General features: G+C 42.8%; 1 protein-coding gene across 3 annotated transcripts; it reads right to left on the reverse strand.

Annotated features, from left to right (window-relative positions):
- Window positions 1-873: 873 nt before the first annotated feature.
- On the reverse strand, window positions 874-94584 carry FUBP3 (far upstream element binding protein 3). Of its 3 annotated transcripts, none has more exons than XM_030207827.1 (18): window positions 94409-94584; window positions 78286-78394; window positions 52546-52576; window positions 51909-51958; window positions 25769-25840; window positions 21556-21613; window positions 19968-20133; window positions 18728-18826; window positions 18420-18524; window positions 17792-17894; window positions 16880-16980; window positions 16440-16581; window positions 8782-8942; window positions 7887-7960; window positions 5717-5793; window positions 3109-3180; window positions 2713-2840; window positions 874-1989 (listed from the first exon to the last, which is right to left on the reverse strand). In XM_030207827.1, the coding sequence occupies exons 1-18, from the start codon at window positions 94493-94495 to the stop codon at window positions 1981-1983; spliced, it is 1644 nt and encodes a 547-aa protein (XP_030063687.1). In that variant the 5' UTR covers window positions 94496-94584; the 3' UTR covers window positions 874-1980. The 3 variants fall into 3 exon arrangements, with proteins under 3 accessions (XP_030063687.1, XP_030063685.1, XP_030063688.1); XM_030207825.1 differs by having other exon boundaries at window positions 52546-52579; window positions 94409-94583; XM_030207828.1 differs by lacking the exon at window positions 3109-3180 and having other exon boundaries at window positions 52546-52579.
- Between the last annotated feature and the right edge of the window lie 49595 nt (window positions 94585-144179).

Below are 144179 nucleotides of genomic sequence, written 5' to 3' on the forward strand. Positions count from 1 at the left end.
GGAAAAAAAGGCAAATAGGGTCACCCACATCCAACCTGCTGATTTTTTTCACATTTGGCTAGGGCAGAATCCTGTTTCTAAACTAAAGCATTTAACCATTTTACTTCTTGTCCCCAATTTTGTTACCTTGTACCTCTGGGACTATGTCCGGAATGAAGAATTACAATTCTCATGTTTGTTTCCAATCATTACATGTATATTGCATGGTTAGAAATATTGGGGAGGGGGTGAGGGAGAGGCAAACACAAAAACTTAAAATAAAATTCAATTCTGGATTCACATAAAAGAAAGTTATGCTGTTGGTGATGCATTTATGGACACGACACCTTATCCAGGATTACACACAACCTCTGTACACTAGAGAGAGAGGCTCCTTCATTAGATGTGGTCTCAGAAATTCATCTACATATATGGGTAATTCTTTTGTTGGTAACAGAGCCTGGGACAGCGAGTTCAATCAGTGAACACGCACTTAGAGAAAGCAGCAGATGCAAACATGAGGCAGGGCAGGGGAAAGACGATCAAAACGCAGAGTGAAGACCAACGTTCCTTCTCCCACAAATAACCTTGTGGGTTATTTTATTAGAGAGAGTGTAAACTGCAGCGGTCAGTCAAACAAAATACAGTTTCTTTCATATCAGGCTTAACATTATCCAACTGCATCTTTCTGCCACAGACAAACATTTTGGGCATTATAAGAAAAATAACAGAATGACAGAGAAAACCAAGAGCCAGTACCCTCGGTGACACCTGAAAATGGAATGTTCCCACTGACCAAGTAAAAATGCAAGAAAAATAATCACTTCAGTTTCATTTTTTTCCTTTAAAAATACATTTGTCTGTACAAGAAGCACTACAGTCAACATCCAAAAATCATATCATCCCTTTTATTAAATCAAAAAATTATTTCGCACATCCTGTAGTTAATACTAGATTAATTCATTTATTTCTTTTCTTCTAAAGTAAATTTGACAAATATTAGATAAGAAAATATTTAAGAGAAAAAAAAAACAAAAAAAAAAACCAAAAACAAATACACACCCTGGAATTAAAAAATAGTATTTTTTTTTCCATACTGTTAAATGTTCCACAGTGTTCATGTTAAAGATGCTATATAAGCAGATTCACTTTTTATATTAAAAATAACAGTATTTATATTTCTGATAGCAGAAAGGAATTTGTCTATTCAAACAAGCTTGGAGGTCTTAGACACACATATGCAACTTCTTGATACATTAGAAACAACTTCACTGCTAGAAAAAAATAATAAACATTCTTTTATATTAACCCTTCAGAATACTAGAAATGATACAAACCCTCCCCCCCAACCTGCATCTGCAGGCGGTATGCCAACGCTATTACAGAGAATCCAAAAAACCACAATTCATACCAGAACAGGTGCCATTTTAAAAATAGTCAATAAAATCAAAAACAATCAAGATACATGAAATTAGAAGTAAAACATTTAATGAATTTACATATTTAAGAATATTTAAATACTGTTTTAAAAACTTTTCAGATTATTTTTGGTTACACATCACCTAAGACTTCCAAGCTGCTCTCTTTGTTGCAACAGAAAAAAGTTACAAAAACAATTTTTTTATTAATAATAATAACAATAATAAAAACAACAAATTAGAGGCTGAAATGTCACTTGCTCAGGGGTGCGATTTGGTGCCTGCTGTGCTCCAAAAAGAATCCCAGAGATACAAATTTTGGAGATAAAAGAAAACAGGAAGGAGAGACTTCCCAGCGTGTCCGTTAGTTATAACACGTTAATGACGGCTCCTGATTCTTAGAAAAGTCATTCTAGATTATCCTACAACTAGTGTTTCACAAATAAACAGAAAAGTCTTCATCAAAAGGCTGCAAAATCTAGAAACCTCTGTTACAAAAACGGTTCCTTCCACAATGATTCCAAGAAAAAAACAAACAAAAAAAAAGGCAAAAGTGAAAGAAAAGGTTGCCAGGTCAAGTGTTCTAGTGCTCCTACAAAAAGGATGAAAAAAAAAAAAAGGTGTTACTTATATAAGAAGTAAAGCAAACACACTGTAAAACACTCCCCAAGCCCACCCTCAAAGATCCCTCCATAACCACCCACTGCCCATTAATAAAATGTTTATCTAGAGTCAGATACCTAATGTACCTGAATGTAACTCACTTTGAGCTACTACTGAAAAGGTGTGAGCTAAATCCCAATAAATAAAAACCCCTCCTCTGATACAGGGATAGAGTCGACCCACTCTCCTTTGCCCCTCAAGTCCAGCTTTTCAGGACTGCCGAATGCCCTGGTTTTCAGGGAAGCCAAACTCTAAAAAATTAAGCTGTTGTTTTTTTTGATCAAGCATTCTTTTATTAAATTGACCAAGTTCACATAAGAGAATATAAGTATGAAATAAAGGCAAACAAGAAACAGTGTCATTCTTTGCCTGAATGATGTGAAAAGATGAAAGTAAAGGTACAAATTTCACCCTAGTACTTAGATTAAACATATTCAAACACAGCTGGAGATATCTTGAAAGCCAACCCTGTTTATGGCACTTGCCATCCCTACTCTAACAGAACTTCTTCCCATTAGATCACTGAAGTGGCACCTGTCCATTACTATCTGCATGGCAAAGACAAAATAGACACAGCTACTGCTCAGGAGGATGAAGAGCTGCAGAAGTATAAGAGCTTCTTTTTGCCCTGTGAACACTATCCAGTCCTCACCTGACTGTGTGCTTGAGCCTGTCCCAGGGTCTGTCCATAGTAAGCAGCTTGCTGTCTGTAGTACTCTGCCCAAGCCATGGTGTAGTCCGGTTGGGAGTTCGGCTGGGATGCAGCACTGGCAGCTTGAGCTGTCCAGAAAAAGCAAGCAGGTGAGGGGCCAAGGGAATATTTACTGTGTGAGAATCCTAACCCAGTCCAAGCCTGGATGTAACACAGCTCCTTGTTCAGCCCCCAAACCACTCCCCCCCCCCATCAGAAGCAGTGTGTGACACACCCCCAAGCTTACTGCATTGTGAGAATATAGTTTGGGATCCAAGGGGCACAAAAGTCAAAATTTGAAACAAAATGCAAGAGCCATACAGAATTGTGCAAGGGAGCTGCCCCAGGTCTACATACTCTGCTTTTTGTAATACTCTTCCCATGCTTTGCTGTATTCAGACTGACTGTTCTGCTGCTGGCTCTGCTGACCTGCACAAACAGAAGAAACGCATTCTGTTTAGGATGGAGCAGTGGTGTGCTGGTAAATTTTTAACAACAGGCTCACTCCCGGTCCATCTCGGCACCCCTCCCCCCCCCCCCCCAAATTGCAGAGGTGGCTATACTCGGGGAGAGAGCCTGGGGGTGGGGGGCAATGCATTACTCTCTCCGGGGGAAAATTTTTTTTAAATGCTCCCAGGTTCCGATCTAATTCATGCTTAATGTGGGATAAAATGCCATAAATAAGTAAATAAATAGATAGAAACTCTGAACATTGAGCACCTGATTCCCATAACATGACGTCTGTTTTAGAAGCCCTTTACCAGAAGAAAAAAAAATCTCTGCACCAATAACAGGGTTAGGTGTCCCTATAACCAGCCCATCCAAATGACACACTGATTACGATTTATAACAAACTACTACTCTACCTATGAAAACTTATTCCCTTACTATACTTCCTCTGTGTAAATCCCTATGCACAAGCCGGCAACATTTTTAAAAATGTAACCTTTTTTTTTTTTTTTTAACAGTACCCTCCCCACCTCCCTACCTATTATAGACCTCCTTCCTGCTCCCACGAGCTGAAGGGTCCCACTCCCAGCACATACCTGAAGGTAGTGTCCCTGGTGGTCTAGTGGATTCTTCGGGGTAGGAAAGATCCCCAGTCTTTCCTGCCCACTGCTGACCCTCCTGCAGGCACATCTTCTTTAAAATGGCCACAGAGACTTACAAGGGCGGCCTCGCAAGACTTCAGCGAAAGTCTCGGCAGCCATTTTTAAAGAGCGATGCGGTGCAGGAGGGTCAGCGCCGGCAGTGGGCTGGAAAGACCGAGGATCTGCCCCGTAAGACTCCACTAGACCAACAGGGACGCTGTGTTCAGGTATGCGCTGGGAGTCTGTGACCCTGCAGCTCAGGGGTAGGGTGGGGGTGGGGAGGAAGCCAGCTCACACTCCCAGAACAACTGGCTTAAGATGCCAAAAAATTTAACAAATGGCTCTTGCGAGCCAGCTCCAGCACACCAATGGGATGGAGTAACAACGGACTGCAGAGAACTGGCAAAACTCCTGACCTATACAACTAGAACAGTGCTTCCATTAGCATCTGACATTTACAGTTTCTTTCCTCATTACATCATTGCAAAGACAGAGGATACAAGACCCTTTCACCTGGCACAAGCCCCCTTGCTTCGCTCCAGCAGTCTCTATATAGTGCCAGAGATTTTCAGCAACACTACCCATATAGTGCTACTGAAAATCTAGAGCTAAGGGACTTGTACATTTATCAGCACCTGCTAAATGTATAAGTCGCTTTGAATATTGACCTGCATGTGTTTCTGGATACGTACATATGGGTCAGGATGTATTGTGTGTATGTGGAAGCACACAGAATAGACAGGGAAAAGCATTCTTCAGGACCCTGTATTACAGATCCGCCCAGTCAGATGAAAGAGTTGGAAGACTTGACCAAAGTTACAAGTCAAGCCCTTTTTTTCAGCAAAGGTCAGCGTCAGCATTAGTGTCCACCTGCCAGTGCTTACAAAGGAACAGTCTGAATGGCCTTTCTTCCTGCAACACCACTCCAGAGAATTGACAGTATTTCAGTTTATATGCATCGTTTTTATGAGAGGAAGAGCATAACAGCAGTGAAGACACACTGTGTGCAGATGAGAGGAGTGAGGCAGACGGGAAAGAAGGAATCCCTATGTGTGTTCTGAGATACATATTTGGTGGATCTGTCACTTCACAGAGCAGAACATGGGAAATCAAAGGCCACAAAGTGCAGGCTGAAACCCTTACACAGAGCAGAAGCCAGGGAGTCAATCTTGCCAAATTCAAAGGAAAATTATCCACAATTGTTTTTGTTTCCCATTTGTAAAGAAAAAAGCAGATATACTAATGAAGGGATACAAGCCTTTAGCAAAAGAAATCTTTTCCTAGCTAGTTCAGTAATAAAAGAGCAAATGAGGCGTATAGATCCCTCACAAACTACAGTACCAAAAAAAAACAGAAAAAAAAGAAAGAGGCAAAGATTTGCAGAAGACAAAGTACCAAATACAACAGAAGATCAAATGTCCAAGTCATATTCACTGATTTCTTGTACTAACTTCACTAAAATCTTGACACTTATGTTTCACCCCATCAACAACAGGAGTACCCCCCCCCCCCCCAAAAAAAAATAAAAAATAAAAAACACACTTTTGCGCAAAGGAGTCACAATACTCAAAGTTAAAAGGCTCAGAGAATGGGCAACCCACTCTGTCATCCCCTGATGGGACGAAACATGGATGTGTCGAGTTTTAAATGTATTTATATGTTCTGTAGTTATCAAAATAAATCAGTGAATGTTACTTGGACATTTGATCGCTGTTGTATTTGGTCCCTCACAAACTGCTGCGGGGAGTGATAGAAACTCCCCTTTCTCCCACACAGGCATCACTTCCCTACAGATACAAGCAAAGACTCTGCCCCACAGATGTTCATTTACATGGACCCTTTGCAAAATATGCCAAAGTACAAGATGTCCTTACTTGGGACTTGCTGTCCTGGTTGTTGCCAGGTCTGATAAGCGCTTCCCCAGCTTTGTGTCATAAATGCTGGAGGACCACTGTGAAGATGCAAAAAAAATAAGTGAACATCAGAGGGCTGTCAGAGATTATGTTATGAAGATCAGGGGCAGAGACACAGAATTAAAAAAAATTTTATTAAATGTTTACACAAATAAACCTTCCATCATAATAACAACAAGAATATGGTATACTGTAGTTCTTCAGCACACTGCTTAACATAACACCAAGATATCCCTCTATACTATCTATAACCCCCCACCCCAAGAAGGTGAAAAAAGCAGTATACACAAGATACTACCCCCAAAAGAACTGAATATTATTAATTGTCAAGTTCCAGTCTAGTCTTCCTCCATTTTTGGAAAGACTTCTAAACTTTGGGAAAAGCCCCCATTCTATTTTGGTGAAAAGCCATCAATTGTTACATCAGATATACATAATGCTACTTATCTTTCACCCTTGCCATGTCTGGAGTGGATGGTTGCTTCTGGGTTCCAGCTGAATGGCCGTAACCACATGGCTATCACTTTGCGCTGTTTTGACCCGTAGGTCCCACATTAGGAAACAGTATTCCATCTGCTTATCAATCCTAACCCCCATGATCTCCTCTGTTGAAGACAGTACCTGATCTCAATGACACTGCATTTTAGGACAGTGCCACCACATGTGTTGGAAAGTTCCTTGCTCACCGCAGTAACACCAGCATAGCCCAGTGCCCGCTCTGAATATCTAGGTTATGCGTACTGGAGTATAAATATCATTTATACAGGATCTTATAACCATTTTCTATCAGGTTACTTGCTATCGATACTTTTAAGAGAGATGCTGAAAAATCTTGCTCCATGTTTTCTGTTCATATCTCTATATCTTGCTCCCGTTCTGATACATATTTTAATGGTAGAGCCCCCTGCAAGAGTAGTGCTTTGTATAATTTGGAAATACCTCCTCGCATGCTGCCCCCTCTCCCCCTGAGCTACTTCAATCATCATTTCTTCATGTTGTAATTCATGATGCAGGATGTCTAATTTAGGGAAGGAATGGAGGCTGCACTAAATTCAAGAAATATTACAGCAGTGTTATCAGGCATGGAAGGGGGTGACGGTTTCTAGTTTCAGACCCTTCATGACTTTGACATAGAAACACTCACTGTACAAATCACTGAGAACACATTTTAGGAGTACCATGGGGATGGAGTGGAGGACTTCCCTAGGCATTCACTTAAGGGCAGTTTATACAGTATGATAAGTGAAGCTCAATTCAAGCAAGACTACCTTGCTGAGATTTCTCCTCTCTGGTTCACTACCACCTTGGGTAGAAAAGTACAGGAATTCACAAACCTAAACCAACAGCAATGCCTCCCATCTGACCATCTAATCTCCCCCACCTTCCATACACAGTATGTCCAAACCCTGCCACTGCACTGGCCTACACTGGTGGGACACCCCAAGGTCTTCTTGTTCTCCACTCTGATTCCACCAAGACCAGCAACGAGTCCCTTCCTCCTAGCCAAGTCCTGAAACAATACACATAGCCACCAAGACATATGAGAGACTGCCGCGGCCTCCACAGACTTACTGATGCTTAACTGCTCCTCAAAGGTTTCTTCAGCCTTCTTGGGAGGCACTGATGCAACTGTATTACTGCTGTTAAATAGTTGTAACCACTGCAATTGTACTAGTTAGGTTTTAACCATGACTGTGCAGTTTTTTTTGTAAGCCAGATACTGCTGTATCACCATTCTCTGCCCATCAGTTTCCAATTTTCCCATCAGCTATCTTAAATCTTTATATGACTAAACAAATATGCAAGCACTTGCTTTTGGTTCTTTTACCTGTTCCTCCTTCCTCCACTGTGCTCTATGCTTGTTATGATGGTCACTTATTCTACTGGGTAGACACATTTATCGTCTTCTCAGTAAAACAATATTTTCTGTTTCTTTGAATCTTCTTTTCTTCAGCTTCCTCATATAACCCCCATCCTCAAATTTTTATCTAACTATAACCCCAAAACATAAAAATACAGGAACAGGCTTCACCTTACAAGCGTGCTTAGTGAAATGTGGGAACATTTCTATCTAGCCCCTTATTCCTATCCTTATGGACATAAAAGTAAAACAAAAAACTCAATTACTTACTTTTGATGAGGGGCAGCAGGTGCTTGGCTGAATGGACTTTGCCCAAAGCCTCCAGGTCCCCCAAGCCCACTACCCTGGACACAGAAGAAAAACACAGTTTATCATTACAGATGCACCTCAGAAAGACTCCTACTGAAAAACACAAGGGGGTTGGATATTCAAAGCAATTTAACCGACAGAAATGGCTCCTAGCCTGTTTGGGGTTAACTGGTACTGAACTGGTTAGTGCCACTGAAAATGACCAGTTAGCATTTAAAAGCATAACCAGCTATTTTGGGAGCGTTCCAGGGTTGGAGTCAGCACTTGGCCAGTTAAGTGATGATGTACAGCACTTAACTGGCCATGGTCAGTCCTATTTTTACGCGGTACCCCATTAGCTGGTTAAGTGCTGAACATTGCACTTCTGGCTATGGTGTAGCCAGCTCCAGAAAATCCAGAAATTCAGTAGCAGTGCCCAGATGCGGCCCAGCACCAAGGGCTTCTTTTACTAAGCCGCACTAGCGATTCCCACACGGCAAATGAGAAGAAGCCCATAGGAACTGAATGGGCTGGGAATCGCTACCGCTGCTTAGTAAAAGAGATCCTCAATTTCCAGCCATGACGCTGGTGGCAATCAGCAAAACAATGAGCTCCACCGGCTGAATATCAGACCCAAGGATACTAAGCAGAGTTTATTATTTTATTCATTCTGCTTTTATTTATAGAATCCGTATGCAATATTGTTCTTTTTTCTTAATTCTTTTATTGTCTGTTAAGTGGTTCATTAAGTATGACGATAAATAAATATGAAACAACTAGAGAGCTTGTATGCTTTCTGCCTGGCATACAGAGCTGTTATTCCACTCATTCAGTATGCACAGCCCTCTTCCTCCTCTGTAGAGTAAGCCATACGCACCCCTACTTTCTCATCAATGAGATGTCTTGCAAGTTCAATCTGCTGCAGTAGCCCTCGGATGGTGAACACCCGTAAACTAGGGTCTGTGCTGGGAGGAGGATTCCTCTGTAGCTCCACGTGGGCTCCAGACTGCTGGTTAATGCTTTTGATATTTTCTCCACCTGTGAGAGGATTTTGGGATGAGCAAAGAGCAGAAATGAGATACATGTATCAGAACTGGAGAGAGGAATTTTGTAGTTTTGTTTTATATTTTATTATATGTGTTTATTGTGCTCCACTAGATTTGTAGATAGCGCATGCTATACATTTTTAAATGAAATAAAATTTTGAAAAAAAAATGTTAGAATGGGCTAAATAATGAAATGAAATGGCTGCTTGCTGGATCCTTCAACAAGATGATGGACTGTAGCAAGGGGAACCTGGACAGCCAGAGAAAAGTCTCTGAAAGCAGGGCATTCTTTAAAATCTTTTCCTGTACTGGAAATATATTCCTTTTCTTATAGAAACCAAAGTGAGAAAGGATGTTAACAGTTAAGGACAAGGAGAGCTAAGCAGGCAAACAACCGTGTGATAAGTAGTCCTTAGGATGGGAGGGTATGCAGGACTAAGATGGACTTCAAGGCAAGAGGAAGCATTTCTGCATTTTACTTATATGATGTAAACCACTTTAGGTCCTCTTGGTATATATGTCTATGAAGAAAAAGGGAAATCAGGAAATCCACAGTAACATAGCTCCAACCTTCTTAGCCCCATCTCCCCCATTCCACAAAGAACCTGTAGAGTGCACAGAGAACTGCACTATTGCTAATCCTGCCTCCTTTCCCAGACTAATGACACTAACAAGCTATGTGTTCATATGGCTGTATGGGCACACAAGAGCATCCTGAATAGGGTGCAGTGAAGGACTAAAGAAAATTAAGTTGATACTTTTTGGGAGGCGGGTCTGATTCGCTTCATGAAATTAGCTTCACAAAAGCTCTGGCCAGAGTTACAAAGACAGCTTCTGTAAGGAGAACTCCACAACAGTGACAAGCCGGTGTCACTCAACCATAGAAAAATCAGCAAAAAGACAGGGAGATAAGGAGGAGGAGGAGGAGGAGTAGCTATTCAGTTATGGTGGTAAAAGGGGATCTTTATGGCACAGTCCCACTGCTAACCTACAATAAAACCCCAGCTGAACATCTGGATCAGGAACACTACCAACAAGAAGTATTAAATCAGCTATGCCAGTGGATTCCAAACCTTGTCCTGGAGGCACCCCAGCCAGTCAGGTTTTCAGGATATCCACAATGAATATTCATGAGAGAAATTTGTACGCATTGTCTCCACTGTATGCAAATCTATCTCATGAATATTCATTGCAGATTTCCTGAAAACCTGACTGGCTGGAGTGCCTCCAGGACCAGGTTTGGGAACCACTGAGCTATAGTGTACTACAGAATAGTCTCCCCCATCAAGGAAAAGATATACTCCACTGCTGCATGAACTCATTTGGACTGGAGGCACCAAGAATGTTCATGTGTTACTAGTGACATCTGTAAAAAATGCAGGATTCCTCCAGTACTCCATGTTCAGGCAGTAAGATGAGCCAGATCTTCTTGGGATGGTGGGGAAGCAAGACAGTAATGGAATTCAACAAAGCCCAGAAGACCTTAGCAGTGAATACAGAATAAGTATGGTCTGTGGTAATGCACCAGGAAGCAACACCAAGAGGCAAATTAGAGATGGCCAGAAGGTGGATACAAGAGAATGGTCAAAAATTCCTCATTGTTGGTTAAGGAGAAACTAGGCATTACTTGCTATTTTTCTTTTTAGTCCCATTAGCCCAGTCCAGAATCTGTGGATTATGCTCATCCACCAACAGACGAAGAAAAAACAGAATTATGAGCTCTGCCCTATAAGGATACTGTACTGCCTGAGCTCTTCAGTATTTCAACAAAAGCAGCAATGGTACTACTTCATGTTAGTCTTCCAACCTGATTTCCAGCTCTCCTCCATAACAATGTTTTCCTCTGTTGTATCCCAAGGAATGCATGGAACAAAGGATAACCAGTTCTCTAAAATGAAACTCATACCACTTAAAAACAGAAAAGCAGGAATAGAGCAGTAAGCAGCAGATTATTGTGCAGACAGCATAGGCTGTGGATCATGGAGGGACCTGGACTGGTTTGGTGAGACTATAGGAAAGAAACTTAGCAGGTAAGACCTATGTTTTCCTTTCTTAGCGTCCTCACTAGAGCAATCCAGAACTTGTGGGAGGTAGCAAAGCCATTCTTAATGTGGGGGGATTCTGTGACCCCTGCTCAAAGAACCTGCATTGCAATGCAACCTTCTGATCTCACAACTCCATGCAGATTATAGTAATTTGCGAACGAACGTAGGAAAGACCATGTTGCTGCCCTTAAAATGGGAACAGGAGCTATCGCACAGACCACCACCCATGTGGATGCCTCCAGGACATAGACCGATGAAATGGCTGCCTTGAAACAATGTGCAATAACCAGTAGACACTATGACCAACCTCCTGTGTCCTTCAAAAAAAGACAATAAGATATTCAAGTTTCTAAAATTATTACTTATTTTCAAATAGCACTTAAGAAGCTGAAACATCAGCCTCCAAAAGACATAAGAAAGGGCCTGTAACTCTGACATTCTCCAAACTGAAGAAATGGTTCAAAGACATATTGCTTGCAGCATGAAATTCTCAAGTGTTGTTCTCTTAAACGGCTCAAAAAGTGCCAAGACCAACACTCCATCCAAAGTTTAAGCTCCAAGTGGGCAAGGTAGGCATACTGGGGATCAGAGATGTAACATCTGTTTCAAGAAATGAACCAGTTTAGGAAGAATGGCCAAAGGGGTCCTCTCTCACCACCTCTGAATGAAGCTAGAGGTACAACTTAAATCTTCAAGGCACCAACAGCCAATCTCTTTTGATGACCTTCCTGAAGGAAATCCAGAAAATGCGCAATGAATGTTTCAAAAGGAGCCTCCGCCTTATTAGCACACTCAATCTACCTGGCTCACTTTCTTGCCAAAAGCAGTATATGAATCGCTTATTTCCAGTAGCCACACCAACTTCAGTACAAGCAGAATATGCAGATAAGTCTCCCTGAGGTCTAAAGTCCATTACATATTCCCATGGTTGTACTGCTGCAGTCAACAACCATAAACTTTCATTCTGAACTGCATAACTTAGCATTTGATTCACACCTCGAGGACTAGAATAGAAGCAGCCCTCTTCTTTGTTTTTCTTGTTTGGCGAATCTGTAGGCAAACGCAACACAAGAGGAGGTTCACTGGGCCTTTTCTCTACCCGCCTCCTGATGGTGCCCCGATTCAATTTTTCTGTTTTGGGGCCGTGTGTTGGAGACCACTGCCTTAGAGGTTTCCTAATACTTCCCATGATGGTATCCCCTACTGAGAAAACTTCTTGAGCTGGAGTGTCCCAAATCCTCCGAGCTTCTAAAGTTCACATAAAATTGGAGAAGCACAAGAGAGCTTGGCTTCCTCAAACACGTGTCTATGGGAAGTACCCTCAATTAAAAACAGACTCTCCATAGCTCAAATATAGCCCTGGGATCACTGACTGGGACTCCCTGCTGTCTCCATGTCATAAGTGTGGTTGCTTTCATATGCCAGCTGGTTCCATAGATCTGGGAGACAAAAAACTAAGGACCTCCTGCATCTCTGAGACTTCTGTAGGTTCACCAGCACCAGAACTTTACCTAGGGCTGAAATTGCCTAATCATTGTTGAGATGCCTTCCATGGGGCTCCCACCATGACTGTCAGTTTACTGCAGCCTAATCCAACATTGCACTGATGGGAATTAACTTCTCAGCCTTGCTGTGATGCCTCCCGATATGATTGGCACCCTGATGCAGCCTCACTTGAATGAATGAAAATATCCTCTCAGTATTGGCAAATGCCTCCCGCAGGGCTCCCCCTGTGATCAGCATGTAGCAGTGACCCATGGTCAACAAACACCACACTGACTGGAACAATCCTCTTGGCACTGCTGAATGCCTCCTGTGGGGTGCTCCTCCGACCACCTTCATCAGAACAGTGGTGCAGGCCGACTGTACATCCAGTGGAGTTCTTCAAACTGCTGTTGTGGGAAGGAACAGAACCTGCTGTAAAATTTGAACTCCATGCTGCTCCTGACGCCAATAACCATAGTGACATGCCTGGCTGGGCTGCTCAAGCTTTCAAGCCTTAATTTACCTTATTCCCTCCAGCAGTCAAGTAACAGCTTACTTGCAGCCAGGGCTTACTGTACAGGATCCAACAGTAAGCAAATTTCCTCAAAAATAACTGGCTAACAGCCAAAGCACAAACAGGAAAGTATTGGGGGGGGGGGGGGGGGGGACTCAGACTCCTACGAGTGTCCCCAACTGGAACCCTGGATTTCTCAGCCTGAAGCATTCTCATCCAACCAGTCAAGTTGCTGCATGGACCATCACCATCTGCCAGAGACAGAGAAATACAGAAGACCTCAGGCTGCACAATGTCCCTACAGGGCAGAGTTCATAACTCTCTTTTCTCTGTTTCATCTGCTGGTGGATGGGCATAACCCATCATCTCTGGACTGGTCTGATGAGGATAATAAGGAAAACTTTATCCATCTTCAATAGAATCAAAAACAGACATTCTTGGGTTACAGGAACGCTTGACAATTCTCATGTATCCACCTCCTGGCAGTCTCTGCTTTTGTCTCTTGGTGTTACTGATCTGCAGAGGGCGTTTCGTCTGGTTTGTACCATAAAGTAAACCAGCTAAATAAGATTAGCTTTAAAATATTTATCTGTTGTTCTGATCTCTGTTTCTGTGTACATTAAAAAACTGGCTCACCTGGAAGCAACCCCATCAACAACCATGAGTGGCCCAATGCAAAGGAAGCTTGATCTCTAAATTCCCAACCTTGCAGTAAGATAAGAGCCAGGGCTGGCTCTGCCACTAGGTGGATTAGGCATCTGCCTAGGGCTGTGGTTCACAAACCTGGTCCTGGAGGCACCCCAGTCAGTCAGGTTTTCAGGATATCCACAATGAGTACTCATGAGAGAGATTTGCATGCACTCCCCCACTGGCCTAGGGTGTTAGCAATTGAGAGCGGCAGTAAAGCAACATCTCTTCTCCTCTCCCCTTCCCCACCTCATGTCCAGTATGTTCCTCCCCTTCCATGCTCTCACTGCCACTGATCTACCTGTTCCTGGGTCAAAGTCAAAAACAGATGCCACCAGTGTGGAGGACCTTAAACACAGGCTCGTGCTCATGTGCTCATTCCCCGACAAGGACTCCTGTGTTAGAGAGAGGGTGGGATCTGGTAGTGCTATAGAAATGCTAAATAGTAGTAGTAATAGTAGTGCTTGAACATAAGCCTGTATTTAAAGGTACCATGTAGCATGTCAGTGCTGCATCTGCTTGCAACTTCAGCCCCGGAAAGGTCATCTATGATGTTAGATACCATTGTATAGACCTAAGAGCACAGTTAGACCCCTCCCCCCTAGCTTGAAACAGTAAAATAAAAGAACACAGTTAGAACCACCCCCCAGCCTAAAACAGACACTGCAAAGATTCTTGTTACAACTGGAAGCAAGTAAATATAGCTGTCTGCTGCTCCTCTAAATGGAGCAAGATCAACAGCACTATACAGGAGAAGGTCTCTGCTTCGGGGAGCTTACCATCAGGCACAGCAACAGTAAAAAGTAGAACTGTTTAGCAACAGAACTGCCATTAAACTCAGAGAATGCTGAAAGGACACACTTATGTGTCACTGGAACATTTTATCCTATCCAAAAGTATCATTTTACTAATGAAACGAGGAGCCAATCAAAGTTATACAACATTTTTAGTCCAAACTGAAAAGTCTGAATGACAACATCAGGCTGCTCACAGAAGGCAGATTAATCTCCAATCACCAATAACCTGGACAGCTCAAAAGACCAACTCTGCCATTATTAAAGCATTTAGCATGTATCCCACCTTCCCTCAATATGCAAATCAAGGGATCCTCATGAAATGACACAATTGACATCCCTGCACAGAGCCTGAAGGAGTTCATGTAAGTTCATCTAGCACCCAATGAGGTCACTTGTTTGGCACATGGTGGTTGTCTATAGACTTTTTCAATAGTATCTGCACCCCCACTCCATTCTTTAGCCTGATGGGGGGCTGAAGCAATGCAACACTGGGCCCCCCAGCTGGATGTGACATCGTAAAGTAATTAATCACAGCCACTAAAAGGTTGAGCTGACAAGCGCTGGGCTGGCCACACTATCTGTCAATATTGCTGTATTTATTATGGAAATCTAGCCGGGGGCCCAGGAAAGCAAAGCAGAGTTCCACAGACACAATATGCCTCTTGACATTTTGATGCCCCCACCACCCAGACTTCAAGAGGGAGAGATAAAAAGCCCTTCCCTGCCCCCTCTCCAATATTTGCCGTGCCAAAATAAATAAGACTTCATTTAAATCTAGTTGCACAAGGAAAAGTCTTCTTATGTTTCCCTTTTGTTTCTGAGGCTGAGCCACGAAGTGACTAAGCAGCTACTGTTCAAGGCTTGGCTCCCTCTCCTGACACTGCAGAACTTGCACACACACTGCCACAAGCAGGACTGTAAAAACGTACAGACTCCAGCTTAAAAATAAAAACTATTATAATATATGGTAAATTTATCATGTTATACTTTTATGTGTGTATATATCTATATATATGTATATCTATATCTTTGTCCTGGGTCTAAAGTTATATTCACCAATACTTTAAATCCAGAACAGAAAATGTAAAGCCTAACATCAGTAGCAGTTGTAGTTGGACAGTAGAAAAATAAAGGAGTCCAAAGTTTGGTGAACCGACTCAACTGTCCTGGCCGCAAGGAATGCTTTCCAGGCTGGGCAGTCTTAGGTAGTAAAACTGTTGTTCAAATGCATCTCTTCATTTGTTAAAAGGAAGAGAACTGTAAGAAGAGGTAACAAATTCCATGATATTTCTTGCCCACTACTGCAGGTACCAGCACCACTGGAGTGCCTGTAACAAGTTGCAAGTCTGCCCAGTGAAGACCTTTTCCAGCTACCTGACAATGCTTCATTTAATTTCATTTCTTTATGTATGGGCTGGAATTTCATAGTAACATAGTAAGTGATGGCAGATAAAGAACTGAATAGTCCATCCAGTCTGCCCAACAGTCACATTCATTATCAATTCCAGATTAAATCAACAATGAACGTGATATTATATACTATATATTATATGGCTAAGCAAGGTTTATTAAAAAAAACACACAAAATAAGTAAAACAAAACCAAAAAACCCTACATGGCAGAATTTCGGTAATACTCCTACATCAGGAGTCCAGATTTGATATACATTACCCTAATGGGAACAATTGCACAGCTGCAACTCACACGGTAACTTCACTAGTGTTACGATTTAATAGAGGTACTGATATTTTGATAAAATGGGCCTTGCTCCTTCTATCTGGACCCAATAATTTGTTCAGGCTCCAGGAAAAGGGAAACCTTTTGGTTGTTTATTAGTGAGAAATGTGTAAAAATGTGTTTAATAATAGAAGAAAAAAAGAAAAGGAAGGCCCAGGAGCTGGAGGGTTAGGAGGGAGACGTATGGCCAAGCTAGACATGTCCCCAGAAACTGTAGCTCTTACCTTTGCCTATAACAAGCCCGCACTTGTCTGCTGGTACTGTGTAGGTGATTTCCTGCATCCCACCTGTTGTTCCAATGTTCCAGTCTCCACGACTGCGACCTCGGCCACGAGTCATAGGAAGACTTCCAAATCCATCACGTTCCTGCAGGGAGGAGAGATGAGAGTTACTAGATACCAATTCCCCCATTCCAAGGAGCTTCAGTTTTCAAGGTGAAGTGGCCTAAAGCACACAAAGTCAGCTGGTTAAAACAAAGCCTGGAAAAGATAAAGATATAGTGTAAATATAAAGAAGGGAGGGCCTCTAAAAAGCTTTTCAATGAACTGATGGCACTTTGCTGTTTTGTGATCACTCAGCTGAGGGTGGTGGACAGACTCATTTTTATATGCTTTGTGCACATCTTTGGGGTCTGGGTCTTGCTAGGATTCCAAGTTGTCCTTACCTGTGCTGTCAGAATGAGCTCATTAATCACATGGGCTGCGTGTTGACACCGTTCTGGGAGTCCCATGACTTGTGCTACACGCTCAGGACTAATGCCATCATCTGTGGAAGGAAAAACAGAAAAATCATTATCCAGAGAAATTGAACAAATGCATTTATCCCCATCTCAATGTGCACACCAATATGAGGCCTACCCACAGCAGTGGGAGGAGAGAAACCAAGATGTTCTGCAGCCTGGGGAACAACAAGTGGTTATGGGAGTGGAGAATATTTTATTTGTAATTTGCATAAAAGTCAACAATTGGATTTTACTATTACAATTTATGGAGGTAGTTTTGTAAAGGTTTTCCCACACGTAAAGCTGGTTTTACAAGCGGAAAAAGTCTTTTAAAGAAAAGGCCATTAAAAATAAAATTCAAAAAATAAATCGCACAGCTGCACATGCACATATACAAATGCATGCCTATTACAAATATTACGTGTGCATCATGCACAGATATTCCTGGAGAGTCTGGGTGAAATGAACATATTTTATAAAATACATGGGTATATGTGTAGAATAAATACACACATTTACACCAACTTTGGAACTGATGTAACTGCATTTACACACTACTGCAGCTGGCTCTGGGACTCTATTTTATAAAGATACATAGGACTTCGCACATAGGCATCTTATAATCAAATTAGGCCATATGTGCTGTACATGGGATGTGATTAAATAAGAGTTGTGCTCCTCTACATCAGCACTCACCAATCTTTAGGGTGGCTGCTGAAAATATATAACTCTCCAAGCAGCCGCAGGACAATGGTGACCTATGTAGGGGTTGCAACCCCCAGTTTCAGAAGTTCTGCTCTACATGATTTGAAATAAATTTTATACATAAAAACAAAGGACAGAGAAGAGCCAAACCTGGTTTGAACTGAATCCTCACACAAGCGTCAGTCTGAATCTTTTTAATCATTTCTCCGTTTCTTCCTATTACAATGCCAACAGCAAACCTGGGCACAGAGACCTTGAGGGGAGAAGCGGAATAATGTCAGTGGAATATGCAAATACAAAAAAAAAACAAAACAAAAGAACAAAAAAAAACAAAACCAGAGCTCAGGGATTCCAGCAGATAAAAAGGGCAAGGTGGGAGGTCAAGGTAAAGTGTCATGACTCTTAATTATGGACCAAGCAACAAGTCAGTCCTCACATTAGCAGTAGCCATGTATTTCTATACTGCCACTGCCCACCCTGGAGTCGAAGTCACTGCGCACATGTTCTATCTTTGTTTATACCCTACACTGTCAATTAAAATGTTGTATTATGTATTGTGTTTACAATGTAAGTAGTATACTGTACCATACTTTGCATTGTTATTTGAATATTTTTACTGCTGTAATTGTCTATTGCTCATGTTTGATTTATTCTTATTGTACACCACCTTGAATGAATTCCTTCAAAAAGGTGGTAAATAAATCCTAATAAATAAATAAACACTTAATTATGGACTTCAAGCAACAAGTCAGTCCCCACATTAGCAGTAGCCATGTACCTCTATACTGCCTCCGCCCATCCTGGAGCCGAAGTCGCTGCGCACACCCCGGAAATCAGCCTGGTCCTTCTCTCTGATAATCTCCAGCACCAGCTCTCTTGCTTGCTGAAAGAAAACAATAATGTAAAATGCTATTAACTCTTTTGCGCCCATAAATGCTTAACTTATATGAGTTGCCATATGCCAATAAGGCACATGAAAGGGTTATAAGCATGAAAAAGTGTCACAATGTCAGCAATGCACGGCCCTTCCTTCTCCTTGTGAAAAACTGATACAAACAGCCAATGGACTCGTATGACACTGCATACCTGTACTTTAAAAGGATCTCCTGTGATACGCAGAGGTTTGTCTGCTCCTGTTGGTAATGGGCCATCTTGAATCATCATCATTTTCACGCCTGTCCTTTCCTGCCAAGAGCAGATAGCATTACAAAACAGGAAAAAAGTTGCAAGAGAAGCCTAAAGGTCAAAGCTCAAATGCAGCCAATGTTTGTGTTGCATTACTATTAATAGGGTTCAACAAATACTGGGTGTCAGCACTTCATGATGCCTAAATATTGAGCCTTGGCACCCAAGATTGTGTGTTCTTGAGTTGATTGCTGCCGCTGAAGAAAGAAGCACTGTAGGACACATGGCACTGGAACTCTGGGGCTAATTTGCAGAGTTGAAACTTTAAGACTAGCATGACTTCTAACACCATACGGCTCAAAACTAATGACAGCCCCGCCTGGAGAAGTCCAGCAGTGCTCCTTTCTTCAGATACCAAGAAGCAATGGAAGGGTAGGTTAAGCTGGTAGTCTAGTTCAGTGTGTGCCTTGGAGCAGAGGGCTGGCTGGGGCGGGGGGGGGGGGGGGGGGGAGGGTTGTGACTGACTTTGTTAGGAGGTAGGAGGACTGCTGGTAAGAGAAAGAATGGTGCGGGGGGGGGGGGGGGCAATCCACGGTAATTTAAGGTGCAGCAATCACGGGTCACTGATATGATGCAGACAACATGCTTATTAGCAGAGGGGTGAGGGTGCTACATTCCTCTGACAATGCATAATGGCACATTAAAGCCAGATTTATCAAGTTTTATTTAGAATGGGAAAACAGTAAATCAGGCCCTAAAGGAGCTGTGGTACATCTTTCTTTTGGTTTGGGGGTGGGGGGGTGGAGAGGGGCCCGGATTAGAGGGCACTGTGATAGATTTCAGTAGTCGGTTCTTAGATTTTTATAAAATTTGCCAAGGCCTGACTGTTAAACACTGCTCCAAGATCAAACCCCAGAGTGCTGAAATGCACCTGCCAGTACAACCCCTCCCTCCAGACGTGAGAACAAAGTTACCACCCTTCTCCCCTAAACATCCATCTCCTTATACAGGCAAATCATAGTTCTAGCTGCTCTCACGGCTTCACCCAACATACATAATAGGCTTGCCTATAACTGCTGAAGAGTGAAAGCAATGCTGCTTGGAGGCTTTAGTGAATCTTTTATTATAAACCTGCAGTATGACATGGACCTGGAGAGAAGCAGGAAGGGCTTGGTCCTTGCAGAGTGAACAGGAGCAGTACCTGAAGCTGTTTGATTGTCTCTCCTCCTTTGCCTATCACCAGGCCCACTTTGGATGCTGGAATTAATATTTCCTGGATTGTGCAGTTGCTGTCCATGTCACTGTGCAGAAATCCAGGCCCATTCCGACAGCGATCTACAATCTGTCCCAAGAGACGCTTTGCCTGCCTTTAGGATGGAAAGTAAATATTGGTAAACAGAAGCAGTATGATCTGAATACAGAGGGTGTAAACCTAACAAAAAAAAATAAAGTTATACACGCATCCGGTATGAGATTAATGCCATGAAATGTGTAGGACTGTGGCAGTGGTCAAACAGCATAAACTTTGGTGAGAAAACCACTGTATGAGACAGAAGGAAGAGTCCAACAGAGTTGATCTAACTGGGAAGCTGTGTATTTAGGATGCAACTGCTGACCATACTAATCATTTTGCATTTATTGCTACCTACTTCTTAATTATACCTCTATATTAAGGACTGAATAGCTGGGCCTATTATTCTAGATATCCAAGCCTAATACATTAAACACCTAGCATTTCACTAGTCCACAGTACATCAGCAAATATGAATCAATGGAAGGAAATGTGTGCTATACTAGCGTAGGAAGTACTGGTTATGAATTAGGATTTCTGTTAATTAGGCATTTTAATTACCATGAAAAAATCATGGGGAAGACAGAAAAACATTTGAGTCATGGAATTCTGATCCCATGGACCTAAGATGTACATAACATGTTCCGGGATCAGAATTTAGGGGTCATTCAGAATAGACAAGCTGCAGTGTGACACCTCAGATATGTCATGAGATGAGACTTCAGTCACCTGGGCATTCAAATTTTCACATTCTTCCACTGTATCTACATTCTGATGGCTCTTCTTTTAAAAGCCTAATGTCCAAGTAGTACAAAGGATTAGAATGATACATGTGTGAGAACACAGCAAAGGAAGTACAGCACTAGGACCAACCAAGTCAACAACCGCTCCATTTCAAAATATGACTTTAAAAGAAAAACACTTTCAGCAATGCTTTCTTCTGTGGTTTTGCTCATGATTTACTCCTGTTCTGAAAGCTCTTGTCAAAAAAAATCAAAGCTTTGGAATAACCTGGATAGAGTGCTGTCTTAAATCTGCTTATTATGACTTCTGTGCTCACATCAGCCTGGAAGAATTGAGGGGTTTTGAAAAATCTCCTGAGATAATGAAGCAGAGTGAATCCATCTATCTGCAGTGAGGCTGAGCTCTGGCTCCAGGAAGTGGCTCTAACAGCAGACTGGAGACAGCTGAAGAGCAAAGAGGGAGTACATAAAAAGTTTTTTCCCCTGGGGATTGGGATGCCTGTGCCTCAGGGAGCCTAGTGGTAAGAGCACAGAATTGTGAAAGCAGAGACCAAGGAATGAATTCCATCTCTGCCTCTTATCATCATGAACGAGCTACAGAGTTTCCTTCCACTTTTTGCTCTCCTGCTTATTTTTCCTACTTTGCTGCACACACTGTAAAGATCAGGTAACAAAAGACATGCAAATTAATTCCAGTAATTCCCATGGGGGATGCAGGAGCAGAGAGAGATCAAGGTGAAGTATAAGAAACTTACTCTATGCTCTCGGTGGTTCCAGTCAGCATACAGGGTCTCTCTGGCAGCCCACCACTGTCTGTAACCAAAAAAAGAGCAGGTTGAGTGTACGCTGGAGCACGACTCACCATATAGCCTCCTGTGGTCTCAAGGAAGAAGTATGGCTGCAGACTGAGGACCATGGAAGCCAGGGTTCAAATCCTACTTCTTGTGAGCAGTTTAGGTCATCCTCAATTGCCTCAGGTACAAACCTAGATTGCAAACCCTCTGGGGAAGGGACCTATCCAACCGTACCCGAATTTGTAGATTAGATTTAGAAAGACAGGCAATTAAATCTAAAATCCAAATAAAGGATTTAAAGTTTTGTTAGCCAGCAAAGAGCAGCAGGAAATCGCAGTGTATCACAAAAGAGGGGAAATACATGGCTGCCCTCAACCTGATGAAGAGACACTACAAACCTATCACCTGTTGGGTTTACTGGGGTCTTCTTTAACCAATTCTAATGGTTAGAACTAAACCTTGAAAACCTTTGAGATAAAACAAGAAACTCATTTTATTAGTTTCAGAGAGAAGATGAAAACAGTATTGTTTCACAGGGCTTTTACAGCATAGAAGACATGATTAGCATGAAGGGCAGGGCCAGCGTTAAGGGGGTGCATGCAAGGCAGATACCCTGGGCCTGTGTGATACAGCCCTACATCCCAAAGTCTACCTGAAACTGAAGATGATACAACCTGCTGGTAGGCTTTGGGATCGTCTCCTAAATTTCTTTCTGGGCCTCCACATGTTTAACACTGACCTTGATCAGGAGTAATGGACTGATTGTTTTATGGTAAATTTTATCTATGTTCTCTTGTAACTTGCCGAAGGAATATAACTACAAGCGGAAGATTATTATTATTTTTTCCTTTCCAACTTGAAGAGCGAGATTTTTAATCTCACTTTGTATGGAAGTTGTTCCATATCTCTAATCACCTTTGATGACTCTTTCTAGATCTTGTTTACAGGTGCTATGTTCTTTTTGAGATGAGGTGACCAGAGCTGCATACAGTATGCTACCTGTGGGCATGCCATGAATTCGTTATCAAGGTATAAGCTGAGAGAGGTGAAAAAGTTAAAGACTTTCTTAGACCAACAGACATTTAGAGTGGCAGTGCAGGCATACATCCTGTATTCATTGGATTAGTTTATATCAGGGCTGACTCCCGGGTTATCTGATGCTCCAGGCGAACAATCAGCATAACACAACAGAGTGGCTGTGGACCAAAGGCAACCTTGAAGCCAAATGTGGTTCTTAATAAAGACTGCTTTTCAATCCCAACTATGTAGTGACCCAACACGGTGCCATGTTTTGGCAGGAATACTGCATGCTTCGGGGGTCATAATACACTGTACAGCAATACAGATGTTAACTCCTGATGTGGTGCGGTAAGGAATTGGAGATACAGACAAAAAACCTGTGAAGAGTATGATTATCAAAGTAATCACAAACAGCAGTCTTCTTGAAATTCACAGCATTGCTTTGGCGTCAAGTACGCTATGAATTTCAAGAAGACCGCTGTTTGTGATTACTTTGATAATCATACCCTTCGTGGGTTTTTTTGTCTGTATCTCCAATTCCTTAATGCATCACCTTAGGAGTTAACATCTGTCATCTGTATTGCTGTACAGTGTATTGTGACCCTCAAAGCAGGAAGTATTCCCGCTGAAACACGGCCCTGTCAGGTCAGTACATAGTTGTGATGCTTAATAAAGACTGCTTTTTTTTTGGGGGGGGGGTCACATGATGGCATGTCAGCGAGTGGGTATCGGTGAGACGAGCTCCTGGGCCCCCATCCCTAAACTCCCTCCAATCTACTCTTTACCGGCACTAGAAGCCTGCGCATTCTACCTCTGTTTTGTCGCTTAATACTTGGACAGCAGGCTAGTTTATTTCTTTTTCACTGTACATGGCTGCCAGATCCCAAAGGCGAGTAAAAGATCTGTTGCATGCAACTTCTTCCAAGATGGCAACTGAAGAGTGTGATGGACCTTCCACAGTGAGCTCTGCTTAGGTGGCTGAAACTGTGATGGAAGGCAGGCTATCGATGCCTCCCTAGATAAGGGTCAGCAAACTATGACGGATAAACTAGATATTATGGACGGCCGGTTGGAAGCTTTACGAGGGGACTTTACATCCCAGTGTCAGCGGGTATCAGACATGGAAGACCATGTGCAGTAGCTGACTACCACCAATGCTGCTCTACAATTTAAGCTACAAGTGCTGGAAGAAAAAGTAGATGACATGGAAAATCACTCCCGCCTGACCAATTTGTGTCTGGTCGGCTTACTGGAGACAGTTTCTGATGCAGAGCTCTGCATTTGTTTGGAGACATGGCTGGCTGAGACGTTGCACTTGCAATCAACAGCAGGGCCACTTCATATTGAGCGAGCCCACCACTTGGGCGCCTGCAAATCTTTGGTGGACCATCTTAGAGTAGTAATTTAAACTTAATTATGCTCATAAGGTGGACATTCTTCAAGTCATTCATTCCCGTGGCCCACAGTACTTTGTTTTTAAGGTTCTTCTGCTCATATCTCTAACCTACGTCAGGCATATGCGCCAGTTTGTGCTCTTATAAGCACCATATGCAATTTGCCTTTACCTTGCTAGACTGAACGTTTTTACTGAGGGCAAACCACAGTTTGTTTCTTGTTTTTGATGAAGACTGCTTTTCAATCCCATTTGGCTGCACGGTTTTCTTTGGTCCACCCCTACTGTTGTGTTTTGCTGGTGTTGCTCGTAGGAGGTGTTTTCCTTTGGTGTTTTCTGCCAGGCAAACATTCAGCCATGCACCACTGACTCCTGCAGAGTGGCTCAAGGCCTTACCCCCAAACGCCAGCATTTCTTCTTCTCCTCCTCCACCCCAAGTTAGCCAGCATCTCCTCTCCGTAACCCTGCCCCCACATCCAGCATCTTATCTCCTCTTGCTTACCCCAGTCTTGTATTCAAGTATGCTCCCCCCTATTACTGCTGGCCCTGTAAGTCCTGTGGTACCTCTTCCTAGGCTGCTTTGAAGCTACTCCAAGCTGGTGAGAGGCTGTTCAGAGGTCCACACTCAAGTGCTGCCGCCTTCCGCCCTTCCCCCAGTTAGGGGGAGGGTAGGAACCAGCAGCACTTCAGAGGTGGCCTCTACTGAATGGCTATGCACCAGCTCAGAGTACCTTTGAAGCAGCCTGAGAGGGGGAGCAACAGCAGCAGGGGGAGAATTATGGACATGGAACCAGGGTAAGGAAGGGGGTATTAGATGAGGGTCTTCTTCCACATTGCTGCCCCCCCCCTTAAATGCTGCTGCCCTAGGCAGAAGCCTAGTCTTCAGCAAGGCCGGAACTGGGGCTACTATGTCAAACTGTTCAACGCTTGTAAGTGGTACAAAACCTGGCAGTGATGGCAACTGCTGAATGTACTCTTTTCAGGTATGTGCCTGGTGGGGGGGGGGAGGGGAAAAGTTGGTGGGGAGGTAGGGGCTAGAGGCACTAGACACTGGGGATTGTTTTCACTAGAGAGTCTAGGCTGGGGGGAGGGAAGCGGAGCACTAGACACCAGGGAATTTTTTTTATGGGGGGAGGGTGCCACAGGGGTTTTTGGTTATATTAGGAGGGGGACGACAGGAAGGTTTTGGATTGATTTGAGGATGGAAGGAGGAGGACTACACTACCAGGAAAATGGATTTCGGTCGGGTGCTCCCCCTAACCCTTTTTATGCTGCATGAAACTTGGCAGTAGATTTCTTGTGCTGTAGAGATCAACACACAAGTTATAAGCTAATCCGCATCAATGCAGAGAAGCTAATGGTCTATTTACCATGTATTTTAATATGCTGTGTGCTGATCTTTAACGCGCAATCCCAATTTAATCGCTGAACCCTTTCTGTATTGTGTGGCCCCTAATGACAAGTAGACCACTCGTTAACCACATGCCACAGCCCGTTGTAGCTTTCTGCATCACCCATTTGTGTGTACTGGAGATTGGTTTTTAATTGGGGGCCCGTGGGATTATGAAGTTTGTGTTTTGAATAGCAAATTAGTAGTCTTGTTTACAAATACTGTGGTAGAGAAGTAAATGAAATGATACAATGTTTCCATTGTGTACTTAAGTCCTTTAATGACTCCTAATGTTATTAAGTCACATTAATATAATGGACAGAGAGCCAGGGCAATTAGTCAGAGTCCAGCTCAGACTCAGTAGATCTTACCTGGTGCCATCTGGATCTTGCAGCCCGACTCAGCCTGGATCCGTGAGATTTGCTCCCCGCCCCTGCCAATTACTGAAACAAAGCAAACCACTTAAAGTTCATCCCTGATATCATATTCTTACAAATGGTTACCCTTGCCTGATACTTAAGACTCTGGCATTCTTTGAGCCCTAAGGAGCCAAGTACCTAAACAACCCTGCATCTGTTGCCCTAAAATAGACAAAACTCATGACATTGCTAAAAGCAGCCACTGCCCTAGAATCAGTGATCAAAATATCATGGAAACTCGACTCTTTTCTTGTTCCTAAAAGTAACCAGATAGAACAGATAAATATTATTTTAAGATTTGAAAATAAATAACTTTAGCTCAAAGATGTCAGGAATCATAACCATAACTTCTAGTTATATTCTATGAACGCGCTTATTAGCAGCGGTACCTGCAGATGAGAGATAGCAAACCTGCAAGCAGTGTACAGGAACACACACAATCAAGCCCTTACCTTTCTCTCAAAGTGCAAAGACAAAGAAGATCAATGAATAGAGGATTTGTAGAGGCTGGAGAAGATCTGGGAAAGGAGGAGAAGTCTGGATGCAAATGTAAGGGACAGGGAAGAGGAATGAAACAAATGCTGGCAGCAGATCATATTCCTACAGCCCTGAGAAATGGGTTTATGATTCTGAATGTAAGCTCCATTGATTTTTTGAGATCTACTGAGGAAATTTCAGAAAGGGAAACCTATCATGACAACAGGCCATAAGAGACATTACATTTTGAAATATTTGTGGGTATGACAAGCATGCATGCAAAATGTAAACAGTGCAACAAAGAAATGCAAGACCTGGTTGCCTAAATGAAACAGCATCATAAGAATTATTTTTATTTTTTTAGATTGTGAGGAGCATGTCTGAACACGCAAGTGTCAGTGAATTTTTGTTTTATTGTCTTCTCCTACTCTTTAGTGTTAGGCAATTTTGTACCTTCCCTTTGATGTTATTTTATGTATTTGTGAACTGCTTTGTTGTATTTTGATGAAACATGACATATCAAATGCAGGCAACCAACCAACAAGATCTTCCAGTTAGTAAGGAGAAATCAGGTCTTACCTGCTAATTTTCTTTTAGTCCCACCAGACCAGTAAAGAACCTGAGGATTGCTCCTGTCAACCAGCAGGTGGATAAAGAGAATACAGAGTTGTCTGTGCTACCCTAATAAGGGTACTGTGCAACTCTAGCCTGTCAGTAATTAGTCACAAAGCAATGTATACTCATCTATTCTTATGAGATACTGAATCTCATTCGTTCTCCACCTATCCACTATATAAATTCATATCTTTTTTTTTTTTTAATTTATATGAAGTCTTTATTAGTAAATGGAACATTCTTTCAACAGTACAGCTCATGGTTACATTACAACTTAAAACAACCACAACAGTTTAGCATATGATACATGTTGCCTCCGCTTCAGAGTATGAATGAGGTAATACTGATATCCTTCAGAACTTCAAGTTTTTTATAGTGTTTTTATATTATAAAACAAACAAACTTCACTTATTCCCCCCCTCCCCTTACCTCCCACCCTCTCCCAACCCGGACTGGTTATATGAATCTGTGGTACATTATGTATGAAGGAGAAAGGAGTCCCAAGTCAGGCGCCATCTATTGGTGTGACTGCTCCGCTCTGCAATAAGGCGCTCCATCTCACACACATATCTCAGCTTTCGAATCCACCGACTCAAAGGTGGAGTCGTAGTCTGTTTCCAACATGCTGCTATAACAATTCGAGCTGCACATGTAGCATAGCGCAGCAGTGTTTGTTGGTTAGCTAGGAGGCCTGCTGCTTTAGCGGAGAATAAGTAGATAGTGGGCAACCAAGGGATTTGTACCCCCAACCACAGTTGCAGCCTGCTATGAACCGCTTTCCAAAAAGCCTTTATTTTCTTGCAATGCCACCAAATGTGACCCATGGTTCCCTTCACTCCACATCCTCTCCAACACAACCCAGATAGGGTAGGGTAGATACGCTGCAAGCGCTCTGGTGTCATGTACCACCTAAATAGAACTTTAATGGCATTCTCTTTAAATGGAACATGAGAGGATACCCTCGCCACAGCTTGTTCCATCCTCTCCCATGTCCCCTCCTCTAGTTCAATACCCAAGTCCCTCTGCCAGTTTTTCCTATGGAGTGTGTAACGGGGTGATTGCTGAGTGATAATGTGGTGTATGCGAGATATCAGCCCTGTAGTCGTGCCCGACCCCTCACAAATTTGCTCGTGAGTTGTTTGCTTCCTGCGCAGTACATCCTGCACCGCTTTTGTCTTAAGAAAGTGAGTCAGTTGGAGATATGCATATTTGTCAGACACCAGTGTCGGGAACTGTTGCTGGGCTTCTGCAAAAGTCAGAATAGTTTCCCCATCCATCAGCTGCCCCCATGTTCGCAATCCTCCCTCATACCAACCTGTAAATATACCCCTCTCTGTCCCCGGGATAAATAATGGGTTATATGCTATAGGGGAGAGGCGCGTCAGTAAGCAGCTGCGTTGTGGAAACAGACTGTCCCAATTGTCCATAGTTACGTATATGGAAGGGCATAGCCCATCTTCTAGACACCTAAGGGACCGCGGTAGCCACATTAATGCCCCCAGCGGTCTGTCCCCCAAGGTAAACTGTTCCAAGTCCACCCATTGCCGGTCAGGATAGGACTGAAACCATTCCACAGCAGCTCGCGCCTGAGATGCTCTATAGTACCAGGCTATGTTAGGGACCCCGAGTCCTCCTCTTTTTCTATCCTGATACAGGAAGGCCCTTGCTAGTCTTGGACGTTTGCCAGCCCAGATGAATCGTACAATACGATCTTGTAGAGCAGCAAGAAATTTACGGGGCAACGAGATCGGAAGAGCCTGGAATAAATACAGTAAGCGTGGTAATATATTCAGTTTAACTGCGGCTATTCGGCCCAGCCAGGAAAGCGTAATATCCCCCCATCTCTCCATGTCAGCGGATAGAACTCGGCCCAGTCCCTTGTAATTTGCTGTAAAGAGGTCAGGTAGCCCAACCGTTATGTTCACCCCCAAGTATCGTATGCTCCCACTAGCCCACCTAAAAGCATACGTATCTTTTAAGATTTCGACCTGATCTTCAGGTAGAGTTACATTTAAAGCCTCAGATTTCGACATGTTTACTTTAAAGCCAGAGAGTATCGAATACTGCTCAATGGTTTTCAAGAGCTCAGGGAAAGATGTTAAAGGTCGAGTAATAAACAATAGCACGTCATCTGCAAAAAGGGCGAGTTTGTGTGCCCTCCCCGCTATTGTAATACCAGTGATTCCCGGATTAGATCTGATCCTAGAAGCAAAAGGTTCCATAACCATGGCAAACAACAACGGGGAGAGCGGACATCCCTGTCTAGTGCCTCTATGCAAGTTAAAGAAATCGGAGTATCCTCCGTTTAATCTGATACATGCTTTAGGTGAGGCATAGAAAGCTTGAATCCATCTACAAAATTGGGGGCCTATCCCAAAGGTCTCCATAACCCTATACATGAATGGCCAGTGCACCCTATCAAAGGCCTTTTCAGCGTCTAAACTAAGAAGGCACATTGGCTTATGCAATCTTTTTGCTAAATACATTAAGTCTACCACTCTTCTCGTATTGTCCATTGCTTTTCTGTAGGAGACAAAGCCCACCTGGTCAGGATGGATAATCGCTGGCAACAAGGGGGCTAGTATAAATTCATATCTTAAGAATAAAGAATCCTAGAAACATCTGAACAAGAGAAGAACCTGAACTCATAAATGTAAAAGATAAAAAGCAGAAAGAAATTACAGCTACTAAATTATCCATGTTTACTTTGATTTAGGGAGGGAATGTAGACTAGTCTGGTGGGGCTAAGGAAAAGAAAATTAGCAGGCAAGACCTAATTTCTCTTTCCTTAGTGTCTTCACCAGACCTGCTCAGAACCTATGGGATGTAGCAAGGCAGCACTTAAGATAGGAGGGATCCGGAAACCCCAGCCCTGAGCATTGACACTCCAAAATTAGCTTCAGCTCTTGCTCCCACATCCTATCTTTAGTGTTTTGCAAAAGTATAAAGCAAGGACCAAGTCGCAGTACAACAAACATCACCCAGGGAAACTGCCCACAATTCAATGCAAAAGTCAGTCTTTCCCCTCATTGAGTGAATCCTCAATTCTCTAGAGGATTGTTTCCCTTTAAGAACGCATACAGAAGAAATAATTTCTTTTAGCTAGCAAGCAATAGTAGCTTTTGAGGTTGATTCACTTTTCCTAGAGCCTCCAAAAAGAAATAACTTTTCTTATCTAAAAATCATTTGTAACCACCAAATGTCTCATTAGCTCTTGGGTAAATAAATATCCAAGAAACACAAGGTCTTACATCCATCTCCACAGTCTTCCTTCTGAAAGGAAGGAAGAGGTAATACATGATTCATATGGAATGAAGAAGCCACTTTCAGAAGAAAGGAAAGAACAGCTCTGATCAAGAATCCAGCTTCAGCAATTATGGACATGGTTTCTACATGATAGGGCCTACAACTCATAGAAATTCCACAGGCCGAAAAAATGGCTAATAAGAAAACTGTCTTAAAGGTGAGATATTTGTTTTCTTCAAGGATTCTAAGCTCTATGGCTCTAAGAACTAAGTTGAGGTTCCAGACTGGATAAGCAGCCTGAACCGGAGAGCAGAGATGGTTAACATCTTTCAAAAAATGTACTACATCTGGATGAGCAACTGAGGAGAATATTTACAAAAAGGCCTCAAAAACAGGCAACAGCTGCTACTTATACCTTAAGGGAACTAAATGATAAACCCTTCTTGAGACCTTCCTGAACAAAGGCAAGGATATTAGCCACTGACGTATGGAAGGGAGAAAGTGCTCTCTCTAAACACTAGCCCTCAAAAGCAAGCCTACCAGAGCCTGACAGACGACTTCTTTGCTGCATGTTGAAGGGACTAATCTGCAGGCAAATGAGGTCTGCATATCAAGCCCTCTTGAGCTATTCTGGCGTGGCCAGAACAACTGGTCCACATTGAAAAGCAAGTCTCCAAATTATTCAGCCTATCACTGAGAGTGGTGGAAAAACATAAAAGAGTCCCTTCTGTGACACTACTGAATCAAGGTCTCAAGACCCTCCAATCCACATTCCCTGAGAAGACTGCAGAAATGAGGCACTCTGGAATTCAAGCTGGTGGTCATCAGATCCATGACCAAAGGCCCCACTGATACGTAGGAATGTAGCACTGGTCAACAACACAACCTCTGGCCAGAAGGTCAAATGCTGTCACTGATAGCTCCCACTTCCTTGGCTCCAGATGTGCCTGCTGAGGAAATCTGCTCTGCTCTCTGGAGATGTGGGTACTATTAGGGCTATTAGGTGCTTCTTTACTCACCAGAGAAGTAAACTCACTTCTCAACTACTATTACTACAGTTCTTTTGCCTCCGTTGATGTATGCCACTAAAGTTGCATTACTGGAGAACACTCTCACTGTTTTCCCCTGAAGCCAGTTAAGAAAAGTGGGAAGTGCTTTCCAGGCAGCCCCAAATTCCAGCTGATTCATCAACCCAGCCACCTCAGTCAATGTCCATTTGCCTTGAGCCATTTGATTCTGGCATCTGTTATGATTGGTCAGAGGAACCAATTCCATACATTTTAGGAGGTTGTGGGATTGAAGCCACTATCTTCATGCTGATCTTTGCTTGACTTGTCCTGTGATATTTGTAACTCTGAGAATGTGAAGAACATTGACTGAGTAGGGAGCTCTGCAGGGGTCTCATAAGCCCACACCCAAGGAACTAGATCTATTGCTGCTGCCATCAACCCCACTTAAGCCTGCTGCTTCAAAGGGAACTTGATCTGGGATTTAAACTTTAACATCCTTTGTCATGAAAGGAACATCTTCCCTTTTTGAGTATTGAATAGAGAGCACAAGTATTCCAGAGAACGAGAAAGAATCAACTTGTTCTTGCTGAGGTTAGCACCCAACCTAGAGACTGCAGGAACGTAACACTTTGGATGTTGCTTGAACACTTTCTTGTTGCACGCTGGCCCTGATCAACTAGTCATCTAGATAGGGATGAACTCTGACTCTCTCCTGATGAAGGAAAGCTGCCAGAACTATCATCATTTTTGAAAAGTTCAGGGTGGTGTGTCTAGACCAAAGGGAGATTTGAAACTGGAAATGTCATCCTAGAATCACGAACTACAGGAATTTATTGGATGAGGGAATCAAATTGGAATATGGAAGCAGTCTTCTTTGAAGTCCAGAATCTGGAGGAATTCTCCTGGAAAACTGGACCTGCAAGGTCTCCAATCTGAAATGGAGTACCACAAAAGCATGCTTTACTTCTTTGGAATCTAGTATAGGTCATAAGAACCACTCCTTCTTAGGGACTACAAGGTAAATGGAATATCTACTTAGGGACTACAAGGTAGATGGAATACCTACCTATGCTGCACTTTCTTTCTCGGGAACAGGCACCATGGCCCCTAGATAAAAGTGGTTCTAGGTGGTGGTTTGTACAGCTTCCCTTTTTATGGGAATTTGACATGAAGATTCCAAGAAAATTTGCAAGGGGCAGGAAAACTCTAACTTGCAAGTGAACTTGATCATGTCCAAAACCCACTTGTTGGATGTGACCTCAGTCCATTCCTTGAAGAATCTGGATAGATGCATGCTTATTTGTAACACTGGGAAATTGGCTATGGCCCATTATTGAGATTGACAAGTGGCCCCTGGAGCATGGCTTGTTCGGTTCCTGTCGTTTCTGTCTCCACAAAAGAAAGACTGCCTTGTCTGGACATGTGAATGTTGGAAGGAGCCGTAAAGTCCTGCCATATAACTCAACACAAGAGGTCTAGAAGACAATTTAGGCTTATCTTCTAACAATCTCTCAGGTTTAGCCTCACCCAAACCTTTTATTAGCTTCTCTAAAGCCTCTCCAAACAGCAATTTCCCTCTGAAAGTAAGTTTGCTAAGATAAGCCTTAGCAGCGGTATCTGCAGACCAGTTTCAGAGCCATAGGAAGCATTTGGAGATACCGATACTGTCATCAGTCTAGTCCAAAGTGTGCAGTGGGTCATAAACAGCATCAGCAATATAAGCCAATCCTGCTTCAAGGCGAACTATATTCTCAGGAACTTGAATTCCCAGTTCCTAATCCATAGCTTGACTCTGCTGAACCTAGCAGAAGCAAGCCCTTGCCACATAAGCGCTACATTGAGCCACCTGAAGACCCAAGACAACCACTTCAAAAGATTGCTTCAAGGAAGTTTCCACTCTGTGGTCCTGGAGAAGAGTGGAACCACCTTTCACAGGGACGGTAGTTTTCTTAGAAACCACCATTACTAAGGTATCCATCTCGGGCTGTTTAAGCTTTTCTTCTTGCTCCAGGACTAAACAATAGAACTTGGACATAATTCTGTCCACAAGGAGCCCTACTTCAGAATAGTCCTCTTCAGCTGCAACCAAAGCTAGTGATTTTGAGACCCAATCCTCCAGGGGGTCCAGTCTAAGGTGCTTTTCAGACCTTGCTCCCTCTGATGTTAGAAAAAATATAAAGAAAAAGAGATTTCAGAACCCTGTGCTCTTTAATAAGCCTGATGGACCAACAATATAAAATCTTCAGAGAAGGGACTCCCACCCCGAGGACTCAAACAGGAAGCAGAACTGCCACCTTAGTATGGATTCAAGTTAATCTGAAGAAACCTTGCAGTCTTAGCAACCAAGCTCAAAACACAGCAAAGGTGCAGGGAGATAAAATGGCCCCTATTCCCAGAGTTTTGGAGGCAGAACCGCGGGATTACCCTGCAAACCGACAGGTCTTCTTGCTGAGGCAAACTGAAAAGCGAATATTTCCCAGGTGATACCCAAGGGGCTCTTCCTGTGCTCAGATTGAGTTAAAAAAGAAGTTACATATTGGCTGCTGCATCAAGAGCAGTTATTCACTCTTTCAACAGGTTTTACTGTGACACTACTGGAAACCCAGCCTGATGAGGTACCACTGCAGTGCTGAAGCCACAGTCTCAGACAGAAAACATTCCTGCCCTTAAGGTCCACCAAAAGAATTAGGAGAACTATAGTGGCTTAACTGGGCTTATCATAGGAACCCCAACAGGACTGTTGCTGTATCTGCTGAGAAAAAGTGAAGTTCTCCTTGTGCCAGTGCCTCTATTTTTTCAACTCAGTTTATTGCATTTTTTTCTCTTTTTCTGGCTGACACAGCAGAAGGAGGGATGGGGGGGATCTCTCTGAGCAATTCCCCAGGAAAACTACATCTAATGTGGATAATCACCTCCTGCTCTACTAAATGCAGATCAGGCAACGAGCTGCACAGCACAACCATCACCATCTGCTGAAGACAGACAAATACTGTCATACTGGAGCTGAATAGTGTCCTTATAGGGAACACATGCAACCATCTATTCTTTGACTCTATCTGCTGATCAATGGGAACAACCTATAGGTTCTGGACTGGAGAGGCTAAGGAAATATTTATCTTTCTTAAGGACTGCCTGTCTTCCCTACTCAGCTTTTGGGTGGGCTTCTGAAATTACTACTTGAATTCTCATGTGTGAACTATAGCTACTTTACAGAGCTATCATGTTTAATTTATTATCTTATTTATATTCCACATTAACATAAGAAAAGTTATGCTGAGTCATACTAAGGTCCATTAAGCCCAATTTCCTGTCTCTAACAGTTGACAGACCGGGTCACAAGTACCCAGCAGATCCAAAAAATAGATCTATTTCCTATAGTTCACTTCCAAGGATGAGCAATGGCTCTTCCAAGTTTACCTGGCTAATAATTTTTTTAATGGACTTTTACTCCAAGGACTTGTTCAATATAGAACTGTTTAAACAAGACTGATCACCTTGACCATATCCTTTGGTAAGAGATTCTTCAGCTTAACTGTGTGCTGTGTTAAAAAAAAATTGTTTTTTTTTTATCTACTGGTCATTAGTTTCATAGAATGTCCTCTTGTTTTTATATTGTCTGACAATTTAAACAACCATTCAGCAGCAGCAGACTGGCTAACCTACTGAAGCAGGCTTTAAACTAGAATCGTTGGGGCAGGGTGATCAAAGCCCTCAGGTAAGTACAAGCCTTCAGGTAAGTGAAGCATTAAATATCTCAACACCAATGGGAAAAAGGGGCAACAGCTGGAAGTAGTATAGATTAATGCCTGAAGAATGGGGAAATAAGGTTTTAAATCTTGAGGCTGTGATAGAAGCAGCTCAATCACAAAGCCATAGCTCACAGAGAACCATGACTGGGATATAGTTATACTAGGATATAATCTAGTTATACCGGGATATAATTTGTTCAGGAAAGACAGGGTAGGAAGAAAGGGAGGGGGAGTGGTATTATATGTTAAAGATAATATTAAAAACACACAATTGCAGGACTTATAGCAGACTTGTCCATCCTTTTTCATTCGGGGGCCACATTTTATATTTTGTAATATTTGGAGAGCTAAAACACGAACCATCGTATTTTGCCACATGTTTCGTCAAATAGTGGCAAAGTACAACAGTGCACTGTTCCCTTTCCAGTCTTAACTCAGTCTCTCTCTCTCATGTACCCTCCAAGCTTTCACCCCAGTCTCTCTGTCTCATGTAACCCCGTCCCCCAGTCTTCACTCAGACTCTTTACCTCACCTGCATAAGAAACAGTGGGATTGCTGCTTCCCCACCGTGACACCGCTCTCTGCAAACTTGGGCCATGTGATGCTGGAAGTTCAGCTTGGTCTCGCAAGACTTGAAATTGCAAGAACATCCTAAACTTCCAGCACCACATGGCTCAAACTTACAGAGAGCTGAGTTATGGTGGGGAAATAGGAATCACTCTGTAAGCATCATAAGAACTGCCAAGCTTCCGAGGGCCAGAAAAAAAGTACCTGGTGGGACGAATTCTGGACTACGGGCCATAGGTTGGACAAGCCTGAACTACAGGGTCAAGAAGAGGCACTGTGGGTCAATCTGGAAACAGGGAAAGGCAAATCTTAGGCAGGGAGATCCTGGATTCTCTACAGTGAGGGACAATTCCAGCGGTTGGTAACAGAACCCATGCACTAGAGGACTTACTGCTTAATGGGGAGAGTGTTTCTGATGTTATAGTAGGTGATCATCTGGCATCCAGTGTCCACCAAATGGTGTCATTTAATATTAAGATAGCTATGGAGAGGGTTCATTCAAAAGTGAACGATTCAGACTTCAAAGAAAATAACTTTAATCAGATGGGGGCTACCTCAAGGAATTGCTGTCTGGATGGGAACATCTGGAAGAAATTGGAAAGCACTGGGCAAAAATGAAAGCTATTTGAAGGGCAACAAACCTTTTGTAAGGAAAGTAAATAGAAGCAAGAGGAAAAGGAAGCCACTTTGGTTCTCAAAAGTAATAGCTGAAAGGGTAAGGAAAAAGAGGTTAGCCTTTATAAACTACAAGAGATCGCAGAAAGAGGAAGACAAGCAACAATATCTGGAAAAGCTAAAAGAAACTGGTATAGTAGTCAGGAAAGCAAAGATGAAAATGGAAGACAAAATAGCCAATACCGTAAAATGGGGGACAAGATATTTTTTAGATATGTTAGTGATTGGAGGAAGTGCAAAAGTGGCATTGTGAGACTGAAGAGGAGGAATATGTAGAAGCTAATAAAGATAAGGTAGAGTTCCCTAACAAATATTTCTGTTCTGAGTTCACAGCTGAAAGACTGGGAGCAGGACCGCAGAAGACAAACTCAAATAGGAACGGAGGGGTGGTAGTCACTGAAGAATTTTCAGAGGACTATGTTTGTAAGGAGCTGAATGGCATACAGTATATACTTGAATATAAACAGAGATTTTTGGGCCCCAAAAAATGGGGGTCTCGGTTTATATTTGAGTCTTCACCCGATGACTGATGCTTTTGTCCTCCCCTTCCCACCTGATAACCAGCACTACTGTCCCCATATCATTCACCGTTCCCTCCTCTCCCTGAGGAATCCTGCCATAGCCGGCTCTGCCCCCAACTGGAAACACCCACATCTCACTCACTCCCTCTGTGGTAAAAGCAGCCCCCCCTTCCAGAACCATCATAGGCCCCTCCCACAGGCCTACCTTACAGCCCTGGTGGTCCAGTGGTGAGCTGGGATAGGAGTGATCCCACCTACGCTCCTGCCCAAGCACTCTCGCTACCAAAAATGGCTGCCACAAGTTCCCATGGCAATCTTGCAAGACTGCCATTGAAACTTGCGGCAGCCATTTTCAGTAAGGATACTGCACAAGCATAAGCGTAGTAGGATCGCTCATGCCCTAGCTCACCACTTGTCCACCAAGGATGTACGGTAGGCCCAGGGAGGGGCGTGCTCTTTACAACGGAGGGAGTGAGAAGTGGGATTTGCCATGAAGGACAGAGGAAGAGAAATGTTACCAGTGGTGTGCCGCAAGGTTCGGTTCTTGGGCCAATTCTTTTTAACATTTTTGTAAGCGATATTGCTGAAAGGCTGTCTGGTAAGGTTTGCCTCTTTGCAGATGATACCAAAATCTGCAATAGGGTAGACACCCCTGATTGTGTAGATAACATGAAGAAGGATTTAGCGAAGCTAGAGGAATGATCTAGAATTTGGCAGCTTAGATTTAATGCTAAAAAATGCATGGTCATGAATTAGGGCTGCAAACACCTGAGGGAATGGTACAGTTTAGGGGGGTGAAGAACTTTTATATATGAAAGAGGAGCAGGACTTGGGTGTGATCATATGTGATGATCTTGAGGTGGCCAAACAGGTAGAAAAGGCGACGACAAAAGCTAGAAGGATGCTTAGGTGCATAGGTAGAGGAATGGCTAGTAAGAAAAAAAAAAAAAAGAGGTGATGATGCTCCTGTATAAGTCTCTGGTGAGACCTCATTTAGAATATTGTGTACAATTTTGGAGACTGCACCAACAGGATGGAGTTGGTCCAGAGGGTGGTTACTAAAATAGTCAGTGGTCTTCATCATAAAGCTTATGGGGACAGACTTAAAAGATCTCAATATGTATACTTTGTAAGGAAGAAGTGATAGGGGAGATGTGATAGAGACATTTAAATACTTGTGTGTTATAAATGCATAGGAGGCAAATCTCTTTCAAGTGTAAGAGCTCTGGAATGAGGAGGATAGGATGAAAGTGAAAGGGGATAGACTCAGAAGTAACCTGAGGAAATATTTCTTCATGGAAAGGGTGGTAAATTCACAGAACGATCTCCCGGTGGAAGTGATGGAGACAAAAACAGTATCTGAATTCAAGAGAGCTTGGGACAAGTACATAGTATCTCTATGGGAGAATAGATGGCATGGACAGGCAGAATGGATAGGCCATATGCCTATATTTTTCTCTGTTTCATTCCCTATTGAATCACTCCTCCCCAATCACAATTTTCACATCTATCATATTTCTTCTGTTATTTTTTTCATACAGAGCCATAACCTGTTTAGCTTTTCTTCAAAAAAGAAGTGCTCCACCCCCTTTATCATTTTTGTCATGCTTCTATGAACTCTATGTAGTTGCACTATAGACCTATACACAGGTATAACGATATTCTCAGTTTTGTTTTCCATCCCTTTTTGGATAATTTTGTGTTTTGTTTTTTTTTTACAGCAAGGCAGACTGGGCTGAAACTTTCATGTACTTTGTACTTGTAGTTGGGATTATTTTTTGTATGGGCATCACTTTGCACTGGTCCATGTTAGATTTCATCTGCCATTTAGATGCTCAGTCTCTTAGTCTTACAAGATTCTCCTGCAAATGCTCACAATTCTCTGCCATTTCAAACTTTGAATAATTATGTCATTCACAAATTTTATGTTTAAATCTTTTTTGTTGAAAATTGCCTCAAAAAATCCAGACAGATTTACAAGAAGATCTTGAAATTGACAACGTATGTGTGACAAACTAATTGAATCCCACCAACCTCCCCACCTTCCCTGTGAGAATTATAATCAGACAATAATCGCCAGAGACTAGGTCATCTAATTCATTCACTAATTTTATCACCACAGTCAACATTCCCATTTCCAGATCATTTATGAGTATATTAAACAGCACAGATCCTTTACCATGTGAATAACTGACCACTTTAGCCAGTTTGTAGTCCACAAAACAGTACTGTCTACTATCCTATGCCTCTATTTTCTTAAGGAGTCTTTCAAGAGATACTTTGTCAAACCACTTATGAAAATTCAAATACACGGTGTCAAACAATTTACAATTACCCACATTTTTTTACACCCTCAAAAAAAAATCTAATAAATTGGTGAGGCAAGACTTGTCTTAGCTCGTTGGTTCACTCCCATTAAGCCATGTCATAAGAACAGCCATACTGGGTCAGACCAGTAGTTCATCTAGCCCAGTATCCTGCTTCCAACAGTGGCCAATCCAGGTCACAAGTACCTGGCAGAAACCCAAATAGTAGCAACATTTCATGCTACTGATCCCAGGGCAAGCAGTGGCTCCCCCCATGTCTATCTCAATAGCAGTCTATGGACTTTTCCTTTAGGAACTTGTCCAAACTTTTTTTTAAACCCAGATACGCAAAGACCTTCTTCACAATGGGAGAAAAATTCTTTGTTTTCAAGATTATTCCTCTGGTGTCTAGGCTCAACGTAAAGCCCTTGCCTCCATCTGTTCAGTCCTACACGCCAAACAAACAAAACTTGCACTGTTGTAACTAGCGGAATTGCGGGTCTCCCACAATGGACAACAAACTCTTTACTGATGTAGCAGCAGCCCAGGATTTTTTGAATGGTTTGGAGGGCGGAGCAGTGGCACCATGACTATCGGGCACATGGAGGGGCTTACTGGAAAGTCTGGCTGCCTTGGTACTGCCCTTCTGTTTGGTATCTCTACATTTGTGCTTTATGACTTGGGCACCCTATAAAAGGTATTTCTCCCTCTTTAATTCCGACAGCTGCAGCCATAGTCTCATCCGGGTGTTTGGACGGTAAATGGCCGGACCCAACTTCATATAGGATGTCTGTGACTGTATCTACGTAACACCTCAATGGAGCAACTGAATGCGCTTTTTTTTATTTTGCTGGCGATCATCACATGTGGGGGATCTTCTTTACATGTATTGTGTGGACTAATGTTGGGACTTTCCCTTTGTCCTTTGCACTGAGGGATTTGGCTCCCATGTGCCTGAATTTTCATATCACAAGCTCTCCTGCACATAGGTGGTCTGCCTGCTTGTTTCCCTTTGCAGGCCTCTGAATTAGTGCTTTTCTTTTTTCTTCTCTTTCTTTACATATTGTATTTAAGGGGTATATTCTTTCTTTAGCGGCGGCTAGCTACGATACAGCGTCACTCGTGACTTGGCCTCTATGATGGGCTGCTGGATGTGGAAGGTGGATGGGGTAAAGTGAGGGGTTGGGGGGTTCTGGTGTCACCTACAGGAGCTGCAGAGGTTGGGATATTGGAGGCTGGGACAATATCCCACCATTAAGACTTGTGGAATTCTGTTACTGATGCTATACCCTAAGGGGATCACTTAATGGTGTTCAAAGTTGTTTCCTGAACGTAGTGGGGGGGGGGGGGGGGGCATCAATTCTCCTATTAAGCAGAAAAAAATCTGCATAGTCTGCACAGGAAACATGCCACCATTACCATACTTCAGAAAACCCACTTGTCGGCAGGGTAGCATAAAAAACTAAGGACTTGGTGGGTCAGTTCCTATGTGGAGGCTCCAGCTCAGGGGGGAAAAAAAAGGTGTTATTTTATTTCATAAATCCATACAGGTTCAAGTGCAGTCTTTTGTGGTGGACCTGAATGGCTGTTATATACAGGTCATCGTGAATAGAACGCCTTTGCTTCTATGCAATGTATACGCCCCCAGTGTCTACAATAAACATTACATTTTTTTTCAATGTTTAATTTCCTTAATTCATTCTACATTTCACACAGTGCTGTTGGTGGGAGGAGATTTCAATATTGTGGCAGATCCCGATCTGGATAAAACCTTTAAGTCTCAGAGGGAATGCCAGAATCCCACTAGGGGGAACCCTTTATTATGTGCAACTTTGGATATCATTGATGTATGGTGCACCCTCCATCCTAGGGTCCATGACATTACCCATTTGTATCGGGCTCATATGAACCATTCAAGGATTGACTGGTAGACCATGTCTTATTTTCCTCTGTAACAGGGGCTGCTACTGATTCCATTGCAATCATGTAGTAATTTGGGTGGAGCCGGGTGGCGAGACAAATCTTGGTGTTTCCCTTTGATCTATATACTGATACCATATTTTTGGATTATTTACGTACTAAATGGGTGGACTATAAACATTTTAATAGCCCACATGCATCCGAGCCTATTCTATACTGGGAGGCTGCTAAAGCAGTGTTATGGGGTTATATTTTGGCTTATAGCAGTTTTAAGAAAAAAATGAAGGGATCAGGCCATTTTATTCTTAGAACGTCAGCTAATGAGGTTAAGACAACATTGTAGCATTCGTCCTACTCATTCCTTACGAACACAACGTTTGGCCACCCAAACTGCATTGAACGAACATACCATCAGAGGGTCAAGAAATTGGCAGTTTATTATCAATCCTATCCACAAGGGGCTCACTCAGGACAAATTACCTTTTATATTCTGCTATGGCTGCTTACCTTCGGGACAAACTTCCAAGCGGGGTGACCCTTGCACCGCCTCCAAACGGGATTACCTCTCCACGCAAGTATGCAATTTAAATATCCTGCTAGCTCCTCCCATCATAACAGGACCACTCCTACACCCATTCTACTTCAAGATTAAGGCCCCCCGGGGCCACCGTACCCCATGCAAAAATGAAGCGTTGTTCCATATTAAACAGTTGCATGCTAATGTCACCTCCTCTACAAGAAAGGGCAACCTGGCTTAACACTACACACTGTAAAGTCATTCAAAGTAAGTCCCTGCTATCAATGTCAGCTTTATAAACATGGTCATACCACAGGCAAACTCTTGGCTAGATTAGCTAACCCTAAGGCTTCCTCTTCTAGGCTCCTGACCATTAAAGCTGCTGCGGGTAACTTGGTTCAGACCAACAAAGGGATTAATTCTATCTTTAAAACTTACTATCACCAACTTTATGCTGCTGATGATTCGGAGGGACTGGATGCTGCTACATATTTGGAGAGTTTAACTCTGCCTAAACTGTCTCTGACCCAGGCCATTAAATTGAATCGCCCCAATGAGGAAGATTAGGTGAAATGGGTTATACAAAACAGTTCTCTTTATAAAGCACTGGGGCCTGACGGTTATAGGGCAGAGTTTTACAAACTACTTCAATCAGACATAGCCCAACCCATTACAGCCAAACGTCTTCCCCGTTCATTGGAAGCAGCGCTGTTAATAGTTTTTCTTAACCCAGGGAAGAACCCTACTTTTCTGGGGTCTTACTGGCACTTATCATTGATATGTTAATGAGCAAAACTTCTCGCTACAGTCTTATCCAGTTGACTAGCTCGGATTCTCCCTGCTCTTATAGTGGCACCTCAGGTGGGTTTTATTTGGGACTGCCATGTGGTCACAAACATCCGGAACATCACTGCTGTCTCAGAGGCAGTCTGGGCATCCTCAGCCCCTTCCTTGCTTATACGCTTCAATGCTGAAAAAGCATTTGACAGGGTTAACTGGGGATTTTTGTTTCAAGTGCTTCAATGGCCTAGAATGGGTGGCAAAGCTGGTGGTTGGGAGGCGGGGCTAGTGCGGGGCATACTTATACGGTCTGTGCTAGGGCTGGTGGTTGGGAGGCGGGACTAGTGCTGGGCAGACTTATACGGTCTGTGCCGGGGCTGGTGGTTGGGCGGCGGAGATAGTGCTGGGCAGACTTATACGGTCTGTGCCAGAGCCGGTGGTGGGAGGCAGGGATAGTGCTGGGCAGACTTATACGGTCTGTGCCAGAGCTGGTGGTGGGAGGCGGGACTGGTAGTTGGGAGGCGGGGATAGTGCTGGGCAGACTTATAGGGTCTGTGCCAGAGCTGGTGGTTGGGAGGCGGGGATAGGGCTGGCCAGACTTATACGGTCTGTGCACTGAAGAGGACAGTACAAATAAAAAAGTAGCACATATGAATTTATCTTCTTGGGCAGACTGGATGGACCGTGCACGTCTTTTTCTGCCGTCATCCACTATGTTTACTATGTTCAACACTATGGCATGACAGGCTTCTTTGAAGATGATATTCAGGCGTTGTATAGCTCCCCTATTGCCATGATGTCTGCAATGGTCTTACATCAGCTCCTTTTTCAATTTTTAGAGAAACAAGGCAGGGATGCCCACTCTCTCCATTGCTCTTTGCATTGACCTTGGACCCACTCACCTGGAAGATTCAGGCCAACCCTGAAATTCGGGGAATTCTGACTGGGTGTTCCAAATTTAAGATATCTGCCTTTGTGGGACAACATTCTGGTTCACCTTTCTAAACCTCAGGAGTCTCTATCTGTGCTTTTAGAAAGCTTTACAGAATTTGGTGCATTCTCAGGTTTAAACTTAATAGGGATAAATCAGAGAACACAGCTGCTGCCCAATCTCTCCAAGATGGCTGGGTGGGGGCTTTTTGTTTAAAATCGGTGGCTGAGGGGTTTTGATATTTGAGCATTTTCTTACCATCAAATTCGCAAATCTTTATGCTTCTAATATTTCTGCTCTATTGCGTCACACAGCTCAACAACTGACTGGTCTAGTGTGCCCTTATCATTATATGGCCGCATTAGTTTATTTCATGATTGTTTTCACTAGGTGACTATGTCCTTCGTCATCTCCCCTTACAGGTGACGAACTGGGATTTTTGAGCTCTATATCAGGCCTTGGCAAAATTTTATTGGAAGGGAAAGAAGTCAAAGCTAACATTAGACCTTCTGTTAGGTAGCTAGGCAAATGGTGGGTTGGGGATCCCTGACATTAAGATACAATCATGCCTGCCTTTTACAACATCTTCCGGATTGGGTGCGGGGTTCGGAGAAGTCTATGCTATGTCTATTGAGAAAGATTTGTTTGTCTTATCACCCATCTTTTGCTTCTCCATGCCCCTCCCCCTCAATTGCCTGTGGAGTTTAAAGATCATACCCTTTTAGAACCTATGCAGGTTATCTGGTGAACTCTTTTAGCTTTAGTCAAACTACCACTTCTACTGATATGTTACCTATCTTAGGGAATGCAGATTTCCCCCCAGAATTGGATAATGGCACCTTTTGTAATTGGGTGTTCAGGGGCATTACATTCATAGCGGATCTTCTGACATCGGAGGGTGGGCTGCGGTCTTTCGCAACCCTTCAGCAAATCTATGGTCTTCCTGACTCAGACCTATTTCTGTACATGCAAATTTCACATTATATCACACAATTGTTGCAAGGAGTATTTGCGCAAGGCTTGGCTGACATTCTGCCCCTTCAGGTCAACCACAAATGTCAATGTCTGGTCTTTATTTATTTATTGCATTTGTATCCCACATTTTCCCACCTCTTTGCAGGCTCAATGTGGCTTACAATACATCATGAATCGTGGAGATATATAAGAAATAAACATTTAGTATTATAGAAGGATCTTGGGTAACATAATAATGATAAGCATGCTATTAATATAACAAGCAAATAGTAAAGACGATTCTGGGTATATGTGGAGGAGTTCATAGTTGTTGGTCTTTGTGGTATGTCTTGTTAAAGAGATGGGTCTTCAGTAGTTTGCGGAACTTAGTTAGTTCATAGATCGATTTTAAGTTGTGCGGCAGCGTGTTCCAGAATTGTGTGCTCAAGTAGGAAAAGGTTGACTCGTGCATTAGTTTGTATTTTAGCCCTTTACAGTTAGGGAAATGAAGGTTGAGGAATGTGCGGGATGATGTCTTAGCATTCCTAGGTGGTAAGTCTATTAGGTCTGACATATAGGCTAGGGCATCTCCATGAATGATTTTGTGGACCTGGGTACATATTTTGAACGTGATGCATTCTTTAAGATGGAGCCAATGCAGCTTTTCTCGTAGGGGTTTAGCACTCTCATATTTTGTTTTACCGAGTATGAGTCTGGCTGCTGTGTTCTGGGCTGTCTGAAATTTCTTGATTATTTGTTCTTTACAATCGGCATACAGTGTGTTACAGTAGTCTAGATGACTGAGCACCACTGATTGTACCAGGTTACGGAAAACAGTCCTTGGGAAGAAAGGTCTTATTCTTTTTAATTTCCACATTGAGTGGAACATCTTCTTGGTTGTGTTTCTCGCATGGCTCTCGAGTATTAGGTGCCGGTCGATGGTAACTCCGAGAATTTTTAGGGTGTCTGCGATTAGAAGGTTCAGGTTTGGTGTGTTAATGGCGGTGAATTTGTTCTTGTTATGTTGAGAGGTGAGTATTAGGCATTGAGTTTTTTCTGCATTGAGTTTCAGCCGAAATGCATCCGCCCATGAATGCAATATCTGGAGACTTTGGTTAATGTCATTGGAAATTTCCGTTAGATCTTGTTTGAATGGGATGTAGATCGTTACATCATCTGCGTATATGTATGGGTTGAGGTTTCGGTTTGATAATAGCTTAGCCAAGGGTATCATCATTAAGTTGAACAGAGTCGGCGAAAGGGGAGATCCCTGTGGGACTCCGCATTCTGGTATCCATAGGGCTGAGGAAGTCAAGTTAGATGTCACTTGGTATGATCGTGCGGTTAGGAATCCCTTAAACCAGTTTAGAACGTTACCTCCAATTCCAAAGTAGTCAAGGATGCTTGCTACAAATTCTCCCCCCCAAAACTATGATGATGTTATACAGAGATGGAATGAAAAGCTTCATATCCATCTGCAGCAGGCGAACCTGCTTACTGCTCTCACACTAATACCACGGCAAGTAAACAGTGCTATCCATACAAAGTGTCAGTTTCAGATACTTACTAGAGCCTTTTTTCCTCCAAAACAAGCTTAGTACACTAGATGAGGTAATCTCTCTCTGCTAAGTGTGGGGGACAGAACACGACTTTCATGCTTTCTGGCTATGTCCCTTGGTTCAGGCCTTTTGCTCTAAAGTGTTGCATTTTCTAGAGTTTTTATTGGGGAGGGGTCTCATTCTGTCTCCACTGGCTGTTCTGGTTGGGAAGGTAGCCCACTTTCGCATTATGAATGGTTGCTGTTCCATAAATCTTGCATACTTGGTAAAAAATGCTTACTACAATACTGGGTGTTAGATCATCCACCATCATTTTGGCACTGGAGGAATTTGGTCCATAATCTTATGATGATGGAGACGCGGGATGCCTGTTACACCATTAAATGCAAGAAGCCTTTTTGGGTGAAATGGGATGTATATATCCAATCTCTACCGCCTAGAGCACGCAGCTTAGTGCTAAATGAGTAAAATTTATAATGGTGACACCATTTTATTTTATGTTCCTGACATTACTCTTTTGGTAGGTTCTATGAAAGGGGTGGGGGGGGGGGGGGGCGATGTCCTTTTCCCTTTTGTTCATGCTCACAATGTATTTTTCTCTTGGGGGGTGCGGGGGTACTCATCAGGCTCTCCTCCATTGGTGGATCTCCTATGTTGATTCAGAGTCATACTATTTCTTATGGTGTTTGGTGTGTTTGAACAAGGGGGAGGAGGGTTGAGGGGATTTATCTGTTTTGATGGTTGTTCATCTTATATGCTATTTTGATCACTGCATAAATATACCTGAATGTTTATTGTATTCTTCAATAAAAATGATTTACCATAAACACAGATACGCTATCCGCTTTTACCACATCGTTTGGCAACGAGTTCCAAAGATAACTATTCTTTGAATGAAAAAGTATTTTCTATTTGTTTTAAAAGTATTTCCATGTAATTTCATTGAGTGTCCTCTGGTCTTTGCACTTTTTAAAAGAGTGAAAAATTGTTTCACTTTTACCTGTTCTACACCACTCAGGATTTTGTAGACATCAATCATACCCCCACCCCCCTGCCATCTCTTTTCCAAGCTGAAGAGCCCTACCTCTTTAGCCTTTCCTCATATGAGATGAATTCCATCCTCTATCATTTTGGTTGCTCGTTTGAACCTTTTCTAATTTCGCTATATCTTTTTATGTTTCAACATTTTTTATTGAAGGAACAACTTTGCATGTACAACCAGTTAACTCAATACAAGTATAGTAAAATATACAGCTTTCAGTAATACAAATGAGTTAATAATTGCCATCAACATTTTTAATTTTTTAAGAAAATGTTTCCCCCCCCCCCCCCCGTCTCACCCTTTACCTCCTCCCCCTAGCTTTCCAGATTTGCAAGTCTAACAAATTAGCAGTTAACGAGAATGATCATAAGGTTGCTTAATGATTCTAATAGTGTTCTAGACCCGTATCTTGGTCGCATCTCATTTGTTCTCACAACATTTTGTGACCCAAAAAGCCACTGCAGTTCTGAAAAGGAGCCCTTACTCTTGTGGCTCCCTCTCTAGGATTCAACAGAAATTTCTAACTATTACATTATTGACAACCGGGCCATATATATCCATGCTATAACACATTACTTATCCTTAACACAGATTGTCTTCCGCATTTATATAATAATACGCACTTTTGGTGTTATTTGGTCGTTCCCTTTTCTTCTTCTTCCCCCCCCCCCACATTCCCTGCCTCCCCTCCCCTAGCCCTCCCACTTCCCCCCCTACAATGTTCTGCATCCTCCCTACCCCCCTAGACTTACGCTCCAAAGTTTCATATAGACCCTCCCTCCCACCTCATGCCAACCTGTACTGGAGAAAGAGCATTTGTAGTTTGTTGTTTTCTGGGACAAGATGATAACAAATTTAGCAGTAGACTTCGTCCACGTGGGCTAAGCCCCTGTAAGTAGCGATTCTAGATTAACATAAATTGCTTTTTCCGCTTCGGATTTCCTTTTGCCTCCCTAGCTTCCCAGGTAGCTAGCTCGTGTACTTGGTTCCTCCATTGCCAATACGCAGGCGGATCTGAGGATATCCACTTTTGCAAGATGGCCTTACGGGCCACTAAACAGACCTTACGACATCAAAGTCTAGCTCCCTTCGCCTGTGTTTTAAATGCAGGCTGTGTGTCCAGCACATAATGGTCCCACGTCCCCCCTACTTGTGTTTGTGTCGTTTTAGACAGGAACCTCTGGATTTGCCTCCAAAAAGCACTCACTCCCGGACAATCCCAGAAGGCATGGTATAACGTGTGGGTCTCGTGTGCGCATTTAACACATTTCGCATCCTTTGTATTATTCATATGTCCCCATTGTTGTCCGGACATATAAGCACGCATTATCACTCTATATCCACATTCTCTTAGCCGTTCATCTACGGTAAGTGCCGGGATACGTCCTAGTGTTGCCTTAACATCCCACTTTTCCAAGCTTCCCCCCGAGTCCTGTTCCCACTTGTGTTTGATATATCCTAAATTTTTTGGAGGGGTGCTTTTCACCAATGCTCTGTATATGTTTGAAACTGACATTCCCACAGCCTCTAGGGTTTGAAAAAAAGTTTGTATATGACAGCCTAGTTTCGACTGCAGCGCAGACTGGTTGAGACTTAAGATGTAATGCTTAGCTTGTACATATGCAAAGCGGTCTCCCCATGTGTTCCCTATCTTGTTTTGTAGTTCCTCGAATTTTATGAGGCCCCCCTCTCCTCTTAGCAGATGTTCCACCTTTGTGATTCCTTGCGTTTCCTATCTAAGAAAGGCAGGGTTACTCTGCCCAGGTTCAAAGTTCGGGTTTCCTCGAAGTGTTAGCAGCTCTGATATTTCTGGTGTTCCCCCTAGGTGTTTGGCTAGCATCCTCCATGCCAGGCACAATGGCTGCAGCAGATGACAGCGTTTAAATGGGCCTGGGATCTGTCCTTGTCCTAGGTGCAACAGGGTGATAACATCATAGGGGGCAAAATATTCACGTTCTATCTCTAGTGGTGTAAATACATTTGATTGGCCCACCCAGTCTCCCATGTGTCTAAGTAGGCAAGCTTGGTTATATGAGGCTAAATCTGGCAATCCCAGCCCCCCTCTATTCCATCCCCCACCATCATTTTAGCTTGTATTTTGGGTTTCTTTTTCGCCCAGCAGAATCTACTATAGGCCCTAGTGACTTTCATTATGTCTCTGCATTTCAATCGAAGGGGAAGTGTCTGTAACAGATACAACCATTTTGGGAATATCGCCATTCGTATTAAATTTATCCTACCGTTCAGGGATATCGGAAGACCCTCGCATCTATCCAACTGGTTTCTTGTCTCTTCTATCATGGCATTTATGTTGAGATCATGCAACTTCTCTACTTCCATGGTCAGTTTGATCCCCAAGTACCTAAACGATCCTGCAGCCCAGCTGAAAGGAAAATTATGATCCCATAGGTTTCTCACTGCCTCAGAAGAGGCTAAGGCCTCTGACTTAGTCAAGTTCAGACTAAGACCTGCGTAGTCTCCGTATTCTTTAAATATCTCCATTAACGCTGAAAATGATGTTAGGGGATCTGTGATTAGCACTAGGAGATCGTCTGCAAAAGCTGCTATTTTGAACTCAGCCTGCCCCATTTGTATTCCTTGTACCGTCGGACTATTTATTATGTCCCGGATCAACGGGTCAAGTGATAGGACAAATAACAACAGGGATAACGGACATCCCTGTTTCGCTATATCTTTTTTGAGATACAGCAACCAGAACCGAATACAATACTCAAGGTGAAGTCGCACTATGGAGCGATACAGTGGCATTATAATATTCTTGGTCTTATTTATCATCCCTTTCCTAATAATTCCTAGCATCCTGTTTGCTTTTTTGACCACCGCCACACGCTAGGCAGATTTCAGCGTATTGTCTACAACGACATCTACCGTATTTTTCGGACTATAAGACACACTTTTTTCCCCCAAAAGTTGGGAGGAAAATGGGGGGTGCGTCTTATAGTCCGAAGGTAGAGATTTGGCTGGCTGGCTGGCAGGCCGCCCGCCCTCCCTCCCTCCGAGTTCGGGATCGCCCTCCCCCCGGCCCTGTCACCACTTCTCCCCTTACTCACGCTATCTTCCCTGGTGGTCTAGTGACGTCGGGGCGATGCTCTCCATCCTCCTGTATGCAGTCTGACGGTCTCGGCGAGATTCAAAATGGCCGCCGAGACTTCAATTCTCGGCGGCCATTTTGAATCTCGCCGAGACAGTCAGGTAGCAATGCATACAGGAGGATGGAGAGCAGCGCGCTGGGCAGGAAAGAGGGGGCTCTTTCCTGCCCCGACGTCACTAGACCACCAGGGAAGATCGCGTGAGTAAGGGGAGAGGTGGTGACAGGGCCGAGGAGGGGGGAGGAGGTAACCCTGAGGGCGATCCCGAACTTGGAGGGAGGGATTTGGACAAGACGCACCGGAGCACCTAGGTTTTAGAGAAGGGAAACAGCAAATTTTTTTTTTTCCTATTTCCCTCCTCTAAAACCTAGGTGCGTCTTATGGTCCGGTGCGTCTTATAGTCCGAAAAATACGGTATATCTTTTTCTTGGGTGCTGATTCCCAAGGTACACCCTAGCATCAATGGTTATATTGTCAATAATTTTGTTTTTAGTATAGTTTCAATCATTTTTCCCAGCTTCAATGTCAGTTTATAGTTTCCTGGTCCACCTCTGGAGCCTGTATTTTAAAATTGGTGTTACAATGGCTACCCTCCAATTCTCTAGTATTGTCAGCAAAATAATTCAGTTAAGCAGGTTATTACATATAAAATTAATCAGAACACTACATTCATCTAAAATCAGCCTACTTCATAATAAATGTCATAAGAATAATAAAAACTGTTGCATTGCTCTGTCACATCTTCAGCTATTACCTTATTCACCTTTCTATCCAATGCCATGTCTTTAAATGCTTACAAAACAACATATACACCTCTAGAACTTACTGTGTTAACACATATAAATTATCTTTGTCCTATTTGTGCTCATCATATTTTTTTAAGGCCATGACCTCAAGTCCCCTTAGTCTGATTCAAATGGAGACTCTCTGAAGGCATACACCAACCTATCTTATTGGCCACATATTCAAACACCTGTCCTTCATATCTCTGAATGTGAAACTGAATTTGGGAATAGCAAAGCAATGTGACACAGCTAAGATGAGGCTCTCGCCCACCATTGTTTCCCCATCAGAGAATACACCACTGAATGCTAGACTACCTGTAATTCTGTTAAGACTTTCTTTGGAAACCAACAAAATGCAGTTTAAAAAAATAATTTGATTACAGACCACCTTCTCTAGCACTAATCTGAGTACAGGGAAGATATTCCTTTATCAATTTCCCTTTTATCAGTGCAGATAAAACACACTTGTGATGCTACAGTGCAAATAAAGCTAATAGCAGGCTAAAAAGAACTTGGTACTACTGCTGCCTATACTGTACCTAATATATGCTGAGTCAAGGGCAAGGGACAGGGTATGTATATGTTTAGCTTGCTGCCCATACTGTACCCATTATATGCTGGGTCAGGGGACAGGGTATGTATATTGTTTAGCTTGCACTGCTGCTACACATGCTGTACCCAATATGTGCTGGAGCAGGGGCATGTATGTATACGTCCTGTGCTGTACCCATTATTTCCTTGGGAGGGTAGTTATGTATACGTCCAGCGTGTACCTGTACTGTACCCGTAATTTGCTGGGGAGGGTGGGTACGAATATATCCAGCTTGCACATGCGCTGTACCCATTATTTGCTGGGGAGGGTAGGTACATATACATCCAGATGTACCTGTGCTGTACCCGTTCTTTGCTGGGGAGGGTAGGTATGTATACGTCCAGCTTGTACCTGTTATTTGCTGGGGAGGGTGGGTATGTATATGTCCAGCTTGTACCTGTTATTTGCTGGGGAGGGCGAGTATGTATATGTCTAGCTTGCAATACTGTTGCTTGTGCTGTATCTGTTATGTGCTGGGGTAGGTATGAGGGTGTGTAGCTTGCACTGCTGCTGCCCGTACCTGTACCTGTTATGTGCTAGAGCAGGGCCTGTATCTGTCTGTGTGTGTGAAGCTATTATCACTGTGGAAGAAACAAAGGATTTTCATTGCTGGGATAGTTATCCCCCTGCCATTTCTGCTATCTGGAGCTCTTGTAAGATGAATTGAACTATTAGTGAACACAAGAAACCTCATGAAAACAAAAAGGTACAAGAAACACAAAACCCATGTACTTACTGAATCCAACCATTTTATCAGGCACTTTGAATTCTTCTGTATTTACTGTCCTGAAAGTATAAAAGATTGACAGGGTTAAAGGAGGAAACATGAACAATTCACATATCCTCCATCTGCCACACCCAGCTTTCTGCTCACACCTCATTTCGTGGGTTTCTTGGAGTCATCAAGAAACCAGTGCTGCACCCTCTTAATCTCTATGGATTATCTCCAAATACAAAAATAAGGTGAAACAACAAAAGGGAGAAAAATGGGGGTGGGGGCTCCGACTCAATAGAAAATAGCAGCACTGGAGCACATAATCTATCAGAGCTAAATGCTCCATGTACCCTCCTGCATCAATGCGGGTAAAAATGCTTCCATAGCTTCACTGATGATGCAGAAGCACGAATTACAACAAAATGCATTGCAAATGTCTGATATTAGTCCAGTACAAACAAAACAGCTTGATTGCTGCCCTTTGTTTTTACGTATTTAAACAGACCAGAGAACGTCATGAAAGAGTTACCAAAACTGTCAGGCTGCAGGAGCTGAGCGCTCAGACCACTTCTGCTCCCAAAACATGCTGCTACAGATGGTGGATCAATAAACAATTAGAACCTGATCAATAAAGAATAAACTGGAGTCCACTGCTTACCTTTGATGTACCAGGGCCCCTAACTGGTTACCTACTGTGGCAGAGAAGGAGAGGAAAAAAGAAAAATATCAAAGCATTATCACGGATAAAGTAACTTCATCCTCCTGGAAAATGCTCTATTACAGACGAGAAAAGGCAAGGCAGTAATTCAGGCTCAGAGCTTGAAATGAGTGTGTTATGTGATATGAAACAGGAGGAGATTTCTTCATTAACAGCCTAGAAACCCAGCATCCAACTGAAGCAGGATAAGACATTGATCTGTGTACCCTCATGCTGGGAAATCAAGAGGATAAAATCCAGCTACCTCACTAGTGCTTACAACACCTTCAAAACCTTCCAATTTAGAAAGCAGACAGAATGATGCCCATCAGCTGGCATGCTATAAATCAATACAGCACATATTACAAGCTCATACAGATCTGTTTACAATACAGTCAGTGCTACCAATTAAGTGCACCATCCAGCCACAATGTACCAGATTTCACACACAGGTGGGTTTCTTACATACACGGTCATCTAAGTGGCAGACTCTATGTGGTCAGGGGTCCTATGAACATATACTCTAAGCTCTGTAGATGTAATACCCTACAGAAAGAAAGCAGGAAATTCCTGTTCACAAAAATGTATTAAAGATTTTTTAATCCATTTTAAACGAGGTGTGGGTTTAGCCAGATTAGAGAATGCACCCTCCCACTCTAAGTTATTCCACCGGAACAAAAGGACCGATTTCAACCCCACACTACCCTAACAATCAGTGTTACAAAAAATCAATTACAGCAGTGAAATCAGAAAGTGAACACCAGCTATATAAAGCTGGCAGCACCTTAGTAGGACATACTTGCCAGAGAGATGACTGAGCTGAGAGTGTGTGCATGCTGTACCTATCTTACTAGGACTACCAATGGTTCTGAGCTTTTATCAGGAATGGTCTGGGGGTTAGGAACAGGCTATGCCTACATTTGTATTCTAGACAAATTTGTAAGTGGACCAACTTCATTGCAAAAATAAAAGTATATAATTATTTGTATTAGAGTGCCATAGCCACGGTTGGGCCCAAGCACTGGCAGGGATCCCTATGCTCCACCAGCTGGAAAAAGTCCTCCAATGGATAGAATAGGTCACTCCCCTATTTGTTGCAGCTAAGGGCACTGTCCATGCTTTGCTGCTGCACCGCCCCCCTGCTCATGCTTGATTTTCAAGCATGCGCGAAAACTAAGCATATGGAAGGGGGGAGAGGCCAGCTGCAGCAAGTAGGGGAATGGCCTGTTCTGGCTGCCAAAGGACCTCTTCAAGCTGGTGGAGCTTGGGGATCCTGGCTCAGGTATTTATTTTACTGGTTGAGGGTTTCTGGTGCAGGGGAAGTGGTGGGGCACAAAGCACCGGGGGGGGGGGGGGGGGGGGGGGGAGAGAGAATTGTGTGCCCATCTACTTCAGGCTCAGGCCCACCCATGTCTGGCTATACCTCTGTTATAAGAACATAATAGCCATACTGGGTCTGACCAATGGTCCATCTAGCCCAGTATCCTGCTTCCAATAATGGCCAATCCAGATCATAAGTACCTGGCAGAAACCCAATTAGCAGTAACATTCAATGCTACCAATCCCAGAGTAAGCAGTGGCTTCCCTCATGTCCATCTCAATAACACACTATTGACTTTTCCTCCAGGAACTTTTCCAAACCTTTTTTAAACCAAGATACGCTAACCATTGTTACCACATCCTCTGGGAGTGAGTTCCAGAGCATAACTATTATTTGAGTGAAAAAATATTTCCTCCTATTGTTTTAAAAGTATTTCCATGTAATTTCATTGAGTGTCCTCTGGTCTTTGTACTTTTTGAAAGAGTGAAACATTGATTCACTTCTACTCATTCTACATCACTCAGGATTTTATAGACCACAATCATACCCCCCCCCCCCCCCCACCCGGCCCTCAGCTGACTCTTTTCCAAGCTGAAAAGCCCTAACCTCTTTAGATTTTCCTCATATGGGAGGAGTTCCATCCACTTTACCATTTTGCTTGCTCTTTGAACCTTTTCTAATTCTGCTATCTCTTTTTTGAGATGCGGCGACCAGAACTGAATGCAATACTCAAGGTGAGATCGTACCATGGAGTGATACAGAGGCATTATAATATTCTTGGTCTTATTTTGCATCCCTTTCCTAATAATTCCTAGCATCCTGTTTACTTTTTTGGCCGCCCCCGCACACTGGGCAGAAGATTTCAGCATATAATGCCTCCTAGATCTTTTTCTTGGGTGCTGACTCCTAAGGTGGACCCTAGCATTAGGTAACTAGGATTCACACTATTCTTCCCAACGTGCATCACTTCACATTTGTCCACATTAAATGCCATCTGCCATTTGGATACCCGGTCTTACAGTTACCTAAGATCGTCCTTCAATTTTGTCTGTGGTAATTTTAGTCACCTTTTCCCAGAGATGGTCATAAATTTCTCACTACTCCATCCCAACCCCCAGTCAGGAAAAAACCTCAAAACAAAACCAACCCCCCCCCCCCCCCCCCAAGAAAAGCATGCATGTTGGACCAAGTGGTCATCCTCCTACAGGATATCCAATCCCTCCTTCTATCCAACACAGTGGAAGAACTTCAAGCCTTGGAGACCTCTCAAGGATTCTTCTCAAGATACTTCCTGATCCCTAAAAAGAGTGGAGGCTTTTATCTCATTCCAGACATCAAGAGCCCTGAACAAGCTTGTCAAAAAAGAAAGGTACAAGATGCACTCCTTGGACACTGTTTCCCTATTAAGCCTCCCACCACTCGTGGAACCTCAGCGGGGTTCTAAAACAGCTCATGAAAGTTCCTTTTGAACATCTCATATCCGCACACCTCAAGTTTGCAACATGGAAGATGTTTTCTCTAATTTGCCACATTGAGGCAATGGCAATCTTTAAGATCCAAGTCTTAGTCTGGGGTAAATTCATTGACACATCTCGTTTCAAGATTAGCAAAGTGTGTGAATGCTTTAAATTTTGATTTCACATTTCAAGTTTAACACGTAAATTTTAGAGATTAGTTATTTCAGTTTGGCAAACATTGCTACTAATTGATTTGCGCTTTTAGCTGGTTTACGTTTACACCTGGTTACTTTCAATCCTCATAACCAGTTACTATCAGTATTCCTTAAGCTGTTATTTTTATACAATTGCATGCAAAAAAAGTTTTATATATTCCTACAGACAACTGTCTAATCATTAAACTCAGTGCTTTATCTGACTTTTGTTTGTTATATGTTGTAGTACAGTGATCTCATAATTTGTAATTCAAAAAGGATAATTCCGCTATAGGCACCCATATTTTATTGTCTCACCAGCAGGTGGGTTTATTTTGGCAGCTCTCTTTTTTGTATTTGAGTGAGTCTTCTTTCTTCCTTCTTCTTCACGTGTTCCTGGTTCAACGTTTCACAATAATGTCACATCTAAGGTTGATATCACATACATAATGTATACTATTTTGTATTTTTACTTGTATTTTGTCTTATTTTATTATGATTATTACATTGTCTAGATTTTCAATCTGGTTTTACATTCTAATATGCAGTCCAATGTGTTCTTTTAAATATCTTCTTATATAATTTTATGTATGTTTTTTCAATAACGTGTTTACCTTTTCATTACCTTATGTTTATCACATATGTTTTTATACAATGTAACTTCTGACCTCTGAGGCAGACAGTTTGTCCCGCCAAAACAAGGCCCAGTGTAGTCTCTATTTGGTGCAATAAAGGTGTTTTGATCAACACGTCCTGCATTAGAGCTTGTGTTGCACATTGTACTCCCCTGTTTTTCTTGGACTTTCTGTAGAGGTGTTTTTCCTGTTTATTGTGGAATATAGTCTATTACCCACCATGCATTTGATTCTTCAAAGATAGGGTAGGTAATGAGGACTCATCCATGATGCCTCCCAAAGGTGATTTGGGAATTTCAAATAACCAATCAACTACATTTCCCACCCTTCACCTTCTGCCACATCCAGTACATGAGCTGTTACACACCTTAGACTGCAAACGTACACTCAATCTATATCCAACACATCCAATGATTGCATCTTTTTTTTCTCCTATGATCACAATCGGCCAGGGATACAAGTCATCAAGAGAACTATGTCCCAATGGCTTTCAGCCTGTACTGACTTTTACTATGAGACTGCAAACATTCCTCTCCAGGGCAAGGGTTCAGCCCACTATTTATAAGCAATGTTCATTACTACAACCCTTCTTCGTAATGCCTCACTACAGAAAACCTGCAGAGCTGCCATCTGGTCTTCACACATTCTTAGCTCATTACTATCTAGACCATTCTCTAGAGGTAGGTGACAGTTTTGGCAAAACTGTTTTCCAGAGTGTTCTCCATTAAATTGTTTAACTGCACTCATAGTTCACTGCTCTAGTTGTGCAGTTAGTTGCAATCAGTTGCTGTTATTGAAGAAAAACTTAAACATGACAACATAATGTTAATAAAAGTTCACTCCTCATTGCCCATAAATTGTGCCTCATTTTTTGTCTTGTAATGCTACAACCTACCACAGATTTTTCTGGGCTCTAGGGAGCAAGTCCAGGCTGGCACCATCATGTGATGATGTCATCTAAATGTGGCCGGCATATCCTCTAGTATTTGTACTTTTTGAAAAGAATAAACAATTGATTTGCATTTACCCATTTCCTTTTTAGAAAAAAAAATATCAGGCAACTTCTCATTTGAGGAATCATGGATTGTCAAAACCTCACTCTGAAGTTCTGATAACATTTGCACTGCTAGATGAAACAGCATAACCTCCTTTTCAACCCACACAAAAGAACTGTCCTTGAGACACAAACCTGTCACAAAAAGAACTATTAACTTTTCCCAACCTGTAACGCCTATCATTACAAACATGACCTTGAGACGATTGAAAATGAGTTTGCCTGGTGTGATCCTATGGCAAACAGGGAATTTTTGACTCAAACTCTTAAGAAAGTGCTCTAGGTCATCTCCAAACTGCAACTTACCTAAACTTTTTTTTAGGCCTATCTACTCTACTCCTTGATCCACCCACCCCAAGGATGGCACTTCCCATATAGTCTACTTAATCCACAAACTATCCCGAGAGGTGAACATTTGAATTTGAGGTAATTTTTCTTCTGTGTTTTTTATGTTAAAAAGGATCTTTGATTTTTGTAATTTTATATTGCTGGACTAATCGTTGGGTTATTTTCTGTAGCTTTAGTAGAAGAGAATTAATTTCATTTTTTTCTCCTTGTGATACCATGAGTGAGGGTTGGGGGTAAGCCTGCACAATAACACAGCCAGACAAAGTTGTAAAACTGAAAATAAGTCTTTATTAATGGAAAACTGAGGCTTGTTCACAGGCCAGGAACACAAGGTGAAAAGTCTCTTTTGGTTTAACTAATACAGTCTTAACCAGAGCCTGTGGCTTGACAGGGCCCAAACACAGTCTGAGGCTGTTGGCTGCCACGCCCCAAATACAGCCAGTAAGCTCTTCTCTATTTCTCTCCGAGTTCCAGGTCTGGCTCACACATCCCAAATAAAAAGTGGCTTACTTCAGCCAAGTAACAGTCGCTAGACACAAGAAGTAGAGGCATATGGTGGAACTTCAACGCTTCCTTCTCTGGGCCTCCCTTAACCCCAGTCTGGCCCTACCTTTTATACTTCCTCTTTCCTGTACCTTTGGCTCCACCTCTCCCATTTCACTTCCTCCCTGGGTGGGACTAAATGGTTAAAGGTGGCTCAGGCTATCTAAGGGACTATCCTTAAGCATGAGGGGCAGTATTCTGTATACCCCCTCACATTCCTTTAAGGGGCTTGTTTGCTGGCTCTCTCTAGGTTTTTCTTTTGTACTATCACTTCAAAAAGGGGGGGGGGAAGCTAATTATACTCTTTATATAGGCTCTGTATAGACCCACTCATCATTTGGTTCAATTAGGATGGATAAAAACCGTCACAAATAATAACCATATCTCAATTAATTACTACCTGAATTGGTTATTACTCAATTTACCATTAACTTTCTCTTTGCTTCATGTACAATTTCTCATTCATAATAGATTTTCTAAATGTTAAAACATCCATAGCTATCCCAGTATGTTTATGATATTGTATTGTAAAATTGGATTCTTACAACAAATTACTTTCTTATGCATTATTCTTGGTTATGTGGAGGAGTGGCCTAGTGGTTAGGGTGGTGGACTTTGGTCCTGGGGAACTGAGAGGAACTGAGTTCGATTCCCACCTCAGGCACAGGCAGCTCCTTGTGACTCTGGGCAAGTCACTTAACCCTCCATTGCCCCATGTAAGCCGCATTGAGCCTGCCATGAGTGGGAAAGCACGGGGTACAAATGTAACAAAAACAAAAAAAAATACTGTTTCTTGTAAGCCACAATGAATTCAAACTTGTTTGGGATAATGTGGGATATAAATGCCATAAATAAATACATAAATAGAGGTGTTTGCTATTGGTTGAAAGGAAATCAAGGAAGAAAATAGGTCACATTTTAGTTCTCTGTTAAAGAAGAACAGTCAATTATATTTTTGAGGACTTTAATTAGTAAAATATTACAAAAGGAAAACACTACATTTCACACATCCAATACACAAAACACATTTCTAATACCAAAATAAAATATTTGGGCGTATATATTACTAAGAATGTTGGTGATGTATATACTGAAAATGTTTTACAATTGTGGTCCTCAATATCTTTGACTTTACAGGGTCGGATTGCACTATATAAAATGGTCCTTTTTCCACGATGGCTGTATGCCCTGCAAACTTTCCCTATGTATTTGACAAATAGAGATGTGGGGACCTTTACAAAGCATTTGGCAAAGTTTGTCTGGAATAATAAGAAACCCAGTTTTTGTTGCAACAATTGTCCCTGTCTTTTGGTCATGGAGGAATAGCATTACCAGATTTACGGAAATATGATGTGACCTGTATTATGCATCATCTGGTGGACTGGATCAACTCATTTTACCCCGCTGGCATTGGAAAGGCAGCTGGTGGACACAACTCATTTATTTCCTTCATACGAGTGCACCCTCACGGATTGTGGCCACAAAATCCCATCCTCTATTGCGATCCATGTGATAAGACTGGCGGTGGATGTGTAAGCAATTGAAACTCTCTTTTTTTTTTCTAATATGTTGCTCCCCTTGTGGGGTAATAGAGATTTGGACCCTGATTTCTCAAAACTGTATCTGAAATAGTGGACTGCTAGGGGATTGCTTTATATTTGAGACTTGGTGACTGAGAAAGGCACAATTAAAACTTTTGAACAGCTCCAACATGGGGGCTTATTTGCATTCAACGGACTGGTTTCGATATAACCAAGTTAAGCATTATGTATCATTGGATGCGGCCTCATTGAGTAAGGATGCAGCAGACTAATTAGTGGAAACTTTAATGCTTACTCATACTAAGATGACTCATGTGTCCTTTTATCAAATCAGCTTACAGCGCCTTGCCCCTAAGTGAGATTATCAGCAGTTGGCCTCGGTGTGAAATGTGGAATTGCTGCTGGAAGAGTGTGTTACAGGCAATGGACTGAGACTGTTGATGAAACATCTTAAACAGTTCTGCTCGTCTGTACGTTTATAAGAACAGTAATACAAATTTGAGACTTTACTTTTCTCCACATCATATTTATCTGGCTAAAATAGCGACTCAACTGCTTGCCCAAAGTGTGGAAATATGCCTGAATCTTTGGTACATATGTTTTTGGACCTGTGAAGAAGTTTGTTCCTTTTGGAGGAACATTCTGAATTTTTTCAGCACATCCCTATGTGAGCTGATATGCTACTATTTTCTAACTTTCTCTTTAGGCCTGCATAAGGGGCCCAATTTACTGATACATAAGGCTTTTTTCGTGGCCCGGAAATGTCTTTTACTTCATTGGTGACAACAGGAGATATCATCAGTGATTTTCTGGAAGAATGAACTTTTCTACCTTTTGAAAATGGAACGCTTGGATGCCAAACTGAGCTCTCCTAGAGCCTGGTGACAATTTCAGCAGACATGGTCTTTGTTTTGGGACTCTTTACTGCATCATGTCCAGAGTTCATTATTTAATTTGTAATCCAGAGCATATTACTCTAGTGGAGAAATTGGGGTGGGGGTGGGGGGTTGTTGTTGTTGTGTGTGCCTTAGCTGTCTTGCGATCTGGGTCACCGTAAAGAAACAAAGCAGTTGACTCAGGTTGAGATGGTCCCATTTTCTGACAGGAAGGGTGATTGTTTTGGTGGGGGGGGGGGGGGGGGGGGGGGGGACTGGGGGACAATGTGTTAAACCAAAATTGGTCACTGTTGTTGTACTGTACAGTTTTCAGTGCTTATTTTGTTTGTTTTAAGTGGCTTTAATAAACTAAAATAAATGAAAAAAAAATCAAATCCACATTTCTAAGTTTGAAGCGATAAGATAAACTACTGCATAACACAACAACATAGTAAGCTATGGAACTTTGTAAGTCTAAGTGCTTTGAAACTGAGCCCCATAGTGTCATCAAGAGAATTTTGACTTTCTGAACTATGAGATGATTTTCCAAGGTCTACTAATCAGAGATGATGTCCACTTACAAAAAGAAGAGATGGCGTCTTCCACAGGAGACCAACTTACCTATTGAAGAGAGCTTTAAATTACAATCACTGGGGATGGGCCATCAAAGCCCTCAGGTGAGATAAAACATCAAGTACCTCTATAGAAATGGGAAAAGAACAATATCTGGAAAGCTGTATATACTAAATGTTTTGTTAAATTTGTACCCCGTACGTTCCCACTCATGGCAGGCTAAATGCGGCTTACATATACAGGTACTTATTTGTACCTGGGGCAATGGAGGGTTAAGTGACTTGCCCAGAGTCACAAGGAGCTGCCCGTGCCTGAAGTGGGAATCGAACTCAGTTCCCCAGTTCTCCAGGACCGGAGTCCACCACCCTAACCACTAGGCCACTCCTAAAGCCCACATTATGGGAAACAAGATTCTGGATCTAGAGGCTGTGATGAAAAAGGTTCACAGAGAATCATGACAGGGATAAAGTAATCCAATAGACAGAACAAAAGATCTTTTTTTATGCAGGGATGTGTCTATTACAAAAATAATAAGTCACAGGCAATTGTTTCTTAAAGTACAATCTATTAGCAAGCTGAAAATCTCTTCTCTTTCTCAATCCTCCAGTTTTACCACACTCTGAGCACAATATTAAATTCTTCATATAAAGGATCATCAGACTTCACAGCATCAACGTTGCTTATCAAGTTTTCAACAAGCAGCAATGTGCAAATCTTCATTGATCTATTTTTATCATTTTTCACTTTTCCTTTTCCCATTTAACCTTTTGTAATGTCTAAAACAGTATAACTTTAAGAATAGCCCAACCTTTAATTGATCGCACTAGCATCGCTAGCGCTACTTAACTGGCAGCTGATTTCTAAGACGAGAGAACCTCCACTGACATGGCCAGGTTTTGTATCTTCCTCGGGGAAGAGGTTCAATTTCCAGCAAAGTGCATAGCAACGTTGATGCTGTGAAGTCTGATGATCCTTTATATGAAGAATTTAATAATGAATTTCTGAGAGTGTCATAAAACTGGAGGATTGAGAGATAGGAGGGATAAAGTAATACCAGGCTATAATATATTCAGGAAGGACAGGGTAGGAAGAAAGGGAGGAGGAGTGGAATTATATGTTAAGGATGTTATTAAAGTGACAGAATTGCAAGACTTATGGGGTATGAAAGCGGCACTGTGGGTTAATCTGGAAAACGGGAATGGAAAATCTACTAATACTGATGCAATATATAAGCCTCCTTTACAGGCTGAAGTGAATATCCCCTTTCCCTGTAAATGTGTAATTAAGTATAGATCACACTTTTTTTTTTTAATTCTACTCAGCTCTCTGCTTTTGTTTCTTCTAGAGGAATAATGGAGAGAAGTGATAGGACCTCTTCTTCCATACATGGTGTAGAAGATCCCTCATAATTGGAATTTTCTTCTGTATTAGAGCTTGATGTTGTTAGTAGCTGTTTCCTCTATTTCTCTTTTGAGTTTATTTTTACTTTATAGGCTTGGTATGCCCTTTATATGGAGAACTGGAGTTAAGAGATGTGTATTTCTTATATATTGAATTTTATTCATTTTTCTTATTGAAAATGTATTCTTTTCCTGTATAAGTGGATGCTTGGTTTATAAAGTAAATTTTCAATAAAAAAAAAAAAAGAAGTGAATATCCCGGCTGTTGACTGGTGCATCCCTGTTGCAGCGTCATCAAGAAGTAGGGAGATCCTGTACATGGAGAACTTTTCCAGCAGTTGGTAATGGAACTCACATGGGATAGGGCCATACTGGACCTGCTGCTTACAAATGGGGAGAGTGCTTCTGATTTTATAATGGATGATCATCTGACATCAAGTGATCATCGGATGGTGTGGTTCAATATTAAGACACATATGGAAAGGGTTTATTCAAAAGTGAAGGTTCTTGTCATCAAAAGAACTAACTTTGTCAAGATGGGGGAATAACTCAATGAGTTGTTAGCTAGATGGGAACATCTGGGAGAAGTAGAAAATTAGTGAGCAAAACTGAAAGGAGCTATCTTATGGGCAAAAAACATTTTTTTGCTAGGAAAGAAAAACAAGAGGGAAAAAAAGCCACTTTGGTTCTCAAAAATATTAGCTGAAAAGGTAAGGAAAAAGAATTTAGCCTTCATAAACTACAAAAGATCACAGAAAGAGGAAGACAGGTAATATCTAGAAAAGCTAAGAAAAGATGGTAAGGTAGTAGGGAAAGCAAAGACGCAAATGGAAGGAACAAACCACCACCCTCAGAGAGAGGAATGGAACTGGGAAGAAGAGGGGAGGGACCCTGGCATCCACCAGGTGTAGCACCCCATAGTAACACAGTCAATAGGGTTTTGAGCAAAAAGAACCCTGTCAGCATGTCCTTTAAAAAAATTTTTTTTAATAAAAGTTGGGAAAAATAAATCACAATATCCTAAACAAAAGAAACTTCCCTTCGTCCTACCAGACTAGTTACCATAGTTGCCCACCTCCACAGGAAGCATCATAACACCTGCTGAAGGTTGAGAAATACTGGATAGTTAGGTCCCTGCATAGGTTTCTTAAGTGATACATAAACAGAGAAAATGACAGCAGATAAATATCATATGGCCTATCCAATCTGCCCACCCATACCACATACTATCCTTTCCTCTCCCTTTGAGATTTTGTGTGTTTGTTCTATGCTTTCTTGAATTCAGATATGGTCTTTGTCTCCATCACCTGCACAAAAAGACTGTTCCATATATCCACCACCCTTTCTGTGAGGATTATTTCTGAGTCTATCTCCTTTCACCTTCATCCTATGCCCCCCCCTCATTCCAGCGCTTCCATTCAATTCAAAGAGACTTGCCTCCTGTGCACTTACGTCAAAGGTATTTAAATGTCTCCATCATTTCTAATTAGTAATTCTCAGTCTCCATCTGCTGGACTTGTCTAGAGGAATGTTAATGAATAGAAGAAACAAAACAGCAAGGCAAACGGTCCACTAGGTCGAATGTGGAAAACAAAAGGAAAGCAGACCTTACAAAGAAAAACATTCTTTATTAATTGATAAATGTTCCCAGGATTCAGATGCAGTCACGAACAGGACACTGTCTTCTATCCCATGGTTTTGTTTTGTTTTTTTTAATTTCCTCAGGAGTCTCATGAAGGACTTTGTCCAAAGCTTTCTGAAAATCTAGATACACTATATTAACCAGTTCACCTTTATCTATGTTTATTCGTGTCTTCAAAAACATGTAGCATACTGGTAAAGCAAGAGTTCCCTTGGCTAAATGCATGTGTTGATATTGTCCCAATAAACCATGTTTGTCTATGTGTTCAGTAATTTTGTTCTTTATTTTTATTTGTTGCATTTGTATCCCACATTTTCCCACCTATTTGCAGGCTCAATGTGGCTTACATAGTACCATTGGGCGTTTGCCCAGTTGGTTGATAACAAATACATGGTTGTATAGTGGTCGAATGAGGTATGTGTGGAGGGTCGGAAGGGATGAAGGTTGTGTGTTGTCCAGTGCACTCATTAGGCATGCTATGCTTTGGGTGAAGGGTTTACGTAAGGTCGCTGGGGTAGGCCATTTTGAACAGGCTGGTTTTTAGTGATTTCCTGAAGTTCAGGTGGTCATGGATTGTTTTCACAGCTTTTGGGAGGCCACTCCATAGTTGTGCATTTATGTAGGAGAAGCCGGATGTGTAAGTTGTTTTATATTTCAATCCTTTGCAATTTGGGTAATGTAGGTTTAGGTATGATCTAGCAGAACCGAATCTGTTTCTTGTTGGTAGATCTATGAGGTCTATCATGTATCCTGGGACTACACCATATATGATTTTGTGGACTAGAGTGCAAATTTTGAAGATGATCCGTTCTTTGATTGGGAGCCAGTGCAATTTTTCTCGAAGAGGTTTGGCACTGTCGAAGCGTGTTTTGCAGAATATCAACCTGGCTGCTGTATTTTGGACGGTCTGGAGTTTTTTTTGTTAGTTGTTCTTTGCATCCCGCGTAGATTCCGTTACAGTAAACTGCATGACTTAGGGCCACTGATTGTATTAGGTATCGAAAGGTTTCCCTTGGGAAGAAGGGTTTTAGTCGTTTGAGCTTCCACATTAAATAGAGCATTTTCTTTATTACAGAGTTTACTTGGCTCTCAAGAGTTAGGTTGCAATCGAGCGTGACACCGAGTATTTTCAAACTGTTTGAATAGGGAGGGTGTGTCCTGGGGTAGTTAATATTGTGGGTTTGTATTTTTTATGTTGAGAAATGAGGATGAGGCAGTGTGTTTTTTCAGTGTTCAGTTGGAATGAGTTTGCCCAGGAGTCCATAATGTTCAGGCCATCGTTAATTTTAGTGGATAAACGTGTAACTGCTTACCTTCTCCTCTTGTTGCTTAAATCTCGGTGGGGAAAAGAGAAAGGACAGAAGAGATCTGCCATCAACGGAGACCTGCACAGAAATTTGTGCAGATGGGGAATTCTTCACAAAATCTGAATTACAAAGTTGTGCAGAATTCCCCCAGTAATCATTAAAAGGTTAGGTATTAGATTGCTGAGCAGGACTTAGTTTAGTATTCTTTCCCTCCTATCCAGGCATATCTCTTAATTTGTCAATTATCTCTATTAAAAAGGCAAGAAAGAAATTTGTCACCACAGGGTAGTTTCAACAGCATGTGATCATCCTAAACAACAATTATTTGAAGTTCAGTTAGAAGCAAACACAAATAAAAGCATAAAATACTAGATTCTTTAAATAAGCTAATAAATGTTTGCTTTTTATAAAATTTAAACAAGTTTTATCAAATTCTTTTCTGCCCCATCTTTATGTCACCAAATCACAGAGCAAAGTAATGTTCACTTACCTCCACAGACTTCCACTTCTCTCAGAACTCAGAAAAGAAGGGACTCTGACCAAATCCTAATAAAGTGTTCTAAGAAAATGCAAAATGCAGATTTCACCTACTCCCCCAAACCTGCTAACTGAAAAAAGACATGCCTCTCAAACACAATGGCACAATGGAACCACTGTCCTTGTATTTTTAATTGTATACGACTGTTACTACTTGTTTTTATTGTTGTTGTATTGTGTGTTGAAAAGGTATTTTGCCCCCCCTTCTGATTTCTCCTATTATTTCATATAAGTCACACTACATAGTTTTTCATCTATAAACAAAATAAAATATTAGACAAAGGGACCCTGAGTAAACACAACACAGTTTTTATATTATTACATCATTTAAGGAACAAAGTTATCCATCACCCATATGAAAAACTAACCATCCCTTATTTAATCAACCAATTGCTCAAATTTAATTGATAATTAGATTCAGCTGATTGAACACAGCCAGGCTTGATTGTAGCCAGCCCTGTTGAATCTAAATCTCATTATATACTGAACTTTAACATGACAGTGGTCACCACAAGCTTTCTACAAAAAGGCTATGCCACAATGAAAGACAATTCCAGAACAGACAACAAGAAACGTTGTTGAAATATATCAGTCTGGAAAGGGTTACAAAGCCATTAAGCAACAATGAAAGAAAATTCCAGAACAGACGACAAGAAAGGTTGTTGAAATATACCTGTCTAGAAAGGGTTACAAAGCCATTTCTAAAGCTATGGGATTCAACTGAACCAACGTGAGAACCATTATCTCCAATGGAGAAGACTTGGAACAGTGATGAATCTTCCCAGGAGCAGCCAGACAACCAAAATTATTCCAAAGCTATAGCAACAACTCAACCAGAAAGTTTAAAAAACATCCCAGACCATCACCCAAAGAACTGCAGGTCTCTCTAGCCTCAGCTAAGGTCAGTGTTCATGACTCTACAATAGGAAAGAGACTGGGCAAAAATGGGAATCATGGGAGAGTAGCAAGACAAAAAAAACACTGCTATCCAAAAGTAACATCAATACTCATCTCAAGTTTGCAAAAACATACATGGGTGATCTCCAAGCCTTTTGGGATAATGTTCTATGGACAGAAACTGTCAAAAGTGGAACTCTTTGGACAACACAGGTTCCATTATGTCAGGTGTAAAGCAAATACGCATTCCATAGTAAAAACATCATACCAACAATCAAACATGGTGGTGGTAGTATGATAGTGTGGGGATGCTTTGCTGCCTCAGGACCTTGAAAACTTGCCATTATTGAAGGAACCGTGAATTCTCCCTTGTACCAGAAAATTCTTAAGGAGAATGATATGAAAGTGATACCAAAATTATAGAAAGCATGTGGTTGCAATTATTGCTACTAAAGGTAGTGCAACCAGTTTAAGTTTAGGGAGCAGTTACTTTTTTACATGGATGATATAGGTGTTGTATAACTTTGTTCCTCAAATAAATGAAGTAACAATGTAAAAACTATGTTGTGTGTTAACTCAGGTTCCTTTTGTTTAATATTACATTTTGTTTATGGAGTTTTGACAAGCTGGAGGGGGATGGAGTTGAGCTATTGTATATTAAGGAGGGAAGGTAAGGGAAGATTATTTGTTGGGAAAAAGGGGAGGGAATGAAAATATTGTTTCTTCATTGTTCTGGATTACATGTATGTTTAATGGTTGAGGATAATAAAAGATTTAAACTAATATTACATTTTGTTTAAAGATCAGAAACCATTCAGTGTGACATCACTGTGCACACACAATAGTAAAAGTTACAAGCTCCACAGCAGCAGTTGAATATCAGCCTGCTTCTTTCTTCACTGACTTTTTTCCTGCAGCTCTTATCCTCAAAATCTCCTTTCTGCTCACACCTACCATATCCAACAGGCTCTTCACAGGTTCCTCATGTTTCAATATATTTCTATTTATAACAATTTAAATTTTTACAAGCGATAAAACAACTTGGCAGAAATACAGAGAAAGTAATATATAGGAATTATTTCAGTCAAGTAATTCTATTCTAGACACCCAAGCAGGAATGAGCAGGGCAAGGCTTTAAAAAGGGTAAAACTCTAGCACTGGAACACTATGAGGCTTATTTTCGAAAGAGAAGGGCGCCCATCTTTCGACACAAATCGGAAGATGGGTGTCTTTCTCCCAGGGTCGGCCAAATCGGCATAATCGAAAGCCGATTTTGGGCGTCCTCAACTGCTTTCCGTCGCGGGGATGACCAAAGTTCATGGGGGCGTGTCGGAAGCATAGCAAAGGCGGGACTGGGGCGTGCTTAACACATGGGCATCCTCAGCCGATAATAGAAAAAAAGAAGGGCATCCCTGACGAGCACTTGGCCGACTTGGTCCATTTTTTCTTGCGATCAAGCCACAAAAAGGTGACCAAACTGACCAGATAACCACCGAAGGGAATCGGGGATCACCTCCCCTTACTCCCCCAGTGGTCACTAACCCCCTCCCACCCTAAAAAAAACCTTTAAAAATATTTTTTTGCCAGCCACAGCTTCCTGACAGCAGTATGCAGGTTCCTGGAGCAGTTTTAGTGGGTGCAGTGCACTTCAGGCAGGCGGACCCAGGCCCCCCCCCCCCACCTGTTACACTTGTGGTGGTAAATGTTGAGCCCTTCAAAACCCACCACAAACCCACTGTACCCACATGTAGGTGCCCCCCTTCACCCCTTAGGGCTATGGTAGTGTTGTACAGTTGTGGGGAGTGGGTTTTGGGGGAGCTCAGCACCGAATGCACCTGGGAGCAATTTGTGAAGTCCACTGCAGTGCCCCCTAGGGTGCCCGGTTGGTGTCCTGGCATGTCAGGGGGACCAGTGCACTACGAATGCTGGCTCCTCCCACAACCAAATGGCTTGGATTTGGTCGTTTCTGAGATGGGCGTCCCTGGTTTCCATTATTACTGACAACCAGGGACGACCATCTCTAAGGTTGACCTAAATGTTGAGATTTGGGCATCCCCGACCGTATTATTGAAACGAAAGATGGACGCCCATCTTGTTTCGATAACATGGGTTTCCCCGCCCCTTCGCGAGGAAGCCCTCAGGAAAACTTGGACGCCCCGTTCGATTATGCCCCTCCACGTCACCTACACTAAAAAGGAGCTGAAGGTTTCTGAACCATTCTGGTGATGCTGATTACTATAAATATATGTTGAAATATGATATTGAAGGGATTTGAGCTACTTGTCATATTACAGCACTGCTGAAAGATATTTATCACAGATTATCTGATAATCTTCTGATGTCATGACTGAGCATCATCCTCCTCTAAGAACCCAAAACTTATTGGCTGCCACAGACACTCCATCCGCACTATCAGAGCAAGCGGGGAATACACCTCTTCTAAAGTAGTTTTATTTTGTCCAAGTCACAGTAAGACTTGAAAGAGTTTACAATCATCTCCATGCATGCAAAAATCACTGAGAACATGTAAAGCAAGGTTCTGTTTTGCCGTTTAACAGAAGACTCTTCCTGACACCAATCTTGAGGAGGGAATTTCAAAATATCAGGGGGTCAAACATCTACAATCCACTCCTGTAGCCTTAATTCCTGAGCCTACATCATCTGATTTAGTCAGAAGTTCTGAAATTCCTATAGGAGGAATGCATCTTATAGTGTTTCCAGATTTCAAATTTAAGAACATTTTTTTTATTGGTTCTCATAAATTTATACATGTAACAAAAAGAAAATAGCAGGGGAAATAAGATTACAATATCCACGAAAATTAAAGCTTTTATACTCCTCCTCAAAGAGATATAATATCGCCTAATAAATAAATAATAATAATAATAAAAGATTCATTTCCACAAAAGAAGCAGGCAAAAAAAAAAAAAAAAAAATAGGTTCATTAACCTCAACCAGGAAAAAAAACAAAAGTAACATTATTATTATTTTTTTAATTTATAAAGTTTTATTGGAATATTGCAAATGAACAAACTGCGCATAGAATAGTAATGGCTATATATACACAGAACTCCTACCCCCCTACCTTATCCCTCCCTCTCCCCACTAATACAGTGGCATGTATTTATCATGTCTCAAAGCCAGCGTAAGTAAGCTGGGGTGCTATCCCTCACGAGGAGGGGGTACAAGCTCTCATCTTCCACTGTTCATAGACTTGCCAAATGTCATAAAAGTTAGTCAGTCATCCATGTCGTAAAGCTGTAAGCTCTGATAGTTGGAAAATACCATCCAACATCCGCAGGATTCGAGACAGAGGAGGTAAAGCAGCTTGTTTCCACGCTTGTGCAATGACCAGTTTACTAGCCGTGAATAGCAATGTGGCGAGTTTGTACTTGAGGACAGTAATTGCAGTTGGTTTGTGATGCAGTAAACACTACTCTGCCCATAATGGGTAGGTCTTCCCCAATATGTCTTGCAGAGTATCAGTTATCAAAGCCCATTGGGTCTTTACAACTGGACAAGTCCACCACATATGGAGGAAGGTCCCCCACTCTCCACATCCCCTCCAACACATATCCAATGTTCCTGGGAACATTTTCTTGAGTTTCACTGGTGTATAATGCCATCAATAAAAGATCTTAAAACCATTTTCAATCAAACTGCTGGCAACAGATACTTTGAATAAATATTTAAATGACCTTTCCCATTATTCCCCCGTAAAAGATGTATCGAGCTCATATTCCCATTTACTAGTGTAACAGTGCAGCGGTGATCTAGATAGCAAGAGAGCTGAATATATGCAGGTAATACTTCCCCCTAGCTCCCCCTGCTCGGAGGGCTTGTTCTAGCAAGGTTTGTTGTAGGCTAAATTCTCCACGTGCCGAGTGTTGGATAAAGTCCCTAATTTGTCTATAGTGAAATCCATCCCTTGGTAATAGGCCATATTCATCCTTCAGGTCTATAAAGGGGACATATTCCCCCTCCTCCCACATCTGTCCCAGGGATCGCAAGCTGTTGCAGGCCCACCTCTTGTAAACCTGATCCTGTAACCCTGGAGCAAAGGAGGGGGCATATTGTATAGCTGTAGAGATGGTAGTTCCTATCTGGAAAGAATTTCCCACGCACCTTATGCCATGTTTGTAATAGATAACTGACTACTAAAGGTGATATCAGGGCCAGGTGAGTCACGGGATTGCCGACGCAGGAATAGCACCAAGCCAGTGAGGCTCCCAGGGTATCCATTTTTTCATAACGCTCTGCATCCAACCAGCTAAAATACGCAGATGGGCTGCTTTAAAATAGAGCTCAAAATGTGGCACTCCCATACCCCCCTGAAGTTTGGGCTGATACAGCATAGACCTCTGCACCCTGGGTGGATGATTCCTCCATATGTAGGCAAAACTTCTCCTATTTAGCTGGTGAAAAAAAACATTGAGGTATAGGAAGAGGAAGCACCATAAATAGGTAGAGCAGTTTGTGCAAAATCATCATCTTAACTGCTTGAATCCTGCCTATCCAAGAGAATGTTAGGCCCTCCCACCGATCCAGTTCAGCTAACAGTTAAGTGAGTTTGGTCGGAAAATTACCATGATATAACCCCCTCAACTGAGCTGTAAAGAAATTCCCAAGTATTTAATATGTTTTCTTGCCCACTGAAAGGGAAAGTGTTGCTGAAGTTGCAGGACTGCAGGGGCCTCCAAGGTAAGGTTCAAAATCTCTGATTTGGTCATATTTACTTTAAACCAGAGACCTCTCCATAACGGATCAGTAGCTGGGAAACACCTGCCAGCGACTCAGCAGGTTCAGTCAATGTCAACAAGACATCATCTACATAGAGCATAATTTAATGCTCTTGTCCCCCCCCCTTGAGTTTCCCCGAATATCAGATGTTGCTTGCATTAACTGTGCCAAAGGTTCTATGGAAGTCCCTGCACAACCCTGTCGCGTACCTCGGTGTAGTTCAAAAGGGTCAGTATAATAGCCATTGATTCGCAGGCTTGCCAATGGGGCTGTATAAAACAAAAGTAACATTATCACGAAGAACAGATTTATCCAAAAGAAAAAAGGTCTCTAAATGACTGGGGTCCATAAAAATATATCTATTATTTCTATACATGACCAGACACTTATAAGGAAATCTAAGAAAGTACCTCCTACTGCTAAAACTTCTACAAAATTGTGTAGGTCTGGCCACATCAGGAAATATATTAATCTGTTGCCCACAGAAAAGAATTCGCTTCTTAGAACTACAAAAGAGTATTCTTTTCAATTTCAGAATGAAAGGTAACTAATAAAGTTGCTTGCTTGGTAACCAAATCTTGAGATGATTCTGAAAATTGAGAGACATCAACTATCAACAGAAACAATCTGATCTAGTTCACCACTCTCATCTCTAGCCACTTCAGAGTCCCTAGGTATATGTCAGTTTGATAATACTGTAAAATTTCCTTTGAATACATTTTTAAAGTTCCAAAGGAGTTAATCAGTGAGTCATTGGAAAGTTCAAAATCCTAAGATTTCTTGACCGAAAACAATTTTCTATATTTTTCAAATAAGCACATACCAGTGAGCTATCCTTAACCACTGACACAGAGGCTGACTGTAAGGTAACAAGTGAGTTCATTTTCTTTAATTTTCCTTCAATATTTAATAATTTCTTATCAGTTTCAGAAAATGTAACTACTCCTTCCTGTGAACATTTACACAGTGAGGAAACAGTACCTTGCATTGAATTCAATCCTTACAACCTGTTAAACATTCTGTAAAGCTGCCTGTTGTCCTAAAGAAGATGATTCTTCTGGGGGGTAGGGGGGGAACTAATCTGGACTGCTTTGGGTCTAGGGGCTCTAAAAGAACCCTCCCCTTCTACAAATTTATCAGATGTTTCACTCATTACTAAAATAGGCAAAGTAGAAGAAACTCCAACACAAACTATCAGAGAAGTTTCTCCTAAAGAGAGCTTCCCAGCTTGTGGAGGTGGAGTCCTTTCCTCCAAGGATAAGAAAGCAGCAGTAGGGGGGAAATTACTCACATGTCCAGCTGTAGAGGCAGTTGACTTCGGTATCACATGTAAATCCGTAGGGCCTCTTGCAACAGTAACACCTAGAGTTTTATTGCTCTTTTTTCCCTTCATTTCAAACAGTCGATAAGCCCCTGCTCCGTTTCACTGAGATCCAAAGGGGGCGCATTGTGTGTCCCCTTGGCACGGGGGTCTCCTAAGAAGCACCTCGGGCCCTAATGATGTCACCAGTATGTCTGCGGCAGTGCCTGCTCTCCTGCAGAGATCGGTGCAACGGTATGCCTCAATTAAGAACATTTAAGTACACCATGCATACATGCAAAAAAAAAAAAAAAGGTAGGAGGCATTAAAAAAAGAATCTGGTGCTCCACAAAACATCTGAAGAATGTTTCTTACTTGCCAGCTACAGACCAGACTATGGTTCAGCATGCAGATGTGAGTCCCCGGAAGGAAGAGGTAAGGTGGGTGAGGGAAAAAATTCACAGAATAATTTTTTGCAAGCAGCTGGTCTGTTGCATGGAAAAGAAGAAAGATAAAGAAGGAAAAGAAAGAAGGGACATACACTACGTCTTCTGGGAGACAGAGTGACAGGGAGAGCCTAAAGAACTTTTAAAATTTATTCACCTTCCAAACCACCTTCACATGCTACAACACGCTGTCCTTTGAAGATTCAATATATACTATTTAAAACTATACCAAGCTGTCAGAAACCCAAAGCAAGTGCCTATTACATAACACACTTCTAGAAAATGTCCTATGCTGTTGCAAAATAAGCTGATGCAATAAAGGTAACAACTCAGATATGCCTGATCTGACAGAGGGAGAATCTGCTTCTGCCACCACTAAACACAGTGAAACTTACTAAAGCCACATATGCAGAAGATGTGGTTATACTATTTCTTATTTATTAATCACTTGGAATTTAAGACTACAGCACAAAATGATATGTGTATTGCATGAGTAGGCAAATTAAAATTACTGCCACAGGAAGTATCAGGCAGCTAGAACAGGAATTTGGTGCTCAGTTCTAGGATGCACTTTAAGATGACATTTTAGAGAAAGATTACACTTTGCTATATGGAGAATATAGCAAAATAATGAGTGCTTGTTCTAGTGATGTATGTGGGGGGGGGGGGGAGAGGAGGTGTCATTGCTGTGTTATTCCACTTGAATATGTGGAAACAGGGGTCAACTCTGGGGTGCAAGTGGTAATTTGAATACCTTGCTGAACCACTCTAGGATACAACTTCCTGTCACTGACCCAAAATCTTTCAATAATCTGAAAGTGTCAGTCATCTCATTTTCACAAGACTTCAAAGCACCCAACTGTTGACACGGGGTGGGCCCTAATTCTGCCTTTGAATCTGAAATTCAGTTACATCCTCAGTGTGTTACAATGAAGTGGATGTGTTTCTTAGTCAGTTATATGGAAAAGGAGGGTAATTTTATAACAGGACACCTATGTGAAAAGTCCAAAAATAAGCTTAGTTTAAGCATTTTTTATAAAGGTAGTATAGGTGCCTATGTGTCTTTCTAAAACTGGCTTCCAGAATCAGTCTCAATTCTGTGCGAACCTTTACACAAGAATTTACACCCATCTCAAAAAAGGGTATAAATTTGTGCATGTTCTCTATATATGTACAAGCATACTTTGTAGAACACTTCTGTAATTACAACCCTGTCCAAGAATTCCTACACACAGACACATAAGAGAGACTCACATTTTAAAGATTATATACCCCCCATACAATTTATAAGAGCCCTTTTCTACAAGGGTAGTATGCATTACCCATGGAAGCAGCTTTATAAAAAAATGACGCCACTGTGGGCAAATTTCAAAAGCCATTTCCACAAGTATAACAGCATTTTAGCTACAGAAATGGGTTTTTTGAAAACTGCTGATCCTCTATTATCCACACTTTAAAGGGTGTTCCCACAGGCAGGTTTAAGATGGGGGAGATAATGCTCATAGTTCTGGATTTTTCAACACTACACATGCTGTACTGGCTGGAAAACAGTGACAGAGGAAACAGCTGCAAATCTTCAAGGGTACTTGGGAGTAAAATACAATTATCTGCAGTGTGTGCACTAATATGAGTACTTTGATTACCACTTCTAACATGTAAAATGCAGATGAAAACTGTAGAAAGCACCTGAATATAATTTTGCATTTTAACACATCAACCACCACTTCTGAAGGATCTCAATCATGTGCTAACTGGGCTTGAAACAAAACACAGTAAAGGAGAATTTGTGTCTTACCTGATCATTTTCTTTTCTTTAGTCAGCAACGGTGTTATCTCTTCCTACCAGCAGGCAAAGATAGAGAAAACTGAATTCTGCCAGTGACATCACCAGCATAAGCAGAGGTGCTCCTTGGAACAATCCAGTAACAATCTGCCCAAGCAACAGAAGGTCCCTTTATAACACACCCATGCCCCATCAACCACTGCAATTGCAATGATAATCAAGCTAACCACCACAGAATGGCACTCGCTACCCTGCATATATCAGGATACAGCCATATCATGGGAACCCGTACAGCTGCCAATCAAAAAATGAAAATTGTTTTTTTGAAGCACTGAAAAGGAAGAACAGAGCACAATTAGAACCCCAGGCTAAGGTCTTCCAAGGGCAGGACTTCAGATAAGTGTTGCTGACCAAAGAAAAGAAAATTATCAGGTAAGAGACAATTTCTCCTTTCTTAACATCAGCTCCACTGTTCTGAACCAATGGGATGTACCGAAGCAGATCTATTGGGCAGGGGAAGACAAGACCCCCCCCCCCCCCCCCCCAAATGATAGCTGTGCCAAAGTCTGAGCAGGTTCTGGCCAGCATGTCCAATCTGCAGTACTTAGCAAACGGATGAAGCGATGACCAAGTTGCCATCTGGGATATCTCCTCAGGGGATACCACCCGGGTCTCTGTCCAGGAAGTGGCCTGAGCCCCTGGATGACTCTTGCTGATGTAAGCAGACTCAATAGCTGCCTTAATCCACCTTGCAATGGAGGCCTTCGAAGCTGCCTGATCCTTCCGAGAACCATGGAAAAGTACAAAGAGGTGGTCTGAGAGACCCGTGCTGGCCTGCCTGACTGTCCCAGCCTACCTTGGCCCAGGGCTCCAGCATCTCTGCTGTCCCTGGCACTCTGGATGTGCCTACAGGGAAATTCTCTACTTAGTACTTTATAATAGCATTAGCTAGCCAAGGGCATGAAGCTAGCCATGCCAACTGAACTAAACATTTTTCTTTGTGGTATATATGCTGCCGAAGTGACCACTTTTGGAAAACCTTGGAGCTGCAGGGAGACCCTGTGGGGGAAAACACCCAAACAGGGTGAACAAGCAAGAGGGGTGGGGGAATGGGGACCCGCACTCCTCGGCCAAGGCCCCACAGGACTGAGACAAAGCCTCACACAGTAGTACTAAGAAGTATGACTGAGGGTTGTGGAACCAAGCTCCAAACTCAACTATTACTATTACTACAACAGCTAATCATTTCTATAGCACTACTAGTTATACGCAGCACCTGGTCCTGTGACCTGAGAACAGTCGTTAGGCTTGACCATATTGTGTGGCTGCAGACAGCAGAGTGGAGAGCTAGGCCAGGGACAGGAGCACCATTAACACAACCTATCACCTGCTGAAGGTAGAGAAAAATAGGGGATTGTTCCAAGGAGCACCTCTGCTTATGCTGATGTCACTGGCAAAATTCAGTTTTCTTTACCTCCACCTGCTGGTAGGAAGGGATAACACCCACTGGTTCAGAACAATGGAGCAGATGCTAAGAAATGGGATTTATATCCCCAAAAGCTTCAATCAGCAGAAGATTCGAGTCTAAAATTTCCTGGAACAAACACTGGGTGACCTGGTTTCTTAAGACACAGCTTTGGCTCCTGTTGATTGTGAAATGGTTCCTTGGCTTCTTAGATTTATCCAGTGTAAACTTCCCTCTCCACCACCCATACAAGATCTCTCTTTGTAGTCTTATTCCATATAGACAGCAGTGAAAAAAAAAGTACTAAAACAGATTTTTACTAACTGGATAGATATGGATGGGCTGGAGTGTAAATTTAAGAGGCTTCAATGTTAGCTTCAGAACTTTTTAGTACAAGAACACACTTCTACGATCTGTGCCCTGAGAACTGCAAGGACAAATCAAACTCAAGTATACATATAAAGTACATGTAAAATGAGTTTATCTTGTTGGGCAGACTGGATGAACCATTCAGGTCTTTATCTGCCATCATTTACTATGTTATGTATGTATGAATGCTGAGGAGCAGTTAACATTTTCAAGCACTTTTTGTACCCAGGAGCTTCCTGATGCTTTGGCGTTCCAGCTCAATTTTAGTTTGTCCTTAATGGGGTTGTGGAACCACAAGCTTCATTCAAATACTCTCACAGTCCCTTGTCCTACCCTGTCAAGCCAACACAGTAACAAACCTCAACTGGGGCTCTCTCCATAACCCAGTATGCAACACTTGCACTGGAGCCTTTCAGCTCCCAAAATGCACTTGTGATAGGATGGCATATAAGCAAGTGCTAGTCAGTTAGCTGTTCTTACTGCAGCACAAAAATCATCATTTTCAGACATCCTGGGCCAGCTGTGCTGATCCACAAAACTTGAAAATGGCAGGGACATATTGAGGGCAGCAGCTGCTTCCTGAGTCAGTACCTGCTTCCTAAGGTGGTACCCAAAGGAAGCAGAATTTCACCTGGGGGACACTCTATCCCCTCTCACCCCAAAGATGAAGGAAAATATGAAGCAGCCTGATTTTAACAGGGACACACTATCTGCATCTCATGAGAACAGGCAGAGAGGCCAAAGACAGTGTCAACCTCTGATCTAGAGACTTTGTACAGGTGCCACTGCTGTGTGGTGGCAGAACTCTCACTGTATGTAGATGTTTACTTAAATATATTTGTATGCCATTGATCACTTGCAACAAATTTAAGATATAATGAAACCATCCCCATCCCTTCCTCCAGAGGCTTGTGAACGTTAACTCCTCAGCGCCCTACCCTGAACCAGGGACAAGTAGCTGGCCTTAGGACAGCACACTTCACTGCTATGAAGCCTAGGGCCCTTTCCCAGTAGTAACTTAGAACAGCGGTAACCTTTGTAATAGAGGATATGGAACAATTGAATAACAGTACCCTGAGAGGATGTGAAGCAGAAGATCCTGAGGGAGCAGTCATAAGGGCCAACCTTTAACTGAACACCAACACTAGGACATGCACTCTTCTGGCCCCTGCTGCAGGATGATTTTATTTATGGCTTCAGGAGAAAGAATTCAAATACAACTAGAAAAATGGAGAACAAGATGACAACACAAGAAGGTATAAGAAGCAACATACCTCCATCATCCAAGGGCCGTTTCTGTACTCCATAGCCATAGACTAAGGGATCCACCAGTGGGGTTGAGTTATTTAGATGAGGAATTCCATCACCAATTTTAGCAGCTATCTGTAAAGGATCAAAAAACAAAGTTAGAGAAAGTGAGAAGTGCAGCTTCATACAAAGTGCAACCTGCAAAATGAAGAATAGAGGGTCATAAGGAGGATCTTCAAGTTCTCACATTTATTAAGCCCTGACCCAGAGTGGCTTTCTTTGGGAGAAATATCATCATGGAGGTCTTTAGGGATCTGAAAGGTTAAGAAAGGGAACCCGACAATACAGGATTATTCTTTATTTATGGGATACATCAAGGGAGTGTAAAACATTCAAAGCACTCTTAGATTCTTTCTGTGTGAATTCAATTAGCACACAGTTCTTTAAAAAAAAAAAACAGGTAAAAACTTTAAATGGGAGTTTACACACATTGCAAACCCTATCAAGACATTCCTCTATGGAGACTTTAGATCAATGCCTGCAGTTTGGTGCCTCACAGCGGCAGCTCAAGACAAAGAGCTGCATCCCTCTCTATTCTTGCAAGGACTTCTGCTTTTATAGCCATTACAATATGTTCTGCAATTGCACATATAGTAACACATTGCCAATAGTTGGGCAGAGAGATAAGCGAGGCTAGCTAATCTCTTTGGGTGACCTTGAGAAACGATACACCCAGCTTATTCTAACCAGCTCATCACCACTTATTCTACTTGTACTCAAACAGAATCTCATGCTTCATCCCAGCTAAGATATTTGTGCATTTCCAAATTAAAATTTTCCAATAAACACAATTGAAATATTTAAGGTGCAATGGCCAGGATATTTTAATGTGGATTCACTGATTCTAAAAATCATTCTTCAAAAATCTGCATGCAATCGGCGCAATCCACCTTCAACTAAAGATGGCAAAGTGGACTTTAAATACTTATATTAAACTAAACATGCTGAACCTGTGAGTGATGTCAAGGTCTTATAGGGTTAGTACTGACACCCAGAACTGCTTTGGCATAGGTACAGTTCCATTTACTTACAGGCACATGGCAAAGGCAAGAGATTCCCAAAGTTAAGAGTGATAATAACCAATATTAAAGTGAAATGATCAGGCAGCCAAAAGTCATGAGTACCAATTTAGTCAAACTACCCCTTTAACAAAAAGCCACACCTACATTTAGTTCCACATGAGACACTCCTTACATCTATAGTCTGTTTATTCATTCCACTTTCACTGCAAACATCCTCAGGTCCCTTAAAAAATATAAAACTACAACACAACGGCTTTTCTGCAAATACTAGATATCCAGAGTAAATTGGGAAAGACCAACTGGTAAATATTCAAAATGATTTAACTGGCCAGAAATGGCTGCTGACCAGTTAAATTGCTTGCTCGGGGCTATCACCTAATTTCCAGCGACACAACCAGTTATCGCTGCTGAAAATTAGTGGTTAGCACTTAAATGAAAACCGGCTATTTGGGGGGCATTCCAGGAACAGAGTCAGCACTTGGCTAGTTAAGTGCCAATATTCAGTATTTAACCAGCTAGGGTAACCACATAAATGGGACTGCATAAAACACCGTCCTCTCTTTATATGGCAACCTGTGACTGGTTAAATTCTGAATATCGACTTAACCGACGTGTTAGCCAGTGCTGCATAAACCGTATATTCAATACCAAAGCTCTGACATGGCCTGGCACTGAATATCCAGGAATAACACTGGTGGCAGTCAGCAAACATTCAAGTCTGCAGGCTGAATATTTACCCCCAGATATTTTGTCTGTTAATTGTGGAAAAAAAACCCTTTAAAATAATCCATTTTAGAAAAATAAAATATGTTAGTCATGAAACGATTTCTCTCAGGCTCCTTCTTACAACAGCATTTACTGAATAATTGTTCTGTCATTGCTGAATCCCTTCTATCTGGAAATGAGCTCTCAGAAATGCAAGGTGGGGGGGGGGGGGGGGTCCAGTGGTCCATGCTATGAACCCAAGTCTGATTCCTGGGTGACATCTTCTGAGTGGATGGGGGAGCTGAACTAGGGATGCGGCACACAGCCTCTGAGGAAGTAAGGGTGACAGAGACCTGGGCATCATGCCACAGTGACACCTACTGATTGGATTTAAGTATCATGATGTCAGGGTTGTGGAAGCTCCTAGCCAAGGCCCTCTACGGGAAAATTAGGTTCTTACCTTGGTAATTTTCTTTCCTTTAGTCATAGCAGATGAAGCCATTACGTATGGGTTGTGTCCATCAACCAGCAGGGGGAGATAGAGAGCACTCAACTTTTCACAGTACCTCATAGCCAGCCAGCTCCACTGCCTCTTCAGTATTTGAAGCTTCCAAAGCAGTATGGCAAACCGCAATGGGAATAACATGAACTTTTCTCACAGCGAACAATGGCCCCTTAACAAGGGCATGAACTCAAAAGGAGGGAATGAACACATCCTCCTGGAGGGAATAAACTCGTCCTCCTTATTGTATAACTGGAGGGGATACACGCAACCTCCTGTAAGAAATAAACTCATCCTCCAAAACATAAACTGGAGGGAATGGACTCATCCTCCTATAAGTGAACATGAATCCTGAAGACTGTTTTCCAACTTTCTCCCAAGGAAGGAACTTCAGGAAACAAGAACAGAACCTGAAACAGATTCACAGCATACAGACAATCATACAGGGAGGGCTCATGGCTTCATCTGCTATGACTAAAGGAAAGAAAATTACCAAGTTAAGAACCTAATTTTCCCTTCCTTGTCATCAAGCAGATGAAGCCATTACGTATGGGATGTAACAAAGCAATCCCTATATAGGGTGGGAACAGGTCACACCACGTGCTAGCACTTGTGCTCCAAAACGCGCATCCCTACTAGCAGCCACATCCAGCCTGTAATGTCGGGCAAAAGGTAGCTTAGAAGCCCATGTTGCTGCACTGCATATCTCTTGACGAGAGAATGCTCCAGTTTCAGCCCAAGAGGAAGAAATCGCTCTGGTAGAATGCGCCTTAAAGGTTACAGGCGGAGACTGGCCGGCAAGCAGATAAGCTGAAAAGAGTTTCTTTGAGCCAGCGGGCAATAGTGGCTTTAGACGCTGGAGACCCTCTGCAAGGACCTGATAGCAAAACAAACAGATGATCATAGATCCTGAAAGAGATAGTAACTCGCAGATACTGCAGCAGAGTCCTGCGCACATCCAACAGGTGCAACTGCCCAAAAGATTCTGGAAACTCCTCCTTATCAAAGGAGGGCAAGAAAATAGGCTGGTTTAGGTGAAAAACTGAAACCACCTTAGGCATGAAGGAAGGCACAGTCCGAACCGTGACCCCGGACTCTGAGAATTGCAGAAATGGGTCTCTACAGGACAGCGCCTGGAGCTCTGACACCCGTCTCGCCGAAGTAATGGCCACAAGAAAAAACGGCCTTTAGTGTCAAATCTTTCTCCCATGCTCGCCGAAATGACTCAAAAGGAGAAGCCTGCAGGGCCTTCAAAACTAGCCCCAGGTTCCAAGCTGGACAGGGTGCTCACACGGAAGGCCAGAGCCGAAGCACCCCACTAAGAAACCGTGCCACATCTGGATGAGCAGCTAAAGACACGCCTTCAACCTTACCACGAAGGGAGGCCAACACTGCCACTTGCATCCGCAGGGAATTATAGGCCAAGCCTATTTGTACACCATCCTGCAAAAAGTCCAGAATTGGCAAGACAGGAGCCCGCATGGGTGTGATCGCTTTTGAAGCACACCAAGACTCAAACTGGCGCCAAATCCTGGCATAAGCCACGGAAGTGGAACGCTTGCAGGCCTGCAGGAGAGTGGAAATGACTGTGTTTGAATAGCCTTTGTCCCTCAATTGCGCCCTCTCAATCGCCATGCCATAAGACCAAAGCGGCAGGCATCCTCCATGGCTACCAGGCCCTGTGACAACAGGTTCGGTACCAGAGATAAAGGAAGGGGAGCCTCCACTAGCATCTGTCAGAGGTCCGCATACCAAGGCCTCCTGGGCCAATCCGGGGCGATGAGGACCACTTCTCCTGGGTGCAGCCGAATACGCAGGAGCACGCGCCCTATCAAGGGCCACGGAGGGAACACATATAGTAGGCCCGGAGGCCAGGGCTGAGTCAAGGCATCCAACCCTGCCGAGCGAGGATCTCTCCGTCTGCTGAAGAAGCATGGGCCTTTGGCATTTGAACTTGTCGCCATAAGATCCATCACGGGCTTGCCCCATTTGGCACATATCTGCAGGAATACTTCGTCTGCTAGTTCCCATTCTGCTGGATCGATCTGATGCCTGCTTAGATAATCGGCTTGCACGTTGCTCTGACCTGCAATATGAGCTGCCGAAAGAAACTGAAGATGCAGCTCGGCCCAGTGGCAAATCTGTTCGGCCTGCGCGGCCAGTGCTCTGCACTGAGTGCCGCCTTGTCGATTTACGTAGGCCACTGCTGTCGTGTTGTCCGACATCACTCTGACAGCCAATCCTTCCAGGGTCACTTGAAAGGCCAGAAGTGCCTGAAACACCACTTTCAACTCCAGGCGGTTGATGGACCACTCCGACTCCTCGGGTGTCCATAGACCCTGGGCATGCTTCCCCTTGCAATGTGCGCCCCAGCCCTTCAGGCTGGCATCTGTCACTACTAGACACCAATCGGGGAGCGCCAGCGGCATTCCTCGTCGCAGCATGCTGTCTGAGAGCCACCACTCCATGCTAAGTCAGGCTGCAGGGAGCCAAGAAAGTCTGCATTGATAATCCTGAGAAACTGGAGACCATCTTTGAAGTAGGGAATACTGTAGAGGTCGCAGGTGCGCTCTCGCCCAAGGCACCACTTCCAATGTGGCTGTCATCGATTCCAGCAGCTGGTCAATGTCCCAAGCTCGCGGGCGGGGCATCCTCAGGAGCAGACGGACCTGATTCTGAAGCTTGCACCGCCTTAGCTCGGGTAGGTATACATAGCCCGAGTCTGTGTCGAACCTGGCCCCCAAATATTCTAGAGATTGCGAGGGGGTCAGGTGACCCTTGGCCATATTGACGACCCAGCCTAGAGATTGAAGTACTGAGACCACTCTGGCTGTAGCTTGATAGCTCTCTGTTACAGAGTCTGCTCTGATGAGCCAGTCATCTAGGTACGGGTGAACCCTGATACCTTCTCGCCTGAGCAAAGCAGCTACTACCACCATTACCTTCAAAAAGGTTCGGGGAGCTGTGGCGAGGCCAAAAGGCAAGGCCCGGAACTGGAAATGTTTTCCCAACACCGCAAACCTCAGAAACTTCTGGCGCGGAGGCCAAATTGGTATGTGCAAGTAAGCTTCTTTCAGGTCTAGAGACGTGAGAAACTCTCCTGGCTGTACCTCAGCAATGACGGAGCGCAGGGTTTCCATGTGGAAATGCCGCACTCTCAGGGACTTGTTTAATTCTTTTAAGTCCAGAATAGGGCGAAAAGACCCACCTTTTCGCAGCACCACAAAGTAGATGGAGTATCGGCTGTAGCCGTGTTCGGCGGGAGGTACCGGGGACACAGCCCCTAACTGGATCAGACCTTGCAAAGTCTCCTCTACCTCCGCCCGTTTGCCGGCAGAACTGCATCGGGACTCCCCACCACGTCTCTTACTGGGGCGTTGAATTCTATTCTGTAGCCATCTCTGATCCGGTCCAGAACCCACTGATCTGAGGAAATATTGGCCCACTCCTCGGCAAAGAGGGAAAGACGTCCTCCGATGACAGGAAGCGAGGAGGGGGCCAGCGCACCATCATTAAGAGGGTCGCCCCTGAACTCCAGGCCTAGAGCCGGTGGCTGCGGAACGCTCGTCCGAGCGAAAGGAGTTCCTCTGCTGAAAAACAGGCATGAGAAGTGAACCCAGCAGAATGCCCCGGGCGGTACCTTCTAGCTTCACGGAAGCGAGGTCTATAAGAGGAGTGGACCACCTGGCCCTTGGATGAAGGCCTCGGCCTATCTTCGGGCAAGCGCTGGGGTTTAGGATCTCCCAGGCCTTTAACAATTTTTTTTTCCAACTCCTCATCAAATAGGAGGAGTTAGAAAACACTCTTACCTCACCGGACCGAGTATCACAGCTCCGGTCCCATAGAAGAATCAAAGGAAAACCTCTGTTCCATTTTTTTTTTTTTTAACGCTGTGAGGAAAGCAGAGGTAATAAGAACTCCGGAGGCTCAGATGAGTGGGAAAGGCAGGGAACGGCGAACCAATGTGCCTGCATCCACTGAGTGGGAAAGGACAGGGAAAAGCAAGCTAATATGTCCACATCCACGGGGGCATGGGTAAGGCAGGGAAAGGGCTAACCTATGTGCCTTCAAAGTGAAGCTGCTATAGCCTCTAACACCCCGGCTAACAACTGGCAAGCCAGGAGCCACCCCCAGGCAGATTTCTGATGGAGCTCGAAGAAGCTGCAGCCACCCTGCTTGGGGAGATAGAGAATACTGAAGAGGCAGTGGAGCTGGCTGGCCATGAGGCACTGTGAAAAGTTGAGTGCTCTCTATCTCCCCCTGCAGGTTGATGGACACAACCCATACGTAATGGCTTCATCTGCTTGATGACAAGGAATTTAATGATTTAGCTAAATGATGTGCCAGAGGAACAATCCAAGTAGTCATGAATAAAGGCTCATAGCGCTACCTTCCAGTTCTAGGTAGAGGAGAAAAGATAATGTAGGGTTTCCCCAGAAAAGGAAATGCAAGGTACATTTCTTGGTACACCACTAGCAAAAATCTTACAAACTGCTAGTCCAGCGTTTCCCAAACTCTGCGCCACGGCGAAATGACAGGGGTGCCGTGGGGCAGATGGGAGGTTCACAGGCAAGCGCCAGGACATCACTTAATGTCAACATATTTAAACAAAGTTATATGAAGTTCAAGGAAATCTACAGACACTATGTGGGAATTGCTGTTGCTGCCAGGAACCCGTTCAAACAGAGGAAGAATTGTGGGTGGGGTGGTGGAGGGATGCTGCAGGAGGAATGAGGAGCATAAGGGTTGGACATGAGCTGAAGGAGGAGAAGGGGAAGGGAGAGATGGTGCATGGGGGAGAGAGGGAGAAATACTGGACATGATGTGTAGCGGGGGGGGGGGGGGGGGGGGGGAGTAGAGACCTGTGTGGCCAGGCGGGTGAAGACCTGTGGGGGAGGGTGCCGCAAAACATTTCTCAGACACTAAGGGTGTCTTGAACTGAAAAAGTTTGGGAACCACTGTGCTAGTCCCAAAGTATTTCTATTAAACTGTGCTTTGTGACTGTTAAACCCATTGACTTCAGATCAATGCGGTCAATACTAGGGTTCACCATCTAAGATTTGATCACCAGCATGACCACTCAGTGCCCAGCTTAAGAATTCAACAAATGCTAGTGTTAATACTTCACTGGAGTCAGTACTGGCATGCACATTGCCTATTTTTGCAAAGACTTTACATCACATGGCTCAGAGGTTTATCCCATCCCAACATAATCCAAATGTCAGGCAATTGAAGTTAATACCACTTATACAGCTTACATTATTTTACAGTCTTATATCCCGCAATAGCCATCAAGTTCAAGGTGGGTAATAAAAAAATCTGAAGCATTCTCCAGAGATTTACAGTGCATCAAATAACCCCAAATCAAACCCACTTAAATAAACAAAAACAGATCACTGATTTAAGTTCATAAAATACTTGATAAGAAGAAACATCTTCAACAGCTTTCTGAACTGATAATAATTATCTATTTGTCTAACAAAAAGAGGCAGAAGATTCCAATATGATGCTGCTTGATATGGTAAAGAGGCCTTAAATGGTCACAAGGCTTTAATTTTCTGAATGGAAGCTTTCTGAACTGATAATAATTATCTATTTGTCTAACAAAAAGAGGCAGAAGATTCCAATATGATGCTGCTTGATATGGTAAAGAGGCCTTAAATGGTCACAAGGCTTTAATTTTCTGAATGGAAGGAAAACGTAACAAACAATGATTCCCAGTAGATCTAAAAATACCTCTATTCAAAAAAGAAACAGTCAATCAAATAAGTGGGAATCTCCTCATGAAGTCTTACAGACCAACACAGATACCTTCAACTGTTATTTGGTCTCTATAGACAGCCAGTGTAAGTGCAGCAAAAGAACAGCGATAGCTTGGTCAATGTACACAGCACTACACAAAGATCACAAGGGCTTTCACACTTCACAACTTAAATTCAAGTGCAGAATGTTACATGGCTCTTTCAATAAGGTGTTGAATTTCAATCTGCAATTGTGTTTCAGGGCACTAAACTAATAGCCAGGCTATAAAACGCCCAATTTGCATGACTGAAAAGTTAATTTACTGCTGCCCAATCATTAGCAGTGCTGAGTCTAGCTAAGGTAAATCAGTGGAAGTTTAACACCAAGGTATATGGTTCAACTGCAAGGACTTGATTAGGACACAGAGAAGCAGGGCCACTATTGTGTGAAACCTCTGCAAAACTTTAAACAGCATCAATTTGATTTTAAGCACATTCTTCATGGCCATTTTGCTCATCCAGGTGTTCCCATCATTCTCCACAGAACTGGTCTTGCCCTGTGCTGACAATGAAACATTAAATCTGCCAAGGTTTGCAATAAATGATGCACCGGTACAGTCAAAACGACACAACACTGGTGAAGGACTAGACAGAGTGCAGTTCTCCAATTGAAGGGACTGATTCACCCCCAACTGGGCCTCAGAAAATTTTCTGTCAAAAGTCTGTTAACAGAAAAATAAAAATCAACATGTCCTGAATTTGAAGAGACCCGGGTGACCTCTTCTGTAAGTTGTAGGCCTCTCCAGCTCTCTGGCACATAATTAATAGTGTGGTCAACATCTCTGGGAAAAATACTTCTTTACACCACTAAAAAACAAAAAGCTCATCTAATTGACAGTTTCAGTCTTCTTAATTTCATTGTTTCAAGCTCCACCTCAAGATTTCAGAGAGCCCTAATAATGACATAGGTTGGGCCCTAATTCAGTAGTGCACTGTGGTGCCTATGAATACAAAATTCAGTTCACATCACCAGTGTGTTACAACAGGTTAATACACTTCTGTGTCACTCAAAGGGCAAACTTCAGTCATTTCCACAAGTAAATGGTGCTTTACCTTAGAAATGAACTTTTGAAAACTGCCCATCCTCTATTACCAGTATGGTTGGGAGGTGTTACCGCGAAGGGGGTTAGGCCAGGGGACGCAAAGCTTATTAACCTCTGTCTGACATGCAAAGTTGCTCTGCCTTCATCAGTAACATCTGGAAATGGGCAGCATAAGCGCACAGCATGACATCAACGAAATCCAAGGGCATGAAGCCAAAATTGTTTGCTTCAATTTCAGTCAGCTCACTGTCTTGTTTTTGTATGCTCTAACACAGAGGTGGGCAATCTCAATCCTTGAGGATCGCAACCCAGTTGGGTTTTCAGGATTTCCCCAAATATGCACGAGAGCTATTTGCATACAATGGAGGCAATGCATGCAAATAAATTTGATGCATATTCATTGGGGAAATCCTGAAAGCCCAACTGGGTTGTGGCCTTCAACGACCAAGGCTACCCATCCCTGCCCTAACACAAGGGGGGGGGGGGGGGGGGGGGAATCAGCAAGACAAAACTTATTAGGAAGAATATAAAAGCCTGACAATGACTTAGGAAAGGACAGATATAACCAGTAAATGAGTGTCCAACCCCAAAACGAAAACTGTTTCTCATGTCTGCAAGCTAAATTCTTCATGGCTGCTGATCTGCTCTTCTGGCCATAAAGATGAAACACTGGCTCTTCAGGTAAGAGTGCACATCTTTTCCAGTGACCTCGCAGTTCCAAAAAAAAAAAAAAAATTAAAATAGGCTGATTTAAAGTCTGAAAAGCAGCAGAACTGCAGACAGACACACACCTGTCCAACAACATTTAAGAAAGTAGCCCAGCGCCTGGAAAAGAAGAGAAAGTCCTGTCATTAGAGGTGATGTACACCATCTAACATTCTGATCAGCTATGGCACTCAAACATATTCACACCTCCCTGTCACTTAGCTGTACTGGCCCACTAACTTAGTGCTCTAGGATGCAGCACTTATAACAGATCCATTTCCATTCTCAGCTAACTCAAATGCATCCACCTCTATCTCCAGAAGAACCATTGCTAACCCAAACATTGCTCAATTCAGTTAGATCAAAGGCAAGTAAGTCACCCAATATATGAACCAAAACTGCTCTCACTAACAGCAATGGGCATGGCTGTAATGCTTTTCTGGGACAAAGAAGTGAAAGAAGGGAGCTGGCAGTCAGAACAGCACATCACTGATGCTCTGCTCATTAATCTCAGCACTTACCCAACCACTCAAACTCGTATATGGGGTTCTGAAATCTGGGCTGTACATCACAGCAAGTCATCATCACACCCAAGGATGAAAAATATAAGATTTAGAAAACTTAGGTACCTGCCATAATTTTTTTTAGATGGCAGGGACAGTGAGTGTTTTGCTCTTTATAGTTTTATTCTTCCTCCCTTCTTTCTCCACCCCATCTCTCTGCCAGCATCCTCCTCCTCTGTGGTCCATCAACAGGGCCCTAGAAGCAACAGCCACTATGACCTCCTCTCTAACTGTGGCCCTGCTGGCAGCCACCACTGCAATTTCTCCCTGGCTCTGAGCCCACTGGCAGCAGCTGCAGTGACTTCCTCTCTCCAGCTCTAGCCCTGCCAGAGGCAGCTCCTACAACTTCCTCTCTCTGGCCTGAGTACTACCCATGTCTCTTCCATCAGAATTTTAGACACCCACATGACCTTTAAAGCTCTGGACACAATGTACCTGAATGTTTAAACTGCGACAACGCTTATAGTTCCCACAGATTGCTTCCTGAGCCCTTAGAGAAGCAAACCCACATGAGTGAAATTAATACCTCATTTCCTTAATGCAATAAACATTTTCCCATAGAAGCTCTTCTGCAGTTCACTGGATGCAGTCAAGCTTGCCTCTAGAAAAGAGTACACGGAGACAGGAGGTTGGTTGATCTAGCTGTCATCGTTGATGATATGTTGAAACCCTCTGCTCAATGTACAGAAGCGGCTAAGAAAGCAAATAGAATGGTAGGAATTATTAGGAATATTATAATGCCTTTCTATCACTCCATGGTGTGCCCGCACCTTGAATATTGTGTGCAATTCTGATCACCGCATCTCAAAAGAGATATAGCAGAAATAGAAAAGGTACAGAGAAGCGCGAAAAAAAATTATAAAAGGGATGGGATGACTTCCCTATGAGGAAAGGCTAAAGTGGCTAGGGCAATAGACGGCTGAGAAGCAATATGATAGAGGTCTATAAAATACCAAGTGGAGTGGAACGGAACAGGTAGAGGTGAATCACTGTTTCCAAAATACTAGGACTAGGGGGCATGCAATGAAGCTGCCAATTAGTAAATTTAAAACAAGCCAGAGAAAATATTTCTTCACGCCATGTGTAATTAAACTCTGGAATTCGTTGCCAGAGAATGTGGTAAAAGCAGTTAGCTTAGCAGGGTTAAAAAAAAGGTTTGGATAATTTCCTAATAGAAAACTCCATAAGCCATTATTAAGATGGACTTGGGAAAATCCATTACTTATTTCTAGGATAAGCAGCATAAAATTTGTTACTGTTCTGGGATCTTGCCAGGTACTTGTGACCTGGAAACAGGATACTGGACTTGATGGACTTTTGGTCTGTTCCAGAATGGCAATGCTTATGTTGTCCATGTTACGGAAAAGGGAAGTTAGCCAAACAGCACAAAGCCCTGTTATCAACATCAGCTCAGTGGACAAGCTGTGAAAGTAGTGTAAACAAAAAGCCTGACATCTTTGACCTTATTAAAAACCTGGGAGATGTCCATAACGGTCATCCTTAATCTACTTGGGTATTCTCTACCAACTGCTCTAAATTTGGCCTGAACTCAAAGATTCTATTGTAGGAGCATCAACATTGACAACAACATGCATACAAGAACAGATGTAGTCAGTTGTGGTTCAAATGCGTATCTGTCTTAGCCAAACCACATGGAAAGGAAAGCACAATTTATTTCCTGCCCTTTTTTTATGGGTTACAGGTACTTGAGAACAATTATCATAGGAGGTATTTCAGCTGTGTCATGTGAAAGCACATCAGTCCCAGCTTTGCTGTGCATCTCTAAGGATGGTATAGCATACTACCGAACTATGACACTCATGCTACTTCTTGGGGGTGACATGGCAGCTAGAGGTACCATCATCATTCTTCTGTGTGAAAACATGAGCGAAGGGTCTGAGTGCACAAGGATGTATATGAGAGGAGATATGCTTTGTTCTGTTTTATGCATATACTATTAGAATCTATCTAGAACATTTATTTACAGGACAGAATATAATAAATAAAATTAACTGAAATGTAATGCAATGTGGTAAGAAGATAGGAAGAAAGGAGCATATGGTGAGCGAGTGCTATGATCTGCTGCACAGAAAGACAAGTTAATGCTAAATCTCTCCTTAGTAATTAATAACCAATATTAAAGTGAAAAGAAATTATTGTGACTTTTGGCTGCCTGAGCACCAATTTAGCAGAACTATCCCCTTAACAAAAAGCCACACCTACATTTATTTTCCATGAGACCACTCCTATGTCAGTGTTTATTCATCCCACTTTCACTGCAAACATCCTCAGGATCCTTAAAAAATACAAAACTACCACACAACAGCTTTCCTGCGAATACTAGATATCTAGAGTAAATTGGGAATGACCACATACTTTGTTAAAATGAAATTGTGAGAAAAAAAACACCTTTAAAATAGCCCACTCAAAACAAACAAAACATATTACAGTGCTGAAAACCAAAGGAAAAGATACCATCTGGCCAACAAGAGAACTTGTATTATGGTACACTGAATGTGAACAGCTTTACTTGGGCTGTAAGGCCAAAGACAGCACATAGATTGGGGCACTCCAAGGCAAGTTTTTATTGTAATTTTAGAGTATTTCTAACAATTTTAAAATACAAGCAGCTGGTCAGCTAGACTGTTGGACTAGTCAATCATGTAAAATATTAGGATTTAAAACAGGTAGAAAAATCAGAAGTCTGTTTATACATGTTTTCTTATTCAAAGCACTTAATGGAGGCTCTGTAGGATTTTTTTTTTTAATTTATTTTAATTTATATACCATTCCACCAATTCAAACTCTGAATGAATCACAATACCTTGAATGAGGTATGATCAATACTACACACAAAACTTACAGGTCAGAATCAATTACGCATAACATTGCAAACTTTTGACATTTTCAAAGCACATAGACTTACAAAATTCCATAGCAACATATAGAACTTAAGTCCATGTGCTTTGAAAATGAGCACCTAAGTATACTTGCACAGTGACAATTTCAGAATACCATCTGTACTGAGCTTCTAGCCACAGTGAATCATGAGCATCATCCTACTATAGTCTCAAACATATCCAGAGCTACAAATGTCACAACAAATAACTAATTCCCAGTGCTGAAGTGGAGGCAAACAATTCAAACTGTAGTACTGTGTTACCATTAAGATTCTAATACCTCACTTTCCTCTCTGGTCTCAAATACATTTCACCCCATATTCCCTGCAGGAGTAGCACATCCCCATCTTACATGCCTGACAAGAAAAATTAGTAAGGGGCTCATTTTCAAAGCACTTAGCCTTCCAAAGTTCCATAGGTTTCTATGGAACTTTGGAAGGCTAAGTGCTTTGAAAATATGCCTCTAAGTGTTCCACTTTCAACTAACAGTGTGAAGATGAACACTGTACTAACCCTTATACTGGAAGCACTGAATTCTCACTCAACACACCATAAATGGCACAGAAAAAAACGTGAGCAAAAGCTCCCCTCTCCTTCAAAATGCTCACAGCTTAGAAAAAGACAAGACACTCTTGCTTATAATTTAAAACCAAGAGTAAAAGTGATAGCGGACAGTACTTGATTAACAGGAAGGAAGGCTGATCCAGTAGTTAGATAGGGTTGGGTAACCATGGTCCTCAAGGGACACAACCCAGGTGACTTTTCAAGATTTCCACAATGAGCATGCATGAGATTGATTTGCATGTACTGTTTCCATTGGATGAAAATAGATCTCATGTATATTCATTGCAGAAATCTTGAAAACCCGTCTGGGTTGTAGACCTTGAGGACCGTGGTTGCCCATCCCCGAATTAGGCCCAGTATTGGTCTTTCATTTAGAATTAGTCTTTACCTTGATTCTACACTGGCAGTCAGAGCTACAATTTGGTGAACAATATACTTTCTGCTTGATTGGTGCTTTCTTTATTCCATCCTGTAATAACATACTGATCAAGTGCATTTATTGGTATTGACTCCTGAGGCAGGCCCTTTGTGGCTGAAACACGGCCCATGTTGAGTCATCAATACCTGTCTTTGATATTAGAATAAATTGTTGCACCACACCATTTGTTTTGTTGGACTTTTCTGTCACCTTTGCTGTTTCTGCTTCTACATGAGGTTAAGGCTCATCTCTGAAACTGTGTAACCTTAATCAAGTTACAAATATCCGTGCTTAGGAGCCAAGTCAAAAGCAAGACATTGACACCCATTCTACACCTGGACTAGCTTGCTACACATACTGTAACTTAGATCAGTTCCTTATCTCTTGCTTAACTATACAAAGAACTTGCCTTAATTTTAGCTAATCATCAAATTATCACAACTGACTGTACCTCACATCTTGTTCTCATCATATATCTGCTCTTGGTCCCTCAGCTAAATGCAGTAGACGCCCATTGGAATATTAAGGGCATCTACATGGTTAGCACACAATAAAAACACTACTGCACCTTTGTAAACAGGACCCTAACTGAATTGCAGCTAGCAAATAATAATAATGAATTGTCAGGATCCCACATATTTGAATGCTATTGGCAACATCACTTGTGCCATTATCTCACAACTGAAGGGCAACTGAAGAATTGAACCCTTTTAAACTACAACATACAAGTTTAGACATTTGCTTTAATTCATTTGGAATCTAAACAGGAAGGATCCATGTTATGCCCTTGAAACACAGTTTTAGGCCTGTGAAGTCTTTCCAAAGTCCTTCCATAGACTTTAGAGCTCCCCTTGAATGACAGTTATTGCACCTATTAGGTTAAAACAAGGTATTCCACAATTTTACTTTCTGGTGTAACAAATAAGGAACAGTGTGGAATGTCTGGGAAGCATTACTCAAGGACGCTGGCCAGAGACTTCCATGGCTAACAGGTTAAAAATGCACACACAGAAATACTCTCCAGGATATAAGATGACATTTTAGAAGATCTTCTAGACTGTACTCAGTCACTGCTGCTGAGATGTTTTGTACAATCTTACTTGTAGTTGCATCCAGTATAAAGTTTTATAGAACATCTTCTTCAAACCATTTGCAGAGGGCTGTAATTCCATCATACTGTTTCAATGATTACTTTTATCAGCTCAGATCTTACTAAGGTTTTCTGGACAGAGAACAGATGCATACTCAGGAAAACATAGGCAGAACTTAACAACTATGTCTCTGTTGGTGTTTTCTTTGATTTCTTACTCTGAGCTGTACAGTAAGATGAAAGGATAGCATTTGAGCTGTGATAAACACACAAAGGTGGTGGCAAGTCACTCCTGACAGTGAAGTATAACTCCTCCACAGGAAATCTGAGTTCAGATACTGTTTTTAAATTCTTAAATGTATAGTATGGTCTTTGTTTTAGAAGTATTACTAAGAGTCAACCATGAAAATTTTAAAATATAAATCCCTTTACATATGGGTAAGTTATTGACACTTAAAAGGGGGTGGGGAATAGTGACCACTGATGGGACGATAGGTGTCAGAATTAATCAGGTCATTACGGGCAGGGTCAGGTGTTTCTGGTGACTCTCACATCTTTGGACATATTTATAGCTGACGCCAGGCTGGGTATTTTGGGACCGAGTTACTTATTGCTGGAGTCATCACTGTGGAACAGAGAAACATGCGGTATCAGCTGGACTCTGCAGGCTCCAGGGGCAGCGCTCCCCCTCCATCCCAGGCCGCATGGTCACCGAGGGAGGGGCGCCACCCGCCCCCGTGAGGCTCACCCGCGCCCCCAGGCCTGTACCGCATTACCTGCCGGACCCGGTGCAGCGCATCCGCAAATCCCTCGTTCTTAATCCCCACCGGAGCCGCGCTCTGTCCCTGCACCAGCTCCGCCATGACACAGGCCTCCGCCGCTCCGGCCCGTTGCTTCCTCCCGGGAACCCTTACCCGGAAACGGAAAACGAAGCACCGCTTCCGCCGGAAGTCAGACAAGAGGACAACTGGCGCGCGCGGCTCACACCACGCGGCTGCAACTCAGCTGACGTAGACGGCTTGCTAGAGACAGAACGGTACTGCGTGCGACAGCTGAGGGTGGGGGCGGGTCCCTCTCCTTCAGCACATGGCTGAGGGGTGAGAGCAGAATTGTAGCAGGTTGTGCAGTAGTTTTGAGAGTGTTGCACGTGAATTAGAGAAGAACCAAGCTCCAGCGCTACATTAATCAAAGGTGCAAGAAGGAGAAGGGACCGTTTGCTTTCCGAGTACTATGTTACGGGAAAGAAAAGAAGATCGGTGATTCAGAATGCACAGTAAACTGCAGCTGGAATCTGTTCAGCATGGTCAACTTTTTAGGCCAGTTCTGATTTTCAGTTAACAGTTTGTAGCAGTATCTAAAACTTTGATAAACAACTTTTCCTGTATTACATAGCAAAGGCTGACCTAAAATGTCATTACTGAAACTGGGTAGATTCTTACACGAATTTAAAATAATTTTTAGAGCAAGAGATAGCAAAGAATCCAGTAAAGAGCATTCAGATTGTGTTAAGAAATCTTGAAAACAAAGAGATTTCAATATAACATTTAAACTGTGAATCACACGTTATAGAAAGGATTATAATCAATAATCATTATAATCAATGGCGATGCTTGGTATGCACCACATATAAATTTGAAGCATTTATCTAGCAAAGAAATTCAATAAGATACATAAATTCACCTATAAATGGTCTCCTATATCTCCTTTTGTTCAAGATACTGCCTGACTATATTTTATATGTTATGTTATGTAATGTAATGTCAAGGATCTCAGTTTGTTGTTGTTTTGCTGTTTCTTGGTTTTCCTTTGTATTTTGCAAAATCTTTGAATAAAGAAACCAGACTAAAAACAAATAAAAAAAACAAGCTGGGTAAGTTGGCAGCTATAAAGTCAGGTATAATTTAATTTTTTTTAAAAATTATGCACATTCCTGACAGATTACTGATGGCTTGCAAAGGCTGAGGCCCAGCCCCGAGTTACTTATTTACCTGATTTGTTGAGAATTTGTTTCTGTGTACCCAACTTCCTTGTAAAGTCACTGATGAAAGGGTACAGTCTTTAGTTGTATACAGTTCTGTAGCATAATTCTTCACAGATATTTGTGCCTTTTATTAGAGACAACATAAGAATTGGCAGCCATTTTTATGGCAAGCTTGGTGATGTGTGATTATTTTAGAGGTTGACTGAATTTGATTTTGGCTTTAGCGCTGAAACTGGCCCAGAATCCAGGTTTGGCCGTGCTTAGGTTTCAACCAAAAGTACCAGTACATTTTTAGCTGAAAGCAAAACTCCCCACTACCCAAAGGCCCTCCACAGCCTAACTTTAGAAGCCCTGGTGGTCTAGTGACCTGAAGCAAACACCAAAGGACACAAAAATATTTCCCAAAAAAACACACAAGCTGGAGAAAAAAGTGGAAAAAGCCAACTGCAATGTCCAAGGTGACAAAGTTTATTCTTCAAAGGAGAAAAGCTGACAAACCAACCCAACACGGACCGTGTTTCGATGTATTCAGTCTTTGCCAGGGTTCTTTAAAGCCAGCAAAATATGTGGTCACACTCAAAATATCTTAAAAGATTACTCAATGCTCTTTTGATGCCTATTATGTTTATATAATGTTGTAGACTTATTCAATATTGGATTATCTATCAAATGTATATCTTTGTATATAATGAAAATTAATAAAGAAAAAATTAAAAAAAAAAGATTACTCAATGCTTATAGCAGCATGGACACAAACTGTTCTCAATACAAACAACAAAAATACCTGTTCAGAGCAGGAGATTCCCAGTGGTTCCTTCCCATGTTGGCTCCACAGTCAAAATGGCTGCTGTGACTTTCTGTGACAGCTATTTTGCAAATGAAGCTGGCATGGCAGGAGTGACTGGGGATTGCTTCTGCCCATGCCAGTTCCAATCTCAAAATAGCTGCTGTGGGAAGATTGAGATCCTATACAATATGGACCAAATTCTATAAATAGCATGGAAATAACACACTAAGCACTATTCTATAAACAGTGCTGTAAGGCACTGTTTATGGAATACGCTTAATGTCAGGATCAACACCTAATTTAGACGCGAGGATTACACCAAGTAAAACGTAGTGTAAATCCTCGCATCTAAATTAGGCATAAATTGTAGGATCGCTCCTGATCCACCCATGACCCTCCCATAGACGCACACCCTTTTTGGAGCGCGCAGAGGGAGGGAAAGGTTAGGACAGCTGTTGTACTGGGTGATTCGATCATTAGGCATATAGATAGCTGGGTGGCTGGTGGACGTGAGGATCGCCTGGTGACTTGCCTGCCTGGTGCGAAGGTGGCGGACCTCACGCGTCACCTAGATAGGATTTTATATAGTGCTGGGGAGGAGACGGCTGTCTTGGTACATGTGGGTACTAATGACATAGGAAAATGTGGGAGAGAGGTTCTGGAAGCAAAATTTAGGCTCTTAGGTAGAAAGCTGAAATCCAGATCCTCCAGGGTAGCATTTTCTGAAATGCTACCTGTGCCACGCGCAGGGCCCAAGAGACAGGCAGAGCTCCAGAGTCTCAATGCATGGATGAGACGATGGTGCAGGGAGGAGGGCTTTAGATTTGTTAGGAACTGGGCAACATTCTGGGGAAGGGGGAGCCTATTCCGAAAGGATGGGCTCCATCTTAACCAGAGTGGGACCAGGCTGCTGGCATCGGCGTTTAAGAAGGAGATAGAGCAGCTTTTAAACTAGAAATGGGGGGAAGGCCGACAGTCGCTCAAAAGAGCATGGTTCGGGATAAGGTATCTTTCAAAGATATCACCATAACAGGGAAGATAGAGTATCCTGATAGTGAGGTTGCAAAAGAGATTGTAGTAGATCGGGTATCTTTAAATAACAATAAAAATCAGACAAAAGATTGCCAATTAATACTGTCAAGTACTAAGCATGATGTACTTAGGAACAACAAACATAGTTTGAAATGTCTATATGCGAATGCCAGGAGCCTAAGAAATAAGATGGGGGAGTTGGAATATATTGCACTAAATGAAAAATTAGATATAATAGGCATCTCTGAGACCTGGTGGAAGGAGGATAACCAGTGGGACACTGTCATACCGGGGTACAAATTATATCGTAGTGATAGGGTGAATCGGATTGGTGGAGGGGTAGCATTGTATATTAACGAGAGCCTTGAATCAAATAGATTGAAAATTCTGCAGGAAACAAAACACTCCTTGGAATCACTGTGGATTGCAAAGGGGAAAAGGATAGTGATAGGAGTGTACTACCGTCCGCCTGGCCAGGACGAACAGACGGATGCGGAAATGTTAAAGGAAATCAGGGACGCAAACAAACTGGGCAACACAATAATAATGGGGGATTTCAATTACCCGCATATAGACTGGGTTAATGTAACATCTGTACACGCAAGGGACATAAGATTTCTTGATGAAATCAAGGACAGCTTCATGGAACAGCTAGTTCAGGAGCCGACAAGAGAAGGAAAAATACTAGACTTAGTCCTTAGTGGTGCTCATGATCTAGTGCAGGGGGTAACGATACGAGGGCCGCTTGATAACAGTGATCATAATATGATCGGTTTTGATATTGGCATTGAAGGAAGTGAAACTAGGAAATCAAGTACGCTAGCGTTTAACTATAGAAAAGGTGATTACGACAAAATGAGAAAAATGGTGAAAAAAAGACTGAAAGGAGCAGCTCGCAGAGTAAAAAACTTGCATCAGGCGTGGATGCTGTTTAAAAACACCATCCTGGAGGTTCAGGACAAATATATTCCACGTATTAGAAAAAAGGGAAAAAAGACTAAACGTCAGCCGGCGTGGCTAAACAGTAAGATAAAAGAAATCATTAGAGCCAAAAAACAATCCTTCAGAAAGTGGAGAAGAGAACCAACTGAAAGTAACAGGATAGATCATAAGGAATGCCAAGCCAAATGCAAAGCGGAGATAAGGAGGGCAAAAAAGGACTTTGAGAAGAAATTAGCGTTGGAAGCAAAAATACATAGTAAAAAATTTTTTAGATACATTAAAAGCAGGAAACCGGCCAAAGAGTCGGTTGGGCCGCTGGACGAAAATGGTGTTAAAGGGGCGATCAAGGAGGACAAAGCCGTAGCGGAGAAATTAAATGAATTCTTTGCTTCGGTCTTCACCGAGGAGGATTTGGGGGGGACACCGGTGCCGGAAAGAATATTTGAAGCGGGGGAGTCGGAGAAACTAAACAAATTCTCTGTAACCTTGGAGGATGTAATGGGTCAGTTCAGCAAGCTGAAGAGTAGTAAATCACCGGGACCTGATGGTATTCATCCCAGAGTATTAATAGAACTAAAAAATGAACTTGCGGAGCTACTGTTAGAAATATGCAATCTGTCCCTAAAATCGAGTGTAGTACCGGAAGACTGGAGGGTAGCCAATGTTACTCCGATTTTTAAGAAGGGTTCCAGAGGAGATCCGGGAAATTATAGACCGGTGAGTCTGACGTCGGTGCCGGGCAAGATGGTGGAGGCTATTATTAAGAATAAAATTGCAGAGCATATACAAAAACATGGACTGATGAGACAAAGTCAGCACGGATTTAGTGAAGGGAAGTCTTGCCTCACCAATCTAATGCATTTTTTTGAGGGGGTAAGCAAACATGTGGACAATGGGGAGCCGGTTGATATTGTATGTCTGGATTTTCAGAAGGCGTTTGACAAAGTGCCGCACGAAAGACTCCTGAAGAAATTGCAGAGTCATGGAATCGGAGGTAGGGTATTATTATGGATTAAGAACTAGTTGAAAGATAGGAAGCAGAGAGTAGGATTGCGTGGCCAGTATTCTCAGTGGAGGAGGGTAGTTAGTGGGGTCCCGCAGGGGTCTGTGCTGGGTCCGTTGCTTTTTAATGTATTTATAAATGACCTAGAGATGGGAATAACTAGTGAGGTAATTAAATTCGCCGATGACACAAAATTATTCAGGGTCGTCAAGTCGCAGGAGGAATGTGAACGATTACAGGAGGACCTTGCGAGACTGGGAGAATGGGCGTGCAAGTGGCAGATGAAGTTCAATGTTGACAAGTGCAAAGTGATGCATGTGGGTAAGAGGAACCCGAATTATAGCTACGTCTTGCAAGGTTCCACGTTAGGAGTTACGGATCAAGAAAGGGATCTGGGTGTCGTCGTCGATGATACGCTGAAACCTTCTGCTCAGTGTGCTGCTGCGACTAGGAAAGCGAATAGAATGTTGGGTGTTATTAGGAAGGGTATGGAGTCCAGGTGTGCGGATATTATAATGCCGTTGTATCGCTCCATGGTGCGACCGCACCTGGAGTATTGTGTTCAGTACTGGTCTCCGTATCTCAAAAAAGATATAGTAGAATTGGAAAAGGTACAGCGAAGGGCGACGAAAATGATAGTGGGGATGGGACGACTTTCCTATGAAGAGAGGCTGAGAAGGCTAGGGCTTTTCAGCTTGGAGAAGAGACGGCTGAGGGGAGATATGATAGAAGTGTATAAAATAATGAGTGGAATGGATCGGGTGGATGTGAAGCGACTGTTCACGCTATCCAAAAATACTAGGACTAGAGGACATGAGTTGAAGCTACAGTGTGGTAAATTTAAAACGAATCGGAGAAAATTTTTCTTCACCCAACGTGTAATTAGACTCTGGAATTCGTTGCCGGAGAACGTGGTACGGGCGGTTAGCTTGACGGAGTTTAAAAAGGGGTTAGATAGATTCCTAAAGGACAAGTCCATAGACCGCTATTAAATGGACTTGGAAAAATTCCGCATTTTTAGGTATAACTTGTCTGGAATGTTTTTACGTTTGGGGAGCGTGCCAGGTGCCCTTGACCTGGATTGGCCACTGTCGGTGACAGGATGCTGGGCTAGATGGACCTTTGGTCTTTCCCAGTATGGCACTACTTATGTACTTATGTACTTATGGAAAAGATATGAGAACACAACTAGCGTTTTTTTGACCTAAGGGTGTTGCCTCAAAAACCCCCGGCTTAGTATCAAACAAGCTCACGGGGGCTGGGCTGTTTCATCACTGGCAAACACCCCGAGTATTAAGTAATTTCTTTGTGTTTAGACCATCAAGAGCTATTAAGCTACTTAGCTTTTTACTTAGCTTTTTCAAAGTAGTCCGGAAGTATAGATTTTCTGTTTCTTGAGATGACGCCAAACACGACCATGACCTACGATGGCCAGCGTTTCGTTACCTGCCTCAGGGTCATTAGGTCTGCGTCTATCCAAACTGCAACAGAAAAATATATTAGTAAAAGTTAGGCTTTAACATTGTAAAGGTATACATTCCTTCTTTCAGAGTTACCTAGACTCGAAAACCAGCACTTCTACGGACAAGCTGAATGGAAAAATGGCCTCTCGATTTAAATACCTTCCTACGTCAGACGCCGGAAGTTGGCAAGGCCAATCAGTCAATGTTCGTTTAAACTTAACTGGAAATAAAGTTCTATAGTTCAAAAAAAAAATTTCTTCTTTTTTTCTCTTTTCTTTTTATATTGAATGAAGAAAGATTTTTGTAAATGTATATATATCTTTACCTTGAACTGCAGCACCCAACCAACCCATATTTCTAACTAGAAAAAATGTCCCCATTCAATTTTTCCATTTAGACCCATTGGAACTAATGAGTGCAAACGATGTATCCATCTTTGTTCGCATTGGAACAATGATCTCTTCTTATTGCCTCCAATTCTGTTGGTGGAAGCTTCCATTTGTTGCAGCACAAAACATCGTAACTCCATAAAGGAGTGCTGAGCTCTACCACAGTGAAGAGCCAAAGGTGTAGTTGTCTTTCTTGTGTGTATCACACTACGATGCTCAATCAGTCGAACCTGCAGCATGCGTGTAGTCTGTCCTATATATAACTTCTCACAAGGACAGATTAAACAATAAACCACATAATCAGATTTACAGTTAGTATTGACATTTAGAGTAAATCTTTGTGCAGACACAGGATGAACAAATTCTTTTATTTCTATCATCACTTCACACATGTTGCAGTTGCCGCATTTTTTATGTCCTTCAAAAATAGAACTTCTCTGTGTGAGCGAAGGTAGTAGAGATGGGCATAGAAGTTCTTTCAGATTCTTTGATCGACTGTAAGCAAAACGAATCTTCGTATCTGTGAATGTTGGTAATGTTTGTAGTATGCCCCAGTGATCCTTAAAAATCTTCATGATCTTATGTGTGTCGTTGTTAAACCGTAGGACACAAGTGATGAGTTCTTGTTCATCACACGATTTTCTTTTATCATCCTTGGAGTTAAGTAACAATTCCCGATGATTAAATTTGGCTCTGCGATATGCTTGTCGTACTGTCTGTTTTGGATAACCTCTTTGAAGAAGTCGTTTATTCAACGTCCTTGCCTGTTCTCGAAAATCAGTCTGTTCTGAACACAATCGACGATATCTTAACATCTGAGAGAACGGAAGGCTCTCCTTAAGACATTTCGGATGACAACTTGTATATTGCAACAAGCTATTAACATCAGTCTTTTTTCGGTATACAGTTGTGTCAAAGGATACCTCATCTCTCTTAACCTGTACATCCAAAAAATTAATTACTTGCTTATCATGATGTCCTGTAAATTTGATCGTTGGATGGCATTGGTTAAGGTATTGGATGAATAATTCTAAAGTGGGTTCATCTGCTTCCCATAAAAAGAAAATGTCATCAATAAATCTGCACCATAACTTAACATGAGACCAGAAAAAACAGCTGTATACAAATTTCTCCTCAAATAGAGACATGAACAAATTGGCTACTGAAGGTGCTAAAGTAGCTCCCATGGCTACCCCTGAAATTTGTTGAAATTTTTTTTTATCAAACTGAAAATAGTTTTTCTTTAAAGCCAGGGTAGCTAATTTAAGAATAAATGACGTTAATGCTGCTCCATGTTTATCACACAGAGAGATTTGGATTACCTCTAAAGCTTCATCTTGAGGAATCGAGGTATAAAGTGCAGTGACATCGAGAGTTACAAGTAAAGTCTCAGCAGGAGGTAGATCAACAGTATTCAAAAGTCGCATAAAATGCGTAGAATCTTTGATGTAAGATTTGCCTCTAGGTACCAAGGGGCGCAAAAAAGTGTCTATATATATTGAAAGAGGTTCTAGTAAAGAGCCCTTCCCAGATACTATCGGACGCCCGGGTGGCTTACACAAAGTTTTGTGCACTTTAGGTAATGTATAAAATACTGGGTCTAAATGGAAAAATTGAATGGGGACATTTTTTCTAGTTAGAAATATGGGTTGGTTGGGTGCTGCAGTTCAAGGTAAAGATATATATACATTTACAAAAATCTTTCTTCATTCAATATAAAAAGAAAAGAGAAAAAAAGAAGAAAAATTTTTTTTGAACTATAGAACTTTATTTCCAGTTAAGTTTAAACGAACATTGACTGATTGGCCTTGCCAACTTCCGGCGTCTGACGTAGGAAGGTATTTAAATCGAGAGGCCATTTTTTCATTCAGCTTGTCCGTAGAAGTGCTGGTTTTCGAGTCTAGGTAACTCTGAAAGAAGGAATGTATACCTTTACAATGTTAAAGCCTAACTTTTACTAATATATTTTTCTGTTGCAGTTTGGATAGACGCAGACCTAATGACCCTGAGGCAGGTAACGAAACGCTGGCCATCGTAGGTCATGGTCGTGTTTGGCGTCATCTCAAGAAACAGAAAATCTATACTTCCGGACTACTTTGAAAAAGCTAAGTAAAAAGCTAAGTAGCTTAATAGCTCTTGATGGTCTAAACACAAAGAAATTACTTAATACTCGGGGTGTTTGCCAGTGATGAAACAGCCCAGCCCCCGTGAGCTTGTTTGATACTAAGCCGGGGGTTTTTGAGGCAACACCCTTAGGTCAAAAAAACGCTAGTTGTGTTCTCATATCTTTTCCATGCTTTCATGTTTGTTATATAAACAGTTTCAACAGGAGGAGATCACCTTCTAAATATACTAAAATTGTCTTATGTACTTATGTACATTTCAGTCAATGCCAATGATTATCAGTTCTAATTGGTTCATTATTCAATTAAATTGCATGCACAATTTAAAGTGCCATTTATAGAATTTGGGGGGAAGGGGCTTCAAGCCCTGAAAGGGGACACAGCTATGTTATGATTTTGGCCAAAATAGAGGGATTGAAGGGCTCATTTTCGTAACGCCTAAAAACCAGCACAAAGCAGCAGATGGCAGTTTGTTTGTTTTTTTTTGCCAAAATGTCTAAATCACTGTTTTTGAAACCCATTTTTAAGACTTTTTCTATGCAGTTGTATGCAGTGCATCCAAATCACAAGGGGGCGTGATTTGGGCATTCCCAAAACTTGGACGTTTTTCTGCCATAATGGAACAAAGCAAAAACGCCCAGGGCTAAAAGTTAAACATTTTGGTCTATACATGTTTCAGTCATGACTAAGTCGCAAAACGTACCCTAAATAATTGAATGACTACTGGAGGGATTAAGGCATGACCCCCCCTTACTTCCCCTGTCATCACTGACCCCCTTCAATCCCCCCCCCCAAAAAAATATATTTTTGAAAGAAACAGTACATAGCCTCTATGACAGCTTCAGATGTTATGGGCATGCCTATTAGAGCAGCAAATAGGTCCCTGGAGTAGCCTAGTGGTCAGTGCAGTGCACTGTAGAGAAGAGGACCCAGGACCATATCCCACTCCAACTGTCACACTTGTGGTGGAAAGTGTGAGCACTCCAAAACCCACCAAAAACCTACTGTACCCACATATAGGTGACACCTACAGCCATAAGTGCTATTGTAATGGTATACAGTTGGGTACAGTAGGTTTTGGAGGGCTCGCCATACAATATAAGGGGTTAACGTGTACCTGGGACCTTTTATGTGATGTCCATTGCAGTGTCCCCTAAGGTGCCCCACTGTTCTGCTGGGATGTATGTGTGGCCAGTCTACTGCCGGCACCCCGTATGTCCCAATGGCTTGTTTTTGTGTGTTTTTCCCTTGGATGATTTTTTTCACTAATGGTCACAAAATAAAAACGCAATGAGCACAAAATGTCTAGGAAATGGCCATTTTTGGTTTGAAAATTGCTACGTTCGCCACTTGATTTTACATGAAGACTCACTTGGAGGGGCATAATCAGAAGGGACGTCCAAGTTTTGTTGATGTCCTCGCAAAATGTCCCAATGGAGAGGCGGGGAAACCCATAATATCAAAACAAGATGGACGTCCATCTTTCGTTTCAATAATATGGTCAGGGACGTCCAAATCTTGAAATTTAGGTCATCCCTAGAGATGGTCGTCCTTAGACTTGGTCAGTTCTGATTTTCGGCGATAATGGAAACCAAGGACGTCCATCTCAGAAATGACCAAATGCAAGCCCTTTAGTCGTGGGAGGAGCCAGCATTTGTAGTGCACTGGTCCCCCTGACATGCCAGGACACCAACCGGGCACCCTAGGGGCACTGCAGTGGACTTCATAAATTGCTCCCAGGTACATAGCTCCCTTACCTTGTGTGCTGAGTCCCCTAAAACCCACTACCCACATCTGTACACCACTACCATAGCCCTAGGGGGTGAAGGGAGGCACCTACATGGTGGGTACAGTGGGTTTGTGGTGGGTTTTGTAGGGCTCACTGTTTCCTCCACAAACGTAACAGGTAGGGGGGATGGGCTGGATCTGCCTGCCTGAAGTGCACTGCACCCACTAAAACTGCTCCAGGGACCTGCATACTGCTGTCACGGACCTGAGTATGACATCTGAGGCTGGCAAAAAAATATTTTCAAAGATATTTTTTGAGGGTGGGAGGGGGTTAGTGACCACTGGGAGAGTAAGGAGAGGTCATCCCCGATTCTCTCCGGTGGTCATCTGGTCATTTTGGGCACCTTTTTGTGCCTTGGTCATAAGAAAAACATGGCCAGGTAAAGTCATCCAAGTGCTCGTCAGGGACGCCTTTTTTTTCCACTATGGGTCGAGGACATCCATGTGTTAGGCATGCCCAAGTCCCGCCTCCAATACGCCCCCTTGAACTTTGGCTGTCCCTGCGACGGAAAGCAGTTGGGGACGTCCAAAATTGGCTTTCGATTATACCGATTTGGACGACCCTGTGAGAAGGATGCCCATCTTCCAATTTATGTCAAAAGATGGGCGTCCTTCTCTTTCGAAAATGAGCCCAATAGTGAACTGTACACGGTATATGAAAGGAGAATATTTATTTCAACAGGGAGGTGGGACTGGTGGTTGGGAGGCGGGGATAGTGCTGGGCAGACTTATACGGTCTGTGCCCTGAAGAGGACAGGTACAAATCAAAGTAGGATATACACAAAAAGTAGCACATATGAGTTTATCTTGTTGGGCAGACTGGATGGACCGTGCAGGTCTTTTTCTGCCATCATCTACTATGTTATGTTATGTTAAAATCACGTTATTGCTTGATGTTTAAGCTAATTGGATCTCCTTCAACTGCTAATGCTGTTGTATTGCCAGAGTGAAGCAAGAAGTGTTGGAAAAGGCATAATTTGGTTATACTACTGCATGGTTCTTAGGGCCCTTCTCTTCCATCATTTTCTCTGAGGAATAGTTGTTTAATGCACTTGGCAAATAATTTCTTAACATTCTAGTACCACATGTTTCATTCTCATGCTGAATACACCTATTAAACAATGCTCAGTTTTAAATCCTGTTTTCAAGCATTCACTTGGAACAATGCTTCCAGCTTCTAGTTCTTTCACCGAAGACAAAATTATTTTTGCACCTCATTAACATCATCATGATAGATATTCCTGTTTATTGGGTTTATATGAATGCTAAATCTCCCCAAGACAATCAGATTATATAGATATAGATTTTTTTTTTTTTTTTGCAGAAGAGAGCTTTTACTTTGTGCCATCTTTGGTTAACATGTTAGTCCACAATGTAAAAACATTGCAATATTACATCAGAAAGATACTAAAGCCAAATTCTTTCAAATTCCAAAAGTTCATCTGTAGCTGAATGATGGGAAGTATTAGAGATTTTCCCTAAATGGAAAAAACAAAGATATACATGAAATGATGTTACAAGGAGGGAAACATAAAAGCAACAGCAGGAAATATTATTTCATGGAGAAGGTGATGGATGCCTGGAATGCTGTTCCATGAAAGGGGGGTGGGGGTCAAAAACTGTGATGGAATTCAAAAGGGTGAGGGATAAATACAGAGATTCCTTCTATGGCATGAAGATGGAATCAAAGTATAGAGCATTTCCACTCACAGTAAAACTTAGCTAACTTTCATACTTGCATAGAGGGGGTAAGTCTTCACCAGGTGTCAGTTACAACCCTAAAGACAAGGGGTGGGAGTAGGGAGGTTAACCATGGCTGGTTTTCTGGGAAGATTGGACAGGTCATGCTGGGTTTTATCTGCCATCATTTACTATGTTACTGTGTTTAAAATAGTTGAACTGTCCTTGGTTGATGTGTCCCAAGTGGGGTTTGTGAAGGGGCGGACAGCAGTTAAAAATGTTCGCTCTATTTTGACATCTTTAGAGGTTGTGGTCCAGAAATGTTTATCATCTCTTTTTGTCAGCTTCGACGCGGAAAAAGCTTTTGACCGGGTGCAGTGGCCCTATATGTTTGCTGTTTTAAGACATTATGGCTTTGGGGGATTCTTTTTAGAGGCCCTTCAGGTCTTGTACTTGGAGCCGCAGGCTTATGTGTGGGTGAACGGAGAGTGTTCAGAGTTATTTAGGATATATAGGGGGACAAGGTAGAGATGTCTGCTGTCTCTTGTTTGTTTTGTCATTGGATCCCCTTATTCGTGAAATTATACAACACCCGGAGATCAAAGGGGTACCAAACGGGGGCTCAGAGTTTCTCCTTTCAGCTTTTGCAGATGACTTATTGGTGATCTTACTGAGCCATACAGTTCTCTGTCCGCTCTCCTGGATCTTTTTCGGGAGTTTGGGGACTTTGCGGGATTCCGACTCAATTATTCTAAATCTCTTGCGTTGCCTTCTCTGGAGAATGTGCGGCAGGAATGGGGATCGGAGTTCCCTGTTCGATGGGTGCAGGGGTCTTTTAGATATTTGGGTCTTCAGTTAACTATGCGGGTCTCAGAGTTATACCACCTGAATGTTTCTAGATTGTTGCAGGCTACAACGGAGAGGTTGGGTGCTTGGATGTCTCTGCCTTTGTCACTTAGTGGGCGGATCCAGTTGTTTTGCATGGTGGAATTCCCCAGATGGTTGTATCTGATGCAGTTGTTGCCAATATATCTCGCTCGGGGAGATCTCAAACAGCTTAAGGGAGCGCTTTGGCGCTTCTGTTGGGGGGGGAAAGAAGGCAAAACTCCCATTGAACATACTGATGGGGTCCTGGGGTGAGGAAGGCCTTGGTTTACCTGATGTGAGGCGATATAACTGGGCATGCCTTTTGCGGTATTTTGGAGACTGTTTTTTGGCGAGAGATGATTACACCTGTAGGCAATTGGAAAGCCAGTATTACGCGCCTTGTCAGTTTCAGTTTCTAGTGCAAGCCCCCAGTAAGCTTGTTCCACCCCTGCTACGCAATAGCATATTGTTGACCCCTTTGCGGAATCTTTGGAAAGATATGATGAGGGTGTTTGGGTTAAGCAGATGGGTGTCGGATTTTCTTCCCATCAGGGGGAACTTGTCATTTCAACCGGGCATGGAGAATGCGGTTTTCCGGAAATGGGCGCAGCAAGGTATAACTAGGTTAGAACATGTGTTAAATGTGCAGGGTTTAATGTTAAATCTCGGAGCCCTGGGTATGGGCTTTGACATGGGGGGGGGCATCTTTGCTTATAACCAGCTGACACATTATGTTGCCTCATTAGATAAATTGGCTTTGGGGTCTAGACATTGCCACCTCCTGCTGTAATGGTATCAGTTTTCCAATTGGTTCCAGGGGAGCGTCTTTCTATTTCTGGCTTACACAGGGCGTTGGGAACGTTTTTAGTATCTAAGGATCGGGAGTATATTCAACAGCGATGGGCGGGTGACTTGTTGAGACTGCATCTTTCCTTATATTTCAATGTGTTGATATCTAGAATTCCTGGTCTGACAGGGAATGCAGGACTGCGTGAATGTCAGTATAGGATTTTGCATAGGGCCTATCTTACAAAGGCCCAGATTTTCATGATGGGAGGGACAGCGACGCCTTTGTGTGGGAATGTGGGAGAGCTCCGGGGTCTTTTTTTCATTGTTTATGGGAGTGCTATAAGGTGAGGCAATTTTTGGGTTCTGTTGTTCAGTACTTAGAATCCCTTTTGGGATCGAAAGTGGTGTGTTCCCCTATGGGGATTTTGCTGGACAAGCATGAGCTTTTTATTTTGCAGGGGCGTTCGGCCCGTCAGTTGATTCAGAAAGCCTGTCTGGTAGGCAAGAGGCTTATAATGGGCCAGTGGGTAGTGGACTCCCCACCGGAATTTTGGCATTAGCGGAACAAACTGCATGAGTTTATGCTATTCGAACGAAGAGGTGTGGGCAGTTCCCCCAGGTGGCGGAGGGTGTTTCTTGAAACTTGGGGGCCATATGTTCAAAGCTTGTCTGCTAGAGGGAGGAGCTTGATGGTAAATTCACTTTAGGTGGGGCATCAGGCACAGGCCATTCATCTTGTATTTAGATTGGGGGAGGGGAGGGGAAGGGGTGGGTTTATTGATGAGGGAGCAGTTTTGCTTGTTGTTAGTGTGAGTTCGGTCAAGGGAGGGAGGGAAGTATGCATTTTGTACTGGTGTGTTTCATGGGGTGGTGGGATTTCACTATACTGAGGAAGAATTGTAGCAGCATGGTCTGCTTGAGGTGTGTGAAGATTGGTGGAACCAGAAACTGGACCCCTGAATTGGTCTAAGCACTACTGTGTTGAGCGTTTTCGCTGGTTGTTTGACAGATGTGGAGATGTACCATTTGCTTGTTTTGCAAGCAGACCATTAATTGGACTGGCTTAGTATGTATAACCTCAGTGTTGTTGTCACTACACATCTGGCTAGTGATCTGGACTTGGGGAGGGGGAGGGTTTGGGGGAATGGGAGGGGGAGGGAGTGGGAGTGGGGAGTAAACTGTTAAAACTCGAATGATGAGCTTATAAGTAGACTGTTATTCAGATGCTTTTGTTTTTAACACTTTGCGAACTGTGACTTTGGGTTGTTTCTTCTGTTGTCTCATCAATAAAAATTGTTGAAATAAAATAGTTGAACTGTGTAGTAGGAGTAATCCCCAAATAGTCTCTTAACCCTACCCCTGAGCAGGAGTTGAGGGTTTACTCTGCAGATACTCCAGGATCTTCAAAGGTACCTCATTCATCTGGGGTAAATCTCTACTGCCATCAACGCTACACAGCTCCATCCAAGTCTAAGAGTCTACAGTATTAGAGCAGGGAAGGAAGGTGGACAGAGACTAAATGAGTTTGGAGGTCTTTCTTTGTATCTCTTTTCCTCCACCTTCCTGCTCCACTAGCATTACCTTTTTTTACTCTTTGCTCTCCTCTTGCACTAGTACTCAGAAGGAGGGACTGGGGGTGTCTGGTCTCAGAAAACACTTTGGGGTCCTTTTACCAAGCTGTGCCAAAAAGTGGGTGGTGCTGTTATCACTGCTTGGGTTTTCCGTGAGCTGTGGCCACTTTTAGCTTGGCGGTAAAATGGCTGCCTGTCTATATTTTTTTGTGATGGCCACGTGTTAGTGCTTGGTCATTACTGCGAGAGCACTTACCGCCACCTATTTAGGAGGTGGTAAGAGCTCCTGTGCTAGTCAAATAGCATGCAGTAATGTGCCTGTGCTACCCGATTAGCGCAGACATGCCTACTCTCCGCGCATGGTCATGCCTCCCACACTGAAAAAATTTTTTTGTAGTGTGGGTTGGCACGTGCTAAACAGAACACTACCATGGGATGCCTCAGCATGTCCCACAATAGTGCTCTTTTAGCACACGGTAGGCCCGCGTTAGGCCTACCACACCTTAGTAAAAGGGCCCCTTAGTTCTGAGGTAGCATAGCTCTAATTAGTAGAGTTGGACCTCTTAAATCAGTTACCTAACAAACATCAGTGTTCTTAAAAGTCAGTTTTTAATAGAAAAGAAGACATTCTACGTTTTTATTACGCAACACTTGACTGATACCTGTCTAACTAAAAACAAAAAGTCTTTTTCAACCTATATGAACAATATCAAAACAGAAAAGAAAGGTTGAGAAAATATAGTCAACATACATAATTGTAATCCTAGTTTTGACATCTGTTCGTATGACATGCAGTTCATCTGTGCTCATCAAGCACAGAATTTGTCAGAGAACAGAATGGACTTGGAATTAATTTTCTAAGCTTAAAAGTAATCTTCAGGCTTGGCTGAGATGTAGTGTTTACGCACTGGAGAGTAGGATGAGAACTGGAGGCTACTGATAGGAAGGGTGGAAGCTGGAAATGGGAAGGTTTATATAGACAATCCAGACTGGTCTTAACTTACCTTCCATTCATCTCTCACAGACCTACTGAGTGATAATATCTCTAGCAAAAATAGGAAAGACAATGGTCCAAAAATTGTAATCAGTTAGAAATTATTTTGTAAATGGGAGGTGCTTATATATTTGTTTGTTGGGATTTAGTAAATTCCTTTATGAAAAGATTCACTCAAGGTGGTGTATAAAAAATACTGCTTAGCATGAAACTTACAGTTACATCAACAGCATAACAGTAGTAAAATTACCAAATATAAGCATAAATACAATCAATGAGGTAAACTTGGAAATGGCAAATTGAATCTTAGTAATAGGATCAACATGAAAGATGACCAGAAATATAAATGTTTAACAGTACTTCAAAACAATCTTATATCAGAAATGTGATGACTGTCGGCAGAATATGAATGATGCCATAATAGGCAGCATGGAAGAATGTTCATATAACAGATATGATACTCAGGATGTCAACGCTATACAAATTAAGCACCTTACTTGACATGCATTAGAAGTTCAAATAACAGAGATATGATGCTAATATTTTGTACAATACAATGAGACACCTTAATAGGTAGCTGAGGGGGCAAGTGCAGTCGAGATATATAGACAGGAGGACAAGATGGGTAGTAAAAAGTCATTGGGATAAACAGATGTGTGGCTAAACTGAAGAGAAATTATTTGTACAGTTGAATCCGATATGAGGAAGTGGTCTAAGTTACAGGGTTAGCAGCAAGCTAGTCCAGATACAGAATGAGTGGATAGTAGGTTGCCACATGTATTAAAGGCTTGGGAGAAGAGCCAGGCTTTCATATGCTTCCTCAAATAGAGGTAGTCTCCAGTTAGATCTAGGCCTGTGAATGGAACTTTCAGGAGTAGCGTGGGGACTACTCCTGAGAAGGTTCGCTGGTGGGTATCACATTGTGCAATTTCTTTTGGTGAAGGTAAAGATGATGCTCCTTGAGAGCACCCTAAAGGTGTGTAGAGTGCTAACTTATTGTTTAAGTACTCTAGCCCATTTTGTCTGTAATTAAACTCTGGAATTCGTTGCCAGAGAATGTGGTACAGGCAGTTAGCTTAGCGGAGTTTAAAAAAGGTTTGGATGGCTTTCTAAAGGAAAAGTCCATAGACCATTATTAAATGGACTTGGGGAAATCCACTATTTCTGGGATAAGCAGTATAAAATGTTTTGTACATTTTTGGGATCTTGCTGGGTATTTGTGACCTGGATTGGCCACTGTTGGAAACAGGATGCTGGGCTCGATGGACCTTTGGTCTTTCCCAGTATGGCAATACTTATGTACCTTAAAATTAAACATAGAGTTTTAAATTTAAACCTGTAAGGTACTAGTACCAAGTGTAGTTTTTGCAGGAAGGGTGTGATGTGGTCACACTGCAGCCCTCTATCCGTTGTGAGCAGCATTCTGAATTAGTTGGGGCTGGCACAGACATTTTGGTTTGACCAACATACAGGGCATTACAGGAGTCCATTCATGACATTATCATAGTATGGACCACTGTGGTCAGATGATCTTTTCAATATATGGAGAGTTACAGAGGATCCAGTTTCCTGTACAAAGGAAAGAGTCTCTTGGTCCAGAATACATCCACATCTTCATTTGGAACTCTCTTGTTCAGTTTTGCATTTTTTTTTTCTTTCCAGGTGCTCTTTTCCAGTTCCCTTCATCTCTGTTCTTTTCCAGAAATAGACATGTAGCCTTCCTTACACCTGCATATTGCAAGCACTTAACACACAGAGAGATGGGCAGCTCCATTTTAGACAGCCTGTAAAAATCAGAATTCAGGCTTGCAGGTCAGTACATCTAAGTTTCAGAAGTATTTTAGAAAATAATCTGCCAATGTAGAGCCTGTTTAAAACACAGAAGAAATTAATGTTTACATGCTGAGTGCATCCATTTTAGCAAAACAAATGTAGAAAATAGTGACGCTCAAAGCCAGCACATATGTTGCACAATGGGAAAATAATTGGGTGTGTGTGACTTTGGAAACATAACCATATATTATCCTGACGCTGTCATAGAGACTGGTTTTCCTTTTAGTTATTTAGGGGGGCAAAGCCACTGGGGCAACTTCCCCTAATGTCAACGCTCAATAGCAGCCGTTTCCCAAATCCTAAATGTATCTGGTCGCAGGTGTAACTCCCGATGTCGATCTTTTAGGTCATAGACATTAAGTCCCCTTCTGAAATGGGGAAGAAACATGTATTTACCAGCCATGCCCCTGTCCCACCCAAAACACACCCGCTTCTCATTGCATGCAGTTGGGTTTGAGATGTGCATATCCTAGCTTTGTGAAATGGGGTCTTAGACGTGTATTTTATTTATTTATTGCATTTGTATCCCACATTTTCCTACCTATTTATAGGCTCAATGTGGCTTACATGGTTTTATTAACATTGTCATTTCAGGGTATCAGATACAATTAGTCTTGTGCCGAGATTAAGTAGGGAAGAGAGAAGAGGAAGGGAGTGATTAGGGTAGTTATAGAGGGTAGGTCTTCATAACTGAATAGGTTGGTGATGGGAGATAAACTTTAAGTGCCAGTTTATCCACACATCAAATAAGCATAGGGTTTGTAAAGTGAGGACCATAGCCTCCAATACATCCCTCTGACCTTGCGTCTGGTAACTGGATGAACTGTGTAGATATTTATTGCTGTTCATATCTTAAGTTATTAGTGGGCAGCACCCAGGTGGCAAGTAACAAACCTTATAGGGCTGTCAAAGCACTAGCTGGCAGCACTCATTTAAGTTAGTTATAAAAAGGGAAAGAGAAGCAGAAGGGTTAGAAAAAAAAAAGAAATGGAAGGACAGGGAAATGATGAATGGGAAAGTGATGTGGGACTAGAAAGAGAAGGAAGAAAATAGAGCACAGTGAGGAAGCTGAAGGAGAAAGGGGAGAAGGGAGGGAGTGAGAAAGGTGAAGAAAGTGGGGAAAAGGGGAAGTGGAAAGTTATGGAAATGATTCCTCCTTTCCAGCAGTACTGAGGGCAATGTAGCATGATGCTCTAGAAATTGATCAAACCAAAAAGAGCTTTGCATCAGCTCCAGCAGCAGCACAACTGATAGAAAGCTGCAAGCAGCGTGACCACATAACACCCTTCCTGTAGAAACTACACTGACTATCAGTACCTTAAAGGGCTAAATTTAAAACTCTATATTTGATTTTCAAGGTCCTCAGACAAAATGGGCCCAGAGTACTTAAAGAATAAGTTAGCACTCTAACTTATTCTCTCAAGGAGTATCACTATCTGTACCCTCATCAAAAGGAATTGTTCGATGTGATACCCACCAACGAGCCTTCTCAGGAGTAGCCCCATGCTCTGGAATTTACTCCCAGAGAAGCTATCCAGCTTATAAGTGAACAATGCCTATATTTCGACCCAAATCAGGAGATGAGCATCTTTCTCCCGTGGGCGCACAAATCGGTATAATCGAAAGCCAATTTTGGGCGTTTCCAACTGCAATCCATCGCAGAAACGGGTAAAGTTGACGGGGGCGTGTTGGAGGCGTGGTGAAGGCAGAACTGGGGCGTGGTTATCGGCCGAGGAGAGATGGGCGTCTTTAGCTGATAATCGAAAAAAAAGGTGTTTTTACCGCGATTTTGGGTCACTTTTTTTCGACCCTTTTTTTTCACGAACAGGTCCCAAAAAAGTGCCCCAACTGACCAGATGACCACTGGAGGGAATCGGGGATGACCTCCCAGGACTCCCCCAGTGGTCACTAACCCCCTCCCACCAAAAAAAACCCCACTTTACAAACTTTTTTTCCAGCCTCTATGCCAGCCTCAAATGCTGTATCTACCTCCATGACAGCAGAATGTGTTCTATCCTCTGACAGCCTTTCCCTGGTTCTGATGTGGCTCTCGGGTGAGTGTGACACCTTTTCTGTTATGCGCACTGCAGAGTCACATCAACAATGCATTGTGGTGGGTGTAGGGTATTGGGCTCCATGATTCCACTAGCTTGTGGCAAATGCTCACGATGTTGATAGTTGGTAGGCTCTACTCCCATGGTGCTTTTCCCCCTGCTTACTGGGTCAGAGTGTGCCGTTTTGTTTCCGGTAGTCCATGAGGTAGTGGCCATTTTTGTAAGCCAGTTTTAGATCCCTTTCACATGTTAGCCACATTAGAGAACTTAGTTCTTCCCTTGAATGTGGCTGAAAGAGGGCATTGTACAGCATTCTGCCAGCTCTGACCTACTGCTAATCTCAGTACCAGCGAGACTCGTTGCCAGTGGGGCACAACCTCTGATCTGCAGTTAACTGTGAGTAAGCGTGCTTATTCCAATAAAGGATGTTTTCAGAGAGATTAGTCTTCAAGTGTCAACTGGTGTGCCAATGTTATATAGCAGCAAGAAGTCCTAGAGGCCTGCGTGTATGCAGGTCCCTGGAGCACTTTTAGTGGGTACCGCAGTGCACTTCAGCCAGGTGGACCCAGGCCCATCCCCCCCTACCTGTTACACTTGTGCTGGTAAATGGGAGGTCTCCAAAACCCACTGTACCCACATGTAGGTGCCCCCTTCACCCCTAAGAGCTATGGTAGTGTTGTACATTTGTGGGTAGTGGGTTTTGGGGGAGGGGGTTGGGTGCTCAACACCAGTGGTGAGGGAGCTATGTATGTGGGAGCGTTGTCTGAAGTCCACCGCACTGACCTCTAGGGTGCCCAGTTGGTGTCCTGGCATGTCAGGGGGGCAAGTGTACTACGAATCGTGGCCCTCCCACGACCAAATGGCTTGGATTAGGACGTTTTTGAGCTGGGCGTTTTTAGTTTCCATTATCGTTAAAAAAAACAAACGCCCAGCTGAAAAACGTCCATTTTTTTTTAAATACAGTCTGTCCCGCCTCTTCACGTACCTGTTTTCGGACATTCGCGTTCGATTATGTCCCTCACTGTAACTTCCCAAAGAACTTGCCTTGAGTTTAGCTACCCATCTATGTATCCCAATTTACTTTGTACTACACATTTGATCCCCTTCTACATATCTGCACTTGGCTTCTCAGGTACATGGTAAACTGTATTGTACACATAAAAGAAAAAAGAAGAACTAGCCTTTGCAAAAAAAAGGACAAATAAAAAGCCACAAACAGCAAAGGTGACAAAAAAAGTCTCAAAGTAAATGGTGTGGTGTAAAGATTTATTGGTCAGGTATCAAAAGACACAACACAAGCTGTGTTTCAGCCTTATGGCCTGCCTCAGGAGTCAATACCAACAACTTTATAAATAGCTAAAGAATCTTGAGGAAAGCACAAACAAACTGCACCAAATGTCGCATGACTCCTGATGCAGGCCATACACAAGGCTCGTGTTGAGTCCTTTGATACCTGACCAATAAATCTTGCTATCTGACCAATAAATCTTTACTCCATACCATTTGTTTTGGGATTTTTATTGTCACCTTTGCTGTCTGTGACGCAAGCTGTATTGTAGAAAATCATTAGCATCATATCTATGTTATTTGACTGTTCTATTGTGTGCTTATTAGATGTTTCATTAGTATTATGATGTAATTGCATTATATCTCTGTTATTTGAATTTCAGTGCTATCAAATGTGTATATTTTTGATCCTGTTTCATGGTAGTCCTATTATTAGGCTTTAATTTGCTATTTTCACATTTACTTCATTTATTGTATTTATATTTATATTTTGCCATTATGCTGTTAACAAAATTGTAAGTTTTATGTTAAACTGTACCTGCTGTACACCACCTTGGGTGAATCTCTTCATAAAGGCGGTTATTAAATCCCAATAAAATGATAGTCATGCTGTTCCACTTGCATGCACAGAATTGTTTCCAGAGAATATGGTCAATTCTAGCAGTGAAGCTGAGTTTAAATACGTTCCTGGATATACTGGTTTACAAAAAGATAGAGCTAGAGCAAGAATAGCATCATCATCCCAAGCCCTAGTCCCACCAAGGTTTCACTGTGATCCTCCAACTTCCATGCTTATAACATATAAGTGCATCAATGTTCTCCAAATGTCTGGTTGAATAGGAAAGTTATGAGACCTGTTAGTTACACTTTTGTGGGCTTTGAGGCCTAAGGCATTCTGAAAGGAAGGGCCACAACTGAACGCAGTACAGCATACTGATTCCAGGCAGATGTACGCGAAGAGGGCACAGAGATCTGGTTGATATACTGGAAAGCCAACAGGGAAGATGAGGAACTAATGGATTGGATAGGCAGGAGAGCCTGAATGGAGAAGAATCTTAAACTGAATTCTGAAAATAACTGAAAGCCAGTGAAGGTTCTTCAAAAGTGGCCCATGGTCACTGAGAAGTGCTTGGTACTTTTCTATAAAAGTAGAAGAAAGAGAAGAGGTCTTAATCCCGCAATACAATGAATTACAATAGTCTAAGGGCCTGATACTCAGTTCGTGGAAATCAGCATTTTGCTGACTGCTGCCGGCGTTTTCCCCAGAAATTCAATGCTGGGCCATGTCTGGGCTCCAGCACTGGGTACAGGGAGCCAGCTTAAACATAGCCAGTTTTGTGTGGCATTCGGCTATGAAGAACCACATAAAGATAGGCCTGTGTTTTATGTGGTCCTATATATGTGGTTATCTTAATCAGTTAAGTGCTGAATGTAAGCATTTAACTGCTGACTCCACCCCCCCAGAATGCCCCCAAAATAGCCGGTTTTGTCTTGGCCACTAACTAGGCATTTTCAGTGGCACTATCTAGTTAAGGGTCACTGAAAATGCCAGCTTAGCCCTGGACAGGCAATTTAAACAACTAGGGGCCTCTCCTGAATGTTTACATCAGGCCCTAAATGTATCCATAGTTTGGGGGCATGGCCCCCTTAAATGTTGCAGATGCTATATATAAGTACATAAGTAATGCCACACTGGGGAAAGACCAAGGGTCCATCAAGCCAAGCATCCTGTCCACGACAGCGGCCAATCCAGGCCAAGAGCACCTGGCGAGCTTCCCAAACGTACAAACGTTCTATACATGTTATTCCTGGAATTGTGGATTTTTCCCAAGTCCATTTAGTAGTGGTTTATGGACTTCTTCCTTAGGAAACCGTCTAACCCCTTTTAAACTCTGCTAAGCTAACCGCCTTCACCTCCGGCAATGCTGAATTGGTCCCCCTCCCCTACTGCCAATATGCTTTCTTTACCCTTTGCTCCATAAAGTAAAAAGGCAAAGCACACTTAGGAGTGGAGGAATACCCTAATGGTTACTGCAATATGCTGCAAGCTAGAGGAACCTGGTTCAAATCCTACTGCTGCTCCCTATGATCTTGAACAAGTCACTTAACCCTCTTTTGCCTCAGGTACAAAACTTAGATTGTAACCCCCCCCCCCCCCCCCCCCCCCCCCCCAGGGACAGGAATATACCTAGTGTACCTGAATATAACTCACTTTGAGCTACTACTGAAAAAAAGTCCTTTCCCCTTTCTCTAAATAGTTAAGTAGCAATCAGAAACTAAGGCAGATAAGCCAGATAGACTTGAATATTCTTTGGGGTGTTTCTAGGAGTAAGGACTAGACCTTTTGCTGAGTTTCTCCAAGTGGCCCAGACTGGCCACTGTTGAACATGGTTTGATAGATATTTGCCTTGGCACTATGGGGTGGATTCAAGAAAGAGCAGCAAACTTTAGGTGCTGGAATGATGTACACTAAGCACAAATTCTCTAATGGAAGTTCCACATGGAACTGCCGTTATAGGATTCTAGAATAAGTCTATAGTTTTGTGCCTAATTTTAGGTAAGGACACTTACGCCATGTTCAAGGCTGGTGTAAGGGCTTGCGCCTAACAGCTGGTAGTTAGGCCTGTAACTCCCAGTATTCTGTAACCTGCATGCTTAACTCCTAGGCACACCCCTGACCCATCCGTGCCCCCTAGAATTTGTACACACAACTTCTAGAATAGTGACTAAGGCCAGTTGGGCGTGCAATGCTAATTGGTGCCAGTTAGTGCCAATTTAAGCCAAGTAACTCCAGTTAACAGTCAATTATTAAATTAAGTTGCATGCGCAACTGACCTTATTTTATAAATTGTGCATGCAAGTCTAGAGAATTAAAGGGTACGCTCTTAATTAGAGCTGTACTGAATAGCATACTTTACTATCTGGCTGAATCCAAATAATGAAAAATATTATTCGGCCAAATATGAATAATGGCATTGAACTTTAACATAAAAAAATAAATAAAAGAAGCAATGTGAAATCAGAGATCAAGTGTTTATTTCAGTAGGATTTAGCACAGTAGAGCCCCAGATTATTTGTATTTGAATTTAAATCACTATTTGACCAATTATGAATAATGATGTATTTGGGGTCAAATCGAATCAAATCTGAATATTTGGTACAGCTCTACTATTAATAAACAAAATAATGTAAAATTAGACCTTTTATTGAATTCAGACAATAGGTCTTCAGGATTTTCTCAGGTTCAAGTAGAATTCCAGGGATGCTGCGGATCATTCCCCAGAGGCAGAGCAGAAGAGCTGCTGACCTGAAGGGCGCAGGCTCCAGTGAGGCATCCTACAGGGGCTTGTCACAGTGAGGGGGTGGGGGAGCAATAGGAAATTACAGCCCTTAAACACTCCTAGAAACAAATTCTGATGTAAAGTCTTCGGAAATAAAACAAGGCGCAATACCCAGAACGGAGTGGCAGCCCCTCCTCTCTGCACCAAAAAATAGAAAGAAAGAGACATTGAAATTAGTTGTGACAGCTTAGAATGTGAGTGCTTCTGACACCGCTTGACAGGCTACTTAAAAAACTCATAAGAAAAGGAAAAGTGGTTTTGGTAGAGTGTGGGGGAGGCCGGGGGATTTCAAGTGACAGAGATCCATAATTCAGACGTCTTACATTGCACCAGTTCCTTTTACCTAGGGGCCTGCTGCCTTCATGTTTATCCAAATGCTTCAATTACCACAAAACCCCACAGAGAAAATTACCCATGTTTGCCTGTATTTTTCTCCCCTTGTCTGGACAACTGCAGATATTTGGTTTTCTTTTTTTCCTTTTTTTTTTTTTTTTTCCTTTTTGTGGGTGGGGGGGGGGGGAGAGAGAGAGAGCTGCACAGAGCTTGCCCCAAGCCCTATGTGTTGTGGTAATAAAATCAGTGATACCTCAAGACTGACACTGGCACAAATCTCATCCTCTTTAATGCTCGCCTTCTCAAGAAGGGATCTGGTCTGTATCTTAGGAAATTTCTTAGCTTTGTCCAGTGCAGACAGCCTAGTTTCGTCCCCTTTCTCTGCCTCCCATTCAGAAAACAACATTGGCATAAAATACATCTTGCCAATGTAATATAGAAGATGGATAAAATAAAAAGAGAAAAATAAGATCACTGTAATAACAGTGAAATAAAATCAAAGGGCAATAATAAGGACAATGCCCAGGTTGTGGTGCTGGTCCATATAGTCCCTAGTAAGGTCACATTTCTGGCCTGGTGGCAGAATAAAACGTATTTTGCTACTCCAATAAAGCGGCTGATTCTGTAGTTTTCCCAGGATTATGTAGAGTTTCTCCCGTTTGTTCTTTGATTTGTCTGTTAGATTGGGAAAATGTGTGTCTTTGTATTTGTGGTCTTTCACTAAATTCCCACCTCTCCTCCTCCCTTTGCAAACACTGTAATAGCTCCTTCCCCTGCACCCTGCTTTCACTAAGAGAACCCTTCCCTCTCCTTTTTATCTGTCCTTCATTATTCCCATCTTTGCAATAGCTCCTTTAGAAAACGAGGCAGAAAGCTGCCCATTTCTAGACCTCTTTATTTGACTTGCTGTTTGTTGTTTCAGGGTATTTTACACCGCAGGGGGTCCGGCACTCAGCCAGGCCTGCCAGCTAGGCACACCTCTCCTTCACTTCTGCTCCCTGTGGGGAGGAAGAATTTCTCTATTTCTGCTGCTGTCACAGTAGTTCCATTATGAGAAGCAGGGATTTGCTTTCTGCTGTTCCAGTAGTACTCAGATCTGTAAGAAATGTGGAGGTGGGGGAGTTTGGGCCACAGGGAAAAGTGGGGGAGTTGTATGGAATTGTGGAGAAACACTGAGTGTGTGTGTATGTTGGGGGGGAGGGAGACTGTAAAGAATTGTGAAGAAATACTGAATTTGTGTGGGGGGGGAGTGGGGGACAGGGAACTATAAGGAATGGTGGAAGAGCATTGGTTGTAGGGGGTGAAGAGAGGGCCATTGGTAGTGGAGGAGCAATTGATATGGAAGGAGCTTTAGGGGAATATTGGAGGAGTGCTGACTGTGAGTGGATGGGGATGGGGATGGGGAGACATGAGTGGGGGAGCTGTGAGGAATGGTGAAGCACTGGATGTGGAGGGAGCTTTACAGAATAGTGGAGGAGTGCTGACTGTGAGTGGATGGGGATGGGGATGGGGAGACACGAGTGGGGGAGCTGTGAGAAATGATGGGGAAGCACTGGATGTGGCTGGAGCTGTAGGGAATATTGAAAGAGTGCTGGCTGTGAGTAGATGGGGAGGCATGAGTAGGGGAGCTTTGAGGAACGGTGGAGAAGCACTGAATGTGGAGGAAGCTTCACGGAATAGTGGAGGAGTTCCGACTGTGAGTGGATGAGGAGGCATAAGTGGCAGAGCTGTGAGGAATGGTGGGGAGCACAATGTGGAGGGAGCTTTAGGGAACAGAGGAGGAGTCGGATTATGAGTGGATGAGGAGCCATGAGTGGGGGAACTGTGAGAAATTATGGGGAAGCACTGGATGTGGAAGGAGCTTTAGGGAATATTGAAAGAGTGCTGTCTGTGAGTAGATGGGGAGACATGAGTGGCAGAGCTGTGAGGAGTGGTGGGGAAGCACGATGAGGAGGGAGCTTTAGGGAATAGTGGAGGAGTGCTGGCTGTGAGTGGATAGGGAGAGAGTGCATTGGTAGCCTTGGAGAGCTGAAGAATTTAGTAAAAGAGAACTGTCCAATGTGAAATCAGGACTTTATCTAAGGATGGTGTGAAAGGGACAGCCACCTAGGGTGCAGAGTCTTTGGGGATGTAACAGGTCTGAAATGCAAGTGTCCACCAGCAGCAGATGATAAGCCAGGGTGAATGCAGCTCTCTTCCTACCATCCGGGGGGGGGGGGGGGGCAGCAGTGAAGGACAGGATGGAAGGAGAAAAAGGACAAAAAAAATTAGATGGCCAGGTGGAAGAAACAAGGGGAAGGGATCACAGTGGGTGCAAATACCTTTGCCTTCTAAATTGCCTGTTTACAGCTCTGTGTGATACACTTTTCCCAAACAGAAAGAATACTTTTCTGCACTGTACATTTTCAAAAATAAACTCTAAAATATGTCAGTACCTTTAATTGCCATTCAGAAGTTTTAACTATGGAATAACTATAGGGGAAAAAACATAGGGGAGGAAAAAAAAAGAGCAAGGTCAAGGTCCTGTATTTCAAAGGAAACTGAGGACCATGACCCTCTCCTCTCCTCTGTGGGATGCATTGAGACCATCCCACCAAATGCCTTGGTAAAACTTCCACTGTGGTTATTTACTACACTTACAAAATGGCTATTCCATAGTCTTTTATTATGAGATAATGTCTCTTCTGGAAGGCTGGACTTGCTAGGGTCTACACCTCAAACATATGCCTGATGGACACAGGATGAGGTGTTGTGCCTTTAAAAGAGAAAAAAGCCCAGAAGCTTGGAAATTGGCCCAGCAGATAGAGAGACCTGCTATTTAATTGTTGTTGAGAAGAAAGTAGAGTGAATTATAGCGTGGTTGATAGTGGGCTGACAGATGCCATTTGCTGTTCTGAGCTGACAGTGGGGAAGGGGCTGTGTCTGCATGTCTCTCTGGCTCTGTGACAGATGGGACTGTCCAGCCACAAACCCTCAGTCCTCACATTTCTCACCCATACTGAAATAATTTAACCCTGTGTATCCTGGGCCTGCACAGGCTAATAGCGGAAAGGAAAGCAGATAATAGGGCCAAAGTCTTCCAGAAAGAGAAGGGGCAATGTCTTTGCTGGGAACTTACTAGCTTGTTCTCTCTTTTTAAGGGTCCAGAGCACTTCAGCCATGGCAAAACCGATGAGGACAATCTGGGAATGAAAATCAGAGCACTCCTGATGTAATTTACTGCATGTAGTATAGGCAGCTGGCCCTGATTGCAGGTGTGGGGGCAGCGCAGGCAGCAGGCATTGATCACAGCTGGCACTGGGCGCTCAGGCTGCTGGGCATTTATTTATTAGGATTAATAGTGAGAGTGGGGGCAGCAGAGACAGCACTCCTGATTGCAGTGTGGAGGCAGCACAGGCAGCAGGCCCTGATTGTGGATAGTGTGGAGACAGCAGGCCCTGTGTGGATAGTGTGGAGGCAGCACAGGCAGCAGGCCTTGATTGTGGATAGTGTGGAGGCAGCACAGGCAGCAGGCCCTGATTGCGGATGTGGGGGGCAGCCCAGCCAGTGGGCCTTGATTGCAAGTGTGGGAGTAGCAACAGGCATCCAGCCTTGATTATAGGTGTGGAGGCAGCACAGGGCAGCGTGCGGTGAATACTGATACTATGCTGTATCTTTTGCACCCCTAGTGGTGAACCTGAAATAGAGCACCCAGAGAAGTTCCCTTCATAAACTTTGTGCTCTGAGGGTCCCTTTGACAAGCTGTGGGTAGCGTGCACCAAATCAGCACTACCGCCAGGGTAGCATGTGTGCCTGGTGGTAATTCTGAGTTTGGGGTGCGCCAAATCACGCGGAAGAAAATATTTTTCTATTTCTACTGCAGGGTTGTTCCTGGCGGTAATTGGCAGCGCAACCACAATGGCAACACGCTGCATGGTTACTGCATGGGTGGCACGTGAGCCCTTACTGGTAAGTCAATGGCTGGCAGTAAGGGCTACAGGCCATAAATAGGTATGTGCTAGTTTTAATTTTTGCGCACGCCCATTCCCAACCCATTAAAATATGGCCCTTTTTTCCCAGCCGTGGTAAAAAGTGGCCCAGTGCATGTCCAAAAGACAAGCCCACTTTTTACAGCAGCTTTATAAAAGGACCCCTAAGCCTTTGCCAACTTCCTTATTAGGGTGCAGCCTGACATGAATATAGCCTTTATTTACAAGTATCTTTGATATAAAACTTATTCCTAATAGAAAATGTCAATCTGATCTAAGTCAATGAATGGGGGAGAGGGGGTTGTATAAACTGCACTAGACATTCTCTGATATATGGTTCTCTATAGGAAAGGAAGAGATTTTTGGATTTAGCTCACACCTTTTTCAGTTGCAGCTCAAGGTGTACTAGGTATTTTCCTGCCCCCAGCAGGCTTATAATCTAAATTAGTACCTGAGGCAATTGAGAGTTACATGACTTGCTGGAGATTAAAAAAAAAAGCCACAGAGGGATTTGAACTCTGGCTTCCCTAGTTCGCAGGCTGCTGTTCTAACCACTAGGCTATGGATCTGTTTATGGCTATGATATAGTAATGTAGTTTATGATGGTAGAAAAAGCTTATGGTGGCCCTCCCAGTAGTTTGCATTGTTTTGCTTATAATTTTGGACCCAGCCATTTCCTCCTACTCCTTTGTTTTTCCAGCTTAATTGGAACCTGGGCTGGGATCTGATACCATGAGCCTTCATTCACAATATCTGGGAATTCCTCCTCCATCCCTACTTACTTGAATCTGCCATTATAGTGACGTCCTCACCTGGGGGCCATGCAAGATGGCTCCTTATAGAACCTGTATATGATATTACCCTAAATCTGGGCCTCAACCAGCTTATTTTCGAAAGAGATCGCTGGCCATCTTCCAACACAAATCGGGAGATGGCCAGTGATCTCCTGAATCCGGCCAAATCGGTATAATCGAAAGCTGACTTTGGCCGGCTCCAACTGCTTTCGCCGCGGTGCTGGCGAACGTACAAGGGGCATGTCAGGGTGGTAGCGAAGGCAGGATGGGGGCGTGCGTTGAGATGGCCAGCTTCGCCCGATAATGGAAAAAAGAAAGCCGGCCATAACGAGAATTTGGTCCACTTTATTTGGTCCCTTTTTTTCAGGTCCAAGTCCCAAAAAAAGTGCCCGAACTGACCAGATGACCACCGGAGAGAATCGGGGATCACCCTCCCCTGACTCCCCCAGTGGTCACTAACCCCCTCTCACTCTCAAAAATACAACTTTAAAAACATTTTTGCCAGCCTCTATGCCAGCCTCAAATGTCATACTCAGGTCCATCGCAGCAGTATACAGGTCCCTGGAGCAGTTGTGGTGGGTACCAAGTAGACTTCAGGCAGGCGGACCCAGGCCCATCCCCCCCCCCACCTGTTACACTTGTGGTGGAAAATGTGAGCCCTTCAAAAACCACCCCAAAACCCACTGTACCTACATGTAGGTGCCCACCTTCACCCGTTAGGTGCTATGGTAGTTGTGTATAGTTGTGGGGATTGGGTTTGGGGGGGGTTGGGGAGGCTCAGCACCCAAGGTAAGGGAGCTATGCACCTGGGAGCTATTTTAATTTTTTTTTTTTACTTTTTAGAAGTGCCCCCTAGGGTGCCCGGTTGGTGTCCTGGCATGTGAGGGGGACCAGTGCACTACGAATCCTGGCCCCTCCCACGACCAAATGCCTTGGATTTGCCGGATTTGGATCACCGGCTTCGGTTTCCATTATGGGCAAAAACCGATGCTGGCCATCTCACACCGTGACCCGGCCATCTCTGACATTTGGGCAGCCCCAACCGTATTATCGAAACAAAAGATGGCCAGCCATCTTTTTTGAAAATACGGTTGGCTCCACCCACTTGTGGAGCCGGCCCCGGAGATGGCCGGCGCCGTTCGATTATGCCCCTCTAAGTATCTCTGTTGCATGCAAGAGGACTGTGACTTCCCCCAGGAAACCCCTCCCCCATGGCCAACCTGGAGAGTAGAACACAGGAGCTTGTGTGTGTTGTGTGTGCGTATATGAGTGTGTGGGGGTGTTTGTTTGCTCAGTGTGTTTGCATGCACCTGTGTTTTGTGTGTTTGTATGCATGTGTGCTGACTGAAGTGCAGACACAGTAAGCGGAAACTCAGAGCACGCACTCAGTACAATTAGCTAGCAAGTGCTTGTTTTGTGCGGGATTGTTGCTGATGTGTTTTAAGTGTCTTTCTGAGTGGAAAATGTTGGGCTCTTGAGATTCCCAGACAAAAGGCAAATGCATTAGGTTGGATTGGTGCGTTCTGCACATCTGACATCACTCTATTAAGCAAGTTCTGCTCTGTGTTTGGGAAATAAAAAGCTGAAAAATCAAAGGGAAAGAAAAGACAGCGGAAAAAATTCAAACCAGCAAAGCACTTGCATAATGGACTGAAAACAGTGGAGCAGAGCATGCTGAGCAGATGGGGCCCGCCATTCCATAAAAAACCCTGAAATCAAAATATAATAAAAGAATTAGCCATCATATTGTTAAAAGGATAATGTGTGCCTTACGTTCACTTTAATAGCTACCTATCTGTCATATATAACACTCCAGCACCCAAGGACAGAAGGAGCTGAGAAAGAGCAGAAATACAGGAGCCTAAAACCCAACACAGGCCAAAAAGAGATTCTCTAGGACTTCCCCCTCACTCCAGGTCCCAAAGGCAAGGGAAAAGAGATCCAAGAAGGAAAGTAATGAAAGATGAAGGATGGGAGTGATTGAGAAATGGTGATACAGTGAAGGAAAAGTGAGAAAGATAGAGTGAGAGTGATGGAAAAAAGGATACAGTGAGAGGCAGGAAGGCTGGAGTGGCACTGACAGTGATGGAGAAACGGTGACGGTGAAAGAAAGGTGAGAAGGATGGAGTGAAAGTGATGGAGAAAGGATACAGTAAGAGGCATGAAGGATGGAGTGACAGTGATGGAGAAATGGTGACACAGTGAAGGAAAGGTGAGCAGGATGGAGTGAGAGTGATACAGAGGCAGAAAGGATGGAGTGACAGTGATGGACACATGATGATACAGTGAGGGAAAGCTGGGAAGGATAGAGTGAGAATGATGGAGAAATGGTAATACAGTGAATGATATGGGAGGAGGATGAAGTGACAGTGATGAAAGAGGAAACAGATACAAATGATTGTGATCACTCAACTGCTAGGCAGTTTGTGAATCAAATAAAAACAAGATTTACATATGGGGTCCAGTCAAAGGTTCATTGAGCCACGTCCTGTTTCAATAGTGGCCAATCCAGGTCACTATCAATTGTTTCCTTATTATGTAACACCCATGATTCATCCAAATCTATCTGCCAATATGGTTTGTGACCTTTTTTAATAGGAAATTATCAGAATCCTTTATAACCGCTTATGTTAACTGCTTTCCACTCAGCTTACTTGTCCATTGGATGAAAAATACTTCCTCCAATTTTTGTTTATCTATTAGCTTCATGGAGTATCCCTATCTTATACTACTTTAAGTTGACCGTTCCTTTTTTACTTGCTCCGCCCCACTTTTTGTAGACCTTATCATATCTCTCCACCATCTTTCTTGCTGACCAGCGACCAGTGCTCCTGGTCAGCAAGAGTAAGAGCTTAGCTATGATGGGGGTATGTCCTTGAAACAGCTTCAGCGAAACATGTGCCGTGTTGGACTGCTTGTCTCTGAGCCGACAAAGCTAAGTCTATAATTAGAATGACCATTAAGTTTATTGGTTATATCTTCTGAATTTATTAAATAGATCAGACGGATAAAAATAGGTCTGCAAATCTATGCCATGCACTATGATTAGCTCATGGGTTTTCCCCGCACACTGAAGCCACTTTTAGTGCAGCTGTAAATGGCTGCATTTCTATTTTTCCTATTAATGCCAGGTGCTAATTTCCAATGTTTTGGCTTATTTCACTTCTGTTTGTAAATATTTTGGTGCTGTTTTCTGTTTACATATTTTATTGCTTGCTGGTTTCAATCCCAAGCTGAAAACTCCTCTTCCCCTTCCTTTTTACAGTGATCAGACAGAATCTTCATCCAAATATTGAATGAACTTCTGGCAGGGCCGATCTTAGGCAGAGGGGACAGGGGCGGTTGCACAGGGCCCCGCGCTCCTATGGGCCTCACATCTCTTGGCACATCTGTCCTCCTGTCTTGGAACACCTCCTTGCTCCATACCTTAATGTGCTTCCACATTTCAGTAGAGAGCATCAGGCAGTGGCAGCGATTTTCATAACCCGTCAGCTGCCGAGCCTAGAGCCTCCATGCTGCTGTGTTCCATCCCCTTTTGATGTCAATTCCTGCTTCCGCAAGGGTGGTATGCAGCAGCGAAGAGGCTTGGCTCGGCAGCTGATGGGATATGAAAATCGCTGCCGCTGTCTGCCACTCTCTACTGAAACATGCTGGATGCACATCAAGGTATGGGGGTGAAGTGGGGTTCCGAGAGCTCTAAACCTCCTTTTAAACTCTGATAATTATGGCTTATGGTGGCAGATGTGGGGGAGGGGTCCCACTGAACTGGTCTGCACAGGGCCCCACAATTGCTAAGACCGGCCCTGCTTCTGCGCCCCACCCAAAAGGAAGTTGTGCTTTCAACATAGGACACTTCATGCAAGGGAAGGTTAACATTAAGTAGCTCAGATTAGCAGCATTAAAGCCAGATAACTGCCCATACACTTCTAGCTCAGCCAGGACATAGGGGATAGACTGTGCTAGAGACCCCACCATCAGCAGGATATCATCGGCAAATAAGAAAAGTTATATTCCTCATCACCTCCCACCCTGATCCTGCTTTGTTGGTATAATGCCGAATGGTCACTGCTAAGGGTTCTACTACTAGGGCAAACAGAAGAGGTGAGAGAGGGCAGCCTGCCTGTCCCTCACGATAAATTCACTAGAAAACCCACTATTCAGTTTCACCCATACCCTAGCCCCTGGAGACACAAGCAGGGAGAGATCCACCACAAAGTTCAGTCCAATTTTTGGACACTCTTACAGGGTGGTTCGTTCTACTCTTTTGAACAACTTGGAGACTTAGTTTTCCTATGCGTAGTCTCTAACCCAGTGACTTGAGTTTATATTTGCTAGGTTGGGAGGGGGAAGGTCTGTGTGGGATTGGAGATTTATATTATTACATTGATGTCTTTTTGTGCTGTTTAGCCTATTTTTGTTTGCTTTTTAATCTTGTTTGTTCTTGTGATTGGGAAATGTTAATAAAGATATTTAAACACAAAGTTCGGTCCAAACACCATGAAAGTTAACATTGTTGCATGAACATCCACTCTACCCTATCAAACACCTTTTCAATGTCAACAGTGAGGAATACTGTTGGGGTCTCACAAGTCTGTGCTAACCACATTAGATTAAGGGTTCTCCTTACAATATCACTAGTGGAGTGACCAGGTATAAAGCCAGACTGTCCTCCCCCCCCAGTTGACTAATGACCATATTCTGCCTGTTAGCTAACATCTTGCTAAAAGCTTAACATCTTGGTTCAGTAAGACATTGGTCTGTAGGATCCACATAATGCAGGGTCCTTCCCTGGTTTTGATAAGACTGTAATGCCTGCCACTAGTATAGATGGAAGCAATCCTCACCTTGTAGGGCCGAGCTGAAAATTTCTACCAGCAGCGTGCCCAAAACACCCCACAACTTCTCATAAAACCTGCCAGTCAGGCCATCTAATCTGGGTGATTTGCCAGGTTAAGGGATGCAATAGCTCTCTTTACCACATCCAAATGTATATCCACCTCCAAAAACTGTCTAGCATTCTCTCTCAACTGTGGCAGAGATGCCTTGGCTAAATATTGGTCCACAATTTCTACCTGGGGAAACATCTTCTGCATATTCAAGGACTGATGAAAAGACAAAAAAGCTTGCCTCATATGCTCCAGAGCCCATTGCCATCCAGCCCCCTGAGCATATCAATATTAGCTTGGATTGTTTTGCCTTCGGTTGGTGGGCCAAAAGACTACTGGCCTTGTTGCCTTCCTTAAAATATTGCTGCTGAACCAAGGTTAAGGTCAAAAGCTATTTTATCAGCCCACGATTGCTGTAATTGTTTCCTCAGGGCACCCAATTTCTGATGCAAGCGCTGTTGTAGGGGCTTCAAAGGGCTGCGACTCACAATCTATGATTTCCCTTTGCAACTGGCTATCTACCTGATTACACTTCTTCTGAAGCCTGCTCGCTGACTTAATGAAATGGCCCCAAACATAAGCCTTAGAGCTATCCCAGTTCACTCCCATAGAGACACCCCATGTCTTATTCAGGGTGAGATGCTTCTGCATTGCCTCACCTAGATCCTGCAACACTGCCTTGTCTTCAAGGAGGCTTTCATTAAGCACCTAGAATTATAACTTCACATCTGCCACTCCAAAAAGCACAAGACCCATACCAGAATATGGTCAGACCAAACAATAGCCCCAATCTCTGATCTAGAACTGAGGGAAGCAGGGGTTTATTCTAAAACAGGTAGTCAATGCAGAAGTATAACCTTTGAGGGGCTGAGAAAAAAAAGTGTACTGAGATTTTCTAGGATGTAGGTCCAGACATCTATCACAACCAGGTGTTCCAACAAGGCCTTAAGAGCTGCCCGTTCTTTCTTGCGAGATTGGGCATTAGCAGTGTTATCTAATGGGAGAGATAGCATACATTAAAGTCTCCACCTATAACCCATAAATCCACCCCAACTGGGAAATATGGCATTCTAAGTCCAAGAAAAATTCCTGTCGGTGTTCACTGGGTGCATAAACATAAGAACATATGTGATGCCATACTGGGACAGACTAAGATCCAATAAGCCCAGCAACCTGTTTCCCACAGTGACCAATCTAGGTTACAAGTACCTGGCAAGATTCCAAAACAGTACAATACATTTTATGTTGCTTATCCTAGAAATAAGACGTGCATATTCCCCAAGTCCACCGTAATAATGGCTTATAGACTTCTTTTTAAGAAGCTATCCAAACCTTTTTTAAACCCTGCTAAGCTAACAATATTATACACTTGGCCCTGTATTTCAGTGTGGATAGCAATAACCTACCCAAAGAATCAGTAACTTGTCCAAAAATATGAGGCTGAACTCTAGTTGACATTAAAATACCCACCCCTGTTTCTTTTTGCTAGGGTGACAGCCCAGACCTGTCAAACAAGTGCGGGAGGATTGTGCTGAGGCGCATGCTCAGGCACAATTCTCCCGCACTTCAACATGATAATCAAGATAATTGTGCTGCTTAGATTTGCATGCATTATCTTTGATCATCTATGCAGAAAAGCCCTGCGCTGTTCCAGCGCTATTTTTAGAGCGCTGTTTGGAACAGCGCGGGGTTTTGATCATGAGGGCCTTAATACAGCATTTATTTTCAATGAGCAGTAAGGAAAAGCTCATGCTATGTCCCACAGGTTCTGCACAGTTCACACTGTGAGACTGGATGAGAAGGAAGCATGTATCAATCATTGCTCCCCCTGCCAGATAGGGGTGAGTCAGCTGTAGTTACATACTTATGTATTTACTAAACAGTCCAGTATTCATTCAGTGGTGGTCAGCTGAATTAGGCCCTGATATGCAGTGCTGGCACTTATGTGGGTACCATCACTGAATATCCAGGGTCAGGTCAACCTCTACCCCTGTCCAGAATACAACCGGATATCTAGCAAGGTAACGGCTGAGTATCAGGTTTCTTTCTCTGGCAATGCTCTTTCTGAACCCTCCCTGCCCCCCCCCCCCCACCAGAACATAGGCCCCCTCCTAAAGCCCCCCCCCCCACAACCAGAGCATGGGCCCTCTCTGAAATCTCCCCCCAAAACACAGGCCCCTTCCCAAACCCTTCAGATCTGAAGAAGGGTTACCTTCAAAAGCTAATCAAAAGATGTATTGTTAGTCCAATAAAAAAGGTTTCATTTTATTTTCTTTTGCATCTTTTGATTTATTATTTATTACCTTTAAATATGGACTAACATGGCTACCACACCACTTTACTCATGCATAACATTTAAGTGAGAATCCTATGCCTACATTTATGCACATAAATTCCAATTAAATCTAATTAGTGTCAATAATTGCTTGTTAAAAGCCAATTATTGGTGCTAATTAGCTCATTATTTAATTAAATTACATATGCAATGTTTGGCAACTTGTATAGAATTAAGGGGTTAGTGCCAATGTCTGATCTTTAGCACATAAATGAGACAGTTAACTAAGCTTCCTGTTATATTTCTTCCTTCCCTATTAACCCGTGTTTTAAGTTATAAACTTTCCTCTCCCTATTATCCTTCTGTATCCTATGGGTCCTGTACAATGTTTGTGATTTTTTCCCTTCCCCTTACAATTTTTGAGCCTGTAAACCACCTAGATTTCTTTCTGAAAATTTGCTGTATATCACATAAATTGAACCTTGAACCTATAATGGCGTTAAGGTGTGCCTAACCTGCTATAGAACAGAAGCACAAAGCTGCTTTGGCGTGCCAAAATGTAGTTCAAAATGACAGGCATAGCTGACGGTCTAAGTGTGCCTTGAATGTGCGTATCTGACACTACTCTATAAGATACGGGCATTGATAGATGGAAACACATGACATGCCCATCTCTGTTCGCTGGTACAGCCCATTTGCTATTACAAACCATGCAACTAGCATCCCAATTAACAGCATCTAGCACACATGTGCAAAAATGCCAATTTCTGATGTCGTTCATATACATAAATGCACCGATTCTATATTTAGAATATGGCCCAGTTCGCCTAAATTTACGTGCTAGGATTTATGCCAAGTTTTCATTGGTGTAAATGGATGCGCATAGATTTAAGCACTGATTATAGAATACACGTAGTTGATATTTCAGTGCCTAAATCTACACGCATCCATTTACACCAATTAAAACGTGGCGTAAATCCCAGCATGTAAATTTAGGTGCACTGGGCCATATTCTATAACTAGGTGTGTAAATTTTGGAGCCGCCCACAAAACACCCATTTCCTTGCCCATAACCATGCCCCCTTTTTGCTTGTGTGTGGTAGAAGTTTGGCACACGTCATTGCGGAATATGCTTAGTGACGTGTGCGGCTAAATTTTAATCAGTGCCAATTAGTGCTTATTATTGCATATTAAATTCTATTATCAGCGCTCATTAGCTTGTTAAGCTTGTTATTACATGCATTGTTAAAGAATCCACGCTGATTTTGGCGCAGGTCTCTAGGCATGCTATATAGAATCTGGGGGTTAGTGCATGCATTGCAACCTAAATGTAAGCACCCTGTATAGATTACCCTTCACTTGTTTTTTTGTTTAATTCCATGTATTATCCACAGTGAATCATGATCTTTTTCTTTGGTACTGACTCCTAGCTCAGGACCCAGTATTTTGTACTTGTAGTTGAGATGATGTTACCCTATGTGCATCGCGTGGGGTATGCATAAAGGAATCCTGTGCAGTAGGAATGGATCCTCAGAAGCTTAGCCGAAATTGGGTGGCAGAGCAGGTGGGAGAAGAGGGGTTGGTGGTTGGGAGGCGAGGATAGTGGAGGGCAGACTTGTACGGTCTGTGCCAGAGCCCATGATGGGAGGCAGGACTGGTGGTTGGGAGGCGGGAAATACTGCTGGGCAGACTTGTACGGTCTGTGCCCTGAAAAAGACAGGTACAAATCAAGGTACGGTATACACATATGAGTTTATCTTGTTGGGCAGTCTGGATGGACCATGCAGGTCTTTTTCTGCCGTCATCTACTATGTTACTATGTTACTTTGCACTTGTCCACTTAAACAGCTCATAGCCAACTTCAGGCCACTTTCCATGTTAGAACTGAGGGAGACCATTGATAACATGAGAACACCTTACTGACCTTGTGATTGTTCTCCTGCTGGGCTCTAAAAAAGCTGCCAGGCACAATTTTGGAATATTTATGGATGCTACTGAATTCACCTTTGGAAGAAGGTCTTGTTCCTATCAGTTTTCATCATTCAGTGCTGACTCCAGTTTTTAAGAAAATGGCCCCGTTTGTTTCCACTTGCAAGAATTATAGAACAATTATTAGTTTGCCTGATCTGCTATGTAGCATCTCCTCCATTCCCCAACCTCTCAGCTGTTAAACTCTCTCTTTCTAACTTTTAATCATCAAATGCAAAATGGACCACTAGTAAGGATAAGATTCAGAGCTCCTTGATATGTCACCAGTACTGGCTGTATGCAATTCTTTTGTTCTTAACATTTTATTAAGAAAGTCTATGCTTGCAGCAGTGTACAGATGTCAAAAGTGCCCAGCTGCTATTAGTAAAAGGCCTGAGGTCACTTGTACAGTCTCTCTGCACCTCTGCCTGGTTGAAGGGAACAGCTGGAGTTGGGGGAAAAGGGAGGGAGAGACCGGGTGACAGGTTAGAGGGAGAGCAATCCTTTCCCATCTTAAAGCAAAGTCGTCTCTCCATAGGAAGGGTGGAAGTGAGTATGAGTTATTGGCCTGACTCTACACTTAGCATCTGGAGACATTGATTTCCTGCTGGAGGTTCCAGGGCATTACTCTCTGCTCCTTATTTAATATCCTCCACAGATTAATAGCTGCTTCATTAAACAAAGGTTAACACAAGGATTTGAAGTTTGCTTTCTGCTCCCCGGTGGCAGGTTTCAGGCATGCTCCGATACCTTCTCATGCCCACTTTTTGCCCCTCACCTCTCCACTGAGCACATGAAAGGGAGAAGATGGGGGCCAGGATATTATTGATATTACCAAAGAGAACATTACTGTGGAAGGATTGAAGGCCTTTTCTTGTTTTGTTTTGTTTTTTTCAGAACCTCCTGGCCACTGTCTCACTGATACAGAATTGAACTTTGCCATATGGCTATACGATGTCCCTGTTTCTGTTTAGATGCCCAGATTGTGCAGAAGGACTGTTGCTTGGCACATGGAATTATGAGTTGCACAGTTGTTTCCTGATCCTACTGGTGCTATGCAAGGATGACTCACTTATTCAGAGCCCATTAGGATGTCAGAAACCACTACTGGTGAAAGAACATGCTTTCAAAGCCAAGAAAATACAAGACTATGTCCTGATAATGTTAAATGCCTCTGGTCACATGTTGTCTTCTCCCAGCTGCTGGAGTCTTCTGCTCATGTGTCTTACAGGATGTCTTTGCAGATTCTAACAACGAAGTCAAATACTTGCCTCCAACTTTCTGTTTCAATATTATTTATTGAATTCAGATATTGAAAATTGTTTTTTTTTGTTTTATTTTTGGCAGTTCCTTGGTTGTAACCTTGTTCCTGTGTGTATGCGGTGTGTATGTGCAGCACTCACCCCTCCCAGGGTAGAAGTCAGGTCCTCTTTTCTTTTTACTAAGGTATATGCAGCTTCTCCACTTACTTCTGCTAAAAGTTCCCTGTATGGGAATATTTTTGTGAGGAGTCTGATTTCTCCCTCTTTCCCCACCAAATCACCATTTCCCACCTATGCGTTGTGTCCCACATAATTAATTGGGCATCTAGAGATACAACAAAGAACTCAAATCTCCTTTCATGAAAATATGGAGAAACTAAGAAAAGATTATACCTATTGAGATATTCACTCCAACAGGGAGCAGAAAAACTGAAGATGACAAAGGAAGACCCCTGAAAGGTGAGGGGCACCTACAGGACAAAACAGCGTCAGAAAAACAAAAAATGTCCTATGGGGCACAGTATGTTCCCTACATGGCAAGGGTGCTTGATGAGGCAAGATTTATGCCTGGCTAGCATGTCCTCGACTGCATAACTCACTCATATCACAAAAACAAGCTTTAGGACTTCTAAATGAAAACAAATCAAGCCTCTGTTGGGAATTCTGAGGGTCCCAAGGACCCCATCTACTCCATCTGCATACTGTTTTTATGAAAGCATTGATTAAAATAACCAGGGAGACATTACATCTCCTTTCAAGGTCAGAGGTTCAGTAACACAGCTGGGACCTGCCTTCCAGTGATTCTTTAAGGTCCTTGGCAGCTTCTACTAATAACCGAGAATGCCCAGAGCTCTGAAGGGGGGTGGAGGGAAAGCTGGGCAAGACTCCTTCTGAAGCTTGATATGACTCTGGAGTAAGAAGGTAGAAACAAATCAATGGGGGCAGGCTGTGACCTGTGACCCCCATGGCTGCTCAAACATGTTTTAATGTGCGACAGTAAATCTGTGTTGTGATCATTTGGAAATGAAGAGGGAAGGAGAGGGCCAGGGATGGGGGTGCATGGAGCGATAGGTCCTGTAACATAAAACTGCAGCACATGGATGGGAGGCAGTGGGATTTACTTCCTAAATTTTGCTACAGAACACATAACAGAGACATGTACAGAAGCACAGGAGCAAGTTAGTGAAAATGTATTCAGCAGGATGACCCCAACACTCAGCAGCAGGTCTTCTAATTGTAGTTAACCCTGGAAAGTGGGAGCCTAGTCCCTTTAGGAACTTTTGAGATTTCAAGTTAGGTAAGTAGAGGAGTGTGGTAGCCGTGTTAGTCCACTCTTAAGGTTATCAATAGAAATCAAACAAAATAAAACATGGAAAAGAAAATAAGATGATACCTTTTTTATTGGACATAACTTAATACATTTCTTGATTAGCTTTCGAAGGTTGCCCTTCTTTGTCAGATCGGAAATAAGCAAATGTGCTAGCTGACAGTGTATATAAGTGAAAACATTCAAGCATTACTATGACAGTCTGACAGGGTGGGAGGATGGGGGTGGGTAGGAGGTATGCATGGGGACATCAAAGCATATCATTGATATTCTAACAGGATAGGTGTGGATAGGTGAGGGGTGGGGTGATCAACAGAGAAATACAGCTTTATGGTTTATAATTGGCTAGGAACCCCAGATCCTTGTTAAGTCCTTTCTGTTGGGTGTTAAATATTCAATCATTCTGACTTAAAAGGTCTTACGTTCTTGTATGGTTTTAAAGTTACCTTTCAGGATTCTCACTGTGAAGTCACTGGTACAGTGTCCTGGTCCTGTAAAATGTTGACCAACAGGTGTGGGAACCCTACTGGCACCAGTATTGTTCATGTGATGTCTATGTAAATTGAATCTTGTCTTAAGCATCTGGCCTGTTTCTCCAATATAGCATCCTTCGTTACATTTTGTACACTGAATGATATATATACCACATTGGAAGATGAGCAAGTGAAAGATCCCTTTATGTTGAATATCTTCCTTTGTGGATGACTTTGGGGTCCTGTGAAATATTTTGGCATAGTTTGCAACTGGATAAATTACAGGGAAGTGTGCCCTTCTGTTCCTTTTCAGTCTGTGATGGAAGTTTACTTCTGATTAGCTTGTGTTTTAAGTTGGGTGGCTGTCGGAAGCCATTACTGGTGGGGATGGAATAAGATAAGATAAGTTAGGTAAGTGAAAGAAGTGAACTGAACTGGCACCCAGGAGGAAGGCAGAGCTCAAGCAACACTGGCAATACCTTTCCAGTTTGCCTTAGGGGAGAGCAAACATGGTGGCCATCAGGGCACTAGGCTTCATAGGGAGTTGCAGAGGCACACACAAATGTCAACTGTGCATAGTGTGGATGGTTCCTCAAGGTCTACCTGTCTTGTGTATTTCACAATGGTAATACACATATACTATGGCCAAATTCCAGGTTAGCATGAGCATTTCTTACACCTGCTTTCAGTCACAACAATTCCTGGCTAACTGCTCATTTGCCCTGGGGTTTAGAGGGGCACTTGAGGGAGGAACAGTGCTTACCTCTCAGGAGTTTAAAACCACCTCCAAATACCAAAGCTTGCATTCACTCCTTAATTGACTCCCCTTGCATAAGTAGCAGAATTGCCACTTATACCTAACGCTGCTTACATGTTCAAAGACCCAAGTGTTGCTGCTCAGCTTAAAAATGTTTTCCTTTTAAAGTGGATTCTTCTGATGTGTGTACTGCCAAATACACATTTATTTATTTATTGCATTTGTACTTATAAAAGACTTTGCCTACAGCCAGCCTTTAAGAAATACTAAGGATTTTTTTGAATGCATGAACCAAAAATGACTCTTTTTCAGCCTAGACACTCTATACAAAAGAATCGCTTCTATCTCAGTAGAAAACACCCAGGAAGGGGTCTGTCTAGTTTACCCAGTGCTGTGGTTAAGGCTGAGGACTATGGAGCGTTGGCACCCGCACATACACACACATATTTTTTGTCACAGTGGCACATTTTAATCCAGTCAGTTTCCCTGGGGCTTTAAGACATTCCTGCTCTTATCTTCCAAAATTTCCCTTAAGTAGTTTTTGATGTTTGGTAATCCTAGTGATTTTTTTTTTTTTTGCTGGAAGCTTAATTCTGCTTTGGTAATGGTCATTACATCATTGTGTCTCCAGTGGATCAGATCATGGTTATTAATCCCCCTTATAGTACTGGTTCTCAGTATCAGCCAAGGGACTAAAACGGGTCTGTGATCAGCTCCCAACTCAGACCCTATTTTAACATTAGCCAGAAAGCTGAGAACGCCTGGGTCTGTCATTCTATCCACAAATCTATCTATTCCATTTTAGTCCTCAAATTATTTAAAATATAGAAAGTCCAGTGACCTGCGGGTCCTAATCCCAGCCTTGCCTCTCACTCAGTGTGAACTTGGAGACATATATCTGTTTTATTGGTTGACAGTAAGATCTTAATATTTGTTCTTTTTCACTATGAGATCCTGTCTGCTCTCCTTTCTTTATAGTGTGGTTTGAGATATTATTTTCTGAATATTGTTCTTTGCATTTACAAACTGAGCAGTGTTTTAAGTTGCCCCCTGCTGTGCTCCCATGATATTCACACAGGAAGGCAAGGGACAAAAGAAGCCTAAGGGGACAGCAGGCCTGACCCAAAAGGTCAGCAGGTATGATTGGACCCTGTACCTGTCACAGAGAGGAATCAGAGCCTTAGTAATATCTCAGCTCACATTACTAAGGGCCAGTCAGTTACCTGTCTCCTCCCTCCTCCCCCCCCCCCCCAAAGCCTACAAATGCTTACCTTTGGCGTTACACCCTAACAAGGCTGGGAACAAGGCACCAGGTCACTGACCATCATTATTGAGTGACCAGATGGACACCCCTCTTGGCTCCTGCAGGATCTGTATAGGCCTCTTGTCCTTTCCAGCAGTATGGCTTTCACTGCATGTGACCCCAGGCTATCTTTTGTAATGTGTCTGTGTGTGAGCTCTGAAGGACCTCCACCTCTCTGACACTATGTCCTGGAATCAGACATAATGCATCCTTTGAAAGTATGCTGGGCCAGGCCTGGGAAGCTACCCAGAAACAGCCACAAGCCCATATTTGTTAAATACTAAGACAAAGCCACCTTGTTAAAGAAAGCTACAAAGCATAGCATCTCAGTATCTGCTTGAGACCACTCTGAGCTTTCTGCCCTTGTGACTACTTTCTGTTTTACAGAAACTAAATAAAAGAAACTGTACTGATAAAATATAAGTTTACAAAAGCAAACATTAACATAGCATCAGATACTTTTGCATTAAATGTTATTGATTGCATGGTTGTTATAACATGGAGGGGCATAATTGAACGGGGCACCCAAGTTTTCCTGAGGATGTCCTCGCAGGATGTCCACATGAAGGGGTGGGGGAAACCCGTATTATCGAAACAAGATGGGCGGCCATCTTTGTTCGATAATACAGTCGGGGACGCCCAAATCTCAACATTTAGGTCGACCTTAGAGATGGTCGTCCCTGATTTTAGGCCATAATGGAAACCGAGGACGCCCATCTCAGAAATGACCAAATCCAAGCCATTTGGTTGTAGGAAGAGCCAGCATTCATAGTGCACTTGTCCCCCTCACATGTCAGGACACCAACTGGGCACCCTAGGGGGCACTGCAGTGGACTTCAGAAAAAGCTCCCAGGTGCATAGCTCCCTTACCTTGTGTGCTGAGCCCCCAAAACCCACTCCCCACAACTGTACACCATTACCATAGCCCTTAGGGAAGAAGGGGGGCACCTAGATGTGGGTACAGTGGGTTTGTGCTGGGTTTTGGAGGGCTCACATTTACCACAAGTGGGCCTGGATCCGCCTGCCTGCCTGCAGTGCAGTACCCACTAAAACTGCTCCAGGGACCTGCATACTGCTGTCACGGAGCTGGGTATGATATTTGAGGCTGGCATAGAGGCTGGAAAAAATATTAAAATTTTTTTTTAGGGTGGGAGGGGGTTAGTAACCACTGGGAGAGTAAGGGGAGGTCATCCCCGATTTCCTTCCAGTGGGCATCTGGTCATTTAGAGCACATTTTTGTGGCTTGGTTGTAAAAAAAAAAAAAGGACCAAGTAAAGTCAGCCAAATCAGGGGCGTAGCTATGAGTGGGCCTGGATGGGCCCAGGCCCACCCAGTTTCGTCTCAGGCCCATCCTCACCTTCTCCCACCCCCGCCGTAGCGCTGCCTCCTCTCCTGCACTTCGCGGTGTCTGTCTCCCAACCTCACGGCAGCGCTTTCAATTTGCTATCAGCGCTGCCTGCCTGACAGCTGACAGACGCGACGCAACGTCCTCCTGCTCCGGGGCCTTCCCTCTGCCGCGTTGATTCAACTTCCTGTTTACACAGGGTGGATTGCACGCGGCAGAGGGAAGGTCCCGGAGCAGGACGTCATCGCGCCGCGTCTGTCAGCTGTCAGGCAGGCAGCGCCGATAGAGCGCTGCCGCGGCAGTGGGAGACAGAGACCATGAAGTGCAGGAGACGAGTCAGCGCCGCAGTGGGAGGTGAGTGGAGGCAGCATCAATAACTTTAAAGGTGCTGTGCGCTGCGTGCATGTGTGTGTGTGTGTGTGTGGGGGGGGGGGGGGGTTGGGGTTGTAGTGCCCACCCATCCAACCCGCTGGCCCACCCAAAAATTGTCTTCTGGCTACGCCACTGAGCCAAATGTTCGTCAGGGACGCCCTTCTTTTTTCCATTATCGGCCGAGGACGCCCATATGTTAAGCATGCCCCAGTCCCGCCCTTGCTTTGCTTCCGATACACCCCCATAAACTTGGGTCGTCCCCGCGACGGAAAGCAGTTGAGGATGCCCAAAATCAGCTTTCGATTATGCCGATTTGGTTGACCCTGGGAGGACGCCCACCTCCCGATTTGTGTCGAAAGATGGGCGCCCTTCTCTTTCGAAAATAAGCCTGATAGTATCATCAGATATATATCTGTTGTGTATGTGGAAGATTGTAAAAAACATTTACATAGTTCCCATCTCACATGTGATTGTTCTATGTATGACTACTGTCTGCCTTATATACGAATGATATATTTCTCATATGACTATCCTGTATATGGCTGTTCTTTGTTCTGAGTCTTGCCAGTTCCAGGAAAATCACTTATCTGTATTCAGTGTAAGGCTTGGCAGCAACCTTTGGTTCTGACCCAAAAGAAATGAAAGATGTATTTTATACCTTTCATCCCTGCACAAGTTTCTTACCTGTAACTATGGACATGAAAGTGATTGAATCCTTCCTGCACAAGAGGTGACTGCATTTAAGGCTATAAATGTGACACACAAACATTGTACATGACCTCACAGCCCTCTCACCTTTCTTTCCCATCACTCAAAATTTGCTATGTTTAGGCCCTTGTATTCCTGCTTTTCCATACGATTAAAGCAGACCACAAGTTGGCTTGCCAATTAAAGGCTGGGACTGGACTAGCCTTATGAAGTGGAGCCAAATGTATTTTCTACTCTGTCCTCTGTTTCTTGTTATTTTCCTGGCCCAGGCTCTCCATAAGGGAGGGAGCTAGCAGACACCTGCAGTGATCTGGTACAGCTGGGGAAGATTAGCCTTTTCCACAAGAAAGGACCCATTACCTTGTTCCATAGACCATCACTTCCGCTAGGAGAGACCTGAAGATGAGATATCGATTGAGCTGACCCTAGCAAGCCTGAGGAGCCTACAGATAAGCCACCAAGAACAGCCCTAACAGTGGTACCATAGCCCAAATATTCAGCCTGGCCATTGGTCCTGCAGTCCCTGAAGGCTAGGATTGGCACCAACCCAAGACCAACTTAAACACACTGATTCAGTATTTGTTTTATCTAACAGGATGCTGGTATATGTAGGAAATCAGGACTCCAACTCCACGTGTGGAATGGGGCAAAACCTGGACTGGATCAACGTTATTGACTTGACCTGGGTGAGTTGCACTGCTATTGTAATGTATGAGCATACAGCCCTTGCCAGAAGTAGCACAAATTTGAGACTCTGTAGAAATCTAGAGACAGATAAGAGCCCTGAGCTTCAACCAATTTCCCTACTTTATTTCCTGCTATAGCAGGGGTTCTCAAGCCAAGCCTGGAGACACACTCAGCTGGTCTGGCTTTCAAGATATCCACAAAGAATATGCATGAGCAGTTTAGCAAGTTCAAATAAACTATGAGATTGATTTGCATACAGTGGAAGTAGTGCATACAGATTTATCTCATGTATAGTCATTGCAGATAACCTGAAAACCCAACTGGCTAGGTGTGACCCGAGGACTGGGTTGAGAACCCCTGTGCTATAGTGCTTCAGAGCCCAGAGGATCTCTGGCTTTCCTTCCCTTCCTTGCTGTAGGTGTGCTGTAAGGATATTAGGTACCCTAGAGACGAACAGCCTTATTATCAACCCAGGCTCTTTCCCATTTACAGATACTGCAGAACACAGCGGCCAAGCTAATTTGTAGTAAAAAAAAATAGATCTCATCATGCCACTCCTTGCTTGTTGAGTTTGCACTGGTTGCCTGTTATGGCCCATATATCTTATAAATTGGCATGCTGGGTTTACAAACTTTTTGATGGATCATACCCAGATTATATAATGAACATTTAGTTTTCCGGTATCTCGGTCTACTTCTAGAGGGGGAGGATCACGTTTGCTTTACTTTCCCTCTGTATCAGGAAACACAAAAAGCCTTTATAGTTCTCTTTTATATATCAAGCGGTCCAGATCTGGAATTCATTACCTTTAGGGTCAAAACTATGCCTACGTATCTTTCTTTTCATAAAAATGTTAAAACTCATCTATTTAAAGTAGTTTATTGATTTTTAATATGTTGTAATCTGCTTTGAACCAACTTTTTTGAGAATTGGAGGACTATAAATACTGTGTCATATCTTATGTGCCCCCCTCCAGCTGCTTACACCTTATTCCAGTGGTTCCCAAACCTAGTCCTGGAGGTACCTCAGCCAGTCAGGTTTTCTGAATCACAATGAATATTCAAGAGAGATCTGCATGCAGTGGAGGCAGTGCATGCAAATCTCTCTTGAATATTCATTGTGGATATCCTGAAAACCTGACTGGTTGGGATGCCTCCAGGACTAGGTTTGGGAACCACTGGAATAAGGTGTAAGCAGCTGGAGGGGGGCACATAAGATATGACACAGTATTTATAGTCCTCCAATTCTCAAAAAAGTTGGTTCAAAGCAGATTACAACATATTAAAAATCAATAAACTACTTTAAATAGATGAGGTTTTTCTTTTGGATTGTTACAATAAATGAGGCTGCAGTCATGTTAACTTGTCCAAATGTGCTATCTAGTGTGAATTATTTTCTATCTGATGTGAAAGTATATATATTATGAGGGTGTGTTGTGGAAAGGGATGTGAGGGGTGGTCTGGTGCAAGAGCCTAGGCAGTCTCAAGTCCCTATGTTATTTTCTATTGCCTATATCCAGCTTATTCTTGCTGTAAACCAACTTGGGTTAAGTTCTTCAAAAAGCTAGTAAATAAATAAATAGATAACTGGTGTGATGTTATGAAAAGTGATAAAAGATGCTCTTGCATTATCTAAACCAGGGGCGGGCAACCACAGTCCTCGAAGGCCACAACCCAGCCAGCTTTTCAAGATTTCCAGAAATATGCATGAGATGGATTTGCATGCAATGCTTCCGTTGTATGCAAATAGAGCTCATGCATATTCCTTGTGGACATCTTGAAAACCCACTTGGCTGTGACCCTTGAGGTCCATGGTTGTCCACCCCTGATCTTATTATTAACATTGTATAGCGGTACCAGACGCACGCAGCGCTGAACACCTGATACAAAGAGCCAGTCCCTGCTCAATAGAGCTTACAATCTAAAATAATACAGACAGACAAGACAATTAAGGGTGAGGGAAGTACTGGGTGAGAAAGAACAAGGGGAGGCAATTGAATAGTGGCTAGTGATCTAAACTAAACCAGCCTGCCTAATGGTTCATCAGGCCCTGGACTGCCGTCATATTTTCAGTCCCTATTAAAGTGAAGTGATATTTATTTACATTAATTTATAACTCACCGAGTCAAAGCATTTTCAGTAGGGTACTACAAAGGACTAGAGGAA

This window comes from Microcaecilia unicolor, chromosome 6 (assembly GCF_901765095.1).
Source record: "Microcaecilia unicolor chromosome 6, aMicUni1.1, whole genome shotgun sequence".
Lineage (NCBI taxonomy): Eukaryota > Metazoa > Chordata > Amphibia > Gymnophiona > Siphonopidae > Microcaecilia > Microcaecilia unicolor.

Excerpts from the sequence above, each read along its gene's own strand:
- FUBP3 (XM_030207825.1), bottom strand. The coding sequence starts at position 94,495 with ATGGCGGAGCTGGTGCAGGGACAGAGCGCGGCTCCGGTGGGGATTAAG. Across the intron at positions 51,959-52,545 it reads GGGGCCCTGGTACATCAAAG|GACAGTAAATACAGAAGAAT; the intron begins GTAAGCAGTGGA and ends TTATACTTTCAG. Across the intron at positions 2,841-3,108 it reads AGAGTATTACAAAAAGCAGA|CTCAAGCTGCCAGTGCTGCA; the intron begins GTATGTAGACCT and ends TTTTCTGGACAG.